At 41.9% G+C, this 144,179-nt stretch overlaps 1 protein-coding gene across 3 annotated transcripts; it reads right to left on the reverse strand.

Annotated features, from left to right (window-relative positions):
* Positions 1-32,344: 32,344 nt before the first annotated feature.
* Positions 32,345-71,645, reverse strand: LOC120798270 (prospero homeobox protein 1-like). Of its 3 annotated transcripts, none has more exons than XM_040142442.1 (7): positions 71,507-71,645; positions 67,059-67,476; positions 66,207-66,818; positions 64,553-65,752; positions 59,228-59,335; positions 48,945-49,139; positions 32,345-32,928 (listed from the first exon to the last, which is right to left on the reverse strand). In XM_040142442.1, exons 2-7 carry the CDS (start codon positions 67,407-67,409, stop codon positions 32,743-32,745), a joined length of 2,652 nt encoding a protein of 883 aa, XP_039998376.1. In that variant the 5' UTR covers positions 67,410-67,476; positions 71,507-71,645; the 3' UTR covers positions 32,345-32,742. The 3 variants fall into 3 exon arrangements, with proteins under 3 accessions (XP_039998376.1, XP_039998378.1, XP_039998379.1); XM_040142444.1 differs by lacking the exon at positions 71,507-71,645 and adding an exon at positions 70,867-70,998; XM_040142445.1 differs by lacking the exon at positions 71,507-71,645 and having other exon boundaries at positions 67,059-67,482.
* Between the last annotated feature and the right edge of the window lie 72,534 nt (positions 71,646-144,179).

Consider the following 144,179-nt stretch of genomic DNA (forward strand, 5'->3'; position numbering starts at 1 on the left):
GGAAAACAAGGTTATGTTAACAAAGCTGAAGTAGAAATAGGCAGGAGTTTGACACTGAAATGGCCGGGTGGAAAGTGAGGGGGTAGTCAGGACGGTGGATCGGTTCAGGGAACCATTGGCTTCCAAGTTGCAAATCAGAATCTTCATGCAGTGAAGTATTTCAAGGCTTTTCTCATTTTAATTACCATATCAGAAGATCGCCACTAAATTGATAATTAGGCATGTAATTTATAAACTACCATAGATCCCTTGCCTCAAAGCTATCTTTAATGTTTAATACCAGTGTGACTGCACTCCGTTGTTTATTTTTACCATCATACGGCGTAGAGGCAGACTGCCTCCCTGGCTTTCACCATGCTTCAAACAAACAATACGAGAGAGGATGCCAGAAAGGCGCACATGCACAAAAACACACCTATACGCCACACACAGTTTTTGGAGAAGCATGAAAGAGCTTCACACTGATTAATTAATTCCCTCGTGGTGTGGTGCTGAGACAGACAGAAACTTGTAACAACCCCAGAAAACAGATAACCCCCCCCCCCCAACACACACTCATTCTCATCCTGCTCTCTTCTCATATTCCTGTGTCCCAGGCCAAAGAAGTGAATGCAGCAGCCCAATCCTGCGATTCCTTTCTTTACCGTTTCTTCAGTGATTTAGTACCAACTTCCTGAAAAAAAAAAAAAAGCCTTCAGGTGGAGAGAGAGAGAGAGAGATCATTTCTAGCAGCGAAGAAATTCAAGTGTAGGAACCTCTTCTGTTCTCCCTCTTCATCCTCCTGCCTTTCGTCCTTTACTGTTTTCACTATAAATTACCATTAATACACCCAACGCCCCCGCAGCCCGGCAAACATCGACTCGTAATTTACAACTGCTGGGCTGACTGCATCCAATGCTGATGAAGAGTAAAGAAGGGAAAAGCGCGTGCATATAATAATTCCAAAGAGAGAGAGAGAGCTGATTAAAAAGGAGTCACAAATGTGGCAGGAAGTTTGTTGCAGTCTGAAGGTTGAACAGTCCGCCATTTTGGAAATATAACGCCTTCTCATACAATATGATTGCAGATTTTATAAGTCGCTGTAGAAATCCTCTTTGATGCACTTAGCTGTATTTCTAATGCACGGTAACTTTGGAGACCTCTGGTTTTCAGTCCTGGGCCTCGTGACCCAAATGTAAATCGAGACGTTGTCGATAAATCGAACCTATCCGAATAATATTAAATTAGAGTACAAGGGTTGAAAAGCATTGTAACTAAAGATGTTATTAGAAGTGATATAAGATTAACGAAAAGCTTCTGGTGCACTTGTAAAGAGCTAAGGAAATGTTAAGAAGCCCACAAACTTGATGAATAACTACAAACCAGCAAGCTTTACGATCATTTCATTTAATGTACAATGTTAATTTGCTGAAAAACATAGTCATATTCTATCAATTTGATTAGGAAAGGGTAAACCATGGACAGATAAGGAGTTAAAGCTAGTACTTGCATTCATCTGCTGTCCCAGATGTAATCTGAGTCAGATGGTTCTTACAATTTCAAATATGTGCATTTTAACAAAATACAATGTGTTTTTCAGCCGGGCAGAAGCAAGGCAGCGACATAAAACCTGTGATGTTTTCGAACAAGCAAAAGGCAAAGAACCTGAACTAAAGATTTCGCGGGCAGCTCTGCTGGTATGTGGTAAGAAAGTAAAACCAACCTCACGGTGCAGGGTTTCAAGCAAGGATGATTGGCATCTCGTCCCATTGATAGTGTTAGTTCTGGTGACGTTTAAAATTCAGACTCTACTGCTACTCATGTTTGATTAAATGTGTTTTCTCTGTCACTGTACTAACTGGACGTACCTTTTTTAGGAGGTAATTTTCTTTTATTGTGCTCCTTTCACTCTGTTCTGTGGTATTTTTGGACTCTGCATTGGCAGTTTCCCATTAGATTTCTCTCACTACGTGATCTGAGGACATGTAGAATGTGTTAATGATTTATCGGCGGTTTAATCGATGATCGGTGACGATTTTCAGATGAGCAGCGCTGACAGCGTCTTACTTCAACCTGACGATACGAAAGATTAATATTTTGTTTTAGTGTGCCCTCTCCCTCTTCCTCCATTGCATATATGCACTTGTAAATCTTACATGTGCTTCCATGTTCGTCTGTATTCCTGCTGCCGCACCAACAGTGCTGAATGAACAGGAGAGACGGTGCTTTCCCTCCCCCAGCAGAGGAGTTATCTGGATGCATGTGGGTTGCATTATAGATGCATGAGAAATCTAATGGAAAGTGAGGGATGCAGCTGAGTCACACACACACACACACACAAACACACACACACACATTCATACATAGTTGCATAAACTGGCATATTTTTTACTCAAATGCATGCACACACAACGCATATCAGTAGGTATACAGCTAAGTTGTGTGTGTGTGTGTGTGTGTGTGTGTGCTTGTGTGTGTGTGCTTGTGTGTGTGTGCTTGTGTGTGTGTGCTTGTGTGTGTGGTTTCTGTTAAAGCATTATTGCATGTGGACAGTGCATTTACAGTATTGGCCCAGAAATGGCTTCCAGAGAGACTGTCTTTGTGGGTGTGGGTGTGCGTGTGCGTGCGTGCGTGCGTACGCAGGTGTGTGCATGCTATAATGTATGAGGGCATTTTATAGAGCTGATCAATATGCTGTAGATGGATTCTCTGACAGATAAATCACTCTGATTACCTGCCGCCGTAGCTCCAAGCACTTATTGATCACCTATGCACATGTCCACACAACAGACGCACAAAGCACAGTGCACCCCTCTCAGACCAAAACGGTTTCGGTCGTATGCATGCAGAGATGCTAACGCTGTACATTTGCAAACAAATCACAAAAACGTGCAGACACGTGTGACATTTGATCACATCTGGCCTTTGCACTTACAGTAGCTATTAATTATTGTTTCTTGTCGTGGCTTAGTGCCAGTATTAAATGGGCGTACATGAAGTTCGATTTGATTGCCTCGTTTGGTGCTACTCAGCGTGTGAAAACAGTAGTACAGTGTCATCGGTGGCCTCGGAGGGTAGGTTGCCATAGTTTGCAAAAATAGTCCTGATGGTCTCATCTCAGACATCTCAGCTTGGGCTTGAGACTTACAACTGTTAACAGAAAGTATGCGTAACAAATTGAAGGTTAGGTGGAAATGCAGGAGCCAGTGCTTTTGAAGCTTTACCCAAACCAGGGACTAAACGTCAGGATAACTTTGCCTCTGCTACATACACGTTGACCATTCTTTTTCTAATTTGCCTCTTGGGAGTCCTTTACCTTCATGTAATTATCCTACGAATGTCACTGCTCTTAATGAGGCAAAGTGTCAACTTTATGACGGGTCTACTGCTTCACAGTGGGTTATGGAGTACCTTAAACTGTTCCTCGGTGGGGATTCTAATGCTTGTTTTAGCTGCTTCAGCTAAAACAGCAATTGCAACATCAACGGAAGCCACAAATAAATATGTCTTATAGAATGAAACCAAAGTTTTAAAAGTCAGGTAAAGCAAAGAGCGGATCGGCTACCGTGACAAAACAAATGCACAAACCCGTTTTGTGTGTCTTAGTATTTACAGTTTCCATGGGAGAACGCATAGTCACCACCACTTAGAGAAATTTGACCATCTGCACTGTGTGATTGACGTGTACTGCAAAAGTACCACAGCAATGATTGCTTTAACCCCAAGTTGATGGCAAAATGGAAAAGAAAACCCACCTCATTGCTTATCACTTTTAGCTTAGGCCTTAAGCTCAGTCGGAGTGAAGTTCCTGCCGAGTCATTTAAGAGGAGCTGAGGAAGCAGAAGCACAAAGAACTGAAGGACTACTAGCTATTAATCGCAAGACAGGCAATAAAACTATAACATCCATCAAGGCACGCGGTTCTGAACGGCAGTATTCAGCAGTTTGGATTGGTGAATTGATGGTCTCTCTTCACATCAAAGGCCTTCAATGTTGCAGCATAGCTTCAAGTAAGCAATCACAGCAGATGGTGAAATCATATGTTCAGTTTTTGTTGTGGACACACTCGTACATTCACATTTTAGGGACACAATCCCGCTGCACTAACTGTCAAGTCTACTGTCTTGGAGTTTTCCTGCTGAAAACAGAGTGTTGACTCACTCTCATGCAGACCCTGCCTCACTCTCTCTTTACCGCAGGGTATTATGTTATATGGGTGTTGTCTGTTGTCTGCAGTGGAGGAAATTTCCTGTGAGGCTTGCAGAGACAGACGAGGGAGTAGTGTGGTGCAGTAGCTGTAAGGCGATGTTCCACCAGGCAATTTTTTTTTTTTTTTAATGATCATTTAAATGAGGGATATGCTGTCGGTGTACTGAGACATAATCAACAATCTGTTCATGTCATAATAGCAAGGCAGAAAGAAAACCCTTAAAATCTGTCTCCCATCGAAGTTTGACAGAGATTTACGTACAATATTTAAGATTTTGTCTCCAGGTCTGGTTTTAAATGCTCTGCACTGTGGCATTTCTTTCAAGAGATCACCTTTTAGGAAACGCACATATGATGCCTTCTTCCTTAGATTTTCGGTTGATGCGCCAGCAGCCTTTAGACAAAAACAAATCACGTGTCCCTGGTAATACAGCTCCTGAAGGCTAGTCTGAGTGAAAACTCTGGGTCCAATATTACCATTTATAGAAGTTTGTTTCTCCAGTCCTTGTTAACATCGCTGTGTTAAGAAAAACAACAAACCTCCTGGGTTTTCACAAGTTGGGAAAGGTGGAGACAAATGGCCAAAGCAGTCGCAATTAGGTGCCGATGTGTGGGGAAAAAAATTGCACCTGCAGTGCAGGTCAGACACCTGTCTGAAGTTAGTTTGGTAATCAACATCTGGACACAGGTTTTGCCCAGGAGCTAGCGTCAAGCTGAAGCTAGTTTAAAATGTGTATTGTTGGAGTGGTAAATTAGCACGACTGCTAACCATTTCCCTGGTGGAAACCCCTATTCAGTTCCTTATTATTTAGTTGAATTAATATGTTTTGAAGTATTTGAAGCAGTATGTATAGCAGTATGTATATATCCTTTATGCTGTGTGAATTAAGTTTAGGGAAAGCAAATAAAAGAGAGTAAGAGAGGCTGCAGTATGTACAGTATGTATACAGTGCGTGTGTGTGTGGGTGTATGAGTGGGTGTCGTTGAGTTCAGACCATTACTGACAGCAAAGGGGGGAGGAGGAGGAACGACAGAGCGACGAAGGAGTGGAGTGGTTGATTAGAAAAAGAAGAAAAGTCCATCATCAGCAGGAAAACTCCCAGACTGTTGATTACTCTGTTGCTACAGCGTGTGTGTGTGTGTGTGTGTGTGTTGGCGGTGCATTGGAAAGCCCTGCCCAACAGAGGTGTCTGGCTGTCTGGTCAGGGAGTTGCCTTTTAAATGCAATCCATTTACTGAAGGATAATGTCCTGCTGTAAATGGATGAGGTTTCTTCTAAAACCAGATGCCCACCATTAGAAAAAGACGCTTGCTCACTCTCACCGAACGATTGCTGGCATGACAGCGAAAGAACATCGCGGGTTTCCGTTGAAGTTAAGAGACAAAGTAGATCTGTTTTCAAGGTTAGAATATTTACTGATGAATGTTCTGTTCACAACACGTTCATTGCAGGGGCAGGTTTATATTTATTAATCCAGATGTAAAACTCTGTACTACAAAAACAATTCTACACCCTGCTGCACTACCGCAGAGTTGTTTTGTATTGCTATAGTGTATTTTAAACAACATTCATAGCCTTCAACACCAATGGCTAATGGCTATTTATTTCATTTTCCTTCATTTTTGTCTTCAGCGAGCTTCACGAGCCTGAATGCATCAAAAAAAACAAAACTGCAGTTCTTACTTTGTGCTGAGGAGCAAAAAGAGAGAAGTAATCACTAATGAAATGTCCAGGTAACACTTTGCACTCCCACCTTGTATCTACCAGCCTCAAACAACCACCTTCATTTACGCAGGGAAAACACCCAAACTTTTCTCCGTATGCCATTACGGGCGGCAACATGGCCGCTGTTATCTGTCAGCTTCAATCCTCCCCTTTCTCCTTTTCTTCTTCGTCCGACCGTCGTCTGTTCTGTAACGGTCAGATTCATAAGGCTGAGTGAAAGCACAGATATGCAGAGGATAACGCTGCTCCGCTGCAAGCCATGTCTCTGTCTTTCAGGCCGTTTTAGTTGGAGCAGATTGATGAAGTCGTAAATTAGAGCCCTGCCTTGCGCTGCCTCGCCCTGTCTGGCTTAATAGCTGCAGTGAAACACAGCAGCTACCACTGAGGAAAAGAGAATATGTTGTAAATCTTGACCAACATCAAGTTCCATGAAAGAACAGTCAGTTCAACTGAGAGTAAAGCAGACTTTCTCCGCCTCCGCCTTCTCTGAGTTTACTATATCTGGTCTAATCATGCGTTCTTACTTTCTTAAATGTTTATTGGCTGACAGTGTAGTTATGTGTTTCCATTGGTTCCTTGACATGTTTCAGGTTTCTGTACCCAGCAAGCGGCTGCAGCTATTCTGGTCATGTTAATAGAAAAATCAGATCATTTTTCCAGTATAACACGCGGGTAGTTTTCATCCCCTTCTCCCGCTTTTCATCCTCATTTGGTTCTTCTGTGTTTTTTCCTTGTGGTCTGTGTTGTCCTTTAGACAATCAGAGGCATTTTTCTGCCTGTTCCTGTCGTCTTTGGTTGAATATGTAACATAATCCGTTCACCAAGCTTCGTTTTTTTTTTTTTTTTTGTTTGTTTTGTTTTTGTCAAGTATGTTTTATTAAAGAAGGTTTTTAAGAAGTAGGACATGAGAACGCAGTCTACATTTTCATATAAGAAAAACAAAGCAAGAGAACAGATAGTATCCAGCATAAATAAACAAACACACACACAAATATAAATGTGTGTCTGAGCGGTGTGAAGCTCCTCACTCTGGTGCTGCCTCATCTTTGGCCTTCGCATTTTGGCGACCCACAATGTCACATGGAATGTCACTGCTCTGAGGCAAAAGATGCTGCGTTGCACCTGTGCTCGCCGTCGGTGACGCCGGATGCTCACTTCGCTGCCTATACGGTGGAGCTGACTGGAACTTGGGTGGCACAAAGACATCCTGAGGTGTCTCCAGTTTACAGTCCAGCAACTCGGGGATCATCCTTTGCCATACGGATCCAGAGTTTGAGGGATCAGCAACGTACGTCCAGCAATCCCAGCTCACATTCACTAATTAGGGGCTCTTCTTTCACTTCCCATGACACCTTAATCAATCACTGACCTATGTGGAATGTTTTAGCCCCTCCCTGTTGGGTTATTTCTGTACGGAGGCGACAGACCCGCAGTTTATACCCTGGGCTTATTTTCCTTGGACATGTTCGCTGGCTTGCCGACTGTTGAGCCAGCACCTGATCTCGCACACTTCCACGGCTTACCGTTTTGAGAAAAACCTTTTATCAGTTGTAGCGTGGTTGGTACACTTTAGCATTTTCTGATGCTTCTTCATAAGTCTTCATTAGTCTTCACAAGTCTGTTGTCCCTTCTGCAAAACTTCAGTATTATTTTAGTAGTTGCCCTTTTTTAAAAGAAAAAGCTGCTCAGGTATTTGGTGATATTTGTAGGGAGACATATTGTCACAGGTACTTTTTTTCATCATTCTGTGAACGCTTTAGATGTCATGCCATTTTACCCTTTCGATTTTTACGCACACAAGAAACACAATATTGCCAATGAATAGCTCACCGTCATTTCTGTCCGGCATTATCGGTAACATTCTTCATTACTGTCAGGGTCTTTGTCTCTCCTTCATCACCATTTCTTCCTTCACTGTGAGAAGTAAGTTCATTGTTGAGGAACAACACAGCTTGACTAATAATACCAATACAATGCAATACCCAAAACAAGCCCGGATTCTGATTCTGAGGCTGTTATTAAATTTATTTTTTTTTATCTGATCAGCACTTGGTTGTCATGATCATATGCTGCCAGTAAGACTTCAGTGTTATAAAGGAGGTTGCAGGTGTTTGTGAAGTGCATGAAACTGAGTTTTTGTTACTGTTATCCAATTTCCTTCATTTATCCTCACCCCGGCTTGTCACATCCCTCTCATTGTCCCTCTCTCTCCTCCTGGCCCTCTTTCATCTTTCTTGCCGCAGTGCCGTGTAAATCCCCCGGTGTATCCTGCACAGCTCTCGGCCTCTCAGGCTATATTGACCATTAAAGTTTAATTATTAATAGACAGAGGAGGTCTGATCCTGCTGCTCTTACCCTAAGGGCTACACACACATGAATGCACACTTACACACGGCTCTTAAAAAATAGTTAGAAAAGGTTAGTGTACGAACTAGAGGCTTAAACAGTCACAGTGGGGTCTTCGTGTCTGGAGTACTCTTCAGATCTTGGTATGATGCCTTTGAGCCTGATTCCAGTTTTTAACGGTTAACTTTAACAGCAGGTGTGCCTTTTTTTAGAATTATGAATGGATTACGAGTGGAGGAAAACGATTTTACTCCAAGTGGATATTCTGATGATTTGAAATGATCCAGTCAAAAAGGGGGAAAAAAACAGCAGGAAGTGTTGGATGTACACACTAAACCACCTTCTTTTTTTTTTTTTTTTTTTTTTGAAACCTGCAAGCCTGACTCGATCAACCTCACGAGCAAAAATACAAATAAGCATTCATCCCAGCTTTGGTCCTTGAAAACCACCGATGATTAATTTATCAGCGATGTATTGAATTTGAAACAGTCTACGAGTGGAAATCTTATGATCCACGTCCTCAGTCTGGATAATGGCCTGACTCATGTCATGACTTAGCCTGAGATTGAGGAGAAGTTTTGGGGCCGTCATGCATGCAAGGTATGTTTTTGTCAATTTGTCAGTGTTCGCTCAGAAAGAGGGAAGAATCAAGGACCGGAGAAAGCATAGTGAATTGATTTTGAGGAGGTGAGCGTGATGTCCCACTGTCTTCCCTCTATGTCCGTCCAGCCCCAGGCTTCATGTTGTCATTCCTGTGTTTGAGCTCTGACCCTGTGTCACATGGTCTTCAACAACATCTCTCTCTCTCTCTCTCTCTCGGTCTCTCTCCCTCACATGGTTGTGAACAATAGGACTCCTTTCTCAGATTCCTGCAGTCTAATCGCGTTATGCAATCTCCCACAGACCACAGTTGGTTAGACCCCCACCCCCCCACCGAAGAACACACACACATAGTCTCTGACTCTCTCTTCACTTTGTCTCTTTCTCACACTCTCTCTAAAACTGACTACTGACTAGGGAAACGTGAGGGAAATACAAAGTGCTTGTGTGTGTGTGTGTGTGTGTGTGTGTGTGTGTGAGCTCCGTGGTGCCAATGGGAGAAAAGATCTTTTGTTTTAAAAGCCAAGTTTTAAAGGAGCAGTGCAGGCAGTAGACGTGCATTTTGATTTAGAGATAATTTTGGAATATGTAGTTGGATGATTTTTAATAGAAACCGTCTGTAAACTGGCAAGACTTGCAGTATTCAAATCAGCTCACTATGTTGACGAGTGGTTTGTGGGACATGTTATCTGTAACTCACCCAGCTCTTCTCTTTTCTTGGTTGAGTTCATAAATGCAGTCTAATGCGTATCACTTGTTTGAAGGTGTTGGAAAAGCACTTACAGGCTCAGTGAACGTGTTCCTGGGTTGTTCGGACTTGAACACATCCTACCCCCGACCTTTTTGTGTCATCCTTGACATTTTGTGCGATTTCATGTCTTCCTCCTCATGATATCGAACAAACGAACAAACTGGTGTTATTTAAGTCAGTGCTGCTTGGTTACCTCTCTCGTCTTCATTATTACCACTTCGCTTTCTATAATGCCCAATTTGAGTTTTCCGCTTGTCAGTATACGCGTTTTCTCACTGGTTGCTGTGAATCATCTAAAGGAAGACACGGACGTTTCTGCTAATGTACGATCATTTTGAAAGATGTTTTGCTGCAAGTTTTATTTTTACAACCTTGTCTCACTAACATTCATTAATTAACATGTATTTATACAGGCTATGTGCAAATTAAACAACACAGAAACACTGCTGATCAAGCCTTTAATTCTAAAAGAGAGTATCGATATCCTTAACGGTTGTTTTCATTATGGATTAATCTGACGATTAGTTTCTCGATTAATCAAATCATACAAACATAGCGGAGAAATGTCATTTACAGTTTCTCCCAAAGCCCACGGTCACATCCACAGAACAAAAATACACTAAATTATAGTGCATACTGCACACATGCCGATGACCTAATACTGCCTTACACGTGAAAATTTCCATTTACAAACACTGTGAATCAAAATTATTTTTGTAAATGTGGCATTTGTTTTCTGTAGTTTTGACTAACAGCTTGAATGAATCTGTTGAAAACGTTACCTTTCTGAATTAGAAGGGGTAGATTAGAAAGATTATCGAGTCATTTGATCGTGGTCAAACTTGAATGGTCTCCGCAGTGAATTTGATTTGGGTCGTGTTAAGAACAACTTCAGTAAAACCAAAAGAACGGGAACACAGCGTAAATAAGAACAAAGCCAGTTTGCTGACAAAAAACATGCAAAAGTGATGAGTTCAGCGCTAGAATCTAGGCTGTTAAAGTGAAATCAGCACAGCATAATGCATGGATGAAAGCCGTTCTTGGGGTCAGTGCAGAGCGTTCAGAGGAAAAACACACTGAAAGCACACAGAAATATACCAAACTAGAGATTTAACTGAACTGTTTCAATGACCGATTAATCACTGAAGTCATTTCACAGGTAAATACGACAAACATCTGATGCTTCCAGCTTCTCACATGTGACGACCGGGTTGTTTCCCGTCTTTTAAAGTACAGAGAAAACAACTGGCAGATTAATCCATAACGAAAATAATTATTAGTTGCGTCCCTGCACCAAACATACATGAGCATGCATAAAGAGGTAGAACATTAATGCTATGGTGCGCGGATTAAATCTTTTATTATTTAAGATAATAATGGATTTATTTTCCAAGTAGTAATTCACATTCAAGTGAGGATTTTTTTTATCTCAGGATAAAAAAAAAAGGTCCATTTCTAATGACCCATTAATCCGGGTTTACATTTTCACACCCTGCGGGGAGGCAACCACTAAAACACTCATCACAAAGCAAAGTGTAATAAATCAGGGAGGGGCGGCAGCAGGAAATCTCTTCGAGTTGGTTTTTCCCGAAGCAAAAGTGTCGGGGAGGTTGCAGGTTCAAATCCACGCAGAAGCATAAAGACAAAGAGGCTTAAGGTTGTTTATGGTTAACTTTCCCCTCCCTTGTCTTTTCCTTCGTCCTAAACCGATTCACCCCGTGTGTGCGTGTGTGCGTGCGTGCGTGCGTGCCCTTGTGGCCTCCGGAGGCCTCGTACAGTCGATTATATAAGCAGAATCCCTGCGTGCAGGTCTCAGTGTCGCTGGCCCCGATGGGACAGAAACCACTTAAACTGGTGATGTTGACAGCATTGGACCAACCAGTGGAGCAGCAGCCTGCCGATGCGTCTCTCTGAAGGAGGATTGAGCTTTTCCAATCTGCCGGTCTCCCAACCCCAACCCCCCCCATCTCTGCTTTTATGGTGTAGTTTCTCTCTTTTTCTCTCTCTCTCTCTCTGCCGATGCCGCGTTGAACGCTGAGGCATCGGATGCTTTAATTCTCTGCGTCTGCGTTTGAATGAAGGGCCGAGGAGAAGCATATGAATGAACGAGCTGCGGACACCTATAATAATAAAATAGGCAGACAGCTCCCAGTAACACACAGTCTGCGTTGTTCAATCGGATGCCGTGGTACGTTATCTTTCATTTTCCTGTCAGTCACAATCCTCAGGAGTCAAAAGGCATCAATCAGCTGCTCGACGCGGCCCCTTGGATGTCACGGCCGCCGAGCGTAGCTGCCGGGGTTGCGTGACAAAACACCGAAATAGCTTTTTTTGTTTTTGCTTCCGCTCAGAGCCGACGGTGTGAGCAACGGGGCCGAGCTGTGTCGCCCGGCGTCTGCAGCCGGTGGGTCACCGCGGATCGCTGGGGGCCCCTGGTGGCCCCGCGGATTTGATCCGCTCTCACGGCCCCCGACGCCAGGCGCGGCAGACGTAACGGCAAGCTCAGTAATGTGATCACAGAGAACAGTAACCGTTATCTGTGCAGGTTTTTCCTGGAAAAACACACGGATCACAGAAGATGCTAGACGGTGAGATCGATCGGTTGGGACGATGCCAGACAATTGGCGTAAAGTGATTAGGATCGTTCTCATAGTCTCGGGTGACCGGGAATAAAGGGATTACCCGCGTTCCCCGCAGACGACCCACGTGTAATCACGTCCAAAGGTAACGCGTCATCGCGCGATGACACGTTGAAGTAGTCGAGTCGAACAACCGCGCGGCCGAGCGTGAGGAGAACGATGGCCGGTGTTGCGAGGACACCTGGCGGACGCTCTGGGAAGCTGCGGGACAGGACCGTGAGGCGGGGGCGAAAACGGAGCGCGCGTCCCGGGAGCGGCAGTGACACGAGAGAACCGAGTGGATCTCGTGCCTTGTGGACGCGGGCTTTGTAGGGTTTTTGGTCGGGTCGTTTGTCCGAAGCCTTGCGGGAAATTACAGTTCTACACACGAAGATCTTTTGAAATAGTTTCGGTTTAAAAAAAAAAAAAAAAAAAAAAGTAAAATACTTTCCTCTCATAAATACCAACAATATTTAGGCAGAGGGGATAAAAGGAGAACAAACCTGGCAACTACACGAACCGTGTCTAGTCTCAAATTAACTCACATTAAAATGCCCAATATTGAACCCTGATCGGTCTCAGCCACGTGACAGTGTTTTTCCTCATTATACTGCAGCGGATCCATTTTTACTCAGCAGCGTCAACACGTGTGCTTTTCTCCAACTCTCCTGCATTTAAAACGCTCCTGGGTTTTAAATGCAAAGCGACCGGTGAGCGGACCTTTCCGTGCGGTTTCTGGCCGGGTCTCGGTTGGACGTTGGACGTCAGCGACCCCGCAGCATTCCTCCATAGTAACGCCGAGGAGGGCCAGGGCTATTCGGGATGTGCGGTGCCCCCCCACCCCAGTCGCCAAAGGGCTCATCCCTCATCATCCTCATGGGCCTCAGAACTACATGAATCTCGGTCTTGCATTCGTGACATTTGCAATGTTTCCAATATAGCGTCCGTGGATCATCTACCCTGCGTTTCCCGAACGCAACAGCATGTGATTCATCCTGTCAACTGTGTTTCAACTCATCTCAAAGGGGGGGGATTCATCTGAAGATGCTCGCAGTACCCCGTTTTACCCCTAGAGGGCCCCGTTGTTTAAAGCAGGAGGACGTGTGCGGTCGGGGACAGGGGCCTCGGCTTCCTCCCATCTTCGGCACCGAAGTGAAATGGAGTTATTCAAGAGGTGCCTTCGCGCTTTATTGGGGGGGGGGGGGACACTCGAGAGTGGCGTTTCACTGCGGTCGTTGTTCAGTGCAGCCCCAGAGATTCGGTCGGAACTAACGGGGACATTCAGTCCAGCAGCACCCGATTGGATTCTGATCAAGTGACATCTAAAATGAGCAATATACATATATACATATATGTATATTCTCTGGTTAAAATGTTTTATTGTAATTTTCATATGCACAATAACACAAACTTTTATTTATTTTTTTTAAACGGTCCAAAACAAGCTTGCCCTCTAAAAATATAAACCCCCCAATGTACATGTTAAAGGACAATAAGAAGGAGGATCTTTATTTTTTATTTTTTCTCACTGTTTCTGAATGGACAAGGTTTTTTACACCTCAGCTCCTTCTTCTATTGAAGACGGATGGTTTATTTGGTTTATTTCTTTTACTGTTGTACGCACCGATGCAAAACTTGAATTTTGATTTTTATTCTTTATATAAGAACTTTAATAAAGTGTTCTTGTTACACTTAATTCTTGTTCTACACTCAATAGCAACGTAAGTGTTAACCATTAATAACTTTATTTGTAAAACTGAATTTAAAAATGTCCTTCACAACTTCCCAGGGGCGGAAGGTGAAGACTTAAAAATGTCTTGTTCCGTTTGACCAAAAGCCCAAAACCCAATGACATTCAGTTGAAAATGGTATGTGACGAACAGAGTGGCAAATCCTCACAATTGAGAGACTGGAACCAGGGGAATGAAGGCATCTTTTCCCGATTTTTCCTCAAAAAAAACCACTGAAACGATTTAATGACTGTCAAAATAGCTGCAGATTATTTTTTCTCTCAGTCGACCAATCGAGTTGGCACTTGGTTTTTGCCTCGTCTTTAGTGGATGGACATGCACTGCATGTGTACCTGGATGGACGGACGTGAAGCCGCGTCATCCTCTGCACCCCACCCTGACGCTGGCGTGTGGAGAATTGGCATCTCTGACTTCGGATATGCTAAATACACTCCCGTGGGTAATGGCAGGCCACCGCGCTGCCTCCGTTTCTCTCCGTGGCGTACAGCCTGGTCAAAGCTTAAACTGATTGTTGGATTTGGGATTGAAAGAAAAGCAGGCCGAACCACACAGGTGATGACCCCGGCTTCTTATCTCTCCTCCCTCCCTCCATCCGTTCAGCTCGCCCCTCCAGATATACCCTGTTTCATTTTTCATCATTTTCACCCGTCCCCCTCCCCTCCTAGACCGTTTGAGATGAAGATTTGGCTCTCGCTTATCCACTCGGCCCCCGCGCAACCGCTGTAATTCAATTTTTCCAATCTTTCTAATCTAAAGATTTCGTTTTCATTTTTCTAATACTATCAAGGCAAAAGGGGAGGGGTGGGGGAGAGGATGCGGTGGGGGCACACAGCCTGGGCACCATTTGTGAATATTACAGCCTCGTTTTATGCCTTGTCTTGATTAATAAGAGACTTCTTTGAACTCGTCCCTCCCTCTCTTCTCCCTCGTGTCACTTCATCCCTGCTCGCTCTTTGCCATTATATCACTTTTGCTGTTCTGCCGCATCTCTTTATCCCTCTCCCTTTTCTTTCACTCCTTGTCTTCTTCCTTTCTTTCCTTTCTTTTTCATCTCTCTTTCCTTTCTATCCCCCTTGAGTCAAGTCCTAAGTCCTAAATCATTACGATTATTTGGCTCTGGGAGGGGCAGTAGAGCATATGGGGAAATCGTTAAATCCATGATGGATTACGACGTCCAGATTGTCATTTTGAATTAAAGAAAATGATAAGGAATATATGAAAAAGAAATCTAAAAACAATCATAAGTAGATTTAGTTCTCAAGGAGAAACTGTGTTATAATGACAAGAGGGTGGGGTGGGGTAGCGGGTGATGGTACTGCATTCAATCACTGAATATCGGCTCGGCGTGTCCCCTTAAAACCTTCCCCTGGTAAAATGCAGCCGGGCTTAACCAGGACCCGCATCCACTCAATTTAGGCTCTCATCAAGAAAGCACTCAGCAGCCATCTTGTTTGTCAGTTTGTGTTATTACTCTCCTCCTTCAACCATCTGAAGAGCAGGGCAGCTTTATAATAGCCGATTCTGCTGTGTGTGTGTGTGTGTGTGTGTCTGTGTGTGCCAACGAAAGGTTGCATACTTTATCTTTGATTTTCAGCATTACCACTGAGGTTTTACTCATAAAAACAGGTTGGTGGAAATGGTTCTAGAGTATATGTAAAGACTGACTTGTGCTTCTATGAGAAACATCATGAGAGTTGGTTACTTAAGGTTTGTTGTGCTGCGAAGCAGCAACAACCAATTGCGTTTGTTTTGATAACCTTGTCAAATGGAAGCAAACAGTTGTTTTCTGCTACACTCAACTGACAAATGACAGCACTTCAAACAAAATGGAGAAACTGGAGCTGATCGTTGCTGTCGACAGCTTCCCAATTATCCGTAATGTAACTTTATCTCCATACTAGGACTTGAATGAAACTTATTACAAGGGGAAATTAACTCTTTGTCTAATGCTGCGAAAGAGCCAGCGTGAGACATTACGAGCTCAAGCCCCCCTGCGAGCCTCATGAGAGACATGAGTCTTTATCTGTTGGTGTGAAAGCACGGTCGGGGTTGAGGTTAGGGTAGGTGTTTTGTGAATGTGTTCGAAAACTTGCTACGTTCGAGCTTCAAATGCTCAAACACACAAGTAACTTCAAAAAGTCTGACCGACTGGGGAGCAACTCACATATTTAGCAACTGTCCCGATTTCTGTTAAAGCTAATGAACGCGGTCAGGTAGTGAGAGACTTTAACGCTTGACTCTTAGAATAATGTTAAATAAGTCATCAGCAGTTCAATCATTATATCAAGTCGTCTGTTTTTAATAGAGCTGCCAGGTGAAGCGGTATTTCATCCTCGTATCTCTCGTTGTGTGTTATACATGGACATCAATGATTCAAACTTATCTTATTGTACTTTGTGTGGGCAAGGACAAAAGCAATGCTCTCCGAAAAAAACAAAAAGAGCCGGAGCTTTTAAAGTTTCTTGCGAAGGCCGTAACCACTTCAAGATCATTTATGTAAAACACGGCAGACATATTTACGTGGATGATTCTTCCTACTAGGGACAGACACGAGCCAGAGTGAACTCTTTTCCTGTATTTATATATTTTGATTTAATAGATGGAAACAGCCCGTGTGTGTGTGTGTGTGTGTGTGTGTGTGTGTGTGTGTGTGTGTATATGTAAGATCAAGCTTTCGGTCTGAAGATAAAGGGGGAAGAGGGGGCGAGGATGAGGAAGAGTGGGATTAGTAGAGGAAGACTGAGTGGTCTTTGGGGAGATTATGTCCTCAGGTCACCAAATGCTTAAACTCAGATTATATTTATGAAACTTTTTTTTATTTTTTTTTGTAATTCCTGGCATGTGTTCTTATTTTGAGTGCAGTGCTGGAATTTTGCAGGGAGCTCACATGCGTCTGCCGCTATCAACATTGTCCCGATGCTTAGGGTTGCACAACATGCCACTGAATACACTGCGTAATACACTGTGTATTCAGTCCCTTTTTCTTATCGCTGTTGTCTAATGTCTGTACAAACAAAAAACCTGCGATCAAAACGATTTGAGAGATTCTATAATCGCACACACCGAAGCTTTAAACAATAGGTTCCCGTTTTTTCAAGACAGTCTTAAAACAAAAGTCGGATTTTGTAATGATTCCTTCTGTTCACAGTTGCAACGGACAGATCCTTCTTAATACGCCTCCAGCGTAAGTGACGGGGGCAAAATCCATAGTCCACACTTAGTGCAAAAATAGATTCCAAAGTGTGCGCGTAGCTACGGCGAGGTTTCTTTTTTTTTTTTTTATTGCAACATTCCCTCCATGTGTTCCTACTGCAGGTCAGCACGGAAACACTGTCTGGGGAAACGCAGACAGGTACCGTCTACTAAAAGGATTGTGACTTTGGAAGATACCTCCTTGATTAGACTTACTCAGACAGCTGAGGCCGGATATAAAGTCGTAAGAAAATTCTTACATGGAAAGAGGACTTTGGAGTTTTGTCTCCATCACTTACGCCGGAGGTGAATTAAGGCGGGATCTTTTAATAGTCCAGTGTGACCTTGAGGAATGACGGCGGCAGGCTTTAACCTGTCCCACTAACCTAAACCTGCACGGAGTCGATGGTTAGCGATAGATTAGGGTTGTCTTAGGTCAACTTACACAGTCTGCAGAGATGTGGTTTTATGTTCACTGCTGACACTGCTGTACCTCTACGTGCTATAGTAATCGTTAGTTACTTCAAGAATTTCACACCTATATAATTTCTGTGTGTTTAATCCAAACTGGGCTGGTGAGGTGAGACCAGTATCTGAACTAACTACGGGGAAATGTCCACAACGCAGTTTCGGATTTGGATTTGCAGATTTTTTGAAAATAGGCAGTCGCTGTGTGAACACCAGAGAGGGTGCAGATAGTTGCAGTACAGAGTTGAGTTCAGATGGAAGGCTGTTATTCTTAGTTTAAATGACAGGGTCTGGAAACACTCTGATTGAATGGTGTTTTATTAACTCTCTACTCTGTATCTGATGCAACACCTCTGCAGCTAAAACCAATAATCAAATGAGTCATTGTTAAAATTGAGATCGACTAAGGATTCAGATTATAGTGAAAAGGGTCCAGTTTATGGTTTTGAGAGAGACTTCCCAACTTGCGACTTGTTTATCGAATTGTAACTTCGGCTCCACTGATTTCAAGGTAGCCCACAACAGGATCTGTTCAAGCATTCAATTTCGCTCTCCATGCCACTAGTCTGCCGTAGTAATCTGCAGTGATCCTTAAAGCCATGGCAATATAATCTTCCAAATATTTTCATAACATTATCATATGTTTGTCTCTATTATCCTTATCAAAGGCTTAGATTCTCTGTCTGAAACAATGCCCTTTGTCTGGCTTTTTGCTCGCTGTCTTAGTCCCCGACTTGTCTCTGTTTACTCTCCATCTCTCATGGACTGCCAAGCAAAGACAGGGGGCAGTAAAAGAGCATCACACGGTGATATGCAGGACCGTGCCCCGCTGTATTGTACAGTGTGATGCCCTGGCAATGCGAGAGGCTTCGAAAAGGAAAAACCCTGCAACGTATTGTTATGCAGAGACAATGTCCAGTTGCTTAACGTGTGTCTGAGCCAAAGACAGTGACCATTTATCTTTTTGCACATTCATTTGTTGTCTAATTTTGTGACAAACTTGCTGGAAAGTGACAGAAAAGATCAAATAATATGACGTGCTGGATTTAATATTTAAAAAAAAAAAAGGCCAGAGTCGCTAATAATTTTGTAGTCAAGTGCTGACGCCCTACGAGCACAGCTACCTTATAACAGAATTCAGAATCTAATAATCTATTAAGAAATTAAATTAATATAAATTACACTTTTTGCTATGACTGCATTTTTGTCACAACAAGTCAAAATCAGAGGCCGTGTGTTTTTTTTTTTTTTTTTTTTTACCCTCAAAAGCGGATTTTGAAAGCTCAAATTGAATCTGGTGAAAGATTTTTGTCAAATTTCTATTTGTCAGTAAAAATCTGAGAAATTAAAGGAAAAACATCCGACTCATTTACAAGTCCGTCAGGTTCATGTCGGGTCAAAAGAAAGATGTTGGTATAAAAACTAATCGGGTGAATATCACGGCCATCATCTGGCAAAAAAAACTTAGATGTTATGCTTCAAAAGCTGTTTAATTATGTTCAGTGGACATTTTATGCTTTTACCTGACTCTTTTGCTGAAGCAGTGTTGCACCACGTTTTTGTGCCATGCAGGTGCAGGTAATATTATTTTTTTTTTTACTAGGGCTGAAATAGTGGCACAAAACAAGACAAGTGAACACTTCACATCGGGTTTTAGAAAATATTACGGGGATTGGTCACATTGTACGGACCAAGCAACTAATCAATAAATCAAAAAAATAATCGGCAGATCAGTGGATAAGGAAAATAATTGTTAGTTGATGCCCTGATTTTCACTTTGCCATAGTTACCCCTTTGCTTACCCTAATGCTTAACATTACTCTCTACTCTTTCCACTGTTGAATCCTTCAGTTTCCAGTGCAGTGTGCTAGAGACTGAGAATTCCTCAGTGTCTCATAATGTTCGCAGAAACTGCAAAAAGAATTGGTGCTGGAGGATGTTTGTACACACAGATAGGATTCCTGGCATGTCTCACACTGATTTACCATGGCACATGCCAACCTGAGAGCTTAACCTTGTTTTAACCCCAATAAAACTCTTTGCTGTTCTCCTTCAGCCCCATTGTTTCACATCAGACCTGCTTAGCTGCCAATTGACAGCTGTCCACAAGTGTCTTTGTCTGTGTGCGTGTGTGTGTGTGTGTTTTTATTTTCCATGGTCTGCTCACCCAGTCCCACGATTGACCTGCCAGTGAACCTTGACCACCGCACGTTCAAAGAAGCTGCACAAGCTTATTTGTAGTCTGTCTGTGGGTGGACAGGCGAGCGTGGCAGGCCTGAGATTCCTCCCCTCCGTCACTCCTCTTTCCTGACACTTATCAAGCACCTGTTCGTACTTCTCTTCATCTCTTTCTCCCTCCTTTTCTACGTTTGTCTTCCTGGACTTCGTGCCTCTCCTCCATTCTTACGACCCAACATTGGTTACTCTGTCGCTGTCTTTTTTTTTTTTTTCTTTACTCTGCTCTCCCTCCTCTCCCATCTGCTAGTAAGCCGTTCCACTCTGGCAATGTCCATTGCCTCATTTAGTTATTTATAGTATGTGTGTATTTTGGAAGAGGGCTCTTCGAGGAGCCATATCCATTTCTTGATAAATGAAATTCCTTGGCCTACTCTGGGGTCTTACCAATAGGACAACGCAGACACTGAGCTTAAGTGACTCCACACCTCAGGCATTTATCTTCAGTCACATACTTAGTTTGTCCACAAATAGTCTAAAGGTTTCTTCTCTAGTCAACGCTGCTTTCAGTCAAAATGACAACATGCAGGGATGTTAAATAGAGGGGAGCTGACATGTGAACTGGGTTTCAGTTCCTCTACTGTTATAGACGTGTGATTTAAAAAAACCTCTCAAACCAGGGACAAAGACACAAACGCACTCAGACAGGAACCAAAGACTTTGTATCAAAAAACGACCAGTTTTCCTTTGAGTTCTGACTAGAACCGTGTTTTTAAATGCCATTCTCTAAAAACCTGGTAGAGTTGTTAGTCATATTAGTGTTGAAATTATTTTGACGAATAATCAGTTACTCTATTGTCAGAAAATTAAACCAAAACTGTTTTGATAATTGATCATTTAAGTAGTTTATCAAGCAAAATGCCAAGCAAATCTTCCAATTTGTCAATTGTGAAGATTTGCTTCCTCTCTCTGTCTGGGAACTAGGCATCTTTAGGACTGTTGGTCAGAAGAGACAAGCTGCTTGAAGACTTCACCTTGGCAATGTTGTGATTGTGCTGTTTCTCTATTTTCTGACATTTTATAGACCAACTGATTAAGTGATTTAATCAAAGAAAAAAATAAATTAAAATGAAATCAAAACATTAATGAACATATTGTGTATTTGCAGCCCAAACTCAAATAGTAGTTAAGACTGTGTGGTTTACAGTTGATATGCAACTTCCTGTGCTGCAAATGCACTGTGGTGTTTAGTGGTGTTTGATTGGTGATTCGCCGTCCTGCATTTTAAGTCCACATTTTTAAATGAGAAATTTTAGATTCGGTTAGGTTGGGTGATTGAGTTCTGGCTATTGGTTGCTCGCACGCTACCCAGCAGTTACAGTTTCTGTCGTACTTAGCGTTTGCTGTTTGTGTAGCTACTGGCTTTGTCAAACTTGGCATTGGCAATTGTTACCTCGCTTATTGTGGAGTTTCAGTGTTATTTCAGTTAGAATACCTCAGAACATATTTTCATAAATGGGTGGCATTTTACAACAGTGTCTTGCATTTGATTGGATTTTTTTTCCATTGTAATATTGTTTTATTATTCTCATCACATTAACTTCTCCTGATGTGATGCTTTCTTCATCCATGAAGGGTATTACTCGGTTTTTGTTTCTGTCAGGACCCTCATAGAAGAGTAGCCCTGAACTGGATTTGGTGGCTCGCTGAAGGACACTTCAGTGGGCTAGATATTCAGTTATAGTCATTTTATTCAAGGCCAGAGTTTGCTGTTCTTTTGACGGGATGAAATAGAGCAGTCATTTTAGATGCCTCTCATTTAGATGGTCGTATCTCCCTTGAACGCATTTATGGTCAATTATATTTGATTGGAATTTTATTTGAATTTTATGGTTGCAAAAACACAGCATCTCCAGGTAAAATAATCTCAAAATCCCAAAATAGGATTCTTGAAAGTGTTTAGGTTGGAATGAATACATACAACAAATCTATCATCAAAAGTCGTCACTGGGATCCAACATATTACCTTTGAACGAATGCATAAAAAAGAGGGATGACCTATGGCACATTCCCTGGATTTCACAGACCGAAGACACCGAGACACTCGGCGAAAGGGGTAAAAAAAGCGTAAGGAAGATGAGCGAAAAAGAGAGACGGAAACAGAAAAATGTGTAAAGCAGCGGATGTCAGGAGAGGTGGGGGATGTGGATTAAAATGGAGCTGCCCCCGGGCTTCTCTCCATTTTTGTCTGGTTAAAGGACAAAGTGTGAGGGGGAAATTACCGCGTGTGTGTGTGTCCGTGTGTGTGTGTGTGTCCGTGTGTGTGTGTGTAGATGAGGGTTTATTATCTGTCCTCGTGTGTATGTCAGTTGATAGAACCCCTGGTATTCTTGAAAGGCTCCTATTGACAGATTCGGTGCCCTTATTGGACACGAGACACGTGGCTGACACACTCCCTCAAGTGTGTGTGTGTCGAAGCCAACGCTGCAAAGTGTGTATATCTATAAGCATGTATTAATGTGTGTGTGAGCCCCCTGTATCTCCCCTGTGGTGAGCCTGAATTGATTTCCACACCAGAAGTCTTCTGTCTCTGCTGGCTGAATTTTTACCATCACAGGGTGTCCAGTTGCTGCCCTCAGGATGTCTGATAACGCCCTAAGGACTAATGAAAAGCTTAAAAGTTTTTTTTTATTTTAAGTGGCTAATGCAGCGGCTACCAAACTTTAATCATGTCAAATAACCTCTAAAATCTTCAGTCTGTCAGTGCTGCCTATTGCATCTCTGTAGTGGTCTCCTCCTACAAAAGTTTCAACTTTCAAGTCATTTTTGGCCATTCTCTCTGCTTTGGTGTTGTATTTGACAGCGTGACTTTGTTTTAATGACTTTACTCACCTATTGAGTAAAGCTTATCAGGTAGCCTTAATTGAAAAGCACTGACTCCGGCAAAAGATGTTTTCTATGTGTCCTCGAAACATAATTTTCAATAAATTAATTCCTGTTATTCTCTGAAGCAAAGAGAATTGGGAAGCTTTGAATGAATCCGCCTTTCAGCTTTTTTTTTTTTTTTTTTTGCATTAGGCGGGGGCTTTTGTTTCATTAAATTAAATTAGTAAAAGAACACATACATCTGAGTTGCAACAGACTGCAAAAAGTTAATCTGTGGACAATTTTCTTCAGCCATTTGTCCAACCATTTCTTGGAATTCAGTCAACATACTGTATATGCAAAAGTGTCAGCACGGAAAATCAAGGTGAATAGATCAACTTTTGTGTCTAAATTCCAGCAGGACCATCTTCCAAACAAGACCGAGTCTACAGCCGCTCTCGCAGCTCTCTGCTGCTGCAATGTTGATTTGTAAAGAAAACCAAACTGTAAGGTGGATCAAGGTCAAGGTTCAAAGTGTGGGTTTGAATTTCAGTTTGAAATTTCGCGTCAATCCATCCAACCAAGCCACAATGCGAAGCTCATGGTGACGCCTTAGGATTCATCCTCTAGGGACCTTGGATATCTGTACCAAATTTCTTGGCCACCATCCAGTCGTGGTTGAGTCTCTTAAGTGGAAACCGAAAATGTTAACCCCGTGGTGGTGCTAAAGGAAACGTCAGGGGATCACGACATTGGTATTTGACATATTTCAGTCTGAACCAAAATAGGTAAGACAAATGACCAACCACCTGACATGTCCACCCCCAGGACCACACCAGCACGCGTGGATTTAAACTTGTTTGTTCCGAACTCTCAGGGTTTGTGTGCCACACAGAATTTAATTTGTCATAAACGACAGCTCATAGGAGCACCTAGTTCCTGGATCAAGTGTTTATATATTAAGTGTTTACATATTCAACTTACTTAGAAGGAATGAAAAAATAGTCCTTTGAGGATTAGAATAGATTAGTCAGAAGAGCTGCTGTTCTTCACTGCAGCCAGGTCCTTAATAATAATAAAGTAAGTACTTTATTTATTAAGCACGTTTCAAAAATCAAGTTTTGTAATTTAATGCTTTACATGGAAAAAATCAAGCTTTACATTTTTTTTTACAACAATTAAGTAAAAATAGTACAGACAATACAATTGAATAAAATACCCAACAGTAAAATAGGATACAGAAGAGTGAAACAAACAAAAAATAAAACAGATAAGAAATATTAGAATTTCGAAAAATAAGACTTTCGGAAAACATTAATAAAAGGCTCTACAAAGCTTTTGAGAAAAGCTTTTAAAGATGTCACTGTAGGGCTAAATAAATACAAATGTGTGTTTTTTTTTTTTGTTTTATTTAAAATGAAATGTAAATTGTCTACATTGGGAAAAAGTAGGTGTCTCCAGATTCCAGATGGCCAGCTGCTCCGGCGGTCTGGTAGTAAGTGTAACGGTCCCACCTGCAGGAGGAACAGAGTGAAAGAAAACTCTGCAGGTTGATCTGAGCTATCAGTTTGTGTTTGGCAACGAGGTATTACCTCCGCTCACGAGAGGTGAGGCCACAAGAGGCACCTGAACAGTGTGCGGGTTCTTCTTTGTTCAGTCTTCTCCTACCCGCCAGGTAGCTAGTGCTAGCTAGCAGGTGTCTGCAGATATCAGCCGGAGCAGATGAAGTAATGCTCCGACTTCCCTGCTCCATCTGTGCTGAAACTGATGATTAAATTGGATGTGCGTGCTCTACTTGGGTGAAGAAGTACAAAGCTGTGTGAGACAACCTGCACTGAATGTGCATAACAGTGACAGGCTTGCAGGTTGGTTCAGGTCTTATATTACTCTTGCACAGCTGTCTTGCACGTTGAGTCCTAAACATGGGATGATTTTGTCATGTTGTAGTCTAGTTGCATTTTGCAGGAAAAAAAATAGATTTAAAATTGTGAAGTAGCCCCAAGCATGAAAAAAAAAAAGAAGAGATTTTATTTTTTTGGCAAACAAGGAGGAAATCTTCATTTTTGCTGATCGAACAAACTCTCTCAAAAAAGAGAGAGAAACGAACAACCATTAACAATCTTTAGGCTGTATGTAAGTATGTACATTTTCCCACTAGGTGGCATGGTGAGGCATCATTACTTACCTGAAGCACCTGCATCCTCCACTGCTGCTGCATTGACTAATTACATGATGTTAAATTTGTCTCTGTCAGATGTGGTCTCCCTCTTTCCCCCTCTTATGCCTTTGCCCTCTTGACTCGTGTGTCTCAGCCTCTTACCCACACTGTTTTTTCAATTTTGTCTCGTACCACTCTTTCTCTCCTCTATCCTTTCATTGCCTCCTTTATTTCTTTCTCCCCTTCTCAACCCTTTCCCTTCCCCTTTGTGTGATGAAAAAGTGCAGTCTTGGCGTTTTAGTCTCATATCAAATGCTCATATGCGTAAAGGGAGAGGGAGAGACGAAGATGCCAGCCTCTGTGTGTGTGTGTGTGTGTGTGTGTGTGTGTGTGTGTGTGTGTGTGTGTGTGTGTGTGTGTCTGTGTCTGTGTGTGTGTGTGTGTGTGTGTGTGTGTGTGCGGTGCCAGGAGAACATTGCATTGAAGCACCAGTGAACATCTGGCCTATGTGCCAATGATTGGTTGGGGAAGTTCCTCAGGATATAACACTTGAAAATGTCTTGGCATGTTCACGACAACAGCAGTGCAGTTTGTGCAGGGAATGTGTGTGTGTGTGAATATCGATACGTGATTATATTTGTGACATGTACTATATATGTGAGGGATGACCATTATATGTGAGAGAAAACTATTATGTTTGAATGAGTTTAAGATGATTGTATTCTTATGATTGTGTGCAAGTGGTGATTGTACAGTAGTTGTGTGTAAACTTGGATTCTTTTTGTGTGTGTGTGTGTGTGTGTGTGTGTGTGTGTGTGTGTGTGTGTGTGTGTGTGTGTGTGTGTGTGTGTGTTGGGAGCTTTTACTTCCCACCATTAGCTCTAAACCCTTTTTTTGAGCAGGCGGCTGATTCTTCCCTTGATTACTATTTAGACTTCCACTCATTTACTGTGCACCATCTCTCCTTTGTTTTATCTCTCCGTTTATACCTTCTGCTCGCCCGTTATTCCTTTTTCTCTGGAAAATTTTATTTTCTTTGCCCGCGGTTCATAATGGTGCTACTTAGGTTCAACAAGAGGCCAGTAGAAGTATTTGAGCTGCTTTTACCTATCTTTTCTTGCTTGCTTCCAGAACCACAACCTCCTTTTCTCCCTTGTCTCCTCTCCTCCTCTTCTCTTCTCCTTCTTTCCTTCTTTATTCTACTCTGTATTTTCATTCTTCTTGCAGAATTTCCATCCTTTACAATGACAATTTCTTCTCTCCTTTATGACTCTCACACCCTGATAACCTAATACACAATAGGCTAGAGAGAGGACGGTTTTGAATGCCACTGATCGCACGTGTCTGCTGTGCTCGTGTGTGCCTGTGAAGGAGGTGGTGGCCCTGATCGGCGACATCCACCCGGTGCGGGCGGCGGGCCGTGGAAGATGCGGCAGGGTTGTTTAGTGTTGTTAAGAGAGCGGCTGGCAGCTGTTCCTGACAGGTTGGGGATGGAAGGACAGATGGTGTTTGATTAGCGAACAGACCGCTGATAGAAGGAGAGATGGAGGGATGGTGGGAGGAATGGGGGGGGGGTATGTCAGTTAGAAGGGGGGTAAAAAGAAGATGGAAGGATGGATTCTTGGACTTAAAGATGGATAAATGGAGGAAAATGCATAGTTAAAGGAAAAAAGATCATAGATCAATGGATGGATAGATGCTAGATTGTTAAATGATGGATAACTTGAAGAATATAGGGATAGATGCATAACTTTCTGACAAATGGAAGGATGTTTTTTGACAAATTAGGAATTGGTGTGGATAGATTGTTGGCTGAATGGCTTAAATATAACATAACAGGAAGAGGAATCAGTTGAATGCAAAAAAGATGGAGGAATGGATAGATAACAAAATGGATGGATGAATCGGAGTGAAACAGAGGCATTAACTGATGGAGAAACAAAGATATACAGAGCGTGCTGGGAGGAGTGAAAACACTGTCGGGGCAGCTGTGCTAAACAACAATTAGCTCCATTCACCTGGGTGCCATCTTAAAGAAATGATGCAAGGGAACACGCAGCGCTGGCTGATTAAAGTCTGTTCAACAAGCAAACAGTGAACGTTGCGGTGACTGATGGTCCAATTCAATCAGTCTTTTATTTGAATGATGTCTCAAAGTTAATGTTTTAAAATTAGTCATAATTAAAGCTGAATCTAGTTTTCTAACAGGTCAGCCTGAGGTCAGATGGGGCTCTTAAATCCTACATGAGCTGCGTGAAAACGCAGCTTACTGGGCACAGTATCAAACAGCGATGGGAGAATGAATGCTCTATTGTGCAGATGTACAGATGAGACGGATCAGACAATTAAAATCTCCTCTGCTAAACTTTGCGACTACATTGTTTCTTTACAGGCCACCCTGAATCAGGTTCCACAGATGCAAGGATAAAATAATTGACATTGTAGACTTCAAACTTGCCTAGTTGTCACCCTACACTGTCACTGTGTACTCAGGTGCTCAAGGACTGAAATTCTTATCTGTTACTGGAGATGAACTTGGAAGAATAAAGCAAAGTTTTAGCCCAGTGTGATGCTGGCTGAGTCAAATGAACCAGTGGTCATCATTTGTGCCAATGCAGCAGCCAGGGCCACCCTTGTCGGCGTAATCAGAATCAATCAGAATCAAATCAGAAGAAAGACAAACAACTGCCTTTTCACAACTGCTATCATGGGTTAATTTCTGCTTTCTTGCCAGAGTAAAAATGCAAACCCACAAGCGGACCACTACATAATGTCCTAAAAACGTAGCCGTCGGATATTCGATAGCGACTGCAACAATGAAGTTGGGCTGTTTTTTGTGATTATTCTGTAGCTATGGAAATCAACTTGATGCTTCTGCCTCATCACAGGCCATTTCATCATCTACCAAAATGGCAGTGAATGTGAATAAAGAGGAAAAAAAAAAAAATCTCGCTCTTCCGCACATACGCACACCACAGTTCATCTTAGCAGCAGTTAACACAAATAAGACAGTTATTAGAATTAGCTATTAGAATTATGTTGGGGAGACATTTCCCCCCATAATATAACATAATAACTCTCTCCCTACTCTATAATAACAGCGGCTATTGCCCAAGATGTATCACTGTCACGCCATGTCTGCGCACAATAGGTGCGTTTGTGTCTGTGTAAGTGTGTTTGTGCGTATGACGGGGTGATTGAGAATGAAATGATCAGCAGGCCAACACAAACACAGCTGTTTTATTGTTGCGCTGCTCAGATGTGCTTTCACGGGCAGCCGGCGTGTTTTTGTGATCATATAGAGCAGAGAGTGACCCCACCTCCTGTTCAGCCCCTCCCGTTCTAATGAAAAGCTCTGGCAGTGTACGCTGATGCACGAGATACTGCTCATCTCTCCCCGTCTGTATATCTGTTGCTTTTCTTTCTTAAAACTGAAATTAGCAACAGGTTTATTTGTTTTTTGTTTTAAATGAGTCTTTCTTATGTCCACATCTGTGTGGGTGAGCACTACAAACCAGTAACAACAAGATTAAGCAACTTTCCAACACCACGCTAACGTATTGTCCGTGCTAGAGTTCGAAAGTGCCGAAAGTTACATATTTGAGTTTTAATGTGTCATTGATGTCATTTTCAGTCAACATGGATGCAGTAGGGCCTGAGAGGATTAGTGTGTTGACATTGATCAAAAAGATGATTTTAAGGCTTTCTAGTTCTCTAGGTTAATTAAAACAACTTGTACAACTGTATTAATCTCATTCATGTGTGGCGCCATTTTCGTGACTACTGGCCACCGCTGTTTTTTCTGGCTCTGGCACGAGAGAAGTGCAGCCCTATTCTTAATCCCGCCTAGAAAGCAACTCTGATTTGGTTAAGTGTTTCTCAAACTGGTGGAAAAAGCCGTCAGTGAGCAAAACACCAGACCTATATGAATCAATGGAGGGGGAATGGATTCAGAGGTCCAAAATCGGATTATGCTGTATCATCGGCCGGATGTCTAAAAGTTGACCTAAACTTCTTAGCATGACGCGCGAGTTGGTTAATTAATTACAGTTACAACTGACATATATTTACCTAACAAAAACTAAAACTACAATATGACACCTAGTGTTCTCATTATTGTCCGTACCTTTTTAAGGCAATCGTTGTCCTGCTAGCCACCGTACACTCTCCCCTGACCGTAAACCACTCAAATCGAAGGTAACAATAGCTCCGTCCCAAACAGGCATTTTTTTAGAGGATTACGTATTATCTTGTAAAAACGGGTAACCTCCTGAATCGCTTTATTCTGTGCTTTTTTTTTTTTTTCCACTTTGTTTTTCTCTATGAAGAAGTCAGTCGTCATTGAAACCGGATTATTACAGGAGGCATAGATGGCTTCACGGAATTATAAACTGCTTCATTACGCTATTATCGTCATTGTACTTCTGGCAATAGTTGCATTATTGTATGCAAATGCCCCCATATTATTGTTGGAATGTTATTTAAAACTGAGCACAGAAGAATTTGTAGCCACATCTTATTTACACCTTTCTTTTTTTTTTCCCTTTAATATTTTCTGGCGTGTGTGTGTGTGTGTGTGTGTGTGTGTGTGTGTGTGTGTGTGTGTGTGTGTGTGTGTGTGTGTGTGTGTGTGTGTGTGTGAGTGAGTGTCTGTGTGTGTGTGAGAGAGAGAGAGAGAGAGATAGTAAGAGGAGAGGCACATTGAGTGCTGGCACTTTATTCCATGCTGGTGATGGTGGTTGGCATTGTGTGATGCCAGTTAGTGTTTGGCGCCAACACACAGAGGGCATGGTGCGTGTGTGTGTGTGTGTGTGTGTGTTAGGGAGGTAGGTGGTGTGAGAGGAGGGTAGGTGAAATAAAAGCTATTAGAAAGGAAGCAAAGAGGAGACAGGAGAGGTCAAAAACGGAAGAGGAGAGAGTAATATCAGTGATGGAGGGCTGAGAAAGGATGAACAGAGAAGGGATAGAGGAGTGAGAAAGATGGTAGGGCAACGAGGGCAGACAGGCCTTGTCCCTGTGTGTGTGTGTGTATGAGTGTGAGTCTGTACCTATGTCTTTTTGTGTGTGTGTGTGTCTGTCCCTGTGTCTTTGTACTGGCTAATCTAGGCGTCAGCAGCTTTTTGAGGCTTTTGTGCTGACAATAATCACACAGCGCTCCTCTTTTCAATTCATCAGCAACAACAACAAGGGATCACATGTCCCCTATACAGAATCCCGAGAGCGAGGGAGGGGGAGGGAGGGCAAGTACAGAGTTAAAGTGGCCATCATGTTGCCTGGTTACTGCTGGGGTTGATGGTGATTCGGTGTGTGTGGGCGGGCACATGCGAACGGTCAACGCCCTCTGCACCTCTGCCGAGCACAAATAGAACAGAGTAAAGTACAGGCACACGCTCACAAACATCCCCTCCTCCTGTTTTTTTTTTTGTTTTGTTTTTTTTTTTTTTTTCAAAGAATAATTTATTTCATGTGACAGTGTGATGGATAAACAATGAGTAAACCACTGGTCAAATCTGTAGCAAGCATTAATAATAATCATAATCATCAGAATAACATTAATAGGAATAATTATTTCAATTATAAATAATAACAGTATCAGAGTGATCAGAGTAATTATTACATCTATACAAGCTACAAATATCAGCATTTCGTTGTATGTATTTTTTTCTGCTGTTAAAACCTTAAACACTTCACACATGACCCGGCTGGTGCAGCTGCCCCTCTTAACCACCCAGAGCAGAGAGAAATATCTAAAGAAGCCACATTTCCATACTGTGGTCTGTTGCAGTTTGGAGGTTTCAAGTATGAAGGGGGGGGGGGGGGTTAGATTGGACCTTTCTGAATGTAGGGGCAAATTTAAGGACACCTGATTGTACCACACTCAGTCATGAGAGTTTTTAAAAGTGTTAAAATCCTCAGAGCAAGTGTTTAAGTCCAATCCATACTAAAAAAAAACACAAACCCGCTGTGTACTGATTTAAATTATGTGTCGTCAAAGATTAGCCTGTCCCAGAGTCACATCCAAGAAAGACAAATCGCTTTATTTTATTTTTTTTCCATCATGTGGTTTGATGTGCTGGAATGAATGGTGAAGTTAAGCAAACACTTTTACAAAACCGACTTGCTTGAATCCACATTACTTAAAACGGAGACAGAAATGAGATAAATGTGATTTTGAGATTCTGTGAAACATAAGGTACAAATCAAGTCTAACAGAAATCAAATAAAACACAAAACAGCGATACCGAAATTGGTACAGCATCGACCATGGCCTAAGTAAACCACACTGCATTTACCCATTATCCTATATCAGCGCTATATTTTGAAAATATTATTAATAAACCAGTAGTAGTTGAGCCTGGCATTGGCTTATAATTTCGATATCGGCGTATAAGTTGGCAGATAAGTAAGAAAATGTAGCACGTTTTTGCCATTACATAGCTTGTCCACTGGAGAGCACTGACATGTATATTTTTCCTGTTAAAAGTCCCGATAAGTACGTATCTTGGTCATAAATCTTAAATAACTAATCTTACATTTTTATAGATTTTATTTTTTTTTTTTTGGGAGCTGAAGTTTGGGATTTATATGACAAGGTTAAATGGGGCCATTCTCAAATGTCAATACTAGTAACTGCCTCAAAAATCCAGTTTTGGTTAGGCTCTAGTAATTAGGTAAAATCAGTACTGTACATGGCATGCTGACTCAAAATATGGATAAGGATATTAGGTCCCTCATTAATCTAATTTCTAACAGTTTCAAATAATCTTTTCAAAATGTTTGTCTTCGATTTGGACTAACTCTTTTTCTAAAATTGTAAAAAATGGGACCGGTATAGTGTCAGTCATTTAATTTTTAAAAACTGAAACAGTAAGATTTTTGTCATCGATGCTCTGGGTGCCTGAATGCAACATGAGCCAAAAAGGGGCAGCCAGGGGAGGGGTGGGGCAGGGAGAGCCACACAGTCAAGACAAACAACCAGTAAGTCTCAGTACAGTAAGAAGAGGAAGAAGTAAAAAGAGAAGGGAAAATGAAGGGAAATAAACAACAACTAAGTCTGTTTTTTGCCCAGTTTGTCTGGGTTCAGGGGAGGATTTGGGATCGCTACTGTGCTTTTCTGTTCAAGGGGTGTGTGTGTGTGTGTGTGTGTGTGTGTGTGTGTGTGTGTGTGTGTGTGTGTGTGTGTGTGTGTGTGTGTGTGTGTGTAAGCGTGTAAGTGTGTGTGTAAGCGTGTGTGTGTGTGGTTGTGTGTGCCTTTGTATCTGTGTAAGGGGATGAGAAGCTGTAAGCTCATACAAAGGAGAAAAAATACAGAAACATCACTTTTTTTCAAAAATGTCCATGTAACTTAAAAACATCCACAATAAAAAGATCTTTATATATTATCATCTTTATTTTTTAGTTCGCCTCCGATCCCAATTCTTGTGCTGAAGATTGATCCATAACCCTCCTCATTCCTGAGGGAGGATGAAGAGCGAGCTTGGACGAGGTGGAGGAGAAAGAGGACGTAGGGTTTTCGGCAAGGAGGAGCTTTTCTGTAAGTGCAAGGAGGTTCACTGTTTTTACTGTTTCGCTTTTAATTTATAAAAGTCTCAACACAATTTGTTAATTTGAGTATCGTCTGACTCATGAGTCTCAGCCCTCTAACTCGGTGAGGAGGAATATTTTTTTTCTTTATAAAACATCTTGAGGGCAGGTTTGTCTTTAAAAGATGGGGTGACCAAAAACAACCACCAACAAACCTCTTCAAGTCTCTGCACCGCGTCACGAACGTCAAACTCCTTCAATCGCATTTCACTGAAGACCTCAATCTAGTCTAACTGTGTGCCTTTAGAGGCTTTTTCCTACAGTATTCTCACAGTCCTCGGAGGTTTGTCTTGCTTGCCGCGTTTCCTCCCTCATCCTAGTCAGTCATGGAGGAGTTCTTGTAGACAGTTGGGGGATTTGAAAACATCAGGAACCTCGCTGTCCAGTTTGCAGATCACCTTGTAGATGGCCTTCTTCCAGGACGGGTCTGCGTCTTTGCCAGCCACGATGGCATTGAAGAACTCACGGAGAGTCACCTGGGCCACCTCCAGAAATCGATCGGGTACCTGAAGGACAAAAGGGAAAAAGGAGGTGGACAAGGGAGAGAAAAAGGAAATCATGAGCGATATGTCGGCTTTGATTGTTTGAACTGAAGAGGAAGAGGAACATCCTTTCAATCACCTCCTATCTTGTCGTAGATATTAATTTATAGTACAGTATGTATGAAAAACATCAATACACAGAACTGTGCTACTTCTCTATGAGCAAAATGGAGTAAATTCCACAAACTGTCGGGTGCCTTCACATCTTTTGAGTAGAAATGAGCTTGAGACATATTATATGGTTAAAAGTATGCGGACGCCTGAACATTACACCCAGATGTGCTTGTTGAATACCTTATTCCAAAACCGTGAACATTGAACTGCCGCCACAACATCCCCCAGTCTTCTGGGAAGGCTATCCACAGTACTGTTTATGAACCCGGCTGCAGGGATTTGCTCCCATTCAGGCACAAGAGCATTAGTGACCCCACTGATGTTGGGACGATGAGACCTGGATCACAGTGGGTGCTCCAGTTCATCCCGAAGGTTTTCGATCTCTGCAGGCCAATCAGGTCCCTCCACACCAAACTGGGGAAAATCGTATTTTATGGACTTTGCGTAAATTGTTTGTGTAAAGTTGCACTGCCATGTTGAAAAAGGAACTTCCCCAAACTGTTGCTACAAAGTCTGAATAACATCAGACTGGAACTAAGGAGCCTAACTCAAACCATAGCTCTCTACACCAAAAGTACACGCAGTTTTGGTCATAGTGTTTATTTCTGGCTTTTTGGAGTTTGCAGTAAATTGGGGGAAGCTCTTACATGATGTGAATCTTAAAGTGAGATATGGTTTGACAATCTGACAGATGTTCTTGTAAAAGTATTGCATAATAGTGAAACGTAAAATGAAAAGTCCTTTGCTTAAGTTACTTGAGACGGTGTAGAGTGTATTATGAATTTTTTTCTTTCACAAATGAAATGCAAACAATCTTAAAAAGAGATAAAGAGAAAGCAGACAACTTTATGGGTCACAAGGATATTTTTCTTTTATATCTTAGCTATTTTCTAATGAACAAATGGTTTAATTAAGAAATAAAGTTAATTTTTTTTCCAATGAGCTTCTTGTCATTATGTGCAACTGAGATGTAAAAATCTTGAAATACAGAACGAGTACTGAAATACAGAGTTTGCTTTTAGAAAAGAAATTGTGTGACTGAACTGGATCAGCGAATTACGTTAAGTGTGCGTGTGTTTCAGGTGTCCATGTATTTCTGTTCCTGACCAAGTTCTTCTTCAGCGGTGAACTTCCCTTAAATGTACTTCCCCTTTCTTAACAGCCCCCAGCTGTGTGTGTGTGTGTGTGTGTGTGTGTGGGTGGGTGTGTGTGTGTTTGGTGTCAGAGTTCCTTATGCACACACCCTCACAGATAATGATAGATTACACACTCAGTCCATGACAATGGCAGGTGAACAGTTGTCTGTGATCTGTTACTGTGTGCGTGTGTGTGTGTGTGTGTGTGTGTGTGTGTGTGTGTGTGTGTGTGCGTGTGCGCGTGCGTGTGTGGGTGGCAGAGTTTAAACAGTAACGGAGGGATTGCAGGGGTCCAATTGTGCTTTCCACATGCAGGCATAAATATACTTTTATCACAAGGCTTTGTGGGTGTGTGGGTTTTAATGCTGCATATGTGGTCATAGCAGTGTTTGACAGCAAAACAATGGCACACATACATGCGCACACACACATTTTTCATTCTTTTTCTGCCCTTTCTCCCGGGGGCAAGATCATACAAAGACACTAAACAACCTGACGAGGATTCTCCCCCTCCCCTCTCTTTTTTTCTTCTTCTTTGTCTCTTTTTCTACATGCAGCTGGACACACAAACACACACACACACACACACACACACACACACACACACACACACACACACACAGCCTGACTCTTGGAGACAAGTACAGGCTCCTATAAGTCATAACAAACTCCTACACACACACACATGTAAAGGACAGCAGAGTGCCGTCTGGGTTGAAACCCCCGTCATGCCTGGCAGGACATGCCAAGGTTAGCCGCCACCAGAACGGATGAATCACCCTCCACACACACACTCACACACACACCCTAAATGATTCCCTGGACTCTCGTATACACTCTCTCTCTTTTTAGCTGGCCCCTCGAGACCACAGTTATTTCAAAGAGGCCCTCTGTCACTGTCTTGGTATACATACTACTGTACACACACACATGCGCGTACTCTCTCACCACACACAAATTAAAGTTTAAACTTCCCTGGTGATATCTATGTTTCTGCCAACAGGGTAGATTACTTTGTACTCGTACACTTACAACTTTTTAATGTTGCATTTCATATTTTCCTCGGCCACCGTGTCGGTCTTGATAACTTAGTACTCTCTAATGAGATCCAGGATCACGGCGGCTTCACTACGATGAAATCCAACAGGGCAAGAAACCAGCAGTGAGACAGTCCGAAGCCAGTAGTTTTGCCGGATCATCTAAACTGCTCTATTTAGCAGGTGAAACCAAAAGTGAGCGCTTTCAAAATGTGAGTGATAATCCCTCACTGCACAGCAGATCTGTGTGTCTGCACAACTACAGCAAGTATGGTAGATCAGAGTTGCACCAGAGACTCACCAGTAAACAGTGATGGATGGTATAGCATGAACGGTTTTGTTCTTGTTTGGACTTATTCCTTTCCTCAGTCCTTACACAACTTGTGACTAACCCGGCAATTTATAACCAGTCAGATCGTGTGACTACTTGTGCATCTCTCCCGGTCCGTCGTCTTTTCACTGATGCTGCCACACTCGAGATCTCAGCAATTAACTTGTGGAATACAATCTTATTAGTAGAGACAGGAATGACGGCCAGAGCTACAAAAAGACCTGGTTGTAATGACCAGATGCCAAAACATTTATGCAAATTGTAAAGGCTAAAATTCATTGTTTTAACATTGCAAGAAAATAGAGAGAGCCCCAAAGTCACGCCGGCGTTTTTTAATAGCTGAATGTGAAACTGTCCACTGGGACAAATTGAAAAGTTGAAACCTGAGCTTGATCTTGAAGATGAATGTGCCTTTGAGGTGTCCTCTTCCTCCTAGATTACATCTCTTCATCCTTTACTTGTTAAAATTCACCCTCATCTTAAAAAGACAAATCCACTCTTTTTAATGTCTCTCCAGGTTAGTTTTTCTCATTCCCCCCCACCCCCACTTGAAGATCTTTGACCTGTTTACTTATCTATTGGTGATGTTCAAATTTAAGCAGCTTCTTCACATTCACTCTGCTGAGACGCATCAATTGAACACCCAGATGCAGGAGTGTAGCTATGAAATCTGGGTGCTGTGACTGAATATTGCCCTTGATCAAACCCCCCCTAAACTCTGCCTCATCTGTCCGTTGCTTGTGATTGATATCTGAAATTGCAAAGAGCTGTAAAACAAAAAGCAACACGCACAGTGGGACAGTAAGAGATTCAGTGAAATTGACTTAGAAAGGTCCTGGCCTGATTGTCTCTGTGTTGCAGTGTCGTACTGCCTTGTTTAGCACGGTGATTGGCGCGTTTTAAAAATGTTTCAGGATGGCGTACGTCGTCATTGCAGCGGTTCTGAGACGAGACTGCGACGGGGAGAGAAAAGGACGCCGCTGCTTCACAGAGAGGCACGGAAACGCAAGGAGTAAGAGTGTAATGAAGCAGGGAGGATATTGTGTGTCCGGTTTGGGTATCAGCTAAACTGGACACAACACATAAGCACACACAGACACACACGTGGGTCCAGATGCACAGATTTGTCTGGCCATCGTAAATCAGTCCAATAAAGAGATCTAAATTAGGCCATCATCAATACAGATGGGCCTGTTTCCCGTGTGTGTGTGTGTGTGTGTGTGTGTGAGAGAGAGAGTGAGATTTACTCCTGGCTTGGATCTTGATATGATGTCTAGTTGCCAGGAGGGAGAGAGCGAGTGAGGAATGGGCAAAGTGGGAAAGAGAAAGAAAGATAGAGGAAGAAAGACACTTTGTGCCCAGTAAACATAATTCGCATGATTGCTCTGGTTTGGTGGGTAAATATTGGATGAAGGGAGGCTCAATTACTCCCTCTTCACACACACACACACACACACACACACACACACACACACACACACACACACACACAGAAGGACAAGAGCCTGTAAATCTCTAAATCGCTGCCCAACAAAGAGGCCTACTGGGACGCCCTCCCTCCCTCCCTCTTTTTTCCTTGTGCCCTTCCTTTCTCTCATCCTCTCACTCTCCCCCTCCGTCCTCCTCCTTGTTGGCTCCTCTGTCCCTCATCTATTCTTGGAAATGTATTCTTATTTATTTTTTATCTTCTGATAAACCGCAAGCTCACTTAGTCATTTATCTTTCATCACACATGGAAACGCATGGTGTATTTTGAGACGTTTGACGTGAGAAGTGCTGACGGAAGCTGTTGCTGCTTTCAAGAACCGTTACCTGCATTAAGGCTTCTTCAGCGTTTTTTTTTTTCCTTTTGCCATTGCATTTCCTGCCTGTCGTCAATCATTTTCCACTATTACGCATGCTATTGTCATTCGCACTTTCAAATGTATCAATCTTCGCCTTTTGGTTTCATCATCTATTTCTCTGTCTCACTGTCTCAGTTGCATTTTGGCAATGTTGACTTTGACTTGAAGTTTTATCATGGGGGGAAAGTCATGGCCCATTTTTATCAAAGTATATGAAGAACGAATACAAAGCCACATTAAAGTCAAAAGAAGTGTTGACGAATTGAGTTTTATGTCAAATTAAACTTTGAATATACTGAACCACAGTCAATATACAAAATGGATTTAAATTAATATAATATGTTAATGTCACTGCTGTATCTTGCTTACAAGTATTTGCCGTTTCTAAAAACTTGGTGTAGTTTTGCCCTTTCTTTCCAAAAAAAAAAAAAAAATTGGAGTATTTCACATTTCTAGCAGCAATAACAGCAGATGCTTGTTTGAAAAAACCCCCATTAACAAACGACAGCCACTTGCAGAAACTCAAACCATCACTAGCATTAAACACTGTGCAACAGTGACGTCTAATTTGCTAATTTTGTCTTTTTTGTCTTTTTTTTTTTACAGAAGCACAAAATGGCCGTGTTGCACTAAAAATGATTTAAAATAAATAAGAGCCCTTTATAAGTAGGTTACTTCTTCGTGGATACACTGTCCCATTTTACACATCTAAAATAGAGAAACTTAACATAGATTTGGGTTACACACAGACAGAACACCAACACAGACCGCATCATGGCCGAGAGAAGACTTTTTTTTTCTTTTTTCTTGGTTGTCATGGAGAGGACCCTCACTTTATACACGACAGTGTGGCACATCGACAGTCGCGCGGTGACCGGATCACTTCATCATAAGTAGAAAATTTAAAACGCCATGATCACCTAGCTCCATGGACGTGTCCATAGTGTAAACATTCTCTTGATGGACTGTTGCCTACTTTGCGAATTCAGTCTGTCATGCTAATCATTGCTGCCGAGGTAATATTACTTTTTTTTATCTATCTTTCCTGCCGTTGTTACTGACTTCTTGTCTATTTTTGTGAAAGGGTTAGTTACTTCCAACAGAGTAGCTTCTTTCTAGAAACAGGTGTCGGTATCTTAAAGAGAAAACAAAACAAAATAACACAAATTACTGAACTAATATGAAAAGATTTCTTTAAGGAATCCATGAAACAAGTTGTTTTTCTACAGAGGAACCAGAAAATTGGCAGATTTTTTTTGTTTGCAGTTTGAGGCAGTGAAAAGTCAGTGAATAATAGTGGTGATAACATAAATGAAACTTGTTAAATAAGTTCAGCAATAAGATCTATGTTTTATAGGTGTGTAAACCATCAGCTCCTAAAAAGATGTGGCGCTGGACCCTCAGCTTTCGCTCTTTCACTACTCCCCTTTCTTTTGTCTTATTTCTCTTTTTCATTCCACTTCCTTTTCCTTCCTTTGCACCCTTAGACTTAACTCTTTCTCCGCGTCTACAATCTATCCATCCTCTCCGGTTCTCATCCGCCGCTCAGCCCCCTCTCTCCTCCCATTCCTTTCCTCTCCTTCCCCTATTTTCTCCCCTTCCTTTCTCTCTGCCTCGCCTCCTCTCCTCTCTTCTGAATATAAGTCACTCCTCGCTCTCCATCTCCCACCATCCAAAAGGATAAACGCTTTTTCTCGTCACGTGGTCCACATGAGACAGTTGCAGACATCTAGGCTGTGTGTGTGTTTGCGTGTCCTCAGTTGACTCTACCTATTAACCTCTGCTTACGTCTTTCCACTTGCCTATCTCTCCTTTACCTTTCTATCCTCGCTCACTACCTTGAACAAAAGCGAAGACACGCACACATTCACACACACACTGGGCTCTTAAGAAATCATTGCACAAACACCACATGTTTGATTCACAAGGTGTACAGAGAAATAAACTGTACACGTGCAGTTTTTTTTTTTTAATGAGTTCACGTATATTTGCGTTATTTCATCATTAATCATTTTTCAGCTTGTCGCTTTCAAACCATCTTTCTAGTCTTGCTGCAAGATGTTGTTCTTTTCAAGATCAGATGACCCTCACACACACACACCTTGACACTCTCTGTTTTGTTGCCATTCATTTGCTACGTGGCCTTGAGGTCCACTTTACTGTTGGTCAGTAGAGTATTTTTCTATCACGGAGACAATACTGGAACTCTTTCATCTGCTGCTCCTTCTGTGGACTGAAGAAATGGTGTGTGTGTGTGTGCGTGTGTGCGTGTGTGCGTGTGCTTGTGTGTGCGCGCATGTATGTGCATGTGAGAGAGAGACCTAGTGGATATGTCCTTTTTGTGCCAACACATGAGCATCTGCTTCCTTTTTCCTCCTCCTCTCTCTCACTGTCTCGCTTTCCCTGGTATCAGGCCTGGCTTTAGTCACACACACCCTGGCAGGAAAATACAAACACACACACACACGAACACACACACACAACCAGAATGGAGTGTCCTTTCACTCTTTCACTCTTGTTCCTGTCTTTTCTTTTCATCCTTTCTCCTTCAGCAAGTGCTTATTAACGAAAATTCATACTTTGACAAATTAAATAATTTTGCTTTTTGTTTCTGTATCATAGATTTGGATGCAATTGTGGCTTAACAGTCATACGGAGTCTCCTTTTTAATGCATGGCAGTATGGCAGGTATGCATTCTTCCCTGATACCCAGTGCTATCTCTAGCTTAGCTTTAAGTATTCTTTTAAAATGGAGACAAACATTAAGGAAGTTAGGGAAACACTCTGGTCTCACTCTGGTTGCTTTGAGGGTTTGTAGCTGCATTGGTGGCCCAGCACTTACTAGTTCACTTGATGTTTTTCCCTGAAATTTCCCCCTGTCTGTATCTGCATTCCTGTTTTCCCATTTTAATCTCTCTTTATCTTAGGGGAAAGTAGACTGAGCATGCTTTCGGTTTTTTTCTAGTTACATCCACCTTCACTGTAACACAGATCCATACAGTCTTACACACGTCTTAATTTGTCTCAGAAACATTGCATTTCGGTGCACGCCTCTCCCGCACGAAGGTGTGTTTAGCTCCTTTTCCCTGTAAGCTCCTGAAACACCTGCACGTTCCCTCTCCTGCTACCAAGCATACTTGCTGAATGTCTCTTCTAGTGTAATGTAATAGCATGATTTGACATGAAATGGCCTTTAATGTCAAATTGTACAGTTTTATATCTTAAACATTTAGGAGCATCTAATAAAACCACATGCTACTATTTCTGCCTTAAGACTTGGACTCAGTTCAGATTTTGGTAGAGTCAGAAGAATAAAGACATTAGAGTTGCAAAAAACAAATGTAAGGGCCTGCATTGGTGGAGGTGTGCTGCCTCGGGTATCATAGCAATGATCTTGATGGAAACAACGTTGCCTGAAGACGTCACATTGCAATGCAACAAAGGGTTCAACTTTTTTACTGGACGACCCTGCATTTTTTTGAGAGCTCTCTGCACTGGTTACCCCCACGTCATCGACAGAGTGGCTCCATTCAAATGAAAGAGGGGGACTGCCTTTTTTTTTTAAAATCAATCAATTAATTAATATATTGTTTTTTAATTTATTTAGTCTGTCTGAATGTGGCCTTAGACTTGACTGCTGTTAGACTTGAAAGGCAAAAAGACACGTTTTGTTTTTCTGGTCTTTCCCGGAACATATGAATTAAATACGACAGCGACAGGCAGCCCTAACATTGCCATCTGCCTCGAATATTAAATCATTAAGCCAATGAAAGGACTTGGTCTCAGGTTTGTGGAAAAAAATCTTACAGTTGTTATTCAGAGACTTGAAAAACTTATGACTGGGACTTGCCCTCACGGACTTAAGATGACATTTGGACTTGTCTCAATCAGTTTAAAAGCAGCTCTGGTTGGGGGTTTAATCTCTCGTTTAAGGTTGACTTAACAGCAGTTGTTTAGGGGAGATAAGGCGATATTCCCTCTAATTTATGTCATTTCTCCAGCCAGTCGGGGAGGTCAGCTCTGTTCCTCTTATGTTCCCGCTGCCACATACGTTCTGCACATTACTGGCACAGACATCAACCTGCTGGTAAGGTGCTCTTTGACATAGTCACCCACATTCGCACCCGCCAGTCAGCTGCCATTCCTTAGTGAAGCAGGGCACGGAAAGTGCTGGAAAGATTTTCAGAGACATAAAATTAAAAAGCAAAACACCTCATAGCTTTTTAGAGGAATAATCAGCTGTTTGATGGCAAATAAATCCACCGCATTCCTATTTCGACAATATGTTGACCTCGGAGTCGCAGGTTTTTTTCTAGCTGCCATTTAAAGTGGGAAATTAAAGGTAAAAGTGGGGACTGGAGGTTCCCCCAGGACATCGGCAATATGTTTCCTTTCTCTGCTGCTCTTTTGTCAATCAGTCACTGATCTCACAATCACCAGGACAATGGCAATAAAGTTTCTCTTTGTTCAGACTGCATGTGACTGAAAGGAAGGGTCTGCGTCCTGAGATTGCGTCTGTGTGTGACTGCTCTCACTATCTCATGAGTGTGTGTGTGTGTGTATCTTCTTTTTGTGTGCAGCTGCTGCGTGTGTCTCCGTATCTCTGCATGCTGCCATTTGTGTGCGCCCGTTCATACACGTGCTGTGCTTCCTTGGACTGGTGTGTGTGTGTTCTTTGCTTCCTTGTGTGTGTGTGTGTGTGTGTGTGTGTGTCATCCATAGAGGACAATAGCCCGGGTCATCTGACTGAGAGGCTGCAGACCACTAGTATCACATGACAGAGGCTGAAGGCCACGTCTTTGTTACCAGGCCTATTGTTAAAGCTAAGGAGACAGCTGGGGCAGGGGAAGGGAATCACTGCATGCACAACACAAACACACACTCACACACTCATATTCAAACACACATACAGGAAGACCATACACAGGCACACATGCACACACATACACCGCCCCCTCGTGACTCCAATCAGGCTCGGTGACAAAGATGATGCCTCCTTCTTCTCAACTGGAATATTAAGACACACACACACACACACACACACACACACACACACACACACACACACACACAGCAAGCAGATAGCTATAATTATAGTGACAGAAACTGGCAGGTGGCATTGTCTGTACCATACCACTTTCTGTCAACCGCCAGCAGAGAGAAAGAGACGGTGAGGAAGACTTGGTGGCTTAGTGCTCATACTTGCTTAATGACATTGAGTGACAGCAACAAATAGTGTGTGTTCACGTGTGTGAGAGTGTGTATTAAACCTTGTTCCCTCGAAATGTATGTTCATATACAAAATAATTGCATTAGAAAGGTAATGCAACCAGGATTACGTTTTGCCTACAATATAACATAGGAAACGTCTATATATATTTAATTTAATTTGGTTTTTTACCGATAGTCTCTACTCCTAAGGTTGGCAAAGATCGACATCTTGGTGAAATTTTGAAAAAGATAGTGCTAAAGATAAAGTTTTCACTCTTTAGAATTTCAGCAGAACCCTGATCTTTTCTTAAAGTGTTTCAGTAGCCTCCAGCTAACAACATGTTGCAGCGTGCAAATCCCAGCCTCCAGTGTCAAAATCTTAAGATTTGCACACCCATCCACCAAACCTGACCTACTCAGAATCTTATCTGGCAAATCAAATTAGTAGCATTTTGTACGATTCAAGGTTCGATCTAACTCCGGTCCAATAGATATGAAGCAGTTTTTTTTTTTTTTTACTTCGTAATTATCTTAGTTATATTCGTCTAAAACTCAGTGTCAGATGCTTTGCTGCCTTGTTTTTAAGATATTTCTAGGCAGAACATTAGATATTTGATTTTCAGAATTCCTTGGCATAAAAATAGTCAAATTAAAGATATGGAAACCTGGTCTAAAGTATATTTAAGTAGTAGCTTGATTCCAGTAATATCTCCTGTGGTAAAAGCCTTGTAAAACCAACATCACATTGAAACCTAGTGTGTAAGATGTAGTAATTGCCAAAAGCTCTACGCTTAGAATGAGAGATCAGAGTCAGAGAAAGAGAGAGAAGAGAAGAGAAAAAGCAGGACAGGTGTGGTGTTTGAAATTCGCTGCTTCTCTTAAAGGCTGATCCGTTACTCCTAGGGTGTGTGTGTGTGTGTTTGAGCGCCTTCTGGGTAGGTTACATACAGAAGACGAGAGAGTTGAGGAAAAACAGAAAGACGGGGAAGACACGAGGAACAAAAATAATATACATAACGCTAATGGGTTGAGACAGATGAATCTTCAACCTTTCAGTGTGCGACGATTCATTAAAACAGCACTGGGCACAATACAAAAATAAAACAATAAACCCAGACTTCAGTGCCAAGGCATTTCTTGAAAGCCGCAGCGCGTTTTCTGTGAGAAGAGAGAATCTGATAGAAAGCCCACTTTGAGAATCGATTCCTGAGAGTCGAGCTTGGCCCCTTTTTCAATGGACTCGTATGAAGAGGAAGCGGAAAAGATGAGTGAATAGATGAATAAGGAGAGCAAAAGGATGACAAAGAATCTAAAACGGCGGAGAAAGACATGAGAACTTTAGCCTTTCATGAAGTGCACAGCTTATGAAACCAGATAGCCCTGAAATGTGAGTGTGTGACCACTCTGTGGCCTCCAGGTGTGTGTGTGTGTGTGTGTGTGCGTGTGTGTTCATGTCATTCAAAGTCAAAGGGCAGATTTTGGTAGCAACCACACCCACCCTTCAAGGGAGGGTATCTCTGCTCTTTCAGATGAACACAAATGAGATCTGTGTGTGTGTGTGTGTGTGTGTGTGTGTGTGTGTGTGAGAGAGTGAATGAATGTGTGAGGTGCAGCTGTGCTGTCGTTTGGTGCTGACAGAGCCAGTGAGGATCCTTGAACTGGAAAGATGAGAACGTCCTCTAGAAGGCTTCATAAAAATGTCTCATTGTCCCTCCTAATCCAACACACACCAACATACACCAAAATATGACGACTCCATCCCTTTCAACACTCAGGCCTCTATTGTGAGTGTGTTTGTGTGTGTGTGTGTTTTTTTTTTTTGGTGGAAAGTTTGGAAGAGTGTTCATGTTCCCTGGCATGTGTAAGTCACCAAAGCATAGGTGTACTTCAGATATCGCACCAAAACCTTAACACACACACACACACACACACACACACACACACACACACACACACACACACACACACACACACACACAGGCAAATTAAGAGTACCATGCCCAATGCTGCTGGCAGACTTAACCAACAACTCATCAATCTGTTCTCAATATAAAAAAAAATAAAGAAAAAGAGGAAACGTTTCTCTTCCTCTTGGCAGAAGGTAGAAGCTGACACCTTTCCCTGAGTGTCCTGGCAAAGAAAATCTCTCCGTTTTTTTTTTTGTTTTGTTTTGTTTTCCCTCTTTTTTTTTGAAGATGAGACTATTCCCTGTTTCCTTTCCCCTTTCCCAGCCTCCTTCCTTTCTTTGCCTTCCTCATTAGTTAGTGGGAAGAGCTGCAATTAGGACAGAATTGTTTCAGAGAAGAGGGGGAGGGGAGGGGAGGGGAAGGAGGAAATAGGAGACAGTAAGGATGGCGAGAGACAGAGAGAGAGACAGACAGACAGAGGTAAACAAGAAAGAAGAGTTGAAAGAATGTGGCTGGAGAGGAGGGGAGGAGGAGGTAATTAATGAAGCTGCTATAATTACTGAGGCCTGTTTACGCCAACTTTGGAAGACAACACACACACACGAACACACACACAAACTCCAGACAAATTACACTCACCTTTCCACAGCAATAATCTACAATTACTATTAAAATGCTGGACATGTACGTTGACTAATGACACAAGCTTTTTCTAATAACCCGTCAAACCTAAGGACTCTTTCTTATTTCACCAGGTAGACAGTGTTGACTAGGATTCACTTCTTTTCTAACCAGGAAACTACAAAAAATGCAAATTATTTAACCTTGCAGGGCCAACTTTGACCACCTAATTTGACAAAGAGCAGATTTGCATTATGGAAACCGACGCTGTTGAAGAATAAAGATGAGGAAATGATGAGACAGTCGTACAGTAGAGGGAGAGAGGAAGATTGGATAAGATGTAAGTAAGCCTGGGAAAGAATAAGACAAAAGTTGGAGAGCAGAGGAAGAGTAGGTGGGACGATGGGTGAAAAGGAAAGAAAAGAAGGGATGCGTCGAGGACTGGGAGAGAAAAGGGGCAATAGTAGAGGAGGAGGCTGCAAGGGACAGAAAGGGAGACGAGGGCAAAGGAAAGAGGGACAAAAGAAGAAGAGGATAAGGAGAGGAGGTGACGAAGAGAACGTATAGACAGAGGACAGATTCAGCAGGAAGGGAGGGAGCAAGGAAAGAGCAAAAAGAGGTGATGGAAGGAGGGGAGGGGGGTGTGATGGGGACAAACCAAGGTGGAACTCTGATGATGCTAAATTTGGCGAAAGGAGAAGACTTCTGTGTGTGTGCGTGCGTTGGGAGACTTGCTGAATCGGCCGTGGTTCCAGTTTCACGCCTCTGAGTTTGACGGAGGGGGAGAGAGACAGGGAGAGACAAGGAGCGAGAGAGTGGGTCCCTAGCCAGTAATGTTCCCGCAGGGTGGACGGACGAAAGGAGGGAGGTGAGGGGAGAGACGGAGGCAGGCAGGGAAGGGGACAAAGTAAGGGAAGGAAATTTATTCCTACCTTCGCAAACACGCCATCGCGTTATCGCACAGAGGACGCCGACCAAAGTTAACTAAAGTCCTCGTCAGCATCTTCTACTGATTACACTCATATCTAGGAAGTGCTGTGAATTGGCCCTTTAACTACAAATCTTGACCCTTTTTATTGACTTTCTACCTTTCAGGCATTGTATATAAATCAACATGCAGAGTCTTGAAAGTATTCATCTCCGCTCTCTGGTCTTCCCTGGTCTTGGGTCTGTGTGTCAGTATGTTTGATACCCAAATGGATCTGAGTGAATTCACTACCAGCTATGATCATGTGTCAAGTCAAAACCGCTGCAGGAAAATGTTTTTGACCACTTCTGCTTGTTAAGACACCTCAACAAACACCCATTTTGTTTTCTGTAAAAGCCAGAAAATGATCCTGATCCCGGTTTCTTCAGAAAGGGAACTTTGTCGAGATTTCCTCCACAATTTTTTCATTTTACTGTATTCTTCATTCTCCTGTTACATACGGCTAAAATATACAAAGCCATAGTTATTGTTGCGGTGATGTTGGGATCTTGAAAGGGTCCACATCATTCGGATCACGAGGCTTTGTTCTTTCAAAGTATAGTTGGCTGCTGTGTGTTCAGAGGGGAATCTGTCAGTCACGTTTCGAACTGGGTCTAATTATCCTCAGGTCTATGTCAGTGCAGGTCTGATAAACATTGGGTCTTTTTTGGCCTGAGCGAAAATTTATTTTTGAATCCTGAGTTGTTTCGGGAGTCTGAGTTGAAACTACTAGAAAATTTTGTACCCTTGAAAACCACCACTGAAGGTATATAAAACGTCTAGTCTATTAATCAGTCAGTCATTTTACACAACTATTTTGATAATGGTTTAGGTCATTTTCAAATGAATTAATTACATTTTCTCAGTTGTGATAATTTGCTACTTTTCTTTTTCTTAAGTTGTAATACATGGATAATGTTCAGGGCTTAGACTGTTGTTTGGACAAAACAAGCTGTTCGAAGACATTTCAAGTCATCTTGGGCTATTTTCTGACATTTAATATATTATTTATTTAAGCAGTTAACTGAGAATATAGCTGGCAGATTAATTAATGTTGAAAACAATCGTTAGTTGCCTCCCTTCATGACAGTTTTCCATTTAGCAGTCAGTTGCCAGGGACTGTTTGGAAAACCCCATTGTTGAGATAGTGAAACCATTGCATTCACATGGTATTTTTGGAAAAATCCAGTCACACATGTACGTTCTGAAATAGACAATGCAAAATGTCAACTTTTCTCCTGGTGGAGGTCACCGCGATGGAAGGGACAGTCCCTGCTCACAAATGCACCAGTACAATATCCTAACTATGAGGAGGGAAAAAAAAAAAAAAAATACAGGCAACTTAATGTTCACTGTAATGGCTTACCTATCTCAGCTTATGGTCTCAAGTGTCCTCAAGTTGACTTTCATTCTCACCGAAACGAACTGGACTAAAAGTAACGAATGCCGGAAGCGTGAGAATTCAACTTTACGGTATGCTTTCAATAGTTGCTGACACTAATTTAAAGTAAAAAATCATATGTGGTTGAAAGGCTAAAATGTGCAAAGCCACAGTCATGGTTCTCAAAATCCCGACCCCAATATGAACCTTACCCTATCACCCCTAAAAATAACCCCACTGAAGTCCAGCCAAAACAAACACACGCAAATTATTTGCATGTGCTTCTCTCCTGCACGAGCTCTTTACATACACACCTAGGAAAAGCTACCTGACTATTTTTATGCAGAGCATGCAAAGCATTTGCTATTCGTTCTTTAAAAGAGGATACTTAGCTGCCTTAAAGTCAGCGTGTGCATGACACGTGTGGATGTGTGTTGGTTCTCTAAGTCTTGCTCTTTATACACTGAAGCCTCAACATCCGTATCCCTGAGCAAAAAACGGAGTGTGACTGTGTCAGCGGTGAGGTGTGTGCTAATGGACATCTAAATGCTGCGGCTGTTACGTTGGATAGTTTAAGGGCCCTCAGGTCCCCTTAGACCAATATTGGGAGAGCAAAAGTGAGGGAGAGAATGTGACTTCTGCAAATCGCTTTGACAAGGACACCCGCGCCTCGAGCGGCGTCCTCTTTCGCCTCATCGAACACACACACACACACACACACACACACACACACACACTGCGACATCCACACCTCAGCAGAATCGTGAGGTGACTGTTGCGCTCCGAACAGCTGACTTGGTAGAGGACGTTTGTTTTGAGTGTGCGTGAGTTGTGCTGAATCGAGTTATAATTTCAGTTTTGAAAGTGAACTGAGAGACATTTTGTAAATGAGTCTTAATTTTCTGCTATGTGCAGTGGTCAAAGGAGACCTGTCACAGCTGAAATATTGTGGAAAAAAAATCCAAATCAATCACATGTCGACTAAAGTGAAGGTGAACGGGCCCGTTATTCTGAATTTAAGCAAATGTACCTTTCACGGAATTAAAAAAAAAGGCCTTGTATCGAGGAAAAGGCAGGTTTTGGGTTTTTTTTTTTACATTTTACAAAAAAATAAATAATTCATGCAAGCTAAAAATTAAAACATGAAACGTTTCAAAACTGGAGTTAGATTTTGACACTAAAACTGCATCGCCCATTAAAAAAAAGGAGATAACTTTGTGAGAGTTTGCAGTAATAGAGCAACAAACACGAAAAGAACATGCTGTCAATCCCGTTAAAAACACTCAAACACACCTGCCAATGTTATATTTTACATTGTTGAACCAAAGACCTCTGTGTTATTTCCCTCCAAATTCAAAACCGATCATGATCTACTAAAATCACTTATGCAAATTGACCCCCCCCCCCCCTCCTCCCTCCGGCCCAGCTTACCTCAAAGTCGTTGGCCTTGTTGTAGTGCATGTTGAGTGCCCTGAAAAGCTCGGCGTCGCGGCCCACCGTCAGCTCCTCCGCAGCGGTCACCCCCTCGTTGATGGCCTGCCGGGCAAACTTCTCCATCTGGATGTAGTAGAACTCCCTGAAGTTGCTGAACCACTTGATCAGCTGGGAGGTGATGCAGCGATTGAACTGGAACGGCACACACACACCCACAGAGAGAGAGAGAGAGAGAGTGAAAAATCCCAGTGTGTTTCGGAAGTTAATTGGGAATCGTTTTGATTGTCATGCACTGCATCCATACACTTCTATCCAGAGTAGGGGTTTTACTACATTTCCCAGTATGCCGTTTGGCAGCCCAAGCAATGCAGGTGTAAACTTGATACATTCGCTGCTTATATGAAGGCCAAGAAATGCTGTTTATGATAGCCGCAGTAGAGGCAAGAACTCTGGTTCTTTTGAGGCTGCTTTGGACTAGAGTGCAAAAAATAGTGAGTCATGGAATTAGTCTTTTTTCCCCTGACACCAAATCCTGATGTTTATGGTTTAAATTTCCAAAACAGCTATTTGTTAGTATTTCATGAATAATTGGCCATATTCATGAAATACTAACAAATAGCTGTTTTGGAAATTTAAAGGGTTGTTACATATTGTAGTGATTTACAAGGGGTATAAAAGATTTTAAACATGTGTACAGGTTTTAATGGACTTTAGTTTCATAGTGAGATCAAGTAGATTTAAGTACTGAATGTTGCTCCCTGTTTGATGGTACTGTAGATTCATAATGGCACAGCCTGATGTTTGCTTTGGTACTTACTTGCATTGTGGCGGTATGTCATGAAATTTGACTTGAACTGGTCTTCTGTATGAGCGCTTACATCTACATATGAATTGAGTGCTTTCTACATGCAGTTGCGACTCTTCTTACAAGGTCGGTACTCGAAAAGTTTCGTCTTTACTTAAAGAGAACTTGATCAACACTGGGCTGAGGTCTTTGTGTGCTTCAGAACTGATCAGAAAGGCATAGTTAAACACAGGAATCGCTGAAAGGAAATTGGCAGGCAACCCTTGAGTTCCCTCTGTAGCGAAGAAAAACAATGATCTCCACTTCTATTTCTTTTTAAGGTGGTTTGGTCGGTGTAGAATTTGTGTACTTGAAGTCAAGCAACTTTGGGAACTTTAGTTTTGTTTTGATTCTTAAAAAGCATGTGCTTTAATCTCATCCAAACTTTGCTTACTGCTGTAGATGAAGTTTGAATTATTTTCTACATAATGGGAGTATCATTCAAATTTGAAAAGCCAGTCTAAACAGGAGAAAATTGTTGTAATTTACTTGTGTTTTCTTGTTTGTCTGCGCATAATGCATGTGGTTAAATGCACTGGAAGACAATGAGCAACAGAGAACCTCCCTCCAATTAACTTTAGCCAACACACACAAAGTTAAAATCTCTAAAATATTTCCATAAGCCACTAAAGCACAGTCTAAACCTTGAAGGTCTTTGTTGGGGAAAAAAAAACAAAAAAACAGGCCCTAGAAACCTTCATAATCAAACAAGAATGACCCACATATTAAATATATTTTATTATTGTGCCGTCCTGGGCTTTCAGACAAAGCAGAACCAACATTAAACAACTCTCATCAAACACTGTTTCCACCCTGCAGGCCTGAACCGTACACGGCAAAAAATGCCCTGCCAAAATAGGACAGTTACACTGGCTTTTTCCAAAAGTAACGTTTAAATATTCTGAATAATTTTCGCAGTTCCCACTTATGAATAGACAATCTTTTTCTTTTGATCACCTTATAATTGCCGTATTAATGAGGAAAATGAGGGAGGGAATGGTGGAACAGAAGAGCAGTGTTATTCTGAGCTGATAGGACTGTTTTGTTCACACACACACACTGTGTTGTTGGATTTTCTTATGTGTGTGAATGTACATAACTAAATAATTGTAAGAAAATAAATTCAGAAAATGAGTATGCATACCAACCCTAGCTAGTATAAAATGTTAAAAATGTTTTTTTACGCACTTGATCACTGCAGGCTGTAAGTAAATCATTTGTAGGCTTTCATAATTTTAGTATTTGTGTGTGTGTGGCATCTACTTGACCTCTTGCATTTTCATCTCTTCCTCATAAGAGAGACAACATGGAGAAAAAAAAAAAAAAATCACAGTGACAGCCCAGTGAAAGTGTATGTGTGTGTTTATGTGTGTGTGTTCAGCGAAGGGGAAAAACGGCTTTGACACGGAGATTAAGCTCGGTATTGTTACAAGACATTGTCTCACAGGAACAAGGGATGAGCGAGAGAGATAGGGGGAAAGAGAGGGAGACAGAGTGAGAGAGAGATGAATGGAGCGAGGTAGCATGGAAAAAGGAATGCAGTGAGAGAGAGGCGAGCAGAGGATGGCAGAGGGGGAAAGAGATATTTTTTCAGGAGCGGTCAGAGGGGTGACATAATGGAGCATAATGGGGGGGGGGTGTTTGTGTGTGTCTGCAGCAGAAGGAAAGGGAGTTGGTTTTACAAAGGATAGTGACAGGAGGGGAAAGTGTGTGTGTGTGTGGTGGTGGTGAGGGGGGGCTGTTTTGACCCACAAAAGAGTCGCACGAAAGCAACGTGATAACTCAGCAATTAAAACACAAACACACACACAGGGCGATGTCATCTGTCCATCTACAACCACCAACAGCAACCTGACACCCAAACAACACATGTAAACAAAGTAAGATCAGAAAAATGGCACCAATAACAAAAAGACTCTTCTCAGCCCCAAATTAACCCATGTGAACATAACAGAACCTATACATTTTAATAGACATTTATGTACTGTATTGACTTCCAAATATGCTTTACCAAAGATGCAATGTATCCAAGGCCACCACACATCCCACAAATGTATTTGAATAATTTATACACTAATTGGGACAGATTGAAATTTCTACTTTCAATAAACATGCCAAGAAAAGTTGAGGAAGTGAAAGGAAGATAGTATTGTCAGAATAAAAAAACCTGACACTGGGCTGCCCTGTTGTCTCTTCTCTGCCCCCACATTCCCCACTGAAAACAAAGCAGCCCTAAGCAAACATAACGTTTTTACATTTTAAGGTTATACTGTATATCTTAATGCAGGAATCTGGTCCTTGTATTATATGAACTGGATTCCCAAAAATTGCACCAAAACAATTCTTTTCGCTGCATGGTTTGCCTTTGCATTGTGCGGCCCATGACACATGACCATTTATAACCCTGACCTCTTTCCCTCACCCTGTAGACTTCACACTGAGACTGGAGCTAATACGATGAGCTGATTAAAGGGGACCTATTATGCTCATTTCCAGCTCTATATTTTAATTCTGGGACTCCACTAGAGTAGTTTTGCGTGATTTAAAAAAAAAAAAAAAAAAAAAAAGTCCTTATTTATCTCAAACTGCCCGTTATACAGCCCCTCAGTTGAGCCTCTGACTGAAACAGGCAATGTTAGTTCAGGCCTCGGTAGGAGCCTTCCGTAAAAGCACCGAACGTCAGCTCGTCGCAGAAGTAGAAAAAAAAAAACCGTTGGCAACCAAGCATTCAGAGCAGTCTGACGCTTGAGCTTTTGTGTCATAGGGACTACTTTTACATACGTTTACGTCGTTATTCGAAACTGGCTGCATTTAATATGGACATCCAACACTGTACCTTTATATACTTATATATATATATATATATATATATATGACAGAAAATAAGGAAAAGCATAATAGGTCCCCTTTAAGCAAGCAGAAAAGTAATCAGCAACATTTTTACTATTCAATAATCATTTAAGTCTTTATTTAAGCAAAAATGACAAGATTTCACTGGTTGGAGCTTATCAAATGTAAATATGTTTTTTTATTTTCCCCGTTTTTCTGTATTAGTAAAATGAACGTCTGCTTTTTGTTGCAGTTCTACGCTTGGCCACTGAGACAAACTTGCTGCGAGGTTGACCTTGCCCAACTGCATGGCCAGATAAACTACAGCAGACAACTTTACAACCTAGTCTGATATCTTTTAGGTCATTCTGGCGGCCTTATGTGCTTATCAGGGACTCAAATTGCAACAGGAGGTGTAGGTGTAGCCTAAAATCTGCGACTGTTAAGTATGTGTTGCTCAACCTGATTTATTTTTTTAAAAGGTCAATATTTCAGGAATGACCTCACGTGTAGACGGGACTGGTGAATAAAAAACACACATGCAAACACCACTTGCCCTCCCACCCACCCGCTGTTCCATCCAGCTCATCACAATCAGCACAAACCAAAAAAAAAAAAAAAAAAAACAAGAGAGGCGAGAGACAAAAGCCAGAAAGAGAATTGGAGGGGGGGGGGGGCAAAACGCTGAGCTCGAGGAATGCCATTTTCTGTTTACAACGAAAAGGGGGAAAGAGAGAGTGTCAGAGAAAGTGTCAGGGTGCCCCAACTCCACTCTCCTTCCCTTGATGGCGGGTTTTTTGTCAGCCCCCCCTCAGGCCATGTTGGAAGGGCAAACACACATCCTTTAAGAATCTGCCTACTTCAACCAGATTCGTTGTGGCTCGGCACATTTTATGGAGGACAGCGTGAATGTGCACAATCAACATAAATCCACGAGTACTAACGCTGAAGGTTTCCTGCGGATCCTGGAGGAATAGCTGTTGTAGTAACTTTTTTCAAATAGTGTTTCAGGGCACTTCTGCTTTACTCGACGGTATACACTGCAGGAAAGTTGTTTGTGTGTTTTATGACAGAGAGAAATTCATTAGGGCAGTTTCAGGCATGGCGTACAAAACCACCGATTCATAGTCATAGGTTATTCAGAGTTTATAGTAGTTGTGTTGCCAGAAGAGGCGTTGCTTAATTTTTGATGTTTGATTTATAGCGGCGTCTCGTAATCCCATGTGGGATGGGCCGAATGTTTGGCATGACATGAAAAAAAAAAAACTAACTATAGGCAGAAGAGAACTGTTACTTGGTTTTATTGAGTCTACAGTTTTGAACTCAGATGTCAAAATGGCCTCTCCGTGACTTTGTCCCACTGTCTATACCATGACGTGTTAAAGAAATAAATCTTTAAAGCTGTATATACCCCTTTAATTTGGCCCATTTTGTCATCCTTTGGACCCCAAAAGTCCACTGATCTTTGTACTGTTGAGTTTACACCTGGCTTATTTTGCAGGTTTTATTTAGGAAAACTCATTTAACACCTCATCTGCCTGGATTACTTTCCTGGAAAGAAAGAAGAAGCACTCTATAAATGATTACAAAACCACAAAACAGCAGCCGTTCTGGTAATGTCACCGTCTGTGTGTTTAAAATATTGAGCAATTAAGAAAGCTTTGTTTTAACATTTTCATCTCAAAGACAGTCTAAATAAGTAAAAATATAAAGTAGCTACATCGTCTCATGCTACATATCTCCGCCTTCACATCAGTGCATCTTGTGCCTCCACAGTCTTCACGATTCATAAAGACTGCAAAACGTGGGGCAGATTTGAATGCCTTGTCATCCAGAGGAAACACTTAAACATGGTAATCACCGAAGTTAGGTCTTATCACTATCAGTGGATAAGCTTTTGCTGGTTCACGTCCCGATGTTGCCAAATTGGCTGTGTGACTGTAATTGACAAGACGGCTGGGAGGCGGGTTGGATGCTAATTGATTCCCGCTGAGACGGCCGCATCGAGATGTCATGTCAGCCTCTCAAGGCAAGAGTCTTCAGGGCTCTCTCTGATTAATGTGTCACTGCTTCGCGTTCGTCGTGTGTGCACGCGTGTGTGTGTGTGTGTGTGTGTGTCAGCGACAGTGTACAGTATGTAAAAACTCTCAGCTGGCAGGGAACTCGTCAGTGAGAGTGTGTGCGAGTCGGAAGGAACTCCCTGAGCCAGCGAGCCTCTAATTAATCCGAACTCCTCCAGTCTTAACAAGATCTTAATTACTCTCACTGACTCTCTCAAGACACGACAGCAGCGCCCTCAGCGTCTCATGCTAACACATATGATTGTCTGGTCAGAAGGCAAGAGCTTTCACTATGCAATCAAGAACCCATGTTGTGTGTGTGTGTGTGTGTGTGTGTGTGTGTGTGTGTGTGTGTGTGTGTGTTGTGTATGTGCGTGCTTGATCATCTGTGCCTAAAACAGTTGTCAGCTCAACCCACTTCCCACACCGAGTGAGGCGGACATTGTGTGTAAGAGGCTCATCTTTAAGAACCAGTTTCCCATAGACAAAGTCCATTCAAGTCCAATTAGGGGAAGCCATTCAGGGCCCTAATTCCCTTACAGTGAATCTGCCTGATCCTCCTAACACATGCTACTTATTGTTCCCTGGGAAGGAGGAGGGGGGGGGGGTAGGAATAAGAGAGAGGGTGAGAGAGAGAAGAAGAAAAAGAGACATTGACCCGGATTTTGGAAATATGGTAATGATGACGGTAATGAATGCAATGGGACAATGAAACGGGACACACACATACACAGGCAGACAGCAACAGGGTGCTCTCTCTCTACTCAGTCCTCCACACACACACACACACACACACACACACACACACACACACACACACACACACCAAAGCCTTGAAAAGAACAGCCTCGTTCATCACAAATAGGATTATCCATGATTCATTTTTTTAATAAGCGAAATAATATCTGCAGAGTTCCTCCCACAGATAAATATGATGGATTAACTGGGATTATATCTCAATTAAAACTAAATTTGACTGTAAACCAGTATTTGCATAAAATATGACTGAGGAGAAATTTTCTTAAAGGATAATTCCAGTTTACTTCAACTTGTTGTATTTCCCATAAGTGTGGCCATAGTGGCTCTATGGGTCGGTCTGTCTTTCGCCTCACCACCTCCATTGTTGAGATTCGGGCTAACAAGGGCTCAAAAAAACAGCGTGTATTGGGGCCAACCAGCACAAGCGTCCTCCAGCTTACCAAAGAAACATGGTTTTTACACCAATCGTTTCCAACGCTTGTCTCTGAGTCTGACTAAAATGAAACGTGGAAATTAGCCCCCTGGAAGGGTGTGCATGTTAACTCACAGGAATCCATATACGGAGCAGCTTGCCGGCTGTACAGTTCCCTAACTCCTTATCAGAGCTGTATTAAGTTACTGCGAATGCAAACCTGGTTGTCGTCAAATCGGCCAGGACACATAACTTTAGGATTGTAGTGTATAATGATGCATTGCCGCTGTAAATCTGACTAAACTTGTAGATAGGGAAAGAAAAATTGCAAAAACCAAGTGAAACCATGTATCTGGTTTTCTTTATCTGCAAGCTGTGACACAATGCGCTGTCAATCCTTAAACCTCAGACAATAAATTCCAATGGAAGAATGTTTTCATTCCTTTAAATCCCAGTCCTGTTTGTGGTTCTGACTGCAGTTACAGATCGAAGCGGTAATACCGTCCATCTGCTGAGCGAAGTGGCCGGCCGAAGCACTGCAAACATCTCCTAATCTAAATCCATGTTTGTTGAGATGAAGAGATTAATTGAATATCAGTTTGGATATAAACCCACAGATTGGAGACTAGATTAATTTTAAAAGCTAATATCAATCTCCACAAGATAAAGTAATGAACTGAGCCTATTTATTAACTCATTAGTCCTAATTTATTCATTTTCTGAATTAAACCCCAAAGCCGCAGTTTATTTGGCCACAAAAATATTAAACATATTTACCCAGATAATAGAGAGTGTGACTTAGACAGGGAAAGTAAGCGGATTATGGAAAATTATCAATGTCAGCACATAACAGTTTTGAACTGTTTTCTTTTTTCTTTTTTAAAATAAAGTAAGTTTGGGGTTACACAGTTATGTTAACTCTCATAATAACTCATTAGCTGACTTGGCTCACTAGTATGAATGTTGAGATTCAGAAGTTCTGACGTATTCTTCATTTAGATTTTCCAGAAAAAGTGAAGCTTGCGAATTTGAAAGGGCTGCCAGCATCCGTGTACAACCACTTATTTAATTTATTCAATATGTTCACTGCTCTCAAAACCGTGTAGGTGTGACACAGAAAAAAGGCAAAATTTAAATCTGGAAGCTCTTCATCTTCCAAGAGCTTTTAGCTGGGCTTCGTCACTATGCTTCATTGCAGTGTGTATGTATTAAATCACATTTAGCCTGAAGATAACACAGTGTTTAACTTGATGAAGAAAATTCTTGGAAACCCTTTTAAGGTTTATATTTGAAAGAATATCTCAGATTTGATTTATCGTAGTTTTGCTCCCATACAGCAGTTGACAGTTTTAGGATTATCAGTGTCAGTTGTTAGCCTGAAAAAGGCATTCCCAGCACCCTGCCTTGGGCAACCAAGTTGGTCTTTTTGGGGAAATTAAACTTTTAAACCATGTTGGTTTGGCAGATTTTTGATGGTTGGCTGATGAAATCCAACATTTTCCGCTTTTATTGTCTCAGTAACACTAAAGAGAAGTATAACTGGGTGCTACGACGCCCGTTTTTTTATCACTTAATGGACTCCAGGTTAATGACAAATCGGACTCACACGTACTGGGAGCAGGTATACTTAGCAACCTTGTGTTTGCCTAGCAACCTGGTGTCCCAGCGACCCTTGTTGCCATGGCAGCCGATAAGGATGTGGCACTGCCATGAGGAAGTGGTCACCACAGATACGAGCCAAAGGGCAGCTGGTGTGTGTGTGTTTATACTTCTGTGTGTGTGTGTGTGTGTGTGTGTGTGTGTGTGTGTGTGCGTGTAGCTGCTCATTTGAATACAGTGTCCTGAATCCGTCGAGGAGCCGTATGCTCCTTTGCAAAACACATAGCAGCCTGTAAACACAAAACAATCAGCGCCTTTGTTTTAAAGCTGTTGTTCTGTTGTCATCCCTTTCATTTGTTTGTCCTCCCCTCCCCGCGTTCCCTCTGTCATTTTCTCAAAACACCCCAACACGAAAACGCAAGCACACGCACACTCTTTCCATCATCTCCTTTTTCCTTCTAACTCATTTTGCTTGTCTTGCTATTCACTGTTCGTTTTTCTTGATGATTTTACTTCCTTTCTTTCCTCTTTCCGTTCTTTTTCCTTTCTTTCTACCTGTGCATCCTGTATTCTGTCAATGCTTAAACTGTGTTTATTTGACTTGTGTCTCTGTTTTAAAAAAAAAAAACACCTCAACTTCTCATTTTTATGTTAGTGAGAGTGAAAGTGAGTATGTGTGTGTTTTGGGTGAGAGGCAGATAGAGGATGAGGTTGCTGTGTGCGTGTACTCGCATGTCTGAGGGGGTTAAAGTATGTGTGTGAGAGGGTAAGTGGGTGTTATCGCCCCCCCCCTTTGCAACCCCAGACCGATTAAGGCCAGAAACTCTAATTATGCCAAAAAGATGTGACAGACTGGAGCACCCATCTGCGCTATAGGGTGTCTCACACACACACACACACACACACACACACACACACACACAGACACACATTTACTGAGTAACGTAATAACACACAAAAACAGTGACAGTGAAAGTTGGTGAGGAGAAAAAACAATCATGAACAATAAAACCCCAACTGTAACCAAATCTCTAAACTAAATGCGTACCTGTTTACAACAGTTCAACTGCCCCATCTGTCACTGAAAAGCACACTGATGGGATTTTTGAGTTCTGATTCTAAAGTTGAATCCCCATCGTTTTATGGCCGCCCTCGGCCTGAGTGTCTGAACGGCTTCTCATATCGCTTGCCTGTTCAAGTCAGGGTATGAGTCACTTTTTCCTGCTCGCTCTCCTGTCTCAGCAATTGTATACATGCGCGCTGAGGACTTTATCTTGACAAGTAAGAATTGTAATCACAATGCATGCCTGACTTTTTCTATATCTAGTTTTGAGCATCCACGACCAACTTAAGCAGACTCTTAAACCTATGCACACAGATCTGTCTCTTAATGAGCCCTGCGCGATCAAATGATGACAGTTTGTCCTGTAAACAAAGATGTAGTTTCAACTTATCAAGTAACAAACACGGGGGATAAAAGCAGAGCAGATAACTTTTCCGTTTTCTTCACATGCTTTTGCACTCCACAACATTTTGTATTAATTCATTTTTTGCTTTTCAGGTCATTGTTTGAGTTGAGCGTGTGCGCCTGCACAGAATTTAGGAAGTTTGAGCTTCGGCTTTCATTGATTTAAACCCTTTCTAAAAACTTCTAAATAAATACGCTGAATTCAGGGTGAAACCAAAAAGTCCAGTAAAGTCAGATGAAAAAAGACACAGAGGAGCGGTTTGAATATGACAGGGATGAAAAAAAAAAATTAGGAGGAAAAGGTCTTACCTTGACGTCGGAGAAATACATTTTGAGCATGTTGGAGGAAGGGTAGCGGGTGTAGAAGAACATCAGCTTGGCTTTCTTCAGGTGGTTGGGAGACAAGCCCTCCTGAATCTGAATAATAACATGTCAAGGAGCCAGCAAGCAAGTACCATTAAACCATCTAAAAATGTTTTGTTTTCTCTCAGTCAGTGCACATTATTATCAACTTCATTTGTACTAATTTGTTTAAGTGATGTTTTGGAGTGAAATTCTGTTGTGTTGGCTGTACCGCGGCAACAATTACGATTATTAAATGCTGCACAGAACCGTGCATGCATCTCCTCTAACGCAGTTTGGCATTTTCAGTCCTGCATTTGGCCCTCGTTAGTCAGGCAGTGTGGTGTCACCAAACCTCCAACTGTCATCTTACAACCTAAATACACCCCTCTGTTGTTAGCGGGTATCAGACGACATCCGTTAGAGTTGAGACAGAACTTCTTGTTGAATGGGCTCCACTCGTTAGGAAAATGCTAGTGGCAGCGTAGGCTTCAGTGGAATGACACAATCATTACAAAAGTAACAGGTGTAAAACTGAGCATCCGAGCAACACACAAACACTGAAATAACTTTTTGTACAATCGGGCTTTGATCTATTATGTCCAGTTTCAAAAGTCTCAAAGAGCAGTATCGGTAAATAACTTCTATGCCGTTCATGTGTGCTCAGCCAGAGAAAATCATCAATGCCTATGCTCTCAGCCGGCTTGGCCAGAGAAGGACCCTCGTGTGAACGCTGTAGGGGCCAAAAAATGGCCCTCAGGCTTGAGGGAAGTCTGAAAACGGTTTTTGATGCACGTGCCCGGTGAGCAGCTTTACATTGGATTCAATTGGGTGCCATTTTGAAAATTAAAAAAAAAAAAAAAAAAGTATCCAACTTTTTTAATACATCTGTTCCCTCAAACCCGGACGGGTTTAGCAGGTATAAAGAAAGGACAGATGGACAGAAAACAGAAACACAATGCTCCCTTTGCTTGATTATACCTTCATTTCTTTGGAAACACAATCTGCAGTAGCCAGTGCAAAGGTGAGCGTGACGGTGCGTTGAGAAAATTTCTGTGACCTGAGAGTGATGAGTGCCAGAGGTGAAGGGATGTTTTTCTTTTCAAAAATTGCAAATTTCTGAGAAAAGCACATTGGCAGCATATCACGGGGAGGAGTGACCACTCCAGTAAAAATCAGCAGGGTGACAGCAGCGCCGTTTAACACAACCAACAAAATTCAGAAATACAATAGGAGAGACCCGGGTCTCTGGTAGGCGTGCCATTTTACACCTAAAGCAAAAGCAAACACAAGCACCTGCTGGCTTTGGATCAAGTCCCACATTCACTCCTAGATCTCGCCGACTCTGCAGCCCCAATGTCAATCCCATTGTCTCAACAAGGAAAATAATAATTGTGGAGGCCCTGGTTGCTGGGGCGGCGAGTGCGTGTGTGCTTGTGTGCGTGTGTGCGTTTGTGTGTGTGTGTGTGTGTGTGAGAGAGAGTGAAATGCGTGTCTGTTTGACAACAGCTGTGCCCCACCACGCTGCCATTTCCCCACCACATTAACAGCCCTATAATCTATCAGGGAAGATGAGGCAATCAATGGAACCCCCTGCAAGGTCAATTAGCACACAGACAAATACACACATGCACAAACACAAACACACACACACACACACGTACAGAAGCCCCAGGGGCCCTATATGGCTGGAGAGAGGGACAAGGAAAGTGGGAGAGTAGCATCAGCAATCGGGAAAAGAGGGAGAGAAAGGAAGTTAATAAAGTGTAAAGAAAAAGAGAGAGGGAGCAGCATCAGGACAGAAAGCAGAGGAGAAATTAGAAATTTCAGTTTGGCATTTTTTCCTGACTCTAATTGTTTTATTTTAGGTTCAAAATAATTAATTATCTGGTCAAGAGCTGTTTTATAACATCCGGAAAGAGCAACTGTGCCTGTTAGCTGATGGGACTATCATTTGGTTTGCCAGTGACCCTCGGTTAAAAAAAAAAAAAAAAGGTTTATTTTAGTTAAGTTAGCTTCATGGGCTTTAATTAACATTTAGCAGTTGTGACGTTAGTCCGACAAATGTTTTGTGTTTCCTCACTGTTGTCCTCAAACATAAATGTAGCGTCGACTGGCACAAAACGAAAAGTAAACCTGACTATACAGTATGTTACAAATTAGCATGATGCCACAACACCGTTCGCATTGCCTCAATAACCGAAGAGCGTCGAATTGTCATCCATCATTCATTTAGCAGCAGATACGTCAGGTCATCGGACAACAGCACCATCACCTCGTTAACATTCATACCAACCTGTCACTACCTGTCTGTGTTTAGGTCAGATAATACCTTGGTCAGTTTTTTTCGCAGCCTACCTTGTTTTCTGTGGACACACACGCACTAAAGCACACAAACATGACTGAGAGTAAACACTGTGAAGCAATATCATAATGAATAAAACGCAAATGACGTGCGTGTGTGTGTGTGTGTGTGTGTGTGTATGTAACAGTAGCTAAAGTGAGTCAGTGAATAAACAATGCAACTGGTGATGTTCTTTTTCTTCCACTCCTCTTCCTCTTCCTTTCATATCGGTGTATGTGTGTTTTAATCCTAATACACATCTGTGAATGTATGTGTCTGTGTGTGTGTGTGTCCGTGTGTGTGTGTGTGTGTGTGTGTGTGTTTTGTGCAGGGCTCACTGTATCAGCTGTAACTTGACCTTGCTGCTAGGTGTGTGTGTGTGTGTGTGTATGTGTGTGTGTGAATGGGGGGGGCATAAATTCATTAATAAATGGGGGACATCTGCTCTGCTCTGTACAAAGGATTAAAGATACACAGACCTGAGAGAGGGCGTGTGTAACTGTTTTTGTGTAGATGTTTGCGCGCCTTTCAGGTGAGCTATGGTCGATGCAAAACACCTTAACCTAAACTAACCTTACTGCCTAAGCCTTAAATCCACCAGTGACAACGCCATCGTCATTTATCCCTACCATGCAAATCAAATAAGGATGTGCTGCTTAAACTACAGTGGGAGAAAGAGATGAAACAAGGAGATCAACAGAGTGAGAACAAAGACAAGTTCATACGGAAAATGCAAAAATGTCTTTTTTTTTTTTTTTTTTTTTGAAAGGGATCACGTTCAGATTTAGGGAAGGCAGCTAACAAGACAGGAAACAGCAGAGTTTATATGAAATGTGGCCTTTTTGAGAAAACAGCGTTGAAGTTTGGCATGTTTTCACGGAGCTAAAACTATATTTAAAACATGAGTGACCCCGAGAAGTTTTAGCACATTTATACATTAAACGCAAGTTCAGTCGCCAGTGGAAATATTTGTTAATTGTACATCTTAATATAGTTTATTTTTCCCGTTAACTTCCATATGATTAAAAATGCATTTTGTAAATCTAGGGATGATTCCGCAATATGTACTGGATGACTACAAAGGAGCACATGAGCACAAACACGAACATGTGCTGGTCACACTTTTTTTTTTTTAATCATCAGCTAATCAGTTGATTATCTTTTTGATAAACTGTTTTGTCTGTCCAGCTCAGAATTTTTGTAAAATATGCTCACAAAATCACAGAGCCCAATTTGACATCTTCACATTGTTCATTTTTGGGCGCAACCAGCAAATGTTTGGCATATTTTCTTGATGAATAACGATCATCAGAAATCCTGCAGTTGATTTTCTGTTCGTCCACTAATTGATTAATTGACTAATCATTCAATCAACCGTGTAACTATTTTGGAAGTTATCATGAAGTTAAAACTAAATTGATTAAATGTGTAGATAAAGACAGTTGTTTATTATAAAAATTAATGAACTCATGCTGAAGGATTGCTGCTATTAAAATGACGTATCTACAAAATAAAAAAAGGGTTGAGTTGAAGGGTGGTCAGTATCTTTGAAATACTAATGTCCAATTTCAAAGATTTTTTTTTCTTCCAAATGAATAGAAAAGCATTTTGGAATGAAACGGCTCAGCAGGATCAAAAGACGGGTCAAATATTTCTTTTTTTAATTAAAGCAACATCTAAATTGGCTTTGAAGACGACACTGTGATCAAATCCTCATCGCAGCTGTAAGGAGTTCCTATTTTTCAGGTTCAAAGTCTTATTTTTCTTTTCACTTTGTTCTTCAAACGTGCATGTGTGTGCACATGGGCCTGTTTGTATGCAGTCAAAGTGTCTGCATGCGTAGTGGCCGGGAGAAGCCCTCTCCATATGAAAGGTTAGGAACGCAAAGATAAACAGCTACCTGCAAACACCTGTCCTCACACACACGCCATGAAAGGGAGTGTGTGTGTGTGTGTGTGTGTGTGTGTGTGTGCGTGTGTTTGTTTGTGTGTGTGCGTGTGTGTGTGTGCGCGCAGCTTTGTGCGTCACACACACAGCTGCCGAGCAACTGAGAGTGAAGGCCAACAAATGAAAGCAAGTAGTAGTGACTGAGAACGAGAGGGCGGGAGACGAATAGCTAAAAGCTGTAAAGAGGAAACCAATGTGTGTATTTTAGATATTACACTTCTCCTTATGTGTGCCCACACAGACACGCACACAAACCCCCGAAACACAGACAGAAAGCTTCTCTCAAAGAGGCCAAACATTCACCTGCCCCCTCTCCTGTGCTCTTTGAAATATGATTAGCTTTGAGCCTCCATGTACAAGGTCTTACCCCACACACACATAAACACACACGTGCAGACACAGTGAAATATGATTTGCTTTGAGCATTTATGTACAAAGTCTTTGTGATGAAAGAGAACCTAACAGCACAAGTGTCTCAGACAGTGGAAACTGTGTGTGTGTGTGTGTGTGTGTGTGTGTGTGTGTGTGTGTGAGACTGTGTGTGTGTTGAACAGGGAGCTCACTAGCCTTTCTCAGCACCTTTAAACACCACAACCTGCTGCACAGACTTAAAAGAGCCAGAGAGAGCAGTGTGCAACCTGTTTAATCTTCCCCCTCTTGCAAGACCCGGTTGTCCCCCTTTTCATCTTCGCCACTCGGCGAGGAAACAAGAGGCTCAGACCAGGAATCAGTTCATGCAGATGAACTGATGTTAAAGACTTTATGTGACTACTGCCTGCTACTGGTGCTGCCTATAAGATGTATCAGTGTCTTTGACTGTGGTAAAAATCTGACTCTTGTGTAGCAGGGCCATAAAATCTCTGGAGAGATTTTGGAGAGACACAAAATGTTAAAGTGAAGGTATTCTTTATGTTAACAATAGTCGGTAATGTTTACCATGTCCAGTGTGATACACACTCATTCACACACACAGGTACAAAACCTTACTGTAACAAGGATACAGTGCTGCCTGAGTAGGGTGATATGTCAGCAATGTCTTGCAGGTCCCCACACTCAGACTTGATGAGGGACAGGGACAGACCTTCCGGCCCATGCTGGCTCGGTGAGCTCTGCCTGTGGTGGTGACTGAGATGGCCCCCTCCCAGCGTTGCCATTTTGGTTCTGAGGCTGACAGTTTCCCGGGTCATGTCCATGGAATCGGGGGAAGACCGATGGGGGTCCTTGGGCCCTGGAGGGTAGCCGGCTCCACCCCCGTGCGACCCCAGGGGGCTCTGAAAGGGGTAACCCATAAGGGGAAGAGGGAATGGGTGGCGAAACGATGGAGGGCTAAACCCGAGAGAGGCCGTGAGGGGAGAGGGGTGGAGGGAGGGATGGTGAGGAGGAGGAGGGGGAGGAAGAGAGGGGTTGATGTTCTCTCCTCCACCTCCTCCACCACTCTTGCGCACCACCAGTGGCAGTGCTTCTGTTTGGTCATTCGGCGTTGGAACACCACTAAGTCTGCCACTCAAACCACCAAATGAATCCAGTGGGCTCGGGACAATTACATCGCTGAAGCAATGCAGCCTCTGGTTGGAGGAGTGGTAGTTAGGGGTGGGACTGCCGTCACCGTTCAGAGTGAGGGCCAGGGCACCGCTGCCAAAGCGTGAGTCCGGGGTAAGGGAGGGGAGGGGGCCGAAAGGTGGAGGACAGGAAGAGGACGAGTTGGAGGAAGAGGACGGTGCAACCGGTGTGTTGCTGTGGCAGCCATGACTGACGGCCTGCTTAGGCGAAGAGAAGCCCTTGACGACAGTGTCAACAACCTGTGACACGGCACAGTTGAGCTCCTGCTTCAGCGTCTCTGCTAACTGCCTTCCTCCTCCTCTCCTCTTCATCCTCCTTTCTCCATTCCTCTCCTCCTCCTCCCTGCCGTCCACGTCTTCCTCTATTTCTCCATCTAACAGGGCCTGCTCTCTGAGGAGAGCTCGGGCCCGGTCCAGGAACAGACCTGGGTCCAGCTCAGAGAGTTCGTCATGGCTATGCCGACCTCTGTCCCTGTGCCTCTCTTCCAAGCCGTCAGAGCGGATACTGTCCTCTGACAAGTTACCATCTTCCTCTCTTTCTCCTCCTCGGTCTCCCTCTCCACTCTCGCCGTTCTCCTCCTCCTCCTCTGTCTCTGAGTCGTAGATCTGGTAGAACTTCTCCTGGAGTTGGCGCAATTGTTTCTGAACAAGAGAGGATAGAGAATTTTACGGAAATATCATGGGAAAATATATGGGAGAAATGAAAAATAGTACACTACCACTTAGATTATGTGCAACCCACTTAAAGGACAGGGACGCTTTTTAAAGCGAGTTCTGTTTGTCACACCATTTTTGTTGTGTTTTGCATGTGCAAAAATCCAAGCAATGATTTTGAACATCAGCTCTTGCTTCTCTTTAGGCACAGATTAACGGAATATATATATCTTGTTCCATTCCTATTGTGCCACTTTGAAATTTGGCCCTCTTTTAGACCCTGAAATTCAGGGTTCCTCATGTTTATCTAATGCCACATGTCCTAAACAATCCGATTTTACATAGAAAACATATATGTGAGAGCAAGGGGAAGCTGATGTATTTTTGCTGCAAATATCCACATGAAAGTTCTGCTCTAAATGCCGTTGGATGTGCTACCAACCTGCATGTCCTCCAGCTGCAGTTTGAGCTGCCGTCTCTCTTCCTGTCTCTGCTCCTGCCTGGAACACACCAGCTGGGTGAAGCTGTGTTGCTGCTGTGGCAGACGCTGCTTTCTCTTATTCTCCCGGTAAACCTCACCAACGCTGACGACACCGGCCCGTGAACCTGGAGAGCTCAGGAGGGAAGAAGGACAGTCGCTCCGGATGTGGTTGTGGTTGCTGGTTTTGTGGCTGTTGCCATCTCCTCGGTGATCATTACTGCTGTTGTCATTCTCACGGTTGCTTTCGTGGTTGTGGTCGCTGGCGTTGGGCCGGACCAGTGGCGAGTGACTCATTCCGCGAATGATGTTTTCCACGCGGGCACGTTTGGCACGAAGGTGCTCGTCCGACAGCCTGTCCAAGTCAAAGGAGGAGAGGGAGAGGGGCTGAGAGGGAGCGTGGGAGTTGAGGCTCGAAGGAGGTGGTGGCCGCCCGAAGGAGGAGGAGGAAGATGGAGGGGGAAGGGGGGGCCCGGGAGAGAGGCAGTCAGATGGGCTGTCCTGGTCGCGGGAGGAGTTACTGCAGGCGTCCTCGGCCTGGATCTCAGAGCCTCCACTCGACAGAGCTCCACTCCCCTGTGACGGACGAAAGGAGGATGGAATTAATAAGCAATTGCTAAATTAAATGAATTATTTAATGGATTAATGGATGATTGAAGATCATTTAGTGGCTTGTTTGTTTGGTTGATTGGAAGGTTGATTCAACGGCGACTAAATGGTGACTAAAACCATGAATTAATTGTCAAACTGAAATCGTCTATTTGAATAATTGACTTAATGTTTCACCACTACCTGTATGTGTGTGTTTGTACATACCTGGAAGCCTGAGTCACTCCCTCCATTCTTTCCGATGTTATTCTTCAGTAGCTGAGAGATGATGGTAGCACCAGGGAAAGGCATTATGGTGTCTTCATAGGAGTTGGCCCTCTTCAGCAACTTCCTCAAAACATTCGACTTCTCTCCATCACTGGTGGTACCCCCGTGGCCATGACTGACCAACGAGCAGTCTCCGTCCTGATCGGGGCCGTGCGATTGATTCATGCTGTCGAACAGGGTCTCCCTGGCGCGGGTGAATATCGTGCTACCCACAGTCCTTTTCACCCCGATGTCGACACGTCGGCGCTTTGTCTGTCTGGTTAGGAGGGTGGTGCTGTCATGATCAGGCATCACGCAGGGCAGCTAAGCGGACATGACCAAGGGTCCTCACAGACACAGTCAGGATGAGAGGAGTTACCTGGTCGACAACCCAAACAAATAAACAAAAATTGCAATGATTTCAGACTGTCAATATCCCCCAGAAAGTAGCATTTTGCTAAACTCTACAGAGGGTATTAAAGTCTTGATTCCCAAATTAGATATTTATCAATTGGCAGAATTGTGCATGAAGTGATCATTTTTTTGGTCCGAGTAGGGGCCCAGTCATTTAAATTGGTAGCTGTATGAGTCCTAATTTTGAAAATAGAGCTGGTCTGTACAGAAAGAAAAGTTATAAAAGCATTTTAAATTGTGTGATGTATTAGCTCTAAAACAAATATATCAAAACTAACTTTAATTAAAATCAGTTGATTGGTCTTTAGTATTTTGTGGCTTTTATCAATGTCAGAATTCCTTCGTAGAATAAATATCCCACAGCTGACAGACATCAGACGACTTCAGATAATGTACTGTCTTCTTTCCGCAGCAGAATGCCTAAAAACTCCCTTCAGTTTGTGTTTTGACTTTTGTTTAAACAGAGTAGACAATAATTAACAGAGTGTATTTGCCGTATGATAAAAAAAATCACCCCTTACGAACCACGGCAAAACATTTCAAACAATATAAACCATCACACCTGACGGAAACAAAAGAGGTTGCCAGGTCCATCGATCGCACACTGAGCAAAACACAAAAAAATTACTCATAGTGAAAAGCAAGGGAACCACTATGAGAAAAAACACACTCTTTATATAAGTTAAAGGAGATATTCCCAAAGAGGAGTAACAGCTGCCTCTAATAACCAAAATCATTTCCCATCAGCCATTCCCTCCCTTGAGGGGTAACCTTGATTTCTGCATCTTGTTAGGAGCTGTGAAGAACCGACAGACTCATTCTTATTGTCAGAGGGATTTTGCTCCTCTATGAAGAAAAAAAAAAGCCCCCCCCCCCCTTTTTGTGTTAGTTTTCTTTTTTACTTCTTGACATGATTTGAAAGAAGTCGGTACGTATCTAACATTGTCAAAAGCGGTGAATTTTGGTGCTATTTAGGTCGTTTAATTTAACATGGAAGTTAAATTCTTATAAATGCTACCACTTGGGGTTTTAGCAAGTTCTCCGCATACTGCGTATTCAAAGCTAGGCTTATTTTTCCGTCATGAGTGAATACTTCTTATCTATTACACTGTAAAAGGGATCTATTGATGCTCTGGATACACCTAAAACTATCCGAGGGGTGGGAAATGTTGAAGAATTTATCCAAAACTATCACCTGTATCTGGTTTACACTGACTGAAATACTTGCAAAAAATCTCCAGAAAGTGCAGGATATCCCAACCTAAACGATCAAAACCTGATTTCTAGAAGAAACAAAAGTCTCAGGCCACAACTGAATTTAAGTCCCAGCTGACTTGAACCTTTTCAGCATTGCTTTTCTCACTCATTTAAGGTATCAAAGAGAGACCATTCAAAAACATCTAAAAGCGACACCAAAAGTAAAGCTTTACAAACCAGGTAAACGGTACAAGTTAGTTCATCTGCTTGCACATGTGCCTTCACATGCATAGACATAGGCAGCATTTTCCATGTTACCTGTTTGCATCTGTTTTGCAAGTGATTTCAGGGTCAGGTCTAGGGAAATATTTCCCAAATTAAAGCTGCTGTCTACAACAGTTTGGCAGAGCTGTGCCTGCATTCATCGGAGCTGAGCAGTTTTCATTCCAGTGTTACAATGCATTCAAAACACAGTTGTGCAACTGTAACGTTACAGTCAGATTTTAAAGACAGACAGAAAATGCAAACGGGCTCAAACACGCATTCAGACTGAATCAAGGGCACAAATGAGATGCTTTTGCAATAGCCAATGATGGCCAACAAAGCAGACATTGTTGTGTTCTTGCAGGGCCATTTCCAAATGAAATACTTTCCACTCAGAAGAGAAGGGTTAGTTTGACTCCAAGTTTCAGCGTTGTAGACGAGAGGTGTTCCGAAAAACACTCAGTCCCTCAGCACAGTGCCCGGCAGTGACCCAGATACACCAGATACACACTCACATAGTCCGTGCATGCATAGGCTACACACTTTGCTCGCTGTTTGCATTATTGGTTTCTTGGCATTACTCTGGGCAGAGGTCTGGCGGGCACACACACAGAGGGGCGTCGGAGAGAGTGAGAGACAAACAGTTTAGGTTGGGGGGGGGGGTTTGTCCGAAGAGCCTGAAAACTTGTTTATTTTGAAATTTGTGTCTGATGTTAAATTGAGGGTGTATCACTGTAAAAACAGCAAATGTTTTCCATCTGCATCAGTAAAACATGAAGCAACGGAGGATGAAAATGTGTTCATCACCTTTTCTTCGGACGCTGACAATATTACGTTACAGAATCCCAAGTTGGACTCAGAAAATTCCCATGTACTGTAGTACCAGCAGCAATACACAATAAGTTCAAAGACTTCTTTCAGCAGAAAACCTTTTGCATTAACGCCCAAATGAGCTCCTGCGAAAGGTGAGCATTGAAAGGAGATGTGAGAGTGTCTGTGTGTGTGTGTGGTTTCTGTAACAAAACAGAAACTTCTGCTCTAATCTGAATTGAAGAGGCAGGAAAAACTTGCTCTGCGATTGAGAACTGAAATGAGAAGTAACTGATAAATAACTGTAAATGGCCTGTTTTCATTTAAAAGGAGTGGAGGCATGTGGTGGCCCATGGCTGAATTAATTTCTTTGTTACACGGGAATGAAGGCTTCATCTAGAATTCTGTAAGCCATATATAGAAATACACACACACACACACACACACTTCTGGCTAAAATTGTGGGGAAGAAAAAGGAAAACAGGGCCAAGAGGATTTTTGGAAATCAAAGTTTATGTCATTGTTGGAAGTCATTGTTCGCGCACCTTTTATTTCCTTCTGCGCCGCCGAGAGGAACCAAACAACTTAGTAATTCTTGTTAAAATAAGGGGGAAAAAAAACCAGGTGACGCGCCAGTGTTAAGGGGGATCTCCCTCACCGCCTCTCGCCGTAGCTGTGCGCTCTGAGCAGAGGGCACCGCTGTGTCCGGAGACGGGCCGGGCACACAGGCTGGCACTTTGACGCGCGGCGTCGCAGACGGCAAACGTGGAGAGACGTACCGTCACATTGCGAACAACAGTCGGTCCACGGCAACGACAACGGCGGCAGCGGCCCCGCTGCAACCGGAGAGGTCGACGGGGCACACGCCGCAAACGCCAGACGGTTCCATCGCAACACGCCGTTTGTTGTTTTTATCACAAAGCGTCTAAAGTTTCCTGCGGTTAGGGAAAAGCCAGGCCAGTGCAAGGAGGTGAGGCAGTTTGCTCTTGTCGTGGCGATACCGAGGAGTCAGTAGCCTCTCTGGAAACGAGGCTGAATGCTACATTACTGGACTACAGGGCATCAAAAATTGAACTTGACTTACATTCTCGAAAGACGTTTATTTGATTCGGAAGCAGAAGATTTTGTCTTTCGTCCACTGCCACGGTTCTTGGTTTGCTTTAATTTGAGAGACAGAGTGTGAGTAATAGGATTTTAAAACTCATCTGTCACTGAACGACTTGTTCATCATCCGGTTAACAACTGTCACGAAATGAAAAAAACAAAAAAAAAAAAACGGCAGCGGCAGGAGCGTAAATCCACGCGAGTTGAGCTCTGCGGTGTCCACGGCCAAAGTAAAAGCACGGACAAAAACCCATTTCAGTTTCAAAAGAAACTTCTATCAGCGATTTTTGATCCACGCAGGCACGTTCACGGAGCCGGCAGAAGTCCCAGTCAGCCCGGGACCGACGCGCATGAAGTCAGCCTGCGCGGAAACACTTTCGGAAAATCGTCCGAAATTCAATCAATCGCACCATCCGGATCCGTCGCGTGGAGCGGGGATGGACCGTCTCCACGAACTACCGGTGGAAGTTAACTTACACCGAATACACACGATGCGATCGGACAAATCGCACACACACACACACACACACGCACACACACAGCCTACAATTTACGAGCCTCCCCGAGTGACTGGAATAACTGTAATAAATAATAAGTGCCACAAAAAAGTTGAAACTTACTTCTCTCTCGAGCGTTTCTCCAAGTCGGTCCGTCGAAGAAAGGGCGAGCGCAAGAGACAGAGCCCGCACTCGGCGTTGAGATCAATGCCGTAATTTACCACGGCAAAGTGGAGACGTATGCAGAGCGTGCCTGCGCGCGGGCGTGAGTGTGTGTGTGTGTGTGTGTGTGTGTGTGTGCGGGAGGGAGCGAGAGAGAGGAAGAGAGAGACTCGGAGACAGATTGTGTGCGCGAGAGAGAGTGAGAGAGATAAGGAAAGCGAGAGAGAGAGAGCGAGAGAGAGAGAGAGATCGTTCTAGTGCGCCGCTCTCCTCCCGGGATGGGAAGTGTGAAGTATCGAGCGCACCCGGTCCGTCCGGCACTCTCGTTCCGTCGCGAGTCCGGCTGTCTCCCTCCGACCGACGGCAAGACTCTCAGCAAAGAAACAAGAAGAGACGCACATGAAGGATACGTGAAGACGCTGCGTCACCGGCCCCGGAGTGAGGTAACGGCTCCACCTGACCAATAAGGAAGAGGAGCCGGAGACGGTGGATTTTATTTATAAGGAGCCCCCCGAAAAAGCGGCGCGCAGCCAGAGCGGAGAGGGAGAGGGAGGAGAGAGGAGCAGAGGAGGATGCGGAGGGTAAACTGACGGTCAGGTTCCACAACTTCTCTGATTAGCGGAGACAAGAAACCGAGTCGCTGTAGAATAAAAGTGTCGCGCAGCCCAAACCGCACTTTAAGGACGCCAGTTGTTCCCGTTCTTTCTTTAAACCTGATTTTTCTTTTTTCCTCTTCTTCCCCCATTTATGTTTCTCTTTACTCGATGACCGAAGTCAGATCGTAACCCCAGCTCGTGATGCAAATACACCGGTCAAAACAGACCAAAGTCGTAAATTTAACGTGTTTGCCTGTGCCTTTCAATAAAAAAATAAAAATAAAAAATAACTTTGAATCAACAGCTATGATTGAAGAGCCACGTTCTGCGTTCACTGGTGTCACTGTTTGCACGCTTCCACTGTGTGTTAACTGCTACAACAGCATGTGTGTGTGTGTACAGGTGCACTGCATGTGCTCGGTTCTATGATGACTAACATCCTAATAAACACGGGCTCCAATCGATTTGATCAGTTTCTTTTCATTCCTTTTGTGCCTTTTTATGCAGCTGTCATTGCGGTGCGCGTAACTGGAAACACACCGAGCGGCGATTTGCGGAGCTACCCTGTCAATCAAAAGAAAGTTGTCCACAAACGCAGGTGGGGGGGGGGGACTCCCATCCTCTCTAGGGATCAGGAGTTCGGGCGGCCTCTGGAGCTGACAGGGAGGGGGGGGGTCGGGGTTTTGCTCAGGAGCACTTCGGCAGAGCGGAGGAGCCCTTGCGTCGAGCTGGAGGAGTCCCTCCGTTTCCACTCGTGCAGCCCGCTGTCTGAAGGCAAAAAAAAAAAAAAAAAAAAAAAGCCATCATCACAGGAATCTGCAAACACCGTGTTGCCACGTTAAAGCGCATTTTAACAGACGACACTCGGAGGCCTCTCAGGAAACGGGCTGCTTAAAGACACGTCGCCGAATCCCGCACCGACTTTTGATTTATTCACAGAAAAATATCAGCTTCACTCGGACTCGGAGCCTTTAACCAGAGTTTGGCCCCAGTCAATCAAATCGTAAAAGGTTTGGTTGCATCGCTTCCTACAGCATCGGGGGGGCTCACGGGGGACTCGGATTCGAGCGCGCGGGTCGGGGGAAAAAAAAAAAAAAAAAAAAAGCCCGTGTAAAAGCGCCGTGTGTGAATCCACAGGCGCTCAGCAGACTCGTAAAAACCAGAAAGTGTGTGAGGGGGAACGGGATCGTTCGGGGACGTTAAGCGAGGACGACCCACACACACGGGGCGGCGGGTGTCACGCTCTGTCCCCGTCTGTCCCAATCGGGTGGGACAGACTCTGAGGGGGACAGTGTGAGACCTGTCGAGGTGAACCTCACGGAGTTCAGGAAAAAACCCAAAAAAAAAAAAAAAAAAAAACAAACGTATTTTCTACTATAAAGTCAGAAGATCTGTAATTCAACGTTATTGCGATGAAACAAATTTCTTGAGTAGAGTTCTCATCTCGTTTTAAACGAGGTCATTCAGCACCGATACGGAATTCCTCCACTGTCATTCACCATTAAATGTCAGCGGGCTCCCTCCGACAAACGAGCAGCGTCGGGGGCTGTGTGCGGCAGTGCCGGCGACCCGGCGTCTCTCCCCCTCACCTGACTACGCACGGGGGATGTTCGGCGTTTACACGAAGTTGCACAATGACCGGCACAATCCGCGGCAGTTGTCGTGCGGCCTGGTTTGTGGGGGAAAAGACAAATATCGAAACCCAGAAAAACGTCCAATAAGCGTTTCCCCCGAGGAGACAGAGGTGTGTTTCGTGCTACACAGGTTGTCCGTGCACGCAGAGGCAAACAGGCCCCTTTTTACTCTAATGGTCTCTTGCCAATTATTTGGCACAGATACGGCAACTGAACTTCACCACAATGCAACACACAAAGCTCTCTCTTTTTTTTTTTTTCCACTTAACAAGGTGCCGTGAAAGCTGTGACCTATTTGAGCGACGGTGCCCTGGGTGAAGCCATTTCGTAGTCGGGTAACTTTGAAATGAATTTTTTTTCCCTCTTCGCATATCTGCGTGCGGCCGCGCATTGCCAGCGGAGCCGCAGCTGGACGAGGAGAAAAAAACGCGTGCCGTTTGGAGAAGACAATGAGAGTCAAATTTTCCTGGGAAACGAGTGCGGCTCCGGAGATTAAGAACAAATATAAATTCGGGCGGAGGAGAATTCGGCAGCGAGGCCAAACTAGGACGGGGCGGTTGTTGTGTGCGCGCACTGTATGGATGCCGGGAAGAATCCTCTTGTCTCAGGAGAGAGGAGGGGGCAGTGTTAGATTCCGCTCATGAGACAGTTTTGCTGCTGAAAATGGCAGGAGTGTGACACTGTGGAAAAAGAAAATAATGGCAATTTACAGAAAAGAAAAAAAAAAAGTGGGGGCCAAAAGTTGTAGGAGGGCAGTGGCTAAATTTAAAACACCAGGAGGAAAAAAAACCAAAAAACATAAGAGGGTGGTGTTTTCTCAAGAGAGGTGTTGCTGGTGGATGAAAAAAAACCTCAAAAGAGAGTCCAGATAATATTCACAATTATGTGCTTTCACTTATTTGAAACTATAATGAGCAAGTATTGAAAATATTTGAGGCAGCTGTAGAGTAGAAAGTAAATGTATTAATGTTTAACTAGTTGAGCTCCCTGTGTTTACTTGCCTGATGTGACGATGACCCCCACCAGTGTTTGTGTAACAGAGAGAGAGAGAGAGAGTGAGAGTGTGTAATTCAGTGAATGAGACACAAACACGCACACACACACACACACACACACACAGAGCATGTGTGTGCTTGCATTTGTGAAACAGAGGGAGAAAAGAAGGTGGACACTGTGTGAGAAAAGACAAAGTGTGCGATTGCGAGCGTGTTTCCGTGTGTGTTTCGGTCACGGTCAGTCACCCTGAACTGTCCCCACAGTTTGTTCGCTGCGGCCGAACACCGACATCCCGGACTGACCTTACACCCCAGGTACCAAGAGTGAGGTTTTTTTTAATCAACCCCCCCACTGGTACTATTACAGGATTTAACCAAAGAGCCAAACTGACAATCCAAATAAATGTAAGTCATGGTCAAATGGCACAATGCACTTCGTGTTCAGCCGACACTCCGATCCAACACAGGAACTGTTTTCCCACAAGAGAGAAGGAAGCAAAAGCATGAAAATAACATCGGAGCTGGCTTTGACAGTGAGAGCATTATTCTCAAATTCATTTTGCTTTTGAATGCAGCCTTTTTCAAGGAATCGGTGTCAACTTTTAATGAACTGTATGAATCAAATGGAAGGGGTAACCAGCGCAATCATACTGTACATTTCTGTACACTGCTGAGTAATTCACGAAGACAGCAAGGGTCACAAAGACTCATATATTTTAAACACGGTTTGCTTCTGAGGGAACCTCACCCCAAAACAAATTTTAAAGAGCAGACTTTAAACGATAGGCAATGAATTAATCTTTTTGCAGGCAGTTTAAAGGTGCTCCATATAGCATTTTAACATGACCAGTGACTAAGTCAGACGTTTGAGATAAGTATCGTAGAGGAGGCGGAAGTCTAACAAGTTCAGAAGAAGCCTCCATCAGCTTCTGTTGCGTTATCTGTAATTTATCACAGGTTCAGATTTGGCAGAATTTTCCGCGTCATTTCTTTGTGGCACAAAACAGGAACCAGGGTTATCTTGCAGGTCTTTAACAGTTTTACTACAGTTCCACTTTTCTGTTTCAACCATAGACTGCAGAAGAGCATCGATGACCTCAGCCCTGCATCTGTTAAGGGCTGTTTTGGTACAGAGGGTTGGGCCTAATTCGGCTCTTTGTCTCGCTGGCATCCGTGTCTCCAAATGAAGTTAGAAAATCCAAATTTTGGCAAAGGTGGAGGAAGTCTGGGTGAAGATGAAGTTGAAAGAGCAAGTGGCAACCGTCATGACACCCAAATTTACTCCTCTTAAATGCAATGTAACGTTAAAAACAATACACGTTACAGGAAACAGCCTTAAATATTGAGATGTAAAATATGTCTGGAGGGAAAAAGTTCACTTTGCATATCAACAAAAAACTTCGACTATTTCGAATGGACTTCAGTAGAGTTGGAGGTTTTTTTTTGTGCGAGCCGGCATCTGGGGGCGATTAGCGAGGCTGCATCTTGAGGTGGCTCCAGCTTCGGCAAACGTTGCTAAAAGCAGCATATTCCCTTTTCTTCCTAATAACAACTCCATGTCATTAAAAGTTCACATGCTACAAGGTTGGCGTGTTACAAAAGGACTCCTTGCGCGTGGACAGACATGAGCTCGCACACCGAGATGTGTCTGTTTGCGAGAGCAAGTAAAATCTCTGTGGATCATCCTCATGCTGAAAAAAGAGACAAAAAGGGAATAATGAAAATACAAGGGCAGAGAGAGGGAATAATAATAGGCCTGCTACAGGTGGAGGTCTGGAGGTAACGACAGATGGATGCAGAGGTTTCTCTCTCTGTCTTTTTCTCCGTCTCTTCCCCCTCCCTGTCCACCCTTTCTCTCTCTCTCTTTTTTCCCTCCACCTTCCCCTCTTTCTCCTCCTTCTCGTTTTCATCTACTCTGTCTCCATCAAGATGCCATTATTCAGGACATTAGCGAAGAAGAGCTAAAAGCTCTCACTGTCGAGGAGGGTCCCAGGGTCCTTGCTGAGAGCTGTGACGCAAACGTACACTCACACAAGCATGCATGCATGCGCGCACACACACTTGGACTACAGAAGTACCATATAGTATAGGTGAGGAGGTAAGAGGCGGTGAAAAGGTCTTATTGCAGACATTAACAGGTATCTAGTCTCCTCTACTCTCCTCTGTGGCCAAAAACATGGACAACGGCACAAAGAAAAATGAACAGTGCTCAATAGAGCAACACACGGTGTGTCTCGCACTGGGTGAGCACCATGTCCTCATGGGCTTATTTATACTTTGTGAACTTTGATGCAGGTCGTCTCCTCTCTTTGCTTGCTTCTCGCAGCTTTCCTTTCTCCTGCCGCTCTCTTTATGCCTCGAATAATCTGTGAAAAGATGCTCAAATTAGCTGCATATTGTGTGAACAAACTGGGTGAGGGTTTCGATGTGTGCAGTGCTCTGGAGAACGTAACCACAGGCAGGAGCCCGCTTGACGTACACCATATCTTCCGTGAAATGATCTGCTGTACTTAATTGTGCTTTAATTAAGACCTTAATCAAGTCTAAATGCTCTCATAACTTTACTATGCGTTTTTAAGAAGCTCTTAGTTGTGGGTTAGACTCGGACATGGTTTTTTTTGTGCCTCACCTGAATATCCGGAATTGTCTTGACCTAGAGAAAAACTCCAGTGTGTGAATGAGTTGGCTTATTACAAGCTGTGCTGGTCCTCCAACAGTAAGGCTAAAAGTCCGTTTCAGAGCAGATGTGTATATTTTAAAATCTATTGTGCACCGGCGACGGACACACCGGTTCACTGAAAGTCCTCATAAAAATCGGTCAGTCAGCTTCATTACTCGTTCACTGAGCTGTTGTCTACCCTATCAGAGCAGGTGGACCTTGGCTTTTAGCCTTAGTCTTAAAATCTTGGTAATGACTACAAGCTTTGAGCATGTAAATATCCACTAACAACCGACTCAGGACAGCAGTCTGTTTCTTTGGTAGAAAGTAGCTGCATTGGAAACTGGGACTAAACCTAGATACTGCTAGAGGCAAGTCTGTAACTGTTTTGTAATTTGGGGGAACCGGCTCTTTAAACTGTTCAAAATGGATACTGGACAACTAAAATGAATCTTGATTCTGCAACTGAATGGCCTGTTTTTCGCTCCAAATTTATTCAGAAACCAGGTGTGGTGCAGAATTTGCGAAAGTATTTTCTAAAGATTGTTTACACATGTAATTAATGTTGCATCTACAGTTATGCTTCGTGTGCCCAGCAACCGGTCCTTTAGTTCAGTCGGGTGTTGGATCGAGTGACACTGTGTGGAAGTAAACTCTGAGTCGCAGAAGTGAGGTAACATTACTACCAGTAACAGTAAATGTAGTAGTAGTGATACTTGTGCTCTGATAGCAGTAGTAGCAATCATGGTACTGTAATTCTGTAGCAGGGGTAATGGTAAGAGAAGTCATTCAGTCGTAGTGGAAGTAATAGTTGTAGCAGTCTACTCTTTGGCTAAACCCCCAAAGCACTGATTCAGTTGTAATTTATTATTGCACACTTTTATCTTTCTTATCTTTAATCGCCAAAAAATGTCTCTGCATGTGAATTTGTACAGGTCACCTTCATTGCCGAATAGCGCAAACAGGGCACTGTCGTTACTGTACTTGAGTAAACCTGATACTACTTTTAACAACATCTCTTACGTCTCTGAAAGTTAATTTTTGCCATTAGCTTTAACTTTTACTAATTATTCCATTTCCTGAGCTCAGGGACTTGGAGGATTTTTGTAATTCATCATCCTCTTTTCCCCTCTCTTTTTTTTTTCTCCCAGTACAATTACTGTAGTACAAAACCATCAAAATTATTCATCTGTTCCCTTTTTTCAATTTACTATTCTTTCTTTCAGTTCCTGTAATTCATGTGTGTTTTTCTTTCTTTTTATCAGTCCTATGGAGCTCTACACTGCTCATGTATTTATTCATGTTTTTTGCCTCTGATGGACGACATGGACAAGGCTGAATAGAGGCAGTGTGTACGTGTGTTTGCTTCTGTGAGAGTGTGTGTGTGTGTGTGTGTGTGTGTGTGTAGCTTTGCTGTATCCCTCTTCCATTGTGCTGATTCTAAGAGAAGGTCTTAATCTAGCCACTGCCATTACTGCTGCTGAGACCTCTAGCCTCCACCTCCCCTCTCACGCTGATGTTGTGCCCAGCCACGAAGGCCCTTCAGTGGGCCGACTGGCAAGCCAGATCAGGGTCTTGGGTCTGGGGCTTGGCCTGGATCCTTGGTCCTCACCCTCCAGCATCGACGTTCCCTGCAGCCCCACACTGAAGCCTCCGACCTGGCCCGACTTGGCCGCGAAGCCGCCTTCCTGGGCTCCAAGCCAGGAAGGCGGCCCATGGATGGAGGGATGGAGCGGGGGGACAGAAAGCCTGTAGCTGGATGTGCAGTGGAGTGAGGAGAGGTGGAGAGGCTAACAATACTATCAGAGAGCTGGCGTCCATCTCTCAAGCGCACGCACACACACACACGTATACTGCTGTGTTTGTCTTTATCACAGCTCTTCACACATAGACGACAACAAAGGAAGACAGAGAGTGAGCAGAATAGAGAGGGTCAGAAACAGAAAAGGAAAGAGGAGAAAAGAAAAGTGGCAGAGAAAAAGAGAGAAATGGAGCTGAAGGGAAGATGGATAAGGAAAACCAAATGGTAAAGGGAAAGACAGAAGACAGTAGGCAGAGCTAGTGAAATTTCAAGAGTGATGAACAGAGAAAGAGAGAAGTCATGGAGTGGAAAAGAAAATGCAACAAAGGTGGAGAGTTGAGAAGAAATAGAGGGACACAATGAGAATAAACGAGTGGAAAAGGCAGCCGTGTTTTCCATCAGTCTGTTGGCCGAAGCCTCTGTGACATTGTCAGGCCTTCTGGATCCCCATGGAAACAAAAATCAACATGTTTGCTTGAAATGCTTTCATTAACGCCTTGTAGTCGAGCCAAAAAAGAATGGCGAGGGACGAGGAGATGCCGAATAAAAAATCCCCACACAAATAATGCAAACAAACAAAGGATAGAAAGACTGAAAAAAGAGCCAAAACAAACTTGGTAAAAGCAGTTCTGTGGGGTTTTTTTCTTTCTCTCTTTTTTCACATCTACTCACTGACCCGTGTCGCTTTGTACACAATGTGACAGACAGGCATCGGGGGGGGGGGGGCGGAATTTGAGGACGTTTTCGAGTAGCCATCACTTTGGGGATGGAACTGTCCTCAGTGTAATAATGTTGCCATATTTGCGTGGGGTATTATAATGATAGCCTTTGGCACATTAGAATAAGCTTAGGACAGGGAAAGTAGCTTAAACAAACAGTTTGAGTTTGCTGACTTTTTGCCGTTTAATAAAAATCACAAAAGATAAAAATGAATTAACCCTTGAGCATTTTACTATCTGATGGACCGTGTTCATAGCCAGTTTTTAGTAATATAGTAAATAAAACTCAATTAAAAGCGAAAAATTTAAATATATTGACACAAACAAAACAAAAAAGTGTGCAATAAACATTTTTCAGCTATTTAATTTAATAATTTAGTAAATACAATACGGTGGTAATCTAAAATATGCAAAAAGCCTTTATAAATATTGACCCCCCTCCATGCTTCCCCAACATAGACTGGAAACAAGCTGAGTATAATCAAGCAAGGAGAAAGTAGGACATTCGTGTGTGTGTGTGTGTGTGTGTCTGTGTTCAGCCCGACTCTCACACACACAGCTCTGGCATAACGACAGTCAATTAAAGCCTCCTCTTCTCCTCTCCTTTAATTGAAATTGAATTACAGAGTTTTGCCTCCCACCCCTTTAACTGAGCACGTAAGGAAACGCCTGGGGCTAATCTAAAGCCGATCTGTGCTCGCATTTAACCAAGGAAGAAGTTTAAGGTAAAAACATGGCAAGTAATAAGGTTGTTAGGGTATCAAATGCACTAACACACACACACACACACACACACACTCAGGGACACACGTACACACACCAAGAGGCATGCATGCACATGTGCATACACACATATGAGCTAAAGTAACAAGGTAATTATGTGGTAAAGCTCAGTCTAGCTGAAGTAAACATGTCTAGAAGGAATGTATTTAAGATGTGACTAACGACCACATCACTGCATTTCTCTATTTTACTGCAAAGAAAGTGGAAATTATTTCTACATTTAGTACTTTTTCCTCTCTGTATTTTACTTTGATACATTTCAAATGCTGTGATATAATCTCTGTGCCAGTATTGTAACATTGCATTGCTCATAATTAATGACATTACTGACGGCGTCATAGGGATTTGATTGAGACAACATTTGGAGAGGTTTGTTAGCTACGGGGGGCCTGTAAACCTGGAGTACAAACTCCCTTTAAGACGCAAAGAATAGAACGCTTCCTGACGCCCGTACTTCCCACCATCTCGCCTTCGGACTGGTAAAGGGAACACGCCTTACTGAGCTCAAATTCCTCCTTATTCCTCTATGACACCTCGTTTTCATGGCTAACTGCTATAGTTTGCTGATTGGTCAGGTACAACAGTATATCCAGCTGGGCTGAATCGATCCTTGATGCTCTGGATGTTTTTTTCCGAACAGGGCTAAAATTACGCTTAACGGTGCCATTACGTTTTTAGGAGGATCAGGTATTTGACCGATCCGCAATAAATACGTCATTTTTAAGGTGTAAACTTTAGCACTGTCCTTCTGTCACAGTGGGTTGCCAATACAATACAGCATCCCTGGTATCTACTGTTGCTTTATTTATCACCACATGCCAAGTATTGGAACGACACCGTGTATCAGTAGATATTCCGAGTTTAGGTATTAGAATCTGTACTGAGAGAGACAAAGGCGGAATCACCGCATCCATAAATAAGACTGAATCTTGTTGCAAAAAAATAGCACACGAGTTGTGATCTTGCTGATCTTACACCAACGATGTTGGTACTGCTGGTGTCACCCCAGCATTTGGAAAACTCAGTTATTTCCTTATTTCCCACAATGTCTACCTGTTGGTGCAAAAAGCACAGTGTGTGAGGAGCCGCCGATCCTTCCAGCAAGTGTTTCGTCGCTGTTTGTTTCATATTAGGGCACTTAAAGTAGTGTCTGTCTCACGGTCTCACTCTGGCCATATGTGGCTGTGGGATAAAAGGCTTGTCATTGGATTTTCAGTGGACACCCTGCCAGCCCCGATAGGACATGGAGGCATACGTTGAGAGGGGCCAAGCAGGAGAGAGAGAAGAGCGGAAGACGGATAGAGGGAGGAAAGAGGGGTAAAAATGCGACCGTATGTGTATTTGGTATGGTTGATAAGAAGGGAAAGGGCTGAGAGATAAAAGAGGGACTAAGCAGAGAGGTAACAATAGTAAAAGATAAATAGAGACCAAAAACTGAAAAACTAAGGGTTAGGAATAGAGAGACAGAAAAAACAAAAAAACAAAAGAAAGAGACCAGTGCCAAGCTGTGATTTCCCAGTGAGCGTTAGCTCTTCATCCGCCGATGAACCCAGCCCTTCAGGACAGCAAAGCCACCACATACTGCACTCGTTTATCGTCCATTTTTCATCTCTCTTTTTCTGCTACATGCAAGAGAGCTCCCTCCCCCCTTTTTTTTTTCCTCTTTCTCTCTGACACAGTGGGATAACCCACAACCTCACAACCTCACAACCTCACACCTCCCCTACCGCTTCACACACATGCTCGCATAGCGCGCGCACACACACACACACACACGCATTCTTTGCCAGATACTGATGGAGTCCAGCACTGACACACACATATACAGCATTTGCACTCACATGGACAAATGCATACATACTGAATCAGCACTGTGATGTTCCTTTAACATCTTTTTGTTGACGCTATGTGACAGTATGTTGTTGATTCAGTTCTACGGTCATTTTTGAACATGTACGTTTACAACATTTCCAGTCATCAGCTCACCTGTCAACAGTTTCCCTCCGGTCAGAATTATTTGTGAGAAATGCTATACTAAAGTTTGGTGAGTATCAACCCCCCCCCACACACACACTCAACCCCTCCTGCCTGCACACCTCAGTCCACCCCTCTCCCCTGTGCGGGTCAAGAGGCGGTGTGCTGACTCCGCCACCTGCTGTCTGATAGCACATAAACAAACCAAACACTTTTTTCCTCCTGAGCTGTACCCCGCAATCACAGCGCCAGTAAAACCTCACACTCCATTTACCTTCAGCGCAGGTGACTGCCTGGGCGCAGTGTGTTTGTATATGTGCGCGTGTGTATCTGTGCGTATGGGAGAGAGAGAAAAAGTTACAGTGGACTTAAGAAGAGATTTCAAAGTCTAAAAAAAGAACAGAAAAAGTAGTGGAAAAGAGAGAAATCGTTAAATAAGTAACAGAGAGGAAGGATTAAAAAGGGGTACAGTATATGGCCGAAAGTATGTAGACTGATCTGGGTCTGCTTTTCATTATTTCGGCTGGTCCGCTTAGTTCCAGTTGGGGAAAGTGTTAATTCGACAGCATAGAATAGAGTGCTTCCAACTTTGTGGCAACAGCTTGGGTAAGGCCCCTGACCTCAACCGAATCCAACACCTTTGGGATCAGCTGGCTGAATGGGAGCAAATTCCTGCAGCCAGGTTCCAAAAAAATCTTGTGAAAAAGCCCCATCCTGAAGAGTGGAGGCTGTTACAGCAACAGACTAATGCCCATACTTTTGGAATGAGATACTTGATACATGAAGTGTCCACATTCTTTAGTCCATCCATGAGAGAGACCACATCCAGATTGCATTACAGCGTCATCACAGAGATGGCTTGACCTACCGCTCACCCCTCCATCTTGTTTGTGGACTGGTTTATTTGTTGGAAACAACAACAACAGCAACCAGCCTCTGTAATTATTCCTTAGTGCTGCTTCACTCACTGTAATTATACACCCATACGATGTGTGTGTTTCAGGCACGTACGTGTTTGCGATAGTAGATGTGAATGTGGGAATGTGTGTGTTTGTGTATAGGGATGTGTGTGTGTGTTTGTGTTTGTTTGTGCTTGTGTGTGTGTGTGTGTGTGTGTGTGAGAGAGAACAACAATTACACACCCATATTGGCCAGACAGAGAGAAAGATGGAGAGAAAGTAAAAGAGACAGATGAAGAGAGAGAGGGGGGGATGAAGGGACAACAAGCTGAGGTCTTTGTTGCAAAATGACAGTGATTCACCATCAGGCCACCCATTTAGTTTAAGTGTGCTGCTCATTTGCCTGTGTGTGTGTGTGTGTGTGTGTGTGTGTGTGTAGATACAAAGGGAGTGTGTGAAATAAAGATGAGAGGATGTAACAGACATTGAGGAAGAGAGGCGGCAGGACAATGCTTTGGAAAGTGTGTGTGTGTGTGTGTGTGTGTGTGTGTGTGTGTGTGTGTGTGTGTGTGTGTGTGTGTGCGCGAGCGCTCTCCCTCTTTCTCTCCTCTCAGTGTCATCATTAACTGGCAGTAAACCAAACTCTGTGTGTTAATTTGTGTGTTTTAGTCTGTGTATCTCTGTAAGTGTGCATAAATACGCGTGTACAAAAGCATCTGTATTTTTTGTCTCACATTTGTGTGTGTAAGCATCTCTGCGTGTGTGTGTGTGTGTGTGTGCGCAGAGCTTTCGCCCTCTCCTTGTCGCTCCTGTCATGCAGAAATGTTTGAGTTTTTGGTTCGTCTGATTTTCAATCTGGCATATAACCACTCTTGATGGGAACGTTTAAAGTCCACCTTTGGGGTCTTTCAGGAAATGTTCCGGTGTTTTTCTATAATTTTACTTGAATTAAAGGTTTACCTTGTCCTTTTAAGGGTTGCAGTGTAACCGCATGTCTCTGAAAACAACGTTTCTAACAGCTCATTTAAAATCAGACTAAGTAGGGGATTCAGAATGATGATCATTTCAAGCATCTGATTGAAATGATCTTGATTTACAGATTTACAGGTTTTGGTTACTTTTTTTCCATTTTGCAGGGAATGCTACAGCAAATTTTTAACGGTTGTTTGTGTTTTTGGTTGTTTCTAAAAAATATGTATAGTTTCAAACCATTCCAGCTGATGATAATAACTACTAAGAAAGTTGTCCGAAATATAATGCTACATGTTTTGAGGGATCACTTCCCGTCAGGGACTTCCATTTCTTCCTGTTTGGTTCAAATGTTTGACAGGGAATAAAGGGTAACATAATATGGCAGTGATATGAAAACACTCAGACATTATATAACAACAAAAGTCTTATGACCACAACATCATTTTGGACTCAGGTTCAGGCATTTCAGGCGGCGGATGGGTTCCTCTGAAGGTGATATCTTCCACTACGTTGACTCTGTTTACACGACAGCAAGATCACAAGAAAGGACTTGTGAAAATTTCAGAGAAATATTAATTACCATGTAAGAATTTTAATTTAGAGTTTCAGAAAATTGTCTCCATTGCCAGAAAAGTTGACCAAATTCTAAAGGAATATCATACAAGTACTTTCTTGTCAGTCTTCTTTCCTCAGGTAAATTCTGCCGAGGTGTTCCCTTGCCCCCTCCAGCTGAGTCTTATCCATTATTAATGTCTGAACATGGTCACTAAGGATCTGCCATCCATTATTAATGCCTTACGATTTCTCTCTTTCTCTCCCAGGATCTCCTTCTGTCTCCACCTCATCCTTGTCATTGTCCCTCCTTTGATCCATCTGTCCCAACTTCCATCAGATTGACCGTCTGGACAAAAGCTAATAACAGGTGTGTCTTCCTCCCTCATTGTGATGTCTCCTCCTCCTCCTCCTGTCCTCCAATCTTCAATGTGTGATTTCTTCTGTGTCACCGGGTTTTTTTGTTTTTTTTAAAACAAGGTGTTAAACATGCTAAATGTGCGTGTGTGCGTGTGTGTGTGTGCCACCTGGGTAAGGTGGCACTTTGGCAGCCCGCTAAACGTGTGTATGTTTGCATTAATGATGTATGAAGGCTTGTCTAACTCCTTGAGACAATTAACTTGCATATGCACAAACACACCACCAACTCACACATCATCTGCCTTGTGTGTTTACTCACACCTGCCCACTGTAAGGTTTTTAGTCCACATCTGTCCCAACACACAAAAAAACAGTCTCACTTAAAATATCAATAACTGTATTGGATTAGAAACATTTTTCAAGTGCTGCACGTATAATTTTAACATCAATATATGTTAACTGTATCAGTAAATCTATTATGCCCATGTCTTAAACGAATTAAGACATGGGTATAATAGATTTAACTATACAGTAAATGAAAGTAAGTACAGTTAGAAAAGTATGATTTTGCATGAGCAGTGTAAGGGCTGGGTTGTGCTAATTAAAAACGGGTTCGTACAACGCGTTTCCCGCCATGCTGGAAATCCAGAAGGGTTTTTAGCTGTTCCTAACGACCGTACCCAGGCGAGACAGGATATTGGTTTTAACACGGCGATAATGGCACAGACTTTTACACCAACTCTCCTGGAAAGCATTAATGGGGTTTTACCTGTTCACATGACAAGTGACAGAAGTGGTCGCGTGACGAAAGGACAAAGTGGGCTTAGGGGAGAAATGAAAACCCTCCTTACTTTCCCACCTCTGCAAAGCTGGCCAATCACTCCCCCCCGATTCTGATGCGGGGCAGGGGGATTTGGTGTGAGCAGTTTTTATGAGGCATACTGGCAGCTTAAACCTTTCAGTGTCTCACTGTGGCAGATTAATATGACAGAAGAAGCAATCCAAACATATTTATCCCCTGCGGTAAAGCCAATGAAAGAAGAAGCAAAACTCCAGTGACAAAAAGCTGCAGGGGTTGTGACAAAAATCATCTTAATTTTTGTAAAATGCCAGTAATTCCAGGGGTTTAAAACCAAGCCATCTCAACCGAGGTCTGTTGTTCCAGGGTATGACATTTAACATGACAAAATACACCTTTAAGTCAAACTCATCAGCCTGCCACAGCTGTGAATCTCACAGCGGAGTCTGACTAACCTATTTAAAACTGTGATGCAGATCAGAGTCGGTTACTACAGAGGGTCACAGAAAGTTCCTCCTTCTACAGGCGTGTATATTTAACACAAATGATGGTGGGGAATTTTCATATTTCCAACGTGAATAGGCATTATTATGAATAACCTTAACAATAGGCAAAAAGACCAGATGAGATGGTGCATCAATAAAGAGGCTAATGGCTCAATTAGACAATCTGTGAAAGGCTAAACAGTAGCCAACACCAACATCTTGAATCACACTAAACCTGCTGGTGAGATTCACAGAGAAAAATATGTGTTTGTTGCAAAAAAAACTCACACATACTTGGTACAGCGTAAAATCAGACAAGAAAATTAAAAGATAAAATACAAACAGAGAGGCAGCGTACAGGGTGTGTGTGTGTGTGTGTGTGTGTGTGTGTGTGTGTGTGTGTGTGTGTGTGTGTGTGTGTGTGTGTGTGTGTGTTTGTGTTTGTTTGTGGCAGGAACAGACGGTACTGTGGCCTTTTGCTGGCACATGAGTGTATTCAGATGCAAGAATGTGTGTGTGGTGACAGTTATTCTTTCCTCAGGTGCATCTAGGAGCGGAGTGCTGGGGTGTTGTCTTTTGGCAGGAGCTTGTGTGTGTGTGTGTGTGTGTGTGTGTGTGTGTGTGTGTGTGTGTGTGTGTGTGTGTGTGTGTGTGTGTGTGTGTGTGTGCGTGCGTGTGTGCGCGAGCATGCTCCTGGATAATCTTCCAGAATTACTGTTGGAGGAAGACTCTTGCCAGCCGCAGAAGGATCAGACATTCATCTTATGACACACGCACTCTCTGTCTCACACACACACACTCACACACACACAAACATACTTACCCACTCACAATCTCAATTATCTGTCTGTGAAGTACTAACTTTTTTTCTACAGACTCTCCCCTGGAAAACACAACTTGAACACAAACGACCTTAATGAATTCCGCTATGCAGCTCAGGCGATAGTGATATCAGCACCTTTAAGTGCAAAAACCCATTAAATAACCTCAGTGTGTTTACTTTGGCTGCTAGTCGTTGCCCTCTACTATTGAAAGTAAAATTTACGATGTTCAGACGAATGTTTGCCAATAACCTTGTCCAGTTGTTTCCAACCAGGAGGCCTGGACCCCTTTATTGGGTCACAAGATAAATCAGAAGTGTCCAAGATGGTGACTGGTAAAAAAAATAAGAAAAAAAAACCTGCTGATTCTCTCTAATTTTTGCCTTTTTATGAGTACTGGACGTTGTTACCTCTTCAAGTCTCAACCAATTATTTGAATGACATGATCTGAAAAGTGACTTTGGAGGAACTGCTCACATCTCGTAGGCATCTGCGTAGACACTGCTTTACTCAAAGGGGTTACAAGCAAAAAAAATTCAGTAACCACTGGCCTTGGCCAATGCCGATTGGTTCAACTCAGCAAGGTTTAAATGTCATGAATATCTACCTGACTCTGCATGTTACAGGTGTTTAAAACTGAAGAATCAGTACAGTATTGACAAATTAAGACCGCCTACATCGGGGATGAACTTAGATTTTTGAACTGATTACACTGTTAGACTGCCAGGCTGCTTTGAAGGTAGGGATACCAATTTCGGAAGATTTCAGTTGTATCCTTTGCCGTGTATTTTACCTGAAGTGCTTTCACAACAAGGCATTTTTTGATTACCTCAATTAACAAACAGGCAAATGTGTACACGCGTGTTTATAGTCATGTAACTTCATTTAAAGTCCACAGTTCAATGGATAACTATGGAACAAGTGTGTGTAGCAACATGCTGGGTGCCGTAGCGCTGTCAAAATTTGACAAAAATTACCTTTGATTATTCCCTCTAAAAAATCACAGGTTTTGAAACCATTCGAATATTTATTTTTGCGCATTATGTCCATAAGAGGGCAAAACTCGTACAACGAGACACATAACTACTTGGGTGCATGTTTTCGAAATGTGCCCTCAGGTTGCCTAGACTTGAACGGTAGGCTAACTGTAGCTTACGTAGCTTGCACACAACTTTATCTCGAGCTTCCACAATTTTGACGTCTACTGACCAAAATCCAAAGCATTTCCAAACGGGGCTTTTTAGATTACTCAGAGTGCAAATCACTTTCTCCGTGGCTGAGTTGGGTCCTGAACTGTCTGCCATCAGTACCACAGAGTTGCTGTTAAATTATTCAGCTATTCAGCTTGACCTGTATGTCATTTTCATCCACTGAAAATGACATTGCGTGACTCCTGTCCATCATGCAGTGCATTCAGTGCAGCGACCCAGACCCACACGAGAACTCCCGAGGCGACAACCTGCTGCCTTTTTTCCCCCCATAACCGGATATTAGTTTTCACAATCAAATGTCTGTTTTTTAACAATTCGATTTATATAATCAAATTGTGCCGTCCGTTGTTAAAACCTGCTCGGTATTTCCTCATATACTGCATTCCTCTCGTTTGTCTGAAACAGCACTGAACATCTCTTGCTTCTTAACGGATTCTTGTAATAAATCGCAGTTCTAGGATTTTAATTAGTACTCAATCTGCTTTTGTATCCCTGTGAACTTTATAAATGCCACATATTCAACAAATAACAATTAGGCTTAATTAAGATGATTAAAAACTCCCATCTAATCCGTCAACACACTGTGTTTATATCTTACACCGTACGAGTGTGTATGTGTGCCTCTCTTCTTCATGCTTGACAAATCAAGAAGATCACTGTATAATGACTGCATAACAAGTATGTCCTTAAGATACACGGACATGCACCCACACACACATATACATATTCACAAACAAACACGTCCTTAAGACAGACAAAGCTTATCAATAGCCGTTAATTAAATTCTTCTGCGTATTAATGAAAGACTAAGAATTGCTGTTTACCAGTCTATAAGTTTGTGCATGTTCTCTGCTTGTTTGTATGCTTTAATGAAAAGATTTCACCTTGTAGCAGTTTTGGTTGTTGGAAGTGTTTGAGTGTGCAAGTACGTGTGTAATAGCTGTATATGCACTATTTCGGTGTGTTTACCACCACAATGTAAATGGCAATCGATGGACGAATTGGACAAGAGGAAGGAAATAACACAGCTGAGGATGAATGATTAGGATAGTGACTGAGAATAGGTGAAGTTGAGAGGAAAGATGGCAAGAAAAACAGAAAAAGAAGCTAATTTCAAAGGTTAGTTCACCTAAATATATTAAATAAATTCTCTCATGTAAAGTATCTAGCCATGCAGAGAGATTTGCATTTATGTGGTGCGGTTTTTTTAACTTTCTGCCACCACCCTGTTACTATGGAGGTGAACAGAACTTGGCTTGTGGTGCTCAAAATACTGAAAAATGACATTTAAAAACTCAGCAGCGTCATGTTTTTTCCAGAAACAATGTCCCCGTTACTTCTGTAGTTTGTAAACTACGGGGATGCTGTTGCTTTTTTAAGTGTAATTCTTAATTGTCCGTTGATCCATCACTTTGGTACGGATTGGAATATCTCAACAACTGTTGCCATGGAATTTTGTATTTGTGGTCATCTAGCCTACTGACTTTGGTGATCCCTTCATTTTTCTTTAGCGTTGACATTTTTCCTATTTAGTAAAATGTCAAGTATTGCACGGATTGCCGTGAAATTTGGTTCAGACATTCACATTGTGCTCAGGAAGAACTGTAATAACTTTGATTATGACTTTTCATTGAACTCCATGCTCCGTTCAATTTTAATTTGTCCAGTACTCGGTTTTGACATTCTGATCATCCTCAGCTGTACTTTTTGTTTTAGTGTTAATTAGGACATTAGAACGCTAACACACTAAACTAAGATGGTAACCACGGTAAACACCTTACCTGCTGAACATCAGCCTGTTATTATCCTTACCAGTTGAGATTGCCAGCATTTAGCTCAAAGCACCCGGGTGCCTAAATACAGCCTCACAGAACAGTTAGTGTGGCTTTAGATTGTCAGTCTTTTTTGACTCTGTGAGCAGTATGCAATTCCAGTTATCACCATTGTATTGAGGCAGCAGCAAAAATCTCATAGATGAATATCATAGATGAACCCAAGGGAATAACTAAATGCTTGCCTCGTGATTTGGTTGACACAATCTTTTCAATCATAATATATATATATATGAGTTATTACTTCTTCATCTTTCTTCACTCATTCAAGATTGAAACACCAATGCCAGTGTAATGTGAGGTCTTTTGAATAGAGCCACTGAGGACACATTTTGATTCTGAATATAGATCCGGACAATATCCAAATCAATTTAGAGTGACTATTGGTATTTATTATTATTGTGCTTTCCTCACAAAATACCATTGCCACCACTGCTTTCAGGCTGCAAAAGCCACGGGTAACCTGAGTAATTTTTTCCTTATCTTTGATTGACCAGTACACATATTTTAATTTCTCTCTCCCGGTGGAATAAATTATGGTTAATGCACCCTTTTTTTAATGTAGTTTGGTCACCTGTCAAGAATATGTAAAAAGGGTACCAATGATGCAAACAGAGACGATGACATGAAGAGGATACAAATGCGGCAACTCTTACTCAAAATCCCCTCATCCTGTCTTATCCCATCGTATCTGTTCTTTCTCCACTCAGCACCATCTCTTCATCTTCAGCTGTGAAGGAGCTCTCTTTCGTCTCTGGCTCTCTTCTACTCCCTCTTTTAAACTCCTTGTGGACTCACACATTGTGGACTATAATTTTTTTAGAAAATGTGAGCTTTTCTTTGAATCCAGGTCCTTAATGGCTTGGAAAGGGCTTCAACATAACTGACACGACAGCCTGGCACCTAGCGTAACATTTGACTCAAAAGCATAGAGGCAAGGAATCAAAATTCATAGCATGATTTTTAACTTGCAAGAATTGATCTAAAGAAGCATAAGAAGCATATAAAACAACTTGAGACTGCTCCCCAGATCCTTCTCTTCTTACACTTCCCCTTCTGTTTCTCTTATCGTATCCTCATTCCGTCTGCCCTCTTCTCTTTCCTCCAGATTAACACCCTCCTCCTCTCTTCTCTAATATGCCCTGCCTTCCCCTCCATTTCCCTTCCACCCTGCTCCATCTCAGGGACATATGTCAAGAGAAGGCAAGCATCTGCTCCTTGAGAGGGATTTTCGTGTCCGCCAGTCTGCCATTCTGTGCCAGAAGTCTGTCAGTTACACGGCGGCAGTATGGCCGTGCACCGCCTGACTAGGAAGTGGGACATGGACCCAGGAAGGGAAGATCTGCCTCATTTCGTCTGGGTGCCTGTGTCTTGGTGTGAGTTTCTCGGTTAATTTCTGTGTAGGAGAGATCTATATGAGAGGAAAACAGAGCTGCACTTTTTCTTGTTGCTTATCTACCAACATTAGCGCATCATTACCAAAATCAACAGCAATGATGGGATAATGACTGTAAAGAAATGGTGTTGAAAAAATGGACATGACATGTGGAGAGGACGCAGTTTAATGCTTGGTTTTACTCTGAAGATGTGCCTAATGTCAAAATGTTGGTTTCTGCACCTAGCTCTAACTCTTAATTGTGTGCTCCAGACCTCCAGAGCTCCAGTCTGTTGGTGGTGTCATAAGTGACAACCGTTTGCCTAAACCTTGTTCATTTCCCAAATGCTGCCTGAGAAAATCATACAACAAAAATGAGCACTGTATATGTGTGCACTGACCTGCCCATGTGCGGTTCAGTGCATGACAATGTCATTGTCCTCACCATATAACTTTGAAACACTCACAGCGACTTCAGCTACGGGCACCTGCTGGACTGCCAGTTCATGCCAACACACTAATTAAAAAGAGGCAGTAGCATGCAGCCATATACACATAGATACATATACAATGAATAATAGCAGCACCCACGGGGGCGCACAGTACGGTACTGAACACTCCCACTCCTACTTAATGTATATTTTCGTAGTCATTCAACCCCAGCTGAATCATTGAGGGTCACACGGTAAACAAGTGTACACGAATTTAAATCAAGACAAGACAAAAACTGTTTTCAGAGACTGAGCAGAAGAAGGTCGTACAGCTGTTTCAAATTTCATGTTATTTCCTTTCTTTTCCTGATGCATCTTTCTTCTGGTGTTCATGTTTTTGAGTGGGAGGGAGGTCTTTGTATGTAGATGTCAGTTGTGTCAATGTAAGGTACATGGAGGTTGCTGTTCCTTGTAGTTATTTAATTTGCTTCTTTCCTTTATGTACGTATCTCATCAACATTCACTGTGATGGACGTATTTTACATGTGATATACTTTCATCGTATCACAAATGATTGCCCCCTCACAAATTGCAGGTGGATTTTCAAGTTCGTGATGGGGTTCGAGGTATAGCATGTGTTTTGATTGATGAAACATGAAAATCTCATGTTTCAAACTTTACAAAATTCTCCATACTCGTCCTGCTCATATTTGCTTTCATGGATCTAAAACTGTCCCTATCTGTTTATGTATACCTATGTAGTTGGGCTTGTCAACAACCCTAATGAACCATAACACTGCTTTCACTTTTTAAACTGTTTTTAAAGCTCACTGTTTTTAGTTCTTACCAATTTACCCTGAAAAAAATATCCAGAGTTTTTCGAAAAGACCAAATCAGTATAAACTGATTTTACCTGGATTTTGTCTCTATGCTTAAAAAGTGGTTATGTTTCCTACTGCAAGAAGACACTGTTCACTTCAGTTTACACTAAACAATGTCCCCTTTTGCTTATAAATGCTTAAAATAATAGCAAAAAGAAAAATTGGGAGAAAATGCCAGTGAGCAGCTGAGTATGCACCACAGTCTAAAACAACAAACTGTTAAACTACAGTGTCTTGACTGCAAATGGTTTTTAAAAATCTGATTTTTACCTTGATTTCTGTGTCATTGTTTTTCATTTAATTAGAATTTCATCTGCTTTTTATTTCTCATAAACACTGATAAATTTATAGGTTTTATAAAAAAACAAAAAAATAAAATAATAATGAGCCCTAAGCATTTTCAAATTACACATGCTGCCGCACACATGGCGTGCATTTTTGAGAACTCTTTGCTGTCCAATTTAGTGCTGGAATAAACAACAGCAAGGTAAAAGAAAAGAGTAAATGTGTCATTCATAAAAAAGAAAGACGAGCTAATTGTGTTGCATGCTCTGGAAAAATGAAAAATCCATTAGAGTGCGAAAAGGACACTGAACATGGCTTTTTGAAAATCAGATGATGTCTCACAAAAGAAGAAAACCAAAAGCACTTTTACCTTTAATTTGGTCCTATATCCTCGATTTAAGATGGTCTTCTTGTGTACGTGGGTGTGTTTGTATGTGTGTGTATGTTATTGTTGTGCTCGCCTAATGCATGCCAATGAGTCACGCAAGAGGCAACTTTATCTAATCTCCATAAATGGCCATACAGTTCAGGAGGGTCAGCCACACACACATGCACACACACACTCGCACACACACACACACACACACACACACACACACACACCCACGTCCCCATGAGAGAGAGCATAAGGAGACGGTAATTGAGAGAAATTAGAAGAAATGATGGAAAGGACTGGTCGAAGTAAAGAGGAATGAGAGAGACGGAATGGACTGGGGTGAAACAATTAGCTTTGTCATTTAATGTTTGCTATGCTTTACCAGCTCAGAAAGGTCAGTGTGCTCCTTCACAGGAGAAATCATTTTCCTACGGTGTCTAGTGAGGGACAACGTACTGTATCTTGAAGACCTTGAATATCTCATAATTGTGACTAAGTGTCTGATAATTTGACCAACAGCGTATAATTATGAGAGTATGATGATCAGTCAACATGTTTGTGACCCAGACATTTGAGTTGAAGAGTAAAAAAGGGACATCAAATGTTCACTTGAACAGTCCATATACAGTGTTGACATACTAATTATAATGCACATTAATACATCTCTCCGTGTCTAACAACACCTAAAATCAAGAAGGCATCTTCGTGGTCCTGTCTTCTTACATGGTGATGGCCGTGACCAAAACTTTTCCCTAAGGTGTGGCAGGAAATTCTCAGGCTTTCGCTCACATCTCGTGGACTTCCTTCAGCTGCTGTTGTTTGGTTTAATTGCTTTGGTCACGCCGTAACACATAATCATAAGTCTCAGACATCTCACTTAGCACAGGTGTCGCTAATATTATGAACAGTGACTCCGTTCTATTCAGTTGTCCAAATAAACCAAGACAGTGTGACACAATAGCAGCACCTTGAAAACGGAAGCAGCTAAATGGGAATTCAAACGACACCGATTTCCATGTGCTTTTAGTATACTATCAAAATGTCGTTTGTGAAAAAGACATATCAGGCATGGTCTGTGCACACCCACACAGTCCTGAGAAAAGCTTCAGTCAGGCACGATAAGTGAGAACACCTGATAGTCTTGTGTGTCTGACAAGGCTGTGTCGGTGTTTATTTTAAGTTTGCCCTTCACATGACAGTGTTAACAACATGCAGTATCCAATTTGTTAAAAATATTACATTAAACAGAAAGATAAAGTTGTGAATCATCAGCATATAACTTACAAGAGAACATTCGAAGTGTATGTGTTATTGTGCAATTCAGTTGTCACTATTTTCGGTCATATTGAAAGTGCACTGTCACGTCTTTTTGAAATATAGTTCAGACATTTTTTGACTTCTCAAACACGTGTCACCAACAGCACCATCAATTGCTACAATGCATCGGAATAATTGATGGAACAAAGCCATCGTCAGTGTTTTTGATTCCTCCTGTGCTGTTCCTGCTCCGACAAGTCAAAATGTCTTTGTTTACACTGTGGGTCAGTATAGTTACTTTTACTAAAGTAAAGAATCTAAATACTTCTCCACCGCTGCCGAACTCCCTGAGCAAAAATCACCTCTGGGTGCCAATAGGAGTGAATTTACTGTGACCTTGAAAATGTGTTGCACAAACATTTCAGTAAATATTAAAGAAAAAGGAAGGAACATGTTGACAGTAACATTTCACCAGAATTCCCCTTTCAGGTGTAAACCTCCTCCTCAGGTGCAAAAACATGGAGAGGTTGGATACTTTGGCCAATATTCGATATGAAATAGGGTTTAATTTTCATTTTGTTCTCGGTCGGTGTAGTGTGTGCCTGAGCATGTGCAAGCGCTCTTGGTATTGCTTTGATGTCGTCACATACATTTTTCCTCTTATTGTAGGGGAAGTAAATTTGTTTCTCTTTCTGTAAAGCTTTCACCACCATCTGCTTTCCATTTTGCCTTCTTTTTTATACTTTGTTTTGTAGTTTATTTTAGAGGGGTCTCAGGGGTGGGTAATTTCTTTGTGTGTGTGTGTGTGTGTGTGTGTGTGTGTGTGTGTGTGTGTGTGTGTGTGTGTGTGTGTGTGTGTGTGTGTGTCTGTCTGTCTGTCTGTCTGTCTGTCTGTGTGTTTGAGATATGCGTTACCTGCTATCTCTTTGAGGCCATCTGGAGTCGGCACATGTGGGAAAACCCACTGTTAGCTCTGAATGTGACTGTGTCTCTGTCTGTGTGTGTGGGTGTGTCACTTTGACATGCCAGCACATTTGTCAGAGATAACATCACAGTTGATGTCAAATTCACGTCCAACAGAGCACAGCAGCTGAGAAAAAAGGCCATTTTTTTTTTTACTGATGCAAATTTAATTTCTTTATTTCTTCATACATCTTTCATACAGTAGCATGGTTGCACTAACAAGGATCACACACACACACAGACACTCAGATGTAACGTTTTAACAGTTGGGGCGGTAGCATTGTATGTGTGCCACAAGAAAACTGTTGGTGATATGTTGATTCTTGAGCTATGAGCCTAAAAAGGCCAACTCACTACTTAATGACACCTCATTTAATTCTCTGAGTATGTTCACTTTGTACATTCTTGTTTTGAGGATGTAAAGACTGTTTTGCGTGCAGGGTTTGGCTTGGTTAGAGTCGGAATAATGACTATTATCAGCCCTGGTAAAGAGTTAAAATGTTTTATGGTTAAGGTTAGCCGTTAGCAGATGACTGTAGTCAGTGGGACTATAGCTATAGCATCCACTGTGGATGAACAATAAAAATCGCCTATTCTAAAGTAAAAGTAAATGTCAATATTGAATAATTTGTTTTTTCAAAAACTTAATAGCAAATAGTACTTTTAAGTATAGTTTATTGTCTAAACTATACTTAAAAGTACAATTCCTGCCAGTATAAACTAATGTTTTTCTTTTTTATGTACAACAAAATCATTTTTCTTGTAATTGCATCCTCTGTGCATGGAGCCAAGAAAAGGACGGATTATCAATGAGAAGATCTTTATATCCAAATATTTGCTGCTACTACTGGCCCAAATATAAGACAGTATTTATTTCTGGAAATTCTGTGAAAAAGTGGAGACTATAATATATTTCAGAACAAGCCAGTTACATATTCAGAATATCATATGTTGTTGTTGGTTGTTTGTAGCCTCAGTGTTGCTAGGCTAGCAAGTTTTTTTCAAGTCTGTTTATAGTATGTCTGTTAGAATTAGTCACCCCTAAAAGTCTTTAGGATGCCTTTCTTAATCTATGAGAGTTTCCAAAGGCTCGTGTAACGTGTCCTTATGTCATAGAGGAAATAAATTTGTGATGAGTGAAAATGTCTCCCAACGTCCGTAAAAAACGGTTTGTTGAAGGAATCATCTGTCGATCAGCGAGGAATCACCGGCATCATAGACTGTTGTGGTGAAGGGCTCAAAAACACAAGAGGATTAATGGACTGAATGCTAACAGAGAAATAAAATGATCTGACTGTGGCAGATAATCTTAGTATGCGAGTGATAGGCAAGCAAGAAACACAAATTTGGGATTTTCCTTTTCTCCTTTAATTGATGTATTTCATGTTTCAATTTTACAAGGCTTCAAGGAAGTCGACTTATCTTTAAACTAATATTGTATCGAGGAAACTTTCCCCACATGAATAGTCTGAACGTGCACTGTATCTTCAAAATTACTTTTTCCAGAAGCAGGTGTTGGAAAAGACGGGTTTATCTTATAATCAGGCTCATCTTATATGTGGGCCAATACAACAAATTAGTTGAAAACAGATGAACCCTGGCTCATTCTTCATCTGCCAAGGAACAGATTTTGTCATGTTTGAGAGTCTTGCCTCAGGTGCCATCCTGCCGATCGGGACGAACTCCACGAAATTCTTCTCTTCTGTGCGCCCACACCTTTCCCCCGGCCTGCAAATACAAGTGAATCTCCTACATTACTTCAAAACCTTTAAAAATTACACAAAATTTTGTTGTTTGTTTTTTTCCCCCCAAATTACTTAAAGAGGGAGGAATCTGTCAAATGAGAAGGAGGGACTTCTACTGTAGGTAGATGGAGACAGAGAGCAATGAATTCATACAAGTGTGAGTGGCGTGGATAAAAATGAGGAGAACATGATGAATGCAGAGAGAGACAACATAGTTGGAGGTTTATTTAGGTGTGAATCTGTCTGCCCAATGGACTGAATAGTAGATGTGAAGGAATGAAGGATAAAAATAGGAGAGGAAGAAGAGAGGGATGAAAATGTGTGCCTCCTGTTCTCTTTCACCACCTAGATCTCTATTCATCTAATTTTCCATGTGATTGAGGATGTAAATATAAAGGGCTATATTAACTACCTTTAAGTTGGCAATAACATTTTACATTTGTAAGCTCCAATACGTTCATCAGCTACAGCTAACCATTCTCCAAAGCAGTCGATGTTCTCTCTACATTTCAAAATCTAGTTTCACAAGCAAAAGTATATGATTATTCTCAGTGTGAAACGTACAGTACAGATAATCGTATTAGTTTTGGGGGAATGTTGGGTTTGTAAATATTATTATAAAGAGTACAGACTAGACCTGCTCTATATGAAAAGTGCCTTGAGATAACCTCTGTTATGGTTTGGTGCTATATAAATAAAATTGAAATGAATTGATTTACAGTACAGGGAGTGCAAATTGCTGCCTCCCTTTTAATGGCCTCTTTAAAGCACCTACATTTGACAAAGGAGCTACATCCTTTTCATCATAACCACATGGGAACTTTTGTACTGTGCAAAGCTTTATTTACCTGTATGTGACAACAAGAAGAATATTTAATCTGCATGTCTTCCCTCAACACCCTGCTTTATATTCATCTTCTGTACAACCACACTTTTCTACCGTTGGATTTTTTAAATCTATGTGTCTTAAATGCCTGAAATGTCTTAAATGTGTTGCCCCAAGGAACTTTAGAACAACACGTCGAGTTCAAAAGCAGGTTCTCCTCACTGTATGTCCCCACTTTGACCCCAGAATAGGGATTTTGAGATACTTCACGCTTGAGCGTGGACTCAGTTGTCTGAGGAGGTCCTTATACGGAGCTATAATGGCCTGGAAGTCCTAAAAGACAACAAAATACAGGCACAGATTTCCACTGACGCAAACACGCATGTATTTAGGAATGAACACACAGACAAACAGGAGTGTAGAGACCCAGAACACACACTTAGCAACACACACACAACCTTCTGACTGTGATCAAGAGAACAATGTTCCGCTCTGCACAGTGATCGGTCTCCCTCTTTCACCTTTTCTCCCCGTCTTTTATCTCTCTCTTTCATCCCTCGCTCAATCCCGTCGGGCCCAGGACCTGAGCAGCTGAGCTCTGCCTCCACCAACCCCAGTTGGACACAATAACACACACACACACACACACACACACACACACAGACACAATAATTTGCATTCATACTTGCACACACAAAACCACACACACTCTCAACACTTCATACATTGCCTCCGATTTATTTTCTTGTCTCATTTGTTTGAATCAAGACCCTTAAGAGTGCATACAAATGCTGACCTTGAGACACAGAAGATTAGACACTTGAACTCTGACTGAAGAGAGACGCATCCTCCGAGTGGGGGAACCTTGTGGAGAAGCGGCAACATACTTTCCTAAGAGATGGGAGGCAGGCACTTGAGGGAAAATTAAATCTCTCCAAGGATGCTGTCAGGGTAAGGAAAAAATATTGGCATTTTGTGTCTAAATACATGTATAGTGAACTGGTTTGGTTCACTCATCCCAATTTTTACCTATTTTTGTTTATGCTAGATTCATTTATGCAGCTTTAAATGCTGTTCCGAAGGTGGAGAAACATGCCTTGGAAGCCTTAACACACGGTTATTGTCTACAGCTGCAGCTGAGAAAGTTTCAATTTAATTATTTGCTTTCTCTTCGGTGGATGAACAGATGAAGAGGTTTCTCAATGAAACTTGACAAATAAAAAAAAATTATAATTGAAAATCACTTCAGTACAAAGTCAGAAGAAAGTCCCATCAGTGGGACCAAGCTCACAGCAGTTCTTCCTGCAAGTTCTTTTTTCACTGATTCTGCGAATGCAACTGTCTAGGTCATTACCTTGTCTTTTATGTCTTTTTGAAATAATTTTTTTTGATTTGAACTCTTTTTATCCAGCTGTGATTTGTGAGCAGGCTTATTTTTCTCTTAAATTGATTGAGCTTGTAAAGAAAGTGTATGACCATTTCAAACCAAGTTTCAAATGGTGAATTTGCATTGCTCATAAATAGTAGAACAAATTTAAACTGTTTAGTTTGTAAAGATTCGACTGGATCACTCTCTATCAACTGGTCAAACTTGTGACAAATATTACTGTGACGGAATTACAAACTAGATACCTTTTCGGAGAACATATGCTCACTGACACACCCTTGAATCCTTTATTCACATTTCATGGTGTTGCATGAATCCATTTAAAATTGTTTTTTCTAACACTGAGGTACCGTGGTACAAGCTGGTGGAGAAAGCAGCGATTGTACGTTCAAAGCCAGCGGTAAGAACCTGAAAATGTGTGGCTAACCAAAAATAAGGAGCTGCATGGGTTGCCCCTGTACCAACATGTCAGCACTTGATATCATGAACCAGATCACGGATTAAAAAACACTTTATTCCAGTTTACCATTGAGATCATAAACCTCCAGACAACATCTGACAAGAAACACTATGGTCCCTCGAATTGAGAATAAGGAAATTTGTCCTTATTTACAATGTCAAATTAGTATTTGTTTTTTTTTGTTTTGTTTTTAAAAAGCTTAACTTGGCTAATAATACTGTTCAGGCCCATTATATTTCCAGTGTCATGAAAGCGACAGGAGATGCATTATTCAGCAGGACAACAAATTTACGAAATTTCAGCCGGATGTGCGTAAGAAAAACTATCAAGCAGTAAATTATAAAATAAATAAATTAAGACTAAGTGCCTATAGCCACACTAGTGACTCTCCAAAGTTGTACTCAGGCACAGCGGTGCTATAAGTGAAATGCCAACATTAATATGCTCACAATGACAATACTGACGTGCCGATATAGAACATGTCTTCCATATTAGTTCGGCCAGAGGAAAATCACTAAACTAATTGGGAATCGTGGTATGTGAACAGTGTATATATCAGTGCCACTGCCATGTACCAATTTTTGTTCCAATCCATTCTGTAGATATTGAGATATTTAACTGGATAAGTCGAACCTGTGGCATACTGGAAGCGCCATATGAAAAGTCAGGGGATCACCAAACTCATCAGACTTCATCTTCTTGGCATAATAGATATCTGTACCAAGTTATAGCTGTGACGGTCCTCAGGCATTTCAGTCTGTATCTAAAGTAGTTGACCTATGGACTGAGAGACCGACAGACAGACCACCATTGCTCTAGCGCTGCCCCGCTTGCATCCTGGCAAAAAAAAATCTGCAGCACCACTGGTAGATTTAGTGAGTTTATTTTTTAATGTAAATATCTCTATAATATTTATCAGTAATCAGCATTGCATTTATTACTCGTGACTTCACCCAGTTTTATCTTAGTTTAAACAGTAAGTTTATGATATTTTTCCACATATAATGTCATTACAGTAGCGTAGGGACTGTCAGGCTTTGCATCCTGTCCTGAGGATCTCCAGATGGGGGAAAAAAATTGTCAGTTCTCTGTCACAGGTGGTAATGCACTAGTCAGAGCTGAGCACTGTCGGTGCAAACTTCATAACAGCCACAGCGCAGTCCCCAAACTCAATGTGGTGCTGTGGAGCGGCGAAAGCCGGAGTGAGCATACACTGCTGCAATGTCTTCAGCTCTTTCCGCCACTTTGAAAACGAATACCAGTTACATAGACGTGTTCTAAGACATGCTTATTGTCCTGTAGTGACATTTCTGCCATCTGAGAATATTCTGTGAGGTTTAGGGCGTTTCAAAGGATTTCTTTTTTTTTTTTTTTTTTTTTTTTGCATTGAAGAAAGAAAAGGTATCCTACCATTGCCCTCCTTACTTCTTATTGTAAATTTAAATTAAGTTTCAATTAAAGGCATAATGTATCTATAAAGAGATTTCTTTTGAAGGTTTCTTTTGAAGGTTTTTCTTTTGAATGTCTAGTTCATTACCCTGTCGTGTCTTCCGTCTTGATTTTTAATAATAACTGCCAGTGTTCCTTAAGCTTTTTGTTCAGCATAGAACTGTAAAGAGGAACTTGCAGAAAAAGCCAAGTTTTTTTTTTTTTTTTTTTTCACTCTACCAGTTTTAAAAGAATGGGGCCGCAGACTGAGGCAAATACAATTGATTGAGACTGACACACACAGACGAGTGAAAAGATGAAAGATTCAGCCATATAAAACTTCCTCCAAAACCACAGGTTGTGTCGCAGAGGGAACGGAGGGATGAAAGGCGAGGAGAAGTGCGAATGAAAGAGAAGGGTAGAGCGGCAGGGTGACTGACTGGCAGGGCAGATCGCATGCCAAGCCACTGTCACTGGCACTTAAAGGGCAGACACTTATACATGCAAACACACACACACACACACACACACACACCATATAGTCTAATCTCTCCAGTATGCACCTGCTGTATGCACACAGTCACATATTAGGGGTAAAAATCAAAGAATATTTTTAAAAAATTTGTTCCCATTTTAACCAACTATCAAGACACATTTTCTATATTTGGCCATTGTAGGAGTCACATTTACACACCCAAACACACACACACACCCACACACACACACACACACATACCAAACCCAGATTTGCTAATGATGTGTTGTGGAAAGTTTCCTCCCCATCTCTCCACTTTGTTTCTGTACCTGTCTGGTTACCGTGACGCCTGGGGCCTGTCACTCAGACAACTGTGCAAGGATGAGTAAAGCACACGCGCACACACACACACACACACACGCACACACACACACACACACACACACACACACACAAATGCGTGCATTTACAAAGACGGACACACACTCAGCAACGCACGGTGGGTGACGGTGTACAAGTGACTGCGGGTGCCCAAATCAGAATGCAGGTTGGAGGTTTGACATTCCTGGAGGCTGTGTCCGTCTAGCCAGTTAGGGGGAGGACAGCCAATAACACACACACACACACACACACACACACACACACACACACACACACACACACACACACACACACACACACACAAACACACACATAGAACTGCCCTGACTATCTGATGTGCCTAATGCTGATCCAAGTCAATACTGAGAAAAAAAAAGATGGCTTTTAAATGTTCCACCTCTTACCGGGTCCACGTGTGTTCGTATTGGGGCTCGAATGTACGTGTTTTTCCTCGATGCTTGTCTCTGCATGTGCACACGTTTGTGTGTGTGTGTGTCCTATAACAGTAATGAAGGCAGTCTGAGAGATTATCACAGTTGGGCGCTTGCAGACCTCAAGGTTAAAGGAGCACAAAGGCACAGCCGAAACAGTGTGTTGTGTGTGTGTATGTAATTGTGTGCATGCCTTATATGTATATGTGTGCATGAGGCTGTATATGGGCCTGTGTATGTGTGTATAAGATTTGAACATGAGACAGCAGAGCCAGAAAAAGGCGTGATGATTGATTGGCTTGATGCTGAGAAAGAGAGCGGGGAAGAGGAGGCCAGAAAAGAATTAGAGGGGGCAGTGAAAGATCAAGACAGGTCATTGCCAGGGCTCATGATTTAAATAAAAGTTAAAAATCATCATATTCAAATGTAAATTAGACTTTGTCTCAAGAGAACCTGCATAAATGAGTCTTTTTTCAGAAGGAAACACCATTTTTGGGTGTGTTGGCACATAAAATTTGTGCAATAATCTGTTTACACTGACGTTTTATGGAGTATCTTTAAAGCTACAGTCTGTAACTTTTTTCTAATATTTTTAGTTGACATATGCTCTGAAACATATCTTTAGATGGAGAGGTGTTTTCAAACGTTTCTGTGACCCAGGCTCATTGAACTTTGTGGGCGGCTGTGGCTCAGGAAGCAGAGCAGGTCGTCCACTCACCGCAAGGTTGTCGGCTCAATCCCTGGCTCCTCCAGTCCCCATGTTGAAATGTTCTTAGGTAAGATACTGGACCACAAATTATGTGTGAATGTGGTAGATAAGACTTAAAAAAAGCACTATATGTACAGTCCATTTAACGGTCTAGCAGCAGTGCAGTGCAGGTTTTTGAGTGCCTGTCGCCTTCTAACCAATCAGAGAAGGCCAAAGTCCGAGGTGGGAGCTCCCAACTGTCAAACAAATGCGCGAACGCACTTCTAGTCTACTACTCCTCTTGCACCGAGGCATCAAGCTAGAATTAGCTGCTGAAAGATGTCGGCTCACAGGCCAGCAAGCTCCTGTGGATGCAAGTGGAGGTCTGGGCGGAGCGTAACGGAGCGAAGAGAGGGAGGGGCGGGAGGAGCGGAGTGGTGTCCCTTTGAATCTCAAGCTAGCGCTAGCTGAGTTTCCAGTGCTTGCATATTACAGTTTCAAGTGAATTTAGGTATAAGCATGAAAATCAGGAGCGTGATCAGGAGTTGTTGAATTTGACATTTCTTTCTTATGCACCTGGTACCATAACATGCAATCGTATAAACAGAGAGGTGATCATTTAGCTCTGGCACACTGTCAACAAAACCTGAACAGTAAAATCTTTTTTAAAAACATTGCCTTTGCAGAGCTGTGAATTCTGTTAGGTTGTAGATCTGTTCTCAGAAAACTGAAAACTTCGTTTTTAATATTATTCAAAGCCCAAAGTATGAAACTTAAACTTGCTCAGTTTGGATTATGGCTTCCCCTAGAGCTATTGGAAGAGGACACTTTTTATGGTTTTTGAGAAGCCTCTCGCCTGTGCTTAAAGTGTTTCCTTTGATGTTTACGACTGTTTAGTCAACCTTGCCAAATGGCCTCTGAAGTTTTTAATGTCGCTCATTCAATTAAAGTTCGAGGGAGAGCTAAACCTGGGGGGGCAATAAGTCACATATTGGTATTATCCTGCCCTGCTAATTACTGAAGCAATGAACTTTAATTAATATCTGAGCTTGGTGTCTGCATGTGTGTATTAAAGTATGCAAATGTGCATGTGTGTGGGTGTGTGTGCATGTCTGTGTGTTTCTTCGCGCACTTGTGGCCAACTCTCCTTTATCTCAAGCCATCGCTCTTCAACACACGTATATACACACACCAGGCGAGGGCTGACATTTCGCCGAGTGTCTCGGTTCACATGAGAAACGCTGACACCGTGAACCCAGGAAGGCTAGCGGTGCCGTTAGCATTAGCATAATTATCTCAATTATCAGAAGCGTTGAGGACCAGGTCCAACAACAGAAATGACAACAACGACAAAATGCACAGCTCAGTGGATTTCTCTTCTGTCTTTTTGGCCTCAGGAGACAAAACCCCAAAGCACGGCGCTCTCTTCCTGTTAAGTTTGTTCTTAATCTTGTGACTTTTTTTCATTGCATTCTCCTCTCTATTCTCCAGTGACACAAGAATAATTCAGCACATAGCCAGTTTAAGAAAGCTTTAACATGTCTTATGACTGCCCTGAAAAATGTCCTCTGATGCACTGAAAACCCCATACATTATTTATGGTCACCAAATGGCACCAAAAGCACCGAAAATGGTACATCTACCTGTGTTTCATCAAGTAAGATCCCTCCAAAATGTTGCCTAATCAATAAATGTAATGTAATGAGTCCCAATCAACAGTAGATATGTGAATATTCTGAAGAAGGCTCAACGAGATTTTATTATCAGAAGCGTGCCTGTGACTGCTGCTTTCCCACCTAATATGTCATTTATGCTCGTTTCAAAAAATTGTGGTGTTTTTTTGTCTGAAGCATTTTGGATTTCTATTTCTATTTTTTTGGCCACAGAGGGGACGACTGATGTGTGGCAGCATTTGAAATTTCAAAACTTTTTTGCTTTATTTAATTTAGTTGTTTGCATTTTGGTGTACGTACCGTATGTGCAAATGCAAACCGAATATAAAAAGGTGGTGACGCATATCATACATGTACAAAAATGTGTAAAAGCATATGAGTTTGGTTTGGACATTGCGCATTTCAGTTGCAGTGGCGCTGATTAGTAAAAGTGCCATCAAGTAGATTTTACTTGTGTGTTACAAGTGGCCACTTTTAATAACAGTGAAACAATCAATGCTGAAGATACAGTTTTGACCTTTCTACGGGACGCAGATCCCACACCTCTGCCCCAGACAAAGAAGCATTTCAGCATTTCATTGCTCTATAAAACATGTACAATTAAAAATAAAAGTACAAAAAAGGTATTGTTAAAGTGAATGGATGCCTGTGTGCGTGTGTGTGTGTGTGCGTCTGTGTGTGTGTGTGTGTGTGTGTGTATCTGTATTGTGTGAGTCATGCTACCTACTGGGCTTTGCCTTGAGCTAGCAGTGCCCTTCACTTCCCTTTGCCCAGAGCTTCACTACAGCCACGACTGCTGCAAGGCAGACAGAGAAGCTCTCACAACTAAAACAACTGTCCTGATGAGAACAGTGGCTTCTTGGGCACATAAAAATACTTTGATTTTCACCTGTCCTTGCTAGACTAAACTCTTTTAAAAAGAGTTTTGGTGGGCTCTTTGAACTTTTTTTGGTGGCAGAAGACATTTAGGCAAGACCGAGAGGACATTTCTTCCTTTTGTGTGTGATGTTCAGATTGTTTTTTTGGTCTGAGAGTATAGTTTAAAATGCAAACTCTTTGATATTCCATGCACAAACGTTTTTATCTCCAAATCCTAAAGAAATTAGTGTTTCAAGTTTCTTCATCATGCAGCTAAAAATAAAGTTTGATTATGATTTTTTTCCGACCCATACTTAAGGCTTGCTTTCCAGTGAATTAAGATACACTTTACAATTCTTGGAGAAAACCCGCTTTTTAGCTAAACTACAGTAGCTAAACTTCTGACCTTATCAGTCATCATCTTAAACTTTAGCACTGAAGTGAAAACTGCCACCTGTCTATTTTTTGTAAGACTTTCCTCATCACCCCGTGAATAACAAACCTTGAATGCGCTGGAAGAAGCCGATTTCACCAGTGAACTCACCAGAAACTATTTTGGTAACTTTTTTTCAATGGGACAGTGTAACTTTAGGGAAAATAACACTGAGTCTGATTTAAATGTCTCCGGATATTTTTAAGAATCTTCAAGTTGTGAGACTTTAACATTAAAATTAGCAATTTTAGTCTCAACTCTTTGCACAAAAATAATGAAAGATCCATGACCCATCACCTAATTATCAGTGGTTTATAAACATAGTTAACATTGAGATTTCAGAGCTTACCCCTGTCATTCGCTTTCCTTCCTCTCTTTCCTCTCTCCCCCTTCCCTTCCTTCATCCCACCCTTCACTTTCATCCTTTCCTGTCGCTAGCCTCCCTATGATTTTTTCCCTTCCCCACATCCTCTCCCTCCCAGCTCAGCCTTTCTGTCTCCCTCCCTCCCTCCATCCATCCCTCTTTTTGTCCCTCTCTATGATTGTTTCATGTGTGCTGATCTCACCTTGTGTGTTTGAAGCCCAAAGAGCAGCGGCAGGCGATTCTGGATCACACTACTAAAGACCCCAACACATCTGAGGGAGAGGAGTGGGGTGGCAGATAGATAGATAGACAGACACCACAGACAGACAGACAGACAGACAGACAGAGGAAGACAAAGAAAAGAGAGACAGGTATGTCGACTGTGCCTTTTATGTCTGTCTTTAATGCCACTCATCTGCAGATGTCACCAGTTGTTTTTGCCAGGCGAGCACACACACGCGCTCACAGGCGGGCGCACACACACACACACACACACACACACACACACAAAAACACACACACACTGCTCTCTCAATCACCTTGCCACAGGCTCTGTCCTCCTGCTTCAAGCCAGCACTGTCTGTGCATGTATTGAGTTGGTTCAATCAATGGCAAATTGTGTGTCTGTGTGTGTGTGTGTGTGTGTGTGTGTGTGTGTGTGTGTGTGTGTGTGTGTGTGTGTGTGTGTGTGTGTGTGTGTGTGTGTGTGTGGGAGGTAGGCACAGAAACCGATGTGTATCCCCCTTCACTCCCCACAGTGAGTTATATGACAATATGCACACATTAAAGTAGATGAATTCAGTCAGGAACAAGCACGGCACACGGAAAAAGACAGGGCAACGTTTCCTCTTAAAAACAACAGGAAAAAACCCAACTGCAGGGTCCCTCAGGGCTTCATCTGAAGGGGTGTCATTTTGTCTTTGTTAGTCCTGATTTCCATGAAGAAATCCTAAATCCAAATGGTTACAAGACGAGGTTTCAAAAACATACACACACACACACACACGCACACACAAACACACCCACACATTTGGCCATATCCTTACGGATGCAGCTGCAGTTGGATCCTACACCTGCCCCCAACCTTTGACCAAGGAAGCAAAAGTTATTTCACCTCTTGTGTGATCCCTGAACAGGAAGCAGTGCAGGATGACTGTAGTTGAAGACGAATACTCTGTAGGGTCATTCCATACCAACTCGTGGATTTTCTTGAAAAAAATAATGCGATAAAGTCTGTTAAATTCACAGGGCCTTGTAAAATCCCATAGCTGCGCTCCAAATACTTCTTTAGTTATGAATTTCTGCCGTTCTTTATATGTGTGTTCTAAGCCTCACCAGTCGCTTGAACGTCCAAGAAACCCGAAGGATAATTTGCAGCATGTATTCATGTACATAATTGCTGTTGGAGGCTTCACAGAAATCAAATTAATAAAAATAAATAATTCTTTTACCCCAATGAAGAATCTTTCATTTATATCGTCAATAGTTTTCACTTTGATTCTGTGTGGTAATAATATAGTTCTATCACAACTAGAAGTTTTTTGGTCCTGCATAAAAAATTGAGTGCCACATGTCTTGCTAAATATAGCTTTGGAGCTGAAAAACCCACTTTCTAAGATATTTTCACTGTATATTTTCCCAAGAGGGATTATTTGAATTTCCTTGAAACCTTTTTTATGGAACAATGATAATATTCATTGCATATATATATATTAAAGAAAAGTTAAAGATGTTATATCACTATTCCATCATTTTTTTTTTTTGTACTTTTCATTGTTTCATCAAGGTTTTTCTATCTCTGTGTGTTTCCTATGGAGCCTGTTTTTCAGTGGGTACAGGAAATTTGAAAGTTACAGCTCGTAATGGCCCGGTTTTGTTTGTCTTGTGAGAGTTGGCTGCTTCTTCTAGGCTTTTTCCAATAGAGCAGGGCTTCATGATCTCACTATCACATCAAACTGCTTAATGACGAAATTAATTATTGATTGCACTCTTTTATACACCTCTGGGAATGTTGTAATCCATTCTGCAATAATCCTCCCAAACCTGTTTCGGGTGAATATTAGCCCAGACTTGCTTTATTATTTTCTAACGCTACTAGTTGATGATGCCAAAAATTAGTTCAGAAAAGTTTGAAATTGCGAAATAATATATGTGTATTGAGTTAAGGAACTAAGATTAATATTCGGTCCAGACACACAGAACAAGATGACATCATCTAGTATGCAACTAACAGATTTCCTGAACCCACTGGAAAAACAGACTCAATATTTCCATAATGTTTTGCACATGCTCGTTGCATACAGCATATCATAAAATCCTTCTGATTTTCAGAAACATAAACTTAAAATACACACTATGAATGGCCCTTTTTGGTCTTGCTGTTTCCTGATACTCAGTTTGTAAGAGTAGGTAGGCTGACAGGTTTTATTCTCAATGTCTGTTTTGGCAGCAAAACTCTCGCTTTCATCCAATCTATGATTCTCTGTCCCTTCACTTAAATGAGTCAGTGGTCACTGAAAAACAAGCACAATTATCCCAACTGTATCTTGAACTTCACCCGAACTCTCCAAATAGCGAAACAATACCACTATAAAAACACTGCACTGTGTTCCCCATGGGACTTACCAACCTTTATGTCGGTTTTAAAACAACCCTTGTATTTCCTTTGCTAAAATTACAAGGCTTGACTTACACCCTGTAAGTGAGGTTGCAAACTCATACTGTAGGTGTGGTGTGCATTCTTCTACATCTGTTAAACATCAGGAAGAGTAAATCTGTCAGCACCTTTTATACACATCTTGTGTAAGGAAATCACCAGGCTAGCGTGTCCATAATGGCTCCAAAATGTTTTTTTTTAACAATGTCAATGTTAAAAAACAGTCTTTTAAAAAAGAATATAACACAATAAAATTATGGATCCAAAAATGTCAACAGTATTTTAAAACTAGAAGGCTAAGCCTACTGCCCAGTCCACACATTAGGCATTTGGGCAAAACTGCAAGAAAGGAATAGTATTTTTTTTCTGATCAGCAAGATCAGAGAAATTATTTCTGACAGTGGGCCAAAGGATAATCAGAGTTTTTCTGAACAGACTCACTGGCAGCTCACCGGGGGTTTCCTGTGTCATTAAGCACTGACGCACATGATCTTCCTCAAATTAAAAATGGAAAATAGGAACACACCTTGTTGCTGAGCCGTGCCCAATGTTTCGGTATGTAACACAGAAAAAAGAAAAAAAAAAACACTAACTAGCAATATAATCTAGAACTATGTGGAAGCTAGTGTAAAGATTTAAAAATAGTAAGGTGGTGCCAAGTTTTCCTGGTTCTCTAGAAAAATAGCAGGAGTAGCACACAAGAGCTTGTTGTAAATGATGGTATAAGTAAGTTTCACAGAATGATTTGTGGACGTGAAACCTCCAATTCTTGCTGTTTGTTTAAGATAATCAAAGAATACTGGCTGCAGAAACTAAGATCTCAATTCATGAAGTTTTCTATCTTGCCTTTGGTTTTTATTGCCTTGACTTGAATTATACAATACATTTGAGTCTTTACTCCTTGTTGCGAAATTACATTTTCCCAGTCTTGTTTAGCTGCACTCAGTTGTTCAGTTGCTTTACGCATTGATGAAGTAAGCTATAGGACCAAAATCTGTGTATATCTGAGGGTCGTCTGCATAACTGTTACAAGCAGTTCTGTGGCTCGGCAGAATCTGCCTCAAGGGCAGCATGCAGAGGTTGAATAATAGAAGCCCAAGAATTCAACCCTGGGGCAGCACCAGGACCCGCAGTCCTGTTTCAGGATGTGTGTTTTTTCCTGAATCAGTATTGTTAGAAGGATTGTCATTAGTACCTTTTTATCAGGGCATCCTCAGCTGTCCCCAGTTGTTTGGAAAAGCTAAAAGAGATAGATTTGAAATCTTTTTATCGGTCTCCTCTTTGTGATAGTTTTTGTCATTGCTAAAGAGACTTGGTCATGTAGCTCACCTTGCTACCTTCATTGTGTGCAGGGCTTAATAATGCAAAATGTTTCACAGGCTATAAAGGAGAATGATTAGCTGCTGAAAAAACACACAGTAGATCAGTGTAAATTACCCCTGAACTGTCTGTCTGCACAGCTGCCTTGATCCCTGTGTCTTTGTGTCTTTGTCTGGTCAACCTGTCTGAGTCAATGTCTGTCTGTAGGGCAGCGTATGTTTTTTGAACATAGATGCATTTTTCCGTTTTCGTCTGTCTGTGTGTCCCCGTTTCTTATCAAAATACTTTACCACGGCGCACACGTAGCTTCGTTCCATTTCCTGCGGAAACCCCTCCATAAAGCGTCTCGCTTTAAACTGCAGGTCCAAAAGGTGAGACCAGTTTCACGTCACATTGTTCAGTAGAGGGACAAAGAGCTGTACTACACCCTGTCCACGCCCAGGAAGAAACGATGGACTCCTCTCTATATGGAAAATCTGCTGGTTATACTTTATTTTAGTGGCGATGGAAAGAAGAGTGTCATCAGTTACGTTTTAATTGTGTAATAGAAACAAAGGTTGGCATGCATCAAGGTGGACCACAGTGCATGCCAATAATACAGTGCTTTTATTAATTTTATGTGACACATGCCTGCTGTGCATGAAGTACCTTAATCTACAATGAGGCTGACATCTTTCTGTCTGCCTGAAAGCCAGTCTCCCTCCCTTTGTGTCTTCCTACACCGAAGTGGTTTGTTTGAGGGTGGTTGCAGTATGTCTTTAAAATCCGTTGTAACTCACTTGTCTGTCTCTTGCGTTTTCCTGCCTCCCCGTGTGTGTTTGTGTACTTGTCTTTGCCTTCGATTGACCAGCAGTTCTGTGTGAATGTTCGGCATTTAGAGGATAAAATTCACACACTGAGCCGTGTTTGAAGTCCAATTGATCTGAAAAGCCTGATTACCCTCCCGGCATCTTAGAAATGATCAGGTGAACCCTAATGTTTGTGTGTATCTATTGGTAACTTGGGCGCACGATTGGAGCAGATCAGCTTGGGTCTTTGTCCATGAAGGACTTTGTGGAGGACATTTCTACTTGTTTGTTTTGTCATTAATACAGTATACTATGTGGGTGTCGTTTCCACTTTCAAAAAAATTAACAAACAACAATTTAACAAAAATTTATTGAGCGTGTCCCAATACAAGAAAACTGGAAAAATGAATTTTTGGTCTTACTAGGATAAAAATTCCAAATGTAACATGCTCTTCTCTAATTTAGGGATGAAAGAAACATGAAATAAATTAGCTGTACTTCTATATGCAGTTAGCAGTACTTTCCTACATGGCCGATTTCATTCACATTTGGACAACACGAACTGATGACATATGAATCATTTTGCTGCCTTTTGGAGAGCTGTTGACTTTCATATTTTCCTTAACATACTTATTTTCTCTCACCCCCCTTCTTTGCTGACTACCCTTCTCCTGCTTTCTTTTTTCCCCTTCCTCCTCTTTCACTCTCTAATATCCCTTCATCTCTACCCATCCCCTCTTCTCACTGCTGTAAATCTCCTCTCATTCGCTGTTAAACATTAGAGAGCTAGCAGCTGGTCCTTTCTCCTTCTTTAACCTCTGTCGCCCCTTGCAAGTGTGTGTGCGTGTGTGTGTGTCAGTTTTTTTATGTGTGTCTATCTGCCTAAGGCACGGAGCAAATGGCGCAGTCCAGCGGCATAGGCTACACGCCAACAAGCACGATAAGATGGACACACACAATTGTCTCTTTTGTATTTAAACTAATCAGACTTATATTAGAATATATTAATTATTACATTGAAGAACTGTGTCCTAAAGGAGACTGCGGATGTGTTTTTTAAATGGCTCTTCTTGAAAAGGATTATTCCTTTAACACGCTGAGATAAAAGCTGACTACATATGTGATGAAATAAACCTGAGAAGTATAAAGACCGGGACCGTATCAGTCAGTTTCTCATAGGTCTTCGTGCTTTGCCTCTTTGGCACCTGCTTACAGGAGTGAAGCAGCGGCTGAAGCCGATGGAGCAGAAAAACACTGAGCTTTTCTTCTGCTTGTCTGATCAGCAGGGTGGCACTCAGACACCTGGAAGGACTCCAAAGGAAACAAACGCATACACTCACACTCACACACACGCACACACACACACACACACACGCACACACACCGCGCACTCTCTCTCTCAGTGTCCACTAGGATGAGTGGCTAATGTGTAATGAAGAAGAAAAGACACATCTGCACATAGCTGCTGTGTTATAGGATGGGGGGGAGAGAAAGTCAAAGAGAGAGACAGGAAGAGAGGATAATAAAGATGTACAATATGCTTCAGCTGTTGGAGTCAAACTGATGAATAGTAGTGATCTGTCTCCTCTGCTGGCAGTCATCAGCATGAGGAGAAGGAGGAATGTTAAAGTTTGAAATATGAAGTCGTTTCACTCAAGGGGAGTCACCTGTAGTGATGGAGACTTGTCATTTTTTTATATCTAGTTTTGCATGAATCTTTTTCTAAATTCTGAAAACTGGGGAGTCCTGGTGGTCTAGGGGTTTAAGGTGCTGACAGTGAACTTCAGTATCCCTGGTTTGAGTCCAGCTGGGGACCTCTGCTGCATGTTATTCCACATCTCTCTCTTCCCTCATTTCCTGTCTGCTCTCTACTGTGGACTCCGATAACGGCACAAAAATTATAGACTTTTTAGATGTATCAGTACTGTATCAATTTTTATTCATGTCTTCCAGTAAAAGGCCACTCCATTACTTTCACTGCACTTTCACCACGATTACACAGTGACAGTTTACAGCTCTCATTGTAAATCATGCATTAAAAAAAAATTAAAAAGACCAATTTTGCTTCTGTAAAGTGCTGGTAATGTTTTCTGTAGGAGCATATTTGAAGGATCTGCCGATTTTTGTCATTCCTGAAAAGAGTGTCTTCTCTTTGGGTTATGAAAACTGTGAAACTTTAACTGTAAGGAATTAGGAAACAGACAAAACCAAAACAAATCCAGAAAAACATAATGTGAGATTATACATGTGCCATTTTTGGAGCTCAGAAAAAAGTCATAAGATTATGAAGAGCAGATTTAGAAGATTTGAGAGGAAGATGTTAAGAGACAGAGGGAGAAAGAGTGATAGAAAGAGAAAGAGGATAATAAAGAAAGACATCTGTAGCAGTTGTAAGGACATGGATTTACTGTCTTAATACAGTTACATCTCTCCCAAGGGAGCCAAAGGATTAGATATGGTCATTTCATCAGACAGAGGCTTGCGTACGGGTGGAGGATTAAGGAAAGACTGAAAGAGGAGAGGAAAAAATAGACTATAAGAAACAGAAATGTACGAGGGGATTGCGGGATAGACTGAGGAGGAAAAACAAAATCTCTTTGCTTTTATGGAATTGAACTAAACCTTTACAATCAGGGACTATTTAGGAGTAGATTTATATACGTGGTACATTTTTACCAACAAAAAAAAGTGAATTTCCAACTCAGTCCCAAGACACATCACCCTCGTTTTCAGAACCACTGGCACACAAAACCTGCGAGGACCCAAATGGCCCCGGGAATTGTGGGAAGGGAGACATGAAAAAGCATGAGGCTTCCTTCCAGTCGGGGTCACTGCCACACCAGCTGTCTCCACACAGGGGACCGGGACACTCTCACACACACACACACACACACACACACACACACACACACACACACACACACACACACACAAACACCAAAAAGACAACCCACTAGATACACATAAATGCAAATACATTCACCAAATTTATAACTGAGTAATAGATTATAGATTATTATTATTGAAAACATTTTCACACACTTAGAAAAAATAAAAAAATCCTTGTCTATTATGTTCACTAGAAAATGGCAGTTTCCAGAATCAGTGCATCAATCATTATTTCACAAAGGAAAAGGTGAACATTCACCAAAACATGAGCGAAAAGGAAGCTGAGATCTGATTTTAGTAGATGTGGCATAAATTCAGTGGTAATGAGAACCAGCTGAATAAATGCAACCAGTTACACTTTTAGCGATATGTTTATTACTAAATTAAGATTTTGTTCCATTTAATGCTGTAATACTGCTATAAGAAATATGTTATGAATTCATTTCAGATGTGTGTAAAAGGTGTGTAAAGTGAGTTGAGGTTGCTTTCCTCTCCACCTGAATCTTACTGGAGACAGAAATAAAAGAAACAGAGTAACAGAGGAAGAAAAAGGGAGCGCGAGATGAGCAAAAAACGATGAAAAGTCTATATAGAAAAAGAGAATGAAGAGGAAAACCGAAAGACAGAGAGAGAGAGAGAGAGACAGTTGAGAAGGAGGGAGAGGGCAAGGCTCAGCACCCTCAGACATATGGCTGTCTCCTTCTTGATTACACTTCAGCTGGCTGGAAGATTACCAGCTCTGTGTGTGTGTGTGTGTGTGTTTGTGTGTCTGTGTGTGTGTGTGTATCCTCCTGCATATGCTTGAGTGTGTGTGTGTGTGTGTCCAAGAGCTCACACTGAAGCCTGCTAAAGATTACTTGATACCCCTTAACTTCCTGTGTGTTTGAGACACTTATTTAAGATTACGAGGCAGCGTTGGAGCGCTTGCGTTTGCACAGACCACCCTTCATGTGTGTGTGTCGTCATGGCTAGAGTGCTTTAAGAAGCCGGTGGTTTTTGATTGTGCCTGATTGTTAGACGTTTATAGTTTTGCTCGTGTACACGATTAAGTGTGTGTCTGTGTGTGTGTTTCTGTGTTTCTGTGCTCACACTTCTTCTGCTGGTCTTCAGTGGATTACTGGCATATTGAGTGCTGTGTGTGTGTGTGTGTGTGTGCGTGTCTTAACAACAAGATTACTCCAAGTCAAGTAGATTGAGCCCCCGGGTCACAGAGAAGATGAGAAGCGAGATCAGATAGCTTCTGGTTTTCTTTAATCTCACACACTTCCACTGCCAGTATGTGAATGTGTGAATTAGAAGCGGTGTGTACTGTATGCCTGCAAACATGTGTGTTTTCTTTATATTGTATTTTATTATTATATTTCTCGATGTACTGTGTGTATGCTTCTGTATGTGTGTGTGTGTGTGTGCGTTTGTCGCGCGTGTGGTCTCATCTGGCTGGGGTTTTCTTGGAAGGAAATGCGTCCATATGCTACAAGAAGGCTGCCTGTGACCTCACACCGGGACCCTGCTGTAGTCGGCCACTATTTGCAAGGAGGATGAGAGACATAGGCTGACAGAGAGAGAGAGAGAGAGAGAGAGAGAGAGAGAGATAAAATGGGGTGGTGGGCAGAGAGATGGAGGAACAGGGAGGGAGGGAATGTGAGATGCCAAGACAGAGGGAGATAACAGCGGAGAGAAAAGTGTGGATACTGCAGACACGGTGTAAGTCAATACATCGTTTGTATTTATCTCAGAGCTGCGCAAGACGTCCTTAGACGCAGCCCCAACTCATGTAACGTGATAAAAGTCAACTGTCAGAGCTTGCTTATGTTTACAAAAAGGGACAGAAGAACCAAAAGATCTAATGTTGAAGACTATGGGTTTCTATGGACAAAGCACTCACTGGCTGGTGTTTAGAATGTATGGCCAGTTTGACCTAAAGGAAAATCCAGGTTGATTTTGTTTTTGTAGTTTCGACCTTCATTCCTATTGGTAACAACAAGGTAATCGCTGAGATCATGGGAATTAAATTGAACGTAAAAGCAACAGAGAATGAAGATGTTAGTGAAATTATTCCCCAACCTGTCTCCTGTAAACATCTATCCACAGTTTACAGACTGACTCACTGGTTCATTTTTGACCTACCAAAGTCACTTTTGGTTTTTCTACCAGATGCAGTGGTTATATAACCTGTCTTGACTGCCGTCAACTATCCGTCTGACCATGTGACTGATTCTTTCTTTCCCCATCTGACTTTGTTTGTAGCAATGTTGTGGTGTTCCCAGATCTCAGCAGTCAGTAGGCGCTCAGACCGAAAATCCAATGCAGGGGGCGGCACTGGTGGTGGCCTGCTGCTTCAGGTGCTGATGAGTCATGAGATGCAATCCAGGAATCGCACTTTGAGTAAGCAGATGTGCGGACCTGAGAAGATTCACACAGTAAAGGCTTCTCAGATGCCAAAACCCTACACCGCGGTTTATAATACTCACAGACAAATCTTGAAAGTTATATTTCTTCTGTTTTATCTTTTGTAGTATCGATCACGAGATAAACAGCAGAAATTCAGCATCCATGTCTCAACATGATCTAGCAGGAATGTGCACTTTCACATACAAGTATGTGTCCATTCAAATGAATGAGGGGGATTGTATTTTTTTCACGCAGTGCTCCGGTCACTCTGAAAGCGGCCTCGCTTCGGTGAGGTGACGATCTAAATAATGTCCAAAACAACAGCAGTAAGATTAAAAGTTGTAACAAGCTGCAATTTGTCTTGAAGGTTTGAGTCAGCGCGGCCACCAGCGCTGTCCATGGTGCTGATCTGCACTGTGCACCCCAGAGCAGACACAAGCTTCCCCCCGGGGAGCGTGCCAACATTTTAGACAGTTTTTCTGCTCTTTCGTGTTAAAGAGTCATTGTAACCAATCGCTCCAGCATTATCCCATTCACCCATTCCATCCCATTCTTAGGTTTTAGTCTTAATTGCAATATGTTTTTGTGTTTTTCTGTGTGTGTGTGTGTGTGTGTGTGTGTGTGTGTGTGTGTGTGTGTGTGTGTGTGTGTGTGTGTGAGTGTCTGAGTACATTTCTGCTGTCTGTACATGTGTGCGGAGCGTATACCGGTGCACGTCTGTCCTCAATAAGTTTGCATGTAGAGGTTGAGCCTTGAGAGAAACGAACTCACGGAGCGGGAGGCAGATATGTTTAATCCGGACGGACACTAATGGGTCAAGGTTTGTTTTTTGTGTTTCAAGCATGCATAAACATCATTCAAAGCCATTATAGCTGACGTCTAAGGAAACGCTGTCTCGCAGAAGACACAGATAGCCTGAGGGTGACGAAAGAAGAATAATAAGCAAAAATTAGTGTGTGTGTGTGTGTGTGTTTGTGTGTGTGTGTCTGTTTTCCCATGCCAGATCATTCCCCAGCAATCAAAAGGCATCTTCATTATCCACATATTTATAAATACTCTATATGCCTACATACATATCTGTTTGTGTGTGTGTGTGTGTGTGTGTGTATCCATACCATTACTCAGTGTTGCCAGTGGCAGAGTTGTGACTGAGGAAAGCAGTGCTGTTTGTTGTGTCTCATGCACATTGGCCGACAGTTTTCTTTTCTATAAATACAGCATGTATCGAATAATACATTCAAAATCTCTGTCGCTGCTTGGATGTGAGCTGTGGGAAAAAGTATCCCTGTAACTGTCTGGTGGTAAAAGGAAATGAGCTAAAGCTGAATTGTTTTTTTAAAATGAAAAAAAGGTAGAAATCCCGAAGCTTTGTTTTTTATTGTTATTGCTTTCAAAATTGTAAACATTTTTGGGGTCCATCGGTAAACTGGTGAAATTCTATATTTTTGTTATTTGTCAAAAAAATTCCACGAAAAGACCAAAACCAAGCACGTGTTAGCCCGTCTCCCGGACCTTTCAGGGTTTCCCCACTCAGTCTCTAGAAAGACCTAATTTATTTCCTAAAACAGCTGGACACTGTAGCCTTTAGAAACCATTACTCACACAGGAGTAAATAGTGTATTTGTCGGGGACTATTTTCAGTCAGTATTCAAGGCAGCGGGAAAGCGTTTGTGAGATTGAATCAAAATAACCTACAGTGCCTCTGTTCATTGTTAGCGAGGAGCATGTCACCCAGTGTTTTTAATTGTTTTTTGGACAACGAGCAATATTAGTCTCAGGCTCGACAGAAACTATTAGGATCAATCCAGTGTTGGTTTTGTTCTTTTCGTGGGATTTGTCGACAGTAATAAAAATACAGACTTCTGCCAGACTTACCCTTTAATGTATCTGTTACTAGAACGGAGATCAATCACCCAGCTTCTCTTGATCACAACTTTTTAATCAATAATGATAACAGCACAATATGGGCAGCCCACCTCCTGCAGTTAAAGCGAGGGGGCACCACATGAAAATTTTGGGCCCCCTGACAGCAGCTCTGACATAGAAAAAACCTATAATCCCTGCACAGAGTCAGGGGCCGGCTTGTCCAGCACTGCCTGCCTGAAACATTTAACCCCCCACCCTCCAACGCTGTGCTGAAGGGCAGTTTGTCTAAACATTACTACCCCCGCACCCTCCTTCCACCCGGCCCCAGGCCACTGATCTGGCTAAGGACCTGAAATCGCCTGCACAAATGGGAGCCGTGACATCAGTTGGGTAGATAGATACAGAGCATGAAATTTCCTGTGGCTTTTAAAGGACTTTGGCCTTGATGTGTGTGTGCGTGGTGGTGCTGGTGGGCTGTCAGGGCCACAGAGAGAAAAAGCTCAAGCATGAGTGTGGTCTGTGTGTGTTGCCATGAAATCTTTAGTAAAATATTTGCACAGCAGCCACCGTGGATGAGCGAGATAACCTCAGAGCTTGAACCCAATCCCCCTTTGCTGGAAACAATGGCTCAGCTCTCTCTTTCTCGTTCTGTCGCCTCTGAATCTGTCCCTCTTTCAAACTCTAATATACTCATTTTTATAAACTCCTAGAGTGCGCTTTTCTCAGCTCACCACCCATGATGACCAGTCATCTGTTATTAGCCTGCATTGAGCCGATCGCCGAGTGTGTGTGCGTGAGTGTGCGTGAGCGTCCATCAGAACTCTTGCTGTCTTGTTCGACTTGCCGAACAGCACGTTTTCCCGAGTGCACATCAATATAGCAGAGGGAGATAGAGGGGCAGCGATAGAAAGAAGGTTGGAGACGGGGAAATACAGAGCATGAGGGTGGGAAAGGGAAGAGAGAGATAGAGAGAGAGACGACGGAGAAAAACGTGGGTGGATGAATGAGATGAAGAACAAAAGAAGGACATTAACAGAGGGATTTCTGAGTGATGAGAGGAAAGGTAAAGAGCAAGGTATCGGCAGAGGAGTGGATGCGAGGAATGGATGGAGGGATTGGGCGGAGGGAGAGGACTCTTGGCAGAGCGATGTGATAATCCGGTGCCTGTGTGAATGATTAGCATATATGCTAAACACTTCAATTCTATCAGCTAACACTGAGAGGCCGAGATAACTAACGCAGGATGTGCTCCTCCCTCCACCTCTGTCTCTATCGCTTTCTGTCTTGTGTCTCCTCTCGTTTGCCTTTCTTGTTTTTTTTCCCCCCTCACACTTCTACCCATTCATCCTTCAGCTTTCTGTGGTGTGTTTCTCCTGCATGTTTTCTCTGCATGTTTTTTCTGATCTCAAGTATCTTTTTTCACTTTTGCTCCCTCACTCACTCTCTCCTCCCCTTCCTGGTCCCTCGACCAAACTCTTGATTTTCTTTAAACCTTTCTCCGGATCCAGCCAATAGAGTCAGGACAGTTGAATATCCACATCGACTGGCAACAGCACTCACAATTGAGAAAAAAAATATACTGACCAAATTACATCTTTAGTCAAGGTACTTGAAATGCATCACATTGGCATCTAATCGTCTTTATGATATGGCTAAAATGCCAAAAAGCATCAAGCATCATTTTTTTTTTACACGAAAGCACTAGCTCGCTGTCAACCATCCAGTTTTCATACCTTCGCAACGTAAATCAAAAGGGATACGGCTTGCAGTGTACTACATTTTTCGTTTCGTCAACAAGCCACATAAAAATACAGTGAATTTAACCTGCTAACAGGTATTTTTTTTGTGTATCCAGAGCCTGTAATAGTTTAATACAGTGGCTCCCCAACATTTTCAGCTTGCGACCCCGAAAAATCAAAGCATTGTGTACTTGCACCCCATTGTGACCAGCAAAAGAGTTACCTTATACTCTTTGTGTTATGTGATTACATTTTAGAGAAGTTAAATTATCCAACCAGTTTGGTCTAATATATCCAGCATATCTCTTTGCGTTTTTTTTTTTCTTCCATATTCACCCTTAAGCAAGATTTCCTCTACTGTGTAACAAATCCTCCAAGACCGTGTTACACAACAAAGGACAATTTGCGTTAGCATCACACCTCCTGAAAACAACCCACATCCTTGTTATTTGCAATCGATGGTAATGTGTCTGAACTCACACGTATAAGCCTGCACGCGCACACGTACACTCGAGGAGGTGTGAAAGGTGTCTGCGAAACACAAGCTATGTTTGTGCAGAGTGCTAGTGAAACACACTGGGGCTCTTCAGATTCCATTCAAATGCAAAGCACCTGCACACACATACACAAACACACACACACACACACACACACACACACATTACTCAGTACTCATCCCTGCCCACACACTCAACTCATTAGCACACACTTAGGACTCGTACGCCTGTTTCACAGCACAGAATGAGAGATGGAGTTATACTGGACAGAGGAAATTAAGGATTTAAAATGGATACTGTACTGGAATGACTCTGTGCTGATCCTATAGCGCACAATGCCCCCGATTCCCCAAAATTTCCTTACAGCTCTCTTACAGTGGATGTGTTGAAACTGTGAACTGTGTTGATCTTCGAAAGACTAACGGTGGTGAGCTGGAATTTTAAAACTGTTTTATGTTTAAGTACATTTAGTATTATGTTCTACATACAATAAACTTTATTGTAACTGCAATTAATTTCTGCAGAGGCAGAGAATTGTTACGACTTGGAGACTGGTGTAAACATTAAAGTAAACATTTATCGAATATACTGAAGACAGGTAGCATTTAAACTCAAAATAACCCTGTAATTGATCTTTTTTTTGAAGAAAAATGCACGTTTGGCTTTTAGTTTATCTTGTCCAGTGAGATTCATAATACGATAATATTCCTGTGACTATAAAGGGATCAATAAAAAGACAGAGATTTCTGACGTAATAACACATTCAAGACACATTTCACCTAACACGATAAACGTCCGAATTACGAAACTGAAACCACCTGGATTACCTAAAGAAAACCAGTTTCGTGAAAGCCACTTCTGTCATTAATATCAGGGGAGATCACTAGTTTCAAGATAAAGATTTCACATGCAAAAATGATCATCGTATAAGTGATGATTGATTAATATAGATGAAATCTACCCAATACTACATAAAGCCTAGGCGTTGTACCAGTAATCATAATCCAATAGTATAATTGGAATACAAATAATGTGAAAGGACCCTAGTGAGTACTTGCTTTCTGGTGAAGTATTTGGAGAACTTGAATTAATGAAGTATTCTTAGAGTGGCCTATGGCCGCGTTTGCTTAAGTATAGGATGTAAATACTACTTCTGCCAGTGATATGGTAGTTTGAAAGAGAAAGGTTGAGTCTTGTTCAGTCTTGAGGCTATAAAGAGCCTGACTTTGGACAGAGGGGGACGCCTTCTAAGATTGTCTTGATATTTTGTACACTCAGTGAATGTCACTCGCCGTTTTGGAAGTGTAGTTACATGTCAAACAGAAATTCTTTTTCCTTCGTTGTTTTATATCTCACTTTCTTTTTCTTTCTTTCTTCCTTTCTTTTCTGTCTCAGCTAGCATCTGTTTGTCTTCGGCGTTTAACGCCGGGCCTCCCAGTGCTCCTAGCCTTCCAGACTGACACTTCCATTCCATCTTTTATTCAGCTGCTGCCCAGCCAAGGGCTCCTCCAGACGGGCTGTGCCTTCAGGCGAGCCCCGGGCCTCGACGCCCGACAAGGCCTCTCGAGTGCGGCTCTGCTCTCCACCCTTGCCCCTGGACACACAAACACACACACACACACACAGACACACACACCCACACACACACACACACACAGACACACACATATTCACACCAAGATATTTAATCCCATTCACATAGACATGCTGCACACACTTGAGCAGAAAAAATACATGCAGTGTAGAGTATCCGGAGGGCCATTCATATTGGTAACGTCACCTTTTGTTTTTATTCATACAACTAGTTATTCATTAATTGTTGCTCTTTTATTCATTAGCTCACAGGAGAGTGGAAGGAGAGGGTTTATGACAATGCTGAAGATGTGGAATGACAGTCACTCAAGCTGAAAAGATGTAATTTCATGGATTTTGTCTGTAAAAATGTGTGACTGATATCTCGCAGCTTCTAAATGTCCTCGGTGGGATATGAGGTTACAAAGCAAGACACGTATCGGGTTTGCAGGGTTAAAGCAGGGTCAGGCGATGGTTGAGGTTAGGTCATGTTTTGTACTGATGAGGGCTAAGGTCAGACACACAAAAAAGACACATAGGAAGAAAAGTTTTGTGTATCTGATCCTGTTTGACATGTTTTCCTTTTCCCGTCTATCTGAGGGTCTGTAGACAAAAGCAGATACATCCTTGCTTTTGTTTGTGTGTATGTGTGCGTGTGTGTGTGTGTGTGTGTGTGTGTGTGTGTGTGTGTGTGTGTGTGTGTGTGTGTGTGTGTGTGTGTGTGAGAGAGAGAGAGACAGACAAGCTGCTTAGCCCTGGAGTGGCTCCAAACAGGAAGACTTCAGCCATGGTGTTGAGAAATACTTCCAGGTTAAGGCAAGGTCAGTGGAGGAACTACAGGAAGTGTTAAGCTGACAGGTGTGTCCATCTATCGTGCTGACACACTCACACATTTATAAAGAGAAACGCATTTACACACAAATGCAAGCGTGCACACACACTTGTGGTGCCCAGGGACAGTGAGGAGCCTCCTGGTCTGTCACATGCGTCCTGTTTTCAGCTCATGGCACAGAAACAGAGGAGAGAGGGGGGAGAGGAGAGAGGCAAACAGTCAAGTGGGCAAAAGAAAAGCAAAGAAAGAAGGGAAGGTGAGCCAGAAAAAAATGTAAGAGAAGAAAAATTAGAGAAGGAATGACACATACAAGGGCACATTTCTGAGAGACACAAGAAAGAATTAATACATTTCTACCTCTGACTAGAGAATGATGTGTTTTTAGTTTTACATATGATATTTGGTGAGAATGTACGTGTTCATACCTTCACCTGAGTGTGTATTTATGTGTGTCTGCCTGTGCCGTCTTGAGGATAGGCACGGCTACGCAGCAGCCATTGTGTTCAAGCGAGCATATGGTTTGTGACACGTCTCTTTCTAGTGCCATACTGTCTGTCTATACGGCGTAATGGCAGCCAAGACAGCAGTCCTTTTTACTGCGACTGAAGGCCTGTTTGAAGGAAAACATGGAAGCGCATTAGTGGAAGTTTATTCCCCGGCTTATCGTTTTGGACTCCACGGATGAAGATGGTTTTAGAAAGTGGATTCGCTTTAAAGGAAAAATAAGTTTGTGTCTCCAGCTTACTTTTTCTTGATTTCTATTTATACTTGCTGGAACAATGTGATTCTCGGCAGGAATGGGAGATCGGGGGAATAATACCTTCCAAGTGACTTGGAAAGTCAAAAAGAAAAGGAGGAGAGTTTCCTTTCTTATTGTTTTATGGGGGATGGATGGAAAATCCTGGAAATGTTATTGTTTTAAAAGCACTCCGTAATGATCCAGAGGGAACTGGAGATCCTGCGCATTTGCTCTGTCACTCAGAAAATGCTCCCTTCCCTTATTTTCCATTGTGCTTTGTAGCTTAAAAATAGGGCCGATATACTTAAAAAAACAATAATAACTCCTTGTAGAGCCAGAGACTCTATGCTTAAACTTAGAGACTGAAGAATACTTTTTCAGGTGAAACACTTAATATAAATCATAACATAAAAATGTTTCATGTCACAGGCCATCTATCACAAATATATCACAATAAGAAGCATTGTACAAAAAATTAGGCTTAAAATGTGTGTAGAATAAAATATATTCATATATTTCATCCAGTATAAGTTTTTACAGTCCACTGCAGGTGGCAAATTAAAAACACCAAAACTTGTGTCTCATGCCAACAAAATAGGCAATATATCTCTACATTATGTTCTGTCTTATGCAGTTGCATAGTGAAGAAAAAGGATATTCCCTTTTTGTTTTGTTTCTTTCATAAAACCTTGAAAAAAGCTGCCTTGGTCCTTTTTTCTTTGATGCATTCAAAATTGTACCACGTTTGGCGTTATGCATGTCATGTTAAACATGTTCCCTTTCACAAACACTCCACAGTAAACACTGTAAAAGAACTGATAAGTTTGTAATGCTAACAGAGGTTTGGTAAAATGACACACAGCTGCTAAGACAAGAGAAAGGAAGGATATGAAAGAGAGGATAAAAGATGAGGGAACGAGGACAGATCAAATAAATGGGTTAATCCTCTGGAAAGACGAGAAGAGAGAGGGATGAGTGTAGAAGAAGAGAGAAACATTGTTTGATTGCTGTTCTTCTTAAAAGGTGACACTCTTGACGCTACAAAGAATGTCCCTGTAGAGCAAACATAAGCACATGCGCTGAAATTAAATGCTCTTGGGAGGCCACTGAGGATGTGACAATGACCGACAGTCTGAGAAACAAGAGCTTTCATGAAGATAATAAACCTGGGGGAGGAAAAAGAACAGGAAGAAGGAAGAACGAGAGAGAAAATAACATGAGTGAGGAAAGAGAGGAAGTTAAAAGAGAGAAGGAAAAAGATAGGAAGATAGAACGAGCTCTCAGGATGTAGTGTGTGTCTTGGAGATGCTCAGGCTGGATTATTGTTTGGAGATGGTCACCAGGGAGATGCCTTGGAGGACCAACGCAAAAGAAATGAAGTGGCAATAAGCATGCTTTCCAGGTTGAATCGCTAAACGAGCTGGGCTTGGAACAAAAACACCATTTGCTCAAGTGCCAAAACGCTTAGTTCAGTAATCGATTTATCAGTTGACAGAAAATTAATTGTCAACAGTTCTGATAATCAAGTAATCGTTTAAGTAATTTCATAAGCTAAAAAGGCAATACCTTCACTAGTTCCAGCCCGTCAGAAAAGAAGAATTATTGCTTTTTTCTGTGTTTATGTCACTGTAAATTGACTGTCCTTGGGTTTTTGGACAATTGGTTGGAAAAAAATGAGCAAATGAAAGACATCGTCTTGGGCTCTTGGAAACTGTCTTGGGAATTTTGGCAATGCCAGCAGCATTGTTCTGGTTATGGCAATTTGGTTGGTCCAGTTGTTCCACCACTTTGGCCCAGACAGATATATCTCAACATCTGCTGGATGGAGCGGTACAAAATTTTGTAGTCATTCATGGTCCAACCAGAGGATGAGCCCTAACGACTTTGCTGATCCCCTGACTTTTCCTCCAGCGACACGATGACGTTCAACTTTGGTGATCACTTGGTTTTCCATCTCGCACATCCAGTTTGTCCAATGCTTTGGTTTATTACCAAATACCTACAAAACTAAGGACATTCCCATCAGCCTCAGCTGTACTTTGAATGTTAGCATGCTAAACCATATTAGTTTGGCATGCTAACATTCACAAATGTTCATTCACGAATGTTGCAAGCATGCTAAAGTAATACAGTGAACATTGTAAAGATTATACCTGCTAAATAGTAGCATCTTACCATTTTCACGGTGAGCGTATTAGCATGCTGATGTTAGCATTTAGCTCAAAGCACCACTCTGCCTAAGCACAGCCTCATATAGCCACAAGCATGGCTTTGTATTCCTTTCTGTTTTCTGATGGATTAATCAAAAATATATACCAATATAAAAGGAAATAACAGGTTAAGATACAATGGAAGTAATTTTTTGCAGCCCTAATTTACTTACTTATACTTACACAACTCCCTAATGCCCCTAATAGAGTTTCTATTGTAGTTGTATTTCTATTATTATACCTATATTCTAACAGGTGTATTTGTTCCTTTTGTCTGGCATATTAACAGATTGCTGTGACCCTTGGCAGCAGTTTTTTATATATTTTTTATTGTCGTGCTATAGCCACAATAAAGGCAGTGAACAGAAGCGTGGTGATCCACTGAATTCCTTGTTGTATATATTTTCATCAAAAACTACAGAAAATTCATCAAGATTGTGATGTTTACTATGAGTGCAGAATCAAGGATGAAGTATACATAGGCAGAAAAACAAATGCTGGATCAAAGTCTTTCAAACCTTAGAAATTCTTTTCACAATGGCAGCTGGAATTTTTCTAATACATATCTTAATCCAATCTAAAAAGAATAATAAAGATAAAACACATGATAAGACAGTAATCCATATAAAGTGGCTTCAGAAAGTATTTAGACCCCTTCACGTTGGCACATGTAATTGTGTTGTAGATTTAATATGTAAAATTGCCATTTATTGTTCATTTGCTCAATATTTCTTAAAAATAAAGTGAAAACATGTCTTTAAAAGTTTTCCAAATTTATTACATCTGTGAAGACACCTGAAGATGGCAGTTCAGACGCTTCCCATCCAAATCTGACAGAGTTTGAGAGGATCGGTGAGGCAAAATATGATAAACTGCCCAGTTCCAGTCGTGCAAGCTTGTAGAGACTTAACCAAGAAGAATCGAAGCTGTGATTGCTGCCAAAGGGGCTTCTACAAAGTACTGAATTATGGGTCTGAATACTTTTAAAAATAAGGGGGTTTAAGTTTTTCCTTTTTAATAAATATGCAAAAATTTCTTAAAACATGTTTTCACTTTTTCAATATGGGTTATTGAGTGTAGACTGGTGGACAAAAATGCCAATATTATCCATTTACAATTAAACTGCAGGTGTCTTAATACTTTCTGAAGCGATTGTAAATGATTTTTTTCTCTATGACACATTTTTAATATTTATTCAGGCTGAATTTACTGATTTGTGTTTGAATGCTGAGGGAAGAAAATTTCATGAGACAGACATAAAACTGGTCGCCTGACAACTCGGCCTCTCCAGCCTTCGTGCAAGATGCTGCTCCAGGAAGAAGAGTATGGAGAGAAAGGCAGAGAGGTAGCGAGGAAAAAAGACGGATGAGAGGGGTTTTAGTTCCTCCTGCTGTGAATCAGTGATTTATCACCAGAAAAAAAGGCATACGCTGAGATCAGCACCTTCTTGGCCCTTAAACAAACATATTCGTCTCTCCGTCACATGTTTAAAAAACACAAATATCAGTTGCGCTCTCAGGAACAAGTGTATCTGTCCCTTCAATGTAAGCCACATACCAAAGCGCACACACCGTGCGCCTCAGCATTGTCTTTGCTCCATCACCTGCTGCCGTCTCCTTCTGATCTCTCTCCCTTTCCATCAATCACGCCATATCATGCTTTCAACGCTGCCTCCATTTATCATTCCTTCCTCTTTCCTCTTCCCACTCTTCCTTTCTTTTGTCTCCATCCTTCTATCTATCCCTCCATCCATCAGTCGGTACAGTGGTAGTGTTTTGACAAGGGCATGGCCATAGGTTAGCCTATACATCATTACTGTTGGCTGTGGTCTTGAATGGCTCTGTGATCTGGTTTTGGCTTGTAGGTTTGTTAGGTATACACTTTTTGAAAAGTACTTGCTGTCGAGTGCATTGAAAAAAGTTAGGGCTGCAACTAATGATTCTTTTTAGATTATGATTATGTTGTTTTCTGATTGTTGTGATTATTTGATTATTTCAGTTAATGAAATGTCAGAAAAATGGTGAATAAAAAATGCCCAAAATCCAGATATTTTATTTACAGTGATATAAAGCAGAAGACAATGACTTAAAAGATTACTTGACTGTCAAAAATGTTAGCTTTCTCTATATTGACCGATTGTACCATAAAAATTATAATAAATGCATCTTTTTTTTACTACAGAAACAAGTTCTCGTGATAAATAAAACAACAAATGCCCCATTTCGACTTCGCACCTCAAGTGTCTCATATCTGCAGAAAATCCAGATGAAACTAAATTCGCCTCCATTTTCACTGAAGCCATCTTTTAACAGGCAAAAGTACGAGAGGAGGAATAACTTTAGAAGTTAAGGTGCAACAATAACAGTTTAGCTCAACTAACGCAAACACATTGTAGTATTTATGCTGCTCCCTAATCCATACAGATGAATGTTCGTTCACCCACACAGATTATACAGTGGTTGAACAGTTCAGGGATCAGGTAACTGCTACAACAGCCCGGTGTGCATTCTGATTGTTAAGCGTTAAAATCCCTGAAGCCCTTGTTACTTTTGCTCTAATGATGTAGGGAGAATGAGAGTTAACTTCAGTGTTATTTCAGGAGCCATTATCACAGGGGGACAGACCCTGTAGTGGCCATTTCCACAAACCACCTGCCGATTTGGTTACAGCTTGGGGGAGAAAGGATAATGTATGCATCTTAGATACTTCTAAACCATTTCAACATCTGGCTAGAATGTGTCTCAAACTACCGCCTGAGGTTGTGTAAAGAATTGGATTTCAATCTGTCTCGAATACTTTTCGGATGCATTTAGAGGATAGCTTTTTTGAGTTTGCATAGCTAACAGATCTGACCAAGACCAATGAAGAGACACAGAATCGTCCAACGTTAATGTAATTTTTTTTGGGGATACAGGTCCGCTTTGTTTTAGTCAAAATACAAGTGGATAGCGCACAAGCATAAATGCGCTGTGGGTAGATAAACAGAGGCTCCTTGTATTCTTGACAATACATTAAAGTGTTTGCAGAGTTTTTCTGCAGAAATGAATTAATAATACATTTGATAATTAAAGTGATGATGATTTACCGATTTTATGAGAATGAACCGCAGTTCCTCAGAACGATGATTAGTTAAGGAATCTGTTCAATTGTTTTTCTTCTTCGCCAGTGAATTGCAACACATTTCACTGCCTCCAAACTCCAAACTCACTCAAAGTGCAAAGAGACAGACAGAGAAGGAACTCAAGTAATTAGCATCCTCTTCCTCTCAAGAGCTCTCTCTTCCTCGCTCTCTCCATCCCTCCTTCACGCCCCTTCCTCACCTCCTGGTCTCCTCTTGCCCTCGCTCCTCTCCTCGCCCTGCTCCTTCCTTCCCATCAACCATCTCACGCGTCACCTCCTTAATCTCTCCCCTTCTCTCTCCCCTCATTTCCTCCGTCACCTCTGTGGCCCCTGAACACACACACACACACACACACACACACACACATAAACTCTTGCACCTGCAATATTCATATGCAAACACACATTATTCACAGGGGTATGCATGCCTATGTGGAGACAAGTGCAAACACAAAAAATTATGTATGTACAGATTTTGTTTGCAAGAAAACACATACCGTGCAATACACACACATGAGAATTCAAATGCAGACACACACAAATAGGGTAATGGAGGATGATTATGGGGCAAGAGGGAGGGGGAGGGGTTGCTAAGACATGACCTCCTGACTCAAGTAACCACTCACAGTGCGACGTCCGTATGAACTACTCCCACCTTTCCACAAGAGCTTGATTGCCTCCTGGAGGAGCTGTATATGTGCGTGTACATTTGTGTGGGTGTGTGGGCAAAGGTCACGAAGAAAGGGAGAAAGACTGGGAGAGACAAGAGGTAGAGAGAGAAGTTGTCTTCCACCCCATCCCCACCTCCTCTCAGCAGAGTACAGTACTTAGCAGGAATCCTTGATGGAAGCGATCGGCCAATTCAGCCTTTTACCTGAAGAGACCACTTGAAGGAAAATGCACAAATTGATTAGAAATTGAATTTAGTGCGCGCGTGTGTGTGTGTGTGTGTGTAACTGTTTGTGTGTCTTGTATGAGTGCTGGTTAAAGTCACCGAGGGACAAGGTAGTGTGTGAGTTTGGCCGTGTGTTTCAGGACTGTTACGTTCTCTAAGGAGCAAAGTTCAAACATAGAAAATCAAATACAATTCTGTTGTTACAGTCATAGTCATAATACAGTTATAAAAAATTACCACTTTCCACTTGAATCAAATACCCAGAATGAGTGTTTCTGTATGACAGTATAGACTCAAACAAAGCACGGTTCCTCCTTTCACTTGGAGAGTTATCATTAACACTGGAACAAGAGTGATTAAGAATTGAAGTATAACCAATTCAGCCCTGGATCAAGGTTTTGCTGAAACACTCCCACAAAATGATGTGAAGGGTGGAGAATAGTAGGCCATTGGGACCTTCAAGGTAGCCTTTGGTTCCCATTCATTTCAGCACACTATGAAATCAGCTTGCCAAGACTTGAAGCTTGCTTGAGATGACTAATTCATCACAGTAGGTATTTTGTCAGCGTTATTATTTTGTCAAATATTTTAGACTTTTTTTTTTTTTTTTACTTTTTCTGCCAAACTATTCAGTGTCCAGTATTTTTGATTATCTGTGTCGATAAAATGTCGGACTTTTCTGTACAAATTGAATTCTTTCAGCAGTATCAGCCGGAAGGCAAACGTGTATATACATTTTATCGGGTTGTCACCATAAAGAGGATCAGGACACGATAATTGTTTAAATGGGGATAATGGCATTCAGTTTTGGTCAGTCTCTCCTCAAAGGCCTTTGTGGTGTTGTGTTGCACTGGTTTTTACACACTAAATGTGGAGACTAAAAAAAGAGCGCTCGAGACAGGAATTCAAATCCTGCTTACTTTCTCACCTCCACACATCAGGGCCTAGGCTAAGCTTATCATAAAATCCATTTTATGAGCCATCTTAAGCTTTAGAGGTGTTTCCCAAAAGCATTGTAACCAAAAGACACTCTTAGAAATGCTTGCAGGTTAACAAGCATTCCTCCTTCTGGTATATTGGTATATTGGTATGTTTTCAAGTTCTGTATTTTCTCTTCTCTTTCTATTTATGACGCACACGTTGTTTCCCAGACGCTTATATAAACCAGGTCTAATGCAGAAATGATGAGAACAGAATGACAAATACAATGGATGAAGTGCATATTCATGAATACCTTTAGGAACTGCTTCATTTTTGGTTTAACATGAGCTCAGGAGTAACATCTGCCTTGACTAGCAGGTAAATCACTTAAAGGTTAGTTTCTTAAACTGAATGTCACCCTGTATCATCAATTGTAAAGGGTAGCATTTTACTGTTTACGGCACATTACGCTTTGATTTAATAGTGAACTATTACAAATATTTAAAAAAAGTTTACAACACCTCTTTATGGCAGAGCTTACAGATAGTTAAATATGCAAAGTTACTTTAATGTGCATTCATTATCGTTGTTAAGTACTGCTGCGGGAAACGTGTGTAGAAATATAAGAGCGTTCCCAGAAACGCCCCCAGCAAACTCTCTTAACTTCTAAGATCAGTATTTACTAGGAAACTGGGCCCTGGTCGGTTGCTGCGTGATGTGGGCGTGATTGTTGGGTTACAGTTTCTTCAGCCTCATTCATACTTCCGACATCTGAAAGGTGCGGTTTCATCCTCTACGCGGTGTCAGACTTGAACTTTCATTTCAGCGTATAATCAAAATGAAGGTTCACTTACTCACTGGCTATCCCAGAGCCTTCTTCAGCAGGAGCACTTTGGAGTAGAGGTTAATTGTCCTGAACCGTGGGAACACATATACTGTGATAAAAAATTACTGGGTCTTCCACCGTGCTGTTTTCTCACCATTTTTCTTCCCTTTCCAGTCTTTCAAACTGGCGTATGATGTTTGAATGCACACTCACACATAACCACAATTCACCAAAAAAAAAAAACCTGATCATATCCTGGGTACTAGTGTTCATAAAGGTACTTAAATGTTTTTGGTAAGTCAAGCCTGAAAAATAAAAAAATAATCAAACACGATCATCTTTTTAAGATGCACCAACATAGTTCTTACAATTATTGATAATATTTAATAATAATTAATACAGAATTTGTGTCTTTTATAACCACATCTGTCAGCGATATTCATCTGAAATGATACATGGGTCCGTTACTTATAGGCAATGTAAATGGATTTATATGGTTAGAAGGTCTACTAGTGACTTCCTGCATTCCTGCGTATTGTAGGGGCAGGCAGCCCCAACTGTGCTCCTGGGCTGATGGTTACGTCGATATCAACAAAAGTAAAGCTGAGATGAAAGTAGTGGTTAGTGTGCTGAGGGACATTAAGTAAAAATAAATCCTGCTCTCCAAAATAATGAAGAATAGGGGAAAAGAGATGGGAAGATGATGGAAGTACAGACAGATGATGAGCAAGAATTGAGGAGCATAGGAGAGGCAAGGTGAGGCGAGAGGAGGCGAGGCAAGAGAGACAGAGGAGAGATGAGAGGAGCGATAGCACAATGGACGCCTGAAGGACGCGTGTACTTCGATAAAAGATACCATCGGAGAAGATGCTATCGCTTCTCCTATCGCTCAGCACCACACACTGTTAATGGACAGCAAATAGAGTACTCTGTGTGCGCGCGTGTGTGTGTGTGTGCATGTGTGTTTTCTTTATAGATGTATAGAAATGATGGTAGCATGTACAGCTTGTCTTTCGACTCTCGAGCCTCTTGTACCTCACCATTTCACTTTTTATTCGCCCTACATCTGTCTTTTTCCTGCCGAACCCGCTTTCAAGCCATTATGTGGCTATTATATCACAAATGACTCATTCCAGAGAACAAGAGAATGAGCGAGAGAGGGAGAGGGGGAGAATTATCTAATTGAATGAAATCATTTCTCCAAGTTGGCAAACTGGTTCAAGTGCTATTAAGTTGTTCATGGGCTCGCATTAGCTCTGTGTCTCTCCCTGAAAATGTTGGTGGTTGCGGGTAACAAAAGAAAATTGTCACCGGCTAGATGTGTTTGGGGGCTCGTCAGACCCTTCACACTGAGATATACACACAGACACATGCACGTACACACACACTCAGGCACATCCATCAGCCAATCATGTGGACAGATGGGTCATCAGCTCTCTAATTGTGTGATTGGCTGAAATCAGCAGCAGAGGATGCATCGGACGGTTGGATGAAACATTAGGTTTCTTTCCATGTAAACAGGGAATGTGTGTATGTTTTTGTACAAACGTGTGTGTGTGTGTGTGTGTGTGTGTGTATGTGAATTCCCGAGTGTGAACTCCTGAGTCTTTTGCTTACGTGATGGTGGCTTTGTGTGATGAACTCCAGAGTGACACTTCCAAGTGACGAAAAAGAAAGAAATTCAAAGCAAAAGAAAGATTTTAAAAAATGGAAAAGACTATTTGCGTTCCTCCACCACAGTGTAACATAAAGGAGTAGATAATAGATATGTTGGCTGACTGACTTGTGTGTGTTTATGTGTGTGTGTGTGTGTGTGTGTGTGTGTGTGTGTGCCCATGTTTTTGTCCTTGCAGAGATGGGGCCAAAACACATTAGAGCACATCTGTCCACTCCATACCCACTCCTCATCCTCCTCATCCCCATTCTGAAGAGCTCTCTCTCTAAATATCTCTCTATCCATCCATCCATCCATCCATCCATCCATCCAGCCATAACTTTTCTTCAGTGAATTAATCTGTGTAAATTGTCCTTATATTTTAAACAGCGTGTAGGTCGCATGACACTTCTGTCTGACATTCTCTCCCTTTCTCTTGCTTTTTTCTTGTTGTTGTTCTTCACACACACACACGTCGTCCACCACAACTCTTCATTCCTCTTCCCTCTCTTAAGAACGATCGTCTGATGGTGGGTTATGATGTTAAGGGACACTGACTGATGACTGGCTGCCAAACAGTGACTTTATTCAGTAGGGACATGGGTGAAATGTGCTACTGTGTGTGCTATTTTGTGTGATTGTGTGCGTATTAGTTTCAGCTTCTTTGCAGTGTATTTACCTCGGTGGGTTCCGACAGATACGTATATGTCATATGATGTCCTAAATTTGATTGTTCAAATTCATCTGTGAGACGTCCTGGGTCATCTGTCTCTCATTTGATTTAGGGATGCACCAGGCCAGATTTTTCTCTCCCGTCATTGTTCAATTCAGAGCACAGGTTCGGAACCAGTGCTCTATTTTTTTTTCTTAATTTAAAATCTGTTTACTACTCTGCATGGAACTAATCCCAGTGAAGTTAATGTAAGGTAGCAGGAGGCCAGAGATAGCCGTTGAATTCAAAAAATAAAATCCGTATGCTGCCTTGGCTGATGGCAGAAACCTTGAATTTTATGACAGTGACAAATAAACTGCATTTAATGTTAATCGCTCATTTATAGCTGATACCAGACCAACTTGACTGGTGCATTTGTAATGTGATTGGACCATTTTCTCCTGCTTCACTGTCAATATATGTATATATATAAAAATCAGTAACATAAGAAACCTTAAACTACAGAATTTTACAAATCAGGTCTCGTCTCAAAAACAGACTCGATGTCTCAAAAAAGTCTGGATGTGAAAACTATGATGATGATGCCATACTTAGCTAAGTCAAAATGTAGTGTGTGTGGCCTCTTACCCGGCTCACACACACACACACACGCACACACACACATACACACAAAAGGTACTTCCTTGAGATTATTGATTTGTCTTTTACTCACCTATAACAAGTGCAATTTACTGCAGGGATCAATTTATCCAGTTGATGTCTGCGGACACACGCACACTTGCTCACGGAATGGATCTGTGCATGTTTGTGTAACCGTGTCTGTGTGTTTGCAAATAGTGTGTGTGTGTGTGTGTGTGTGTGTGTGTGTGTGTGTGGGCATGCGTGTGTGTGTGTGTGTGTATGTGTAAATGTGTGTGTCTGTCCACGTCCAATCATTGTCATTCTCTCTGGTTTTTCTACTAATTCCTCTCTTAGCCCACTGTTAGTCTTCCTCTCCCTCATTGTGTATTTATTTCAGATGTTTAATTTATATGCTGTTACGTCTAATTCAATGTGTTTCTGTCTGTCTTTCTTTCTTTCTCTTTCTCTTTTTCGCTCCCTGTGTAGCCTCATAATTAAAGTGCACTGATATATAATTACTGTGCATATTTACCTCAAGTCCCATCTCGGTGAATGGGAGGCCTCTCCCCCTCTTTTGTGGCTTTGCATTATCAAATGTTATTATTTGCATCCCGTTCAGCTTCTCAGCCATCCACTCATTAAGTCTGCGGCTTTGAGAAAATTAACGACCTCGTATGCAAATTGAAAAAGAAAAAAAAAAGAAAAAATAGGCTTGCCACTAAAGCATGGGCAGTATGTCAGAGTATGGGATTGCATGTAATCAGAACTCTGCGTGTCCTCAGGAGTGTGTGATCACATCTTCATTTTGCCTCCCTGCTGTCCGTAAACGCACTGTCAATACACTGTCTACTTGTACCAATGGCAGTATTCAAGGAAAAAGTTCATTTCAAAATTCACAATAGTAAGTATTGAATATCCCTTAAAAATTGCAGTGATAGATAAATAGAAAGGTGCCGACCTTGGTTTGGTCCTAAACAGACATAGCTGTGCCTTCATGCAAATTGTTGCAGTCTAATAAAAGATAGCTGGGGGAAAAAAACTAATTAACTTTTTTTTATCCTCACTGCTTATTCAATTAAAGGAAGATGTCCAACTTTAAATAGTTGGATCCAGATTTTTTTATGCTGTTTCTTTACAAATTCCTTAATTGCTCTTCGATCACTTTGAAAGAAACCGGTGTTTGGACGGAGGTCATCTTTTATTAAACTCTTCTCTGATGCCACAAGAAATAGAAAAATGATGTCTCTTGTGTGTACTCCTAAAAAAGGGAGAGTGAGCCAGAGTTAAAGAAAAAAGGTGTATTTATTAAGTTTTTATTTTTTTTTATTCACATTTGTTTTGCTGTTAGGTTTAGTGCCGTCCTTCCCTCTGAAGAGGTAACATGCCCTTGTATTTAAAAAAAGGGCAAGTCGCATAAGCTTTTCGTGCTTGTTATTTTACATTGTAATCATATATCTGTTTTCCCCTCTTGACACTTGAAAACCTCACATGGTTTAAAGTACAAAATTGCCAAAGTCAGTCGACTAACTGTCCTTTTTTTAGCTGCATCATTGTTCACAAAGCATCGCAGGAGCAACAGCATGGCAGGCTGTAAACTTTTACAAACTGAGTCTTGCCTCAAAATGACCGGACCACAAAACTAACCGTGACTGAAGCAGAGACGGTCGATGGAAACCGAGGTTGGCGCAGCTCGTGTCCGTTTGTCGCTCTAATGCTCTCAGCTCCGGTGCTGACTGTCAGTGATGTCGGCTAAACAGCTCCTGAACCAGACGCTGGTACAACCTCCTCCCGCCGTGGCACCAAATTGATGTTAATGTAAGATTTTAACTGTAAAATGTTGTGCGACTCTGTATCATGAAAAAAAAAAAAAGAAACTGAAAGGCAAGTTAATAAACTACAAGTCCCATTTATTTCAAATTAAAAATGACAGCTCACAGCCAGACCAAAATGTCATGGTATACTCTTTAACCATACTGGATTTATATGTTACAGTAGTTTTGTTCAGATAATTCGTAATGAGCCCATATGCAAATGCTAAATTGCTGCCTTTCTGCATTGATATGTAAATGAACATGTGTCCACATAGCATTGCCATTGTACATGATGATTTGACTCATATCCTTCGGTTATGCGAGAGTGCAGTGTGTTGGTCCTCCGTCCTTGGTCAGTTCATTTGGTATGCTCTCGTCTAAGTGCAGGGGAATTTTGTTTTTTTGTTAGCAGCATATTGGAGGGTGATTTCTATGATAATTTTCAGGACGTGGTGTGTAATTTCTTATTTTGATTTTTTGAGCACTTAACTGCATGGTTGAATGTCATGCTCGGCCAAAATCTGCGTCCCGTAGCTCTGAGAGAGAAAAGTTTATTGGGTTTTCCTCATGCTTCTATTTTTAGCATTTAGCATTTTTAGCATATGAATGTGGCACTTGACACTGTATCCAGAACGTGACAATACTTCTGGAGGTCAGTCAGATATAAATGTTCAAAGTATAACAGACAGAGCAGCTGCACTGTTATACTTGACTCTCTATTGTGGCAGAAAATGGCAGTGCTCCCATAAATGAAGTGGGGGTGAATGCAGCCTAGCAGTTGTAGCAGTCAAAATACTCAAAACCAGGTGAAGACAATCAAAACTGAATCAAAACTCAGCTTAGCTGTGATACAATATAATTTAATCTTGTTCTACAGAGTGAAATTTGCACTTAAAAAGTTGATTATATTGTATTTGCTGTACACGTACACCCATGCAGGCCGTGTATCCTCCCTCAGTCTCTTCCTCTCTGCTCTAAGCCATCTGCTCTGGAGGACGCCCAAAACACACTTTCCTGAGACAAACCTGCGCATGCATATGTGAATATGTGCACGTGTATACAACAGCAGTTCAAAGCCAAAATTAACATCAGCTACATTATTAACAACTGCACTAAAAAAGTGGGACAGCAGCTAAAACCCAACTGCAGCACCAGCTTAAACTATTAAATCTGCTACAGTTTCATATTGAACTTGAATATAAACTAAAATGACAATAAATCCACTGCAGTTACAGACCAGCGATCAGGAACACAAAATGTCCAATACTGAAGAAAAGCCACTGAGAATAACACACACTTTACCAAGAACTACAGTGCCAATCCTCCCACTTTAGTGATGACATTTTTCCGAGGTGTCTCAAACAGAACATTAATGTTTATATATATTCAAGATCTTCACGTGCATAAAACCTAAAATATGATTACGGTTAAAGTTTGGCAACTTAAACCACTGAAGGCTAAGTTTAAAGAAAGCTATTGGCCATGGTTCAATAAAAAAGTATAAATAATGAAAATGTCAGCGTTGAAGATACCTCGACCTTAACCCCCTCGGTTTTCCTCTGAACGGTCATTATCATGCAGAGAACTTGGATATGAAGGAGACATGGCTTTTTAGTCTTGAATAATTCACTAAATGTTAGTGTGATATACAGTATATTCAATGTAGCATTGGAACAAGGAGATGTAGAACGAAAACTAACTTTGAAGGGGAAATTTAAGGGGAACATTAAGTTTGAAGAGGTTTAGGTGTGTAGGCACAGCTGTCTCAGGGCCAGAAGGTGATGACTTGCTGCTCTCGACCCTGCACCACATCAGACACGCACAAGCTTCGCGAAACACACACACACACACACACACACACACACACACACACACAGTCACAAAATCACTTGCACAAACTCTTGACCCTGCATATTCCGCCACATATACACACCAATACAGATAACTCTTGACCCTGCTGTGGATAGAGTTTTGTCAGCCAGTCAGGCAGTTTCACTAAATCACCTCAGTGACTTGGAGAGTAAGAGACAGAAGTTAGGGGGGGGTTTGGTCTGAAGACACTGGCAAAAAGGTGTAGTAGTGTGGCGGAAAAAGAAAGCAGCGGAGCAAAAGAAAGAGAGGGGGCCAAAGAGAAGAGAAAAAGAGAAACATGGTTGAGTAATGAGTGGCAAAATTGCAATATAACACAAGGCAGAAAGAGAATGAAAAGCCCCACAAATGAATACATACTCCAAGGAAGCAGGAATATGATGAGTGTTTAGTTTGTTTGGGAAAGGCACAGACAGACAGGCAGACAGCATACATCTCCATACTGATTATGCAGCGTCTATTGTCCGAAAGGCTTGCTAATTATTGCAATGCACAGTGCTCTGCTCTTCAGAAACCATTATGAAGCTGGGATAAGAAGTCCGACCTCATTCTGTCTGGCGGACTTGTTGGTTCTTACAATGAGAGGGGGCAGAGAGGGGAAGAGGGAGTAGAGGAAAAGGGGAGGGGGGGGGTCTTATGTGGCTTTGAAGAAATGGAGGATGGAAGGTCGACGAAGAAAGGAGGGAAGTGGAGAGAGGATGGTAAGTTTAGTTAGAGAGAGTTGTGATTAGAGAGAAGTTTGAGAGAGATGAGCAGATTATTGCCATTTGAGCGTGTGCTTTAAGGTCCATACAGTCCACTGATTTTAGTGACTACAAAATAAAAATCCTGAATCCAGACGATTTGGTAACACCTGTGCACTGGCGGTAACAGCAAGTGTGGTTGATTATTACAGCAAACACTGTTTGAGCAGCTCGTTTGTAGAACAGAAGAGCAACTGGTGTGTCTGTGTACAGCACAACCACACAAACTTGTAATGTTTGAATGAAGGAGTCGGTCAAAAATAGCTGCAACTGCGATCTGATTTCACGCTGCACACAACACGGCAGGAAAACACATCAGCAGCACTTGGTTACCTTGCTGAAGTGCTGGCGGTGTGCAGCTAACAGCTCACCATGGCTGCTCCTTCTCGTTCCACTACTCCCATGGAAAGATTAAAAATGATCTGCTAAAGAAAAAATGCCAAAAATCACACTTTCTTGTTTTGTAGATGCATTTTTGATGAATATAATAACTGTGGTTTGCTTGAAGATAAGTGATTTGTATTTCCAGCTCCCATTTTAATTTTTTTAGTAGTATTAATTGCTCTATGTGGCACATTCGAGACTGCAGTTAAATATATCTAAAATCACACTAGGACTCTTTAAAGCGCATGAATTTAACAGTTAAGTTGCAATGTGTGAGTCTAAATCTGCAGTGTAATTCAAACAACGACTACACTGCTGATCCCTTTCACACACAAATACAGTAATTCTTTATTAGAGCATTATTCAGGAGCATCTACACCTGAAAACCAAATAGCTTCACAATGCAATTAATTAGATTATTCCACTAATGCATCCATTTCGTGTATCAGTTTTATCCACCTCGCATAATAATAGTATTTTTAAAGGGCCTGGGAGGGGCACGGCTGTTAAAGGGGCGGTGTCTGTTTCCTGTTCATTTATGATAATTGCTTTTTGTTTCTCTTGTGGCACCATCTTAGTTTGGACTTGGCTAAATGAAAATTGTCTCTCGCTATTCAAAGTAATACACCCTCTGTATGTGTAAAACTTTTAGACCACTGCCACTGCAGAATACATCATTTCAAGGCTACATTTATGCTTGTTTCTATCATTTGAAGTGTCAAAATTACCATTTTTAATCATAGTCTTGGCTCCAAAGTGGCTTAAAAGGTTTGTCAGAAGTTATTCCTGTTTTGTCACTTTCACTTGCCTGCACTATGTTTAGTAATGCAGAAAATGCAAAAAAAATTAAAAAAAAAACACGCTCTTTAACGCTTTATTATGAGGATAAGAACTGAATATCAGAGAAAGGACACATTTGAATTTTCATTTTACCCAGTTAGACCTATTCTTAATGATGTTAGCATTGTTTCAGTGGGATTCCTACCATTAAAAGATCCAAAAAAAAAAAAACAATCCACTAAATACCTTCCTGAGCTTGCTACCAACTTGTGCAGTGTGATCAAATCAGTGAAAAGATCTTGAGACTGACTTACTGTAGAATGTTTAAATGTGTTGTCTCTAAAAATGAACCAACTGGATAAACCCTCTCACGTAGAAACCCAATACAAACACATAGACACACCATAAAGCAGCCCATTTAGACCAATGTCACTACTACATATTGTTCTCTCCCAAGGCTAATGCAGTATATGTGTGTATGAGAGAGACAGAGGGGGGAGGGGGGATAATAGTATTGTTGGTAATGGATGTGAAGGGCTTCAAATTGGATGTTATTAGGACTACAAGGTTTTACTACATGCTTTACATGGACACAATGGAGTGGAAAGACGGGGCAGTGGGAGTTTGGGTTGTGAAAGTGTATGAGATTTTAAAATCAGGGTTGGACTTTTTTTTTTTTTTTTTTTTTTTTTCAGATAGCTTCATGAGGAACACTCCAGCCATCAACTTAAAAAGTAAAATGTTTGAACATTTCAAAATTACTTTTTGTAACACCCAAAATGTGAATGAAATATAAAGTATGTCTGCATTGGTCATTAAGCAGGTTTTTTCTGGCTGAGACTGAAATATTCATAATAAAACAATATTTCGTGGCTTTAGTCAGAAATGAAATTAGAGTGACATTATCATCCCGTCGCAGTATTCAGTGTGTATTGATTTTGTTTTTTTCCTGTTATTGAACAATAGTGCCAAGGCTGGAATAAGTCCTTTTAAAACGAACCTTTATCTTGAGGTTCAGAGTTCATTTGTGACCTTGGAAACAGCAGCATACAAAGCACTGTCACCTTTAGCTCCATTTAATAGATGCTCTGGAGCTTTCAGCAATATCACATGGTCCTCATCGGCATATTGAGTTCGCTTGATCGTCATGAAACTCTAGACGTAAAAATTTTCCACGATTCTGAGCACCTGTGACAGTCGACTTTAAACAGTGCTTCCAAACCTGTTTTGCTTGTGACCCTTTAAAAACATTACAGATTTCTAGAAGCTTTGAGCACTTCAAGCAAAGAATCCTCTTTACCATTCCAGATTGTTTAACTTGACAAATTTTTAGAAGCCTGGAGAGGTCAAACTATCCAGGATTTTACAAGAGACAATTTCATGGAGCAGAAAAAAAAATATTTTTCCCTAGCTTGTTGACTATTTTGCCCATTAGGTTAATCTTGTGACCCCAGGTTGGAAAACTACTAAAAAAGATGCAAAGGACGTTCAAAGTTTTTGTTGTTGTCGACCTTGAAAACACCAGTTGTCAAAAAATCTCCAGGTCCATTTCGGCACTGTCTAGTAGCTACACATGTGTAGAAAAGTTTGTGCACATCACATCAGAAATAAGCAGAGAACTTCTAAAGTGTAAGGCGTTTGAATACATACATTTTCAATTGAAACCACAATTTCACAAACCAAAAGTGCGAGTGGCCACATGGAGAAATGTGAGCTTTTATACACTACATGTGCTGCTAAATGAATCCTTTGAAAAGATCGTGGGAGGATATTTGCATCCTTTAAGTCAAGAATGAAAGATCAAGAATGTTACTCGGGTTTTTTGCAATGCACCAGCTGGAAATTAAAATATTTAAACAGAGTTCCATTGGGATAAGGAATCTCTACTGATATCTCTATTTTTGTGAGCCATACATGGAAAAAGGAAGAGCAGTAAGAAGGAGTCGGCAAAGGAAAGAGGAAACTGAAATTTATGGAGAGAATGGATGAGGCAGGAATGTGTGGGAAGATGTAAAAAAAGGAAGTAGTGAGGACAGTGATAAGAGGGGAGGACTGGAGACGGAAGGAGTCAAAGAGCAGGAGAAAGACTGGAAGATGCTGACAAAGGAAATGGGAGGGAGGAGGAGGAGAAATGGGAACAGACAAAAGAAACAAGTGAACACACAGCCGAGAAGGTGACAGAGGTAGGTGGTAGAATAAAACAGAGACAAAGTTTTGTTAAAAAGATTCGAATAAACTGCAAGGCACACACACTAGTTCAGATCAGGACACGGTCACTCTTTTCGGAATAAATGAATAGTAATTGATTGGAGCAAGAACAGTACATAATGCCCGGTGAGGCTCCTTCACCACCCACTAATCTACTGAGGAGGGTATGAGCGCCCTATATGTAGGTGTGTTTTTTGTGTCTTAAGTATCAGTCTCCATTCTGTTAGCAGAGTGAATAGAAGTTGTTTGACAGGCAGATATTAGGCCGTCATGGCTAACATGAATAAAGGAGACTCAGATAGCAAGAACCATAAAACAGTCATTAATGTACACACCCCACTCTCCTCTGGAGGAGACAAAGACACACACGTGTCTCTTATAGCCAAAGGCACAGACTGACAGACAGACACACACTGAGGCCAGAGGTGACCGGGGCATCTTTTCCATGCGCTACAAAAGGATAATAGCAAGGATTGAAAAAGATTGTAAATTATTTGAGAGAATCCAAAATTGATCTATGAGACATACACGCACACACACAATCAATTCACATAAAAACCTAAAGAACGTCTTTTGAATGTCCATAAAGATAAAAAAAACGACATAACAAGTGGACTGAATGAGTGTATGGAGCGGGCTTATTAGCATGGAGGGAAAGCCAAGAATGAGCACAAACACAGATACAAAAAAAGATGAAAATTAGATATGCAGATTGTGTGTTCACAAGCAATTTAATTGATGGTTCTGTGTTTCCTGGCTGATTGCAGGCATGTGAAAGCTCCACCTGGTTCTATGTAGTGGTTTTATTTGGCTACGAAGTT

The sequence above is a fragment of the Xiphias gladius genome, chromosome 13, assembly GCF_016859285.1.
Source record: "Xiphias gladius isolate SHS-SW01 ecotype Sanya breed wild chromosome 13, ASM1685928v1, whole genome shotgun sequence".
NCBI classification, from domain to species: Eukaryota; Metazoa; Chordata; class Actinopteri; order Istiophoriformes; family Xiphiidae; genus Xiphias; species Xiphias gladius.

Excerpts from the sequence above, each read along its gene's own strand:
- LOC120798270 (XM_040142442.1), bottom strand. The coding sequence starts at position 67,409 with ATGCCTGATCATGACAGCACCACCCTCCTAACCAGACAGACAAAGCGC. Across the intron at positions 65,753-66,206 it reads TGCAGCTGGAGGACATGCAG|AAACAATTGCGCCAACTCCA; the intron begins GTTGGTAGCACA and ends TCTCTTGTTCAG. Across the intron at positions 32,929-48,944 it reads ACAAGGCCAACGACTTTGAG|GTACCCGATCGATTTCTGGA; the intron begins GTAAGCTGGGCC and ends TTTGTCCTTCAG.